The sequence below is a fragment of the Staurois parvus genome, unplaced genomic scaffold, assembly GCF_062004578.1.
Source record: "Staurois parvus isolate SC_StPar_1 unplaced genomic scaffold, SC_StPar_1.0 ptg000715l, whole genome shotgun sequence".
Taxonomy (NCBI): Eukaryota; Metazoa; Chordata; class Amphibia; order Anura; family Ranidae; genus Staurois; species Staurois parvus.
Window position 1 is genome coordinate 7875 of NW_028318511.1, and position 121896 is coordinate 129770.

The 121896-nt window shown below is 43.0% G+C and overlaps 1 protein-coding gene across 1 annotated transcript; it reads left to right on the forward strand.

The window, feature by feature from the left end:
• The first annotated feature begins 62298 nt into the window (after positions 1 to 62298).
• Positions 62299 to 121688, forward strand: TSPAN32 (tetraspanin 32). The gene is made up of 8 exons (XM_089653513.1): positions 62299 to 62532; positions 65004 to 65118; positions 74163 to 74260; positions 83977 to 84051; positions 105823 to 105924; positions 106105 to 106185; positions 107343 to 107426; positions 115831 to 121688. Exons 1-8 carry the CDS (start codon positions 62467 to 62469, stop codon positions 115993 to 115995), a joined length of 786 nt encoding a protein of 261 aa, XP_089509639.1. The 5' UTR covers positions 62299 to 62466; the 3' UTR covers positions 115996 to 121688.
• The last annotated feature ends 208 nt before the right edge of the window (positions 121689 to 121896 follow it).

Genomic DNA, 121896 nt, shown 5'->3' on the forward strand with positions numbered 1-121896 from the left:
GTTGCCATTTGCAAACTATGGCCTGCATAGCCCCTTTAAGGATGTATGGGAATGAAACATTCAGTTTGTATATTCATTTTGTGAGTTTTATAAATAGAAGTTCAGATGGACAGACCAAAGTGTGTGAAGACAGTCTAGGGAATCAGGCATAGATTACATCCTGGGTGGCATTAGACTGAAGTGGCGGTAAAGCATGAAAGGCTGACAACAGAGGATAAAGTGTGATACAGGGAGAGATACCTCCGGATAGCGCAGCCAGTGATAATAAGCAGCAGAGAGGAGATGAGAGCGGGAATATCACCCTGACATTTGTGTGTCCAGAGCTCCCGCATCTCTGATATTTGCTCAGGATTACCAACTATTTCTCCTTTCTCGCTCTCGATCCTGCAGGGCAAAAAGATTAACTCTTAACTGACCTTATGTAAAACACAAGCAACTCCTAAAAACCGAACCTACTGCTGATAAAACAAAATTGTTCTGTGTGTTTCATCTATACGTTAGGCCTTATTCACACGGCCATAAAAAACACAGTTTCAATCATTTTTTATTTATGAATCTGAACGCAGCTTCAAGGAGACATCCACACAGCTGTGTCAACATGCACTGAACCAAAAATCCAAAAATCTGCATCTGAGGGCAAACCTATACACATACACTACTGAGAAAAAGAACATGACAATAAATAACAGATTTAATTACTGATCATTTACGCAGGAACGTTTGTTCCTTGTCTAATGATCTGTACATTTTTTATGTCTGTTACAGCAATGTGAATGTAGCCTTGAGTCTATATGAATTGGTGGGATTTAAAGCATACATGTACTAAATCAACCCCCTTTCCTGTCCCCACAATACAGTAGACCCACATGTACCACCTTCATCACCGATTGTGATTGCCACTAGTGAGTTTTTGAAAATCCTAGTAGTAGGCTGAATGAGAAATCATGCAGGGTATAAAAAGCTAGTTAGTGGTGTCGCACATCGTTCCGCTCCTTAGGACGTTGGATGACGAGACGCGTAGGGCGGAGCCTTGGTAGTGACGTCACCACATACTGGGGAGCGGTCTGAGTATACATAGACCTGTTTGTTTTTTATTTTCCATTGATGTTTGAAGTGTGGGATTCTGGTGTTGGCTGTGACTCTTATCAATGTGAGTAGTTTTATATGAATTTGGATGAATAAAGATTTTGTATGGTTTTATCGCTATGTCGATTCCTTCTTCTTTCTCCTCAGTGTCCCACTCTGAATATATGATGAATTAACTGCCATTGACTTTTTATTGAAAGTATGTATTTGTGATTGGAGCAAGCGCAGAAAGGTTAAAAGAAGCTGTATACTGCAGAGCAGAATTATGGGTTTCAGGTGATTTATTTTGGTACAGGACCACTTTGCACTAACCCAGGGGAAACAATTTACCATCTACCTGCCTTTAATTCTCATCTTGGCAATCTTCTTCTTCAGCTGGCTGGCCTGCTCATTAACTCTCTACAACTACCAACTTCCATATTGTGAGAATCCAGACTGGTGCTAATACAGGCCATTTAGTTCCCAGGTGCCTACCCATATGGAAGAAAAACATATTTGAAATCAAGGGCGGACTGACCATTTGGAAACTCGGGCACTGCCCGAGGGCCCGGGGTCAGTAGGGGGCCCCATGAGATGCCCCTGGTACCTTTTTCATAGGCCTTTTTGAGCAAGGACACAGGAGCCCCATGATCCCCTATTGCCCGGGGGGCCCCATGAGTTGTCAGTCCGCCCCTGTTTGAAATGTATTTTAAAACATTCTTCTCAAATATATTGGGATATATTTGAAATGCTACAATGTTTGCAATATTCAATATAATTCAATAAATTATATATATATATATATATATATATATATATATATATATATATATGTCTGAAGAATATGTTTTAAAAAAATATGTTTTTAAAAATATATATTTTTAAAACATATTCTTCAGATTTTTTTACCATTAAAAAAGTCATTTGAACATATATGTTTACATATATTTGTAAATGCATTCCAAAAGTGTGGATTTGTATTTTTAAAGATATACAGTGTATTTGAAATGTATTTTTAAAAGTATTTTTCATATATTTTGTAATAAAAACGCATTTCAACATGCAGTATATACAGTGAAGGAAATAAGTATTTGATCCCTGCTGATTTTGAATCATGATCACTCTAAAAATCTAATGGTAGGTGTATTGTAACACAGAATAGCAACAAAAAATTCAAAAGAAATGCAAGTCTAACAAATTATGCAATGATTTGCATGTTCATGAGGGAAATACTTATCTGATCCCCTATCATTCAGCTGGATTTCTGGCTACCAGGTGTCTTTCATACAGGTAACAAACTGAGATTAGAAGCAGTCTCTTAAAGGGAGTGCTGCTAATCTAATTTTGTTACCTGTATAAAAGACACCTGTCCACAGGAGCAATCAAACAATCAGATTCCAAACTCTCCACCATGGCAAAGACCAAAGAGCTGTCCAAGGATGTCAGGGACAATATTGTAGACCTACACAATGCTGCACTGGCCTACCAAACTGTCACCAAGCAGCTTGGTGAGAAGGTGACAACAGTTGGTGCAATCATTCGCAAATGGAAGAAACACAAAACAACTGTAAGTCTCCCTAGGTCTGGTGCACCATGCAAGATCTCACTTTGTGGAGTGTCAATGATCATGAGAACAGTGAGGAATCATCTCAGAACTACACGTGAGGAACTTATCAATGTTCTTCAGGCAGTTGGGACCATAGTCACCAAGATAACAATTGGTAACACACTACGCCAACAAGGATTGAAATCCTCAGTGCCCGCAAGATCCCTCTGCTCAAGAAAGCACATGTCCAGGCCTGTCTGAAGTTTGCCACTGAACATCTGAATGATGCAGAGGAGAACTGGTTGAAAGTGTCGTGGTCGCCGTGTTTGGAGGAGGAGGAATGCTGCCTATGACCCCTAAAACATCATCCCAACTGTCAAACATGGTGGTGGAAACATTCTGCTTTGGGGGTGTTTTTCTGCTAAGGGGACAGGACAACTGCACAGCATCAAAGGGACAATGGACGGGGCAATGTGCCATCAAATCTTGGGTGAGAACCTTCTTCTCTCAGCCAGGGAATTGAAAATGGGTCCTGGATGGGTGTTCCAGCATGACAATGACCCAAAACACATGGCCAAGGCAACAAATGAGTGGCTCAAGAAGGGGCACATTAAGGTCGTGGAGTGGCCTAGCCAGTCTCCAGACTTTAATCCGATTGAAAATCTGTGGAGGAGCTGAAAGTTAGAGTTGACAAACATCAGCCACCAAACCTTAATGACTTGGAGAGGATCTGCCAAGAGGAGTGGGCCAAAATCCCTCCTGAGATGTGTGCAAACCTGGTGGCCAACGACAGGAAATGTCTGACCTCTGTGATTGCCAAAAAGGGATTTGCCACCAAGTACTAAATCATGTTTTGTGAAGGGGATCAAATACTTATTTCCCTCATGAACATGCAAATCAGTGCATAATTTGTTAGACATGCATTTCTTTTGAATTTTTTGTTTTCTTTTTTTTTTTTTTCCTGTCTCTCGGTGTTACAATACACCTAACATTCTATTTTTTAGAGTGATAATTTCTTTCTGAGTGAGCAAACATTCAAAATCAGCAGGGGATCAAATACTTATTTCCTTCAATATATATATATATATATATATATATATATATATATATATATATATATTTATTTATTTATTTTTTTTTAAATATATTGAATATGGCCAAAATTGTAGCATTTCAAATCTATGTCAATATATTTGGGAAGAATATTTTTTAAATATATTTCAAATATATTTTTCTTCCATGTGGGTAGGGTCACCCTCTGTAGTTATTTAACAGGGGGTATTAGAAACTTTTGAATACTGTTAAAGTCTAGCTGAATCTGGCAGCAGTAAAAACTCAAATAAATCTGAAATCCAGAAAACACAGCTAAATACACATTAAAAGAACATATACAGTATGGTAGCTGACCTACTTCCCTGATTTACACAGTAAAGGCAAGTTGGTAATCTGACATTTTTCTCCTGAAGTTAAAATGAAGGGATATAATGCCGTTGGAGAGAACTTTATAGTTTGGTAATTTGAAGGATGAAATAGGCCATTTAAGCCTCAATCAATGAAAATCGGGTTGTGTACTCACATGTTAACGGCTAAGTTCACATTTGCAGAAAACATTATAAGGGCACTTTTTTTTGCAAAAAAATCTTACATTTATTATTTTTTCATGCAGAAGCCTAGAAAGTATTGCACCCATGATCAGTAGATCACAGGTGCCATGTGGGCTCCTGCAGACATGTTTTCTGGCTTTCCGCCCATACCCCTGTACAGGCTCTCTGTTCAAAAGCCAGAGGGAACCACAGCTGGCTTCCCACAATGAACATGCCAGCACTAGGGACCTGAAGACCAGTGAAGAACCGGTCCAGGTGGGGACAGTGCTGGATCACTGGACAGGTAAGTGTCCTTTTATTAAAAGTCATCAGTTAAAGTATTTGTAGCTGCTCCTCTTTAAAGTGTATGTAACCCTAAATGTTCTGCCTTCAGCAGGGAAAATCAATATGAAATATTAAATTTGGCCACTAGATGGAGCCTGAAATAAATTTACAGTTTTACAGAAAATAGACTGTTTAGCCTTAATAAAAAAAAAATATCTCATTCTAAGAAAAGGAAACAGGTGCATCCTGGGAGCTCAGACTCCATCTTAAGAATTGAGGGATAGGAAAACACCATTATCCCTGAAGCACATGTTTGAGACTGAACGTACATCCCCTGAAGGCAGCATCACTGGAGAGCATGGACTTATTGCCATCTACAGCCTAACTATTGTATTGTAATTTATGTATGCTTCACACATTTATTGTATGTATTTCTCTTCTGTTTTTTCAATAGTTTCACCCACCCTGTTTTGTTCATAAAGCTTCAAGATTACATTCCTGGCTTATTGCAGAATAGGAGGCTTTTGCTTCTTGTTGAGCTACACACAGGGAAACATGTAGTGAGGACAGAACACTAACAATGGACTCCTATTTGCTCTCTTTGGGCCTGTTATATATACCGTATTTTCAGGCGTATAAGATGACTTTTTACCCCCTGGAAATCTTTTACAAAGTCGGGGGTCGTCTTATACGCCGGGTGTTGTGCTGAAACCATACCTGTACTTTCGAGCTGACGCTTCTGCGCATGTCTTAGGCAGCAGTAGACGATCGCTGATCAACATTCCTCGCAGAACTGCATGAGACGTCGGATGCAGCCGTTCAGTGCTCGATTGAGCTTGACTGAAACTGTGACATGCGCAGAAGCGTCTTCTTGCCGCTACCCGATGTGTATCCCTTCTCTGCATATCACAGTTTCAGTCAAGCTCAATCGAGCACTGCTGCATCCGACGTCTCATGCAGTTCTGCGAGGAATGGTGATCAGCGATCATCTACTGCTGCCGAAGACATGCGCAGAAGCGTCAGCTAGGCAGTACCTGGGGTAATTGACCCCTTTATGAAATACGGTAATTAACATTAATTATTATATATTAATAACTGTGGCAGTTCTCAGATCATCTTGGAGACAGGGAGGGCTGGGCAGGCAGGGAGAGCTGACCCACCCAATCCAAGCAGGCTTTGTATGCAGTGTGCACAGTGTGCACAGAAAATACTGGTACATCGCTTGCCGTGATTGATTGGTAGAGGGGTAGTCTTATACGGCGAGTATAGCCCAAACCCTATATTTTAACAGGAAAAGTAGGGGGTCGTCTTATACGCCCAGTCGTCTTATACGCCGGAAAATACGGTACCATATTTATTTTGGTACAATAAACTAAAAAAATGATCCTGCTATAAGGCTACATTGTCACCTGTGTTTTAGCCTGACAGCATTTATTTGTGAGAACCCCAGTGGGGGGTCCCGACAGTTAGTTGTGGGAGGCAGCCTGATCAAAACCATTAGGCTAATTGCAGCTGCTCATATGTAATCGCTATATGGTGATTATCTGCGAATGATCAGCCCCAGACCCATACATAAAAATACACCCTTATCCTTGATGAGGGACTGGTATGGGTATCAAAGGGGACCCCAGGCAACAAAAATATGTGGGTTCAAATAAGGGGGTTCCAGATACTGCCCCCAACATGCAAAAAAGTAAGAGGTACATAGTGCCCTACTGCCCCCCAACATGCAAAAAAGAGGTACAAAGTGCCCTTCACAGAAATATGTCAATAGTACTTTTAAAACATATATATAATAAAAAAACAAACACAAAACAGCCTAACAACTATTATCAATCACATTGTCCAATCATGCAGCTCTTCAGTAATCATGATGAATGATGCCTGCCAACTCACCGAAAAAAAGAAATCCACCGACCAATGACAAGTCCGATCTCATTGCTCACTAGCTTTGAATGATAGGTCCCAAAGCTGTCATCTGGAATATAAACAAAAGGCCGGTGATGGTGTCATTGACCAAATATTTGCCTTGTGGTCATATTTGGGTGATGATTTCAGCCATTATCCCCTTTGCTTACATGACTGGGGATTTCTGGCCAGTAAATGAATGGGGCTAGGTGATGTCACTGGTTGGTAAGGACACGGAGGGTACTGGCACCTGCTACTTCCTTAACCTCTTCACAACGTGAATTACATATATAGTAGCAGTCATGTGATCAGGAAGCTTCCTGGCTTTAAATCCCACTCGAGGCTTGGGTCACACTACTGCGGGGCATGCGGCCCACATTTCCTTGGGCATGGCAGCCCATTCATTTGAATGGGCTGCTGTGCTGCATGAACCGCACAAAAAAGGTGCATGCACTTTTTTACAAATGGGGCTGCAGGGAAACCGCATGGTCTTTTTGCGTGGAGGAGCCATTCAGAATGGATTCGGGTTGGCTGTGGGTGGTTGCAGGTATGGGAATCAATGTGATTCCCGCAACCAAAACGCAGTGTGGGCTAGTGTGAACCTAGCCTAAAGTGCCACCAGAATGTGGAGTGGCTTCTTGAACACATGACTGCTACAATATATGATGTTTGGCCTCTTCCAAACATGCCAAAAGTCCAGTGTTCAGACAAACAAAGTTTGGACCAAACCAATAGCTCATCAGTAAGTGTTTTACTAGCAAGATCCAGAGGAAAATAAATAAAACCTGAAAAATGAAAACAAATGTAGCTGCCACATCTAAGGACTGGTAAGCTGCAATAAATAAAACTTTTGTTCTTGGGTTTGATACACTTTAATTATCTGCACAATAAAACATAGGATTCCTTCTTGACTATACACCCTGCAACAAATGATTTCTGTTTTGGAAATGAGAACAGTGAGGTGCTCCTGGAATGAGTTAAATCAGGTAGCCTGCAGAGCCAGGATGCTGTAATTACAAATCCTGTCTGGAGTGTCAATAGCTGTGCTTGCAGAGCATGGCTCACCAATTACCCCAAGCTTGTGACTTGCTCTTCATTTGTGAACAAATCTAAGAATTACCATTCACAGGGGACACAGCCAAACAGAACTTGCTGCTTAACAAACACCTCCCTATGTTGAGCTGCTTCAACAACGTAATGTACACTATACAAGTTAAATGTGCTTCATGTACAGGAATGTATAAGCGTCATTAACACTATTAAAGCAGCGCTTGCCATAAAAGAGCCACTTATGACATCAGCACCCCCCCCCCCCCATGCCAAAATGCTGCATCATACCTATACAAAAAGAGCTGTGAAGAAAAGTTAGAAAATATACTTACTTTGAATAATCGAAGGGCAAAACTTTTTTTTACCAAAAAATGCCATCCTGTTTTGACCACATTATGATGAAACGTAGGTCTGCTCTGTGTGCTCAGCTGGTGCAAGTCTGCCAAGCTTCCTCGATATCCTGGAAACTTTAGAAGTTTCTGGATGATAAGTGTGGAGTTATGCAGATGGCAGTATGAAGATTGATACAGCTTCAGCCTATCCCAGAGAGATGGGCTCTAAGGCATGCTGGGTAACTGTATATATTCAGTGAACACATGGGACTTTGGGTTCTTGTAAGGTACCTGGAAAAGGTTTAGTCCAGAGTGGAGCTTTGGCTGGGGGTTGAGGCGTTAGCATAGTCAGGCAGGCTGAGTCAGCAACAAATCTTGACAGCAAGGTACAAAGTCAGAATGCAGAAGCGTGGTTGGAGTTAGGCAGGGTTATACGAAGACTGGTACAGTAATGTAGAATCATCAGGCAAAGAGAGTAAGCCAGGTACCAGTCAGAGGTCAAAGTCCAGACATTCAGTAGCTCAGCAGTATAGGGCACATACCCAGGAAACATCCAACAAACAGGCATACTCCACAGGAAGTCCTGAAATTTAAACTGATCGGATTGTGGATTGATTGCAGCTGGAAGAAAGGTGGAGCTAGAGAGTACTAGGAGCAGAGGTACTATGCAAGGTGCATACTGCAAGAATAAGTTTCCCAGCAGCAGAGTGAACAGAAGGACTCAAGTTCAATCCCAGGCACATGACAGCACCTCCAACCCAGGGGCTTAGAGAGACTTTCTGGGAAAGGTGGCTATCATGTACCTGGTGATAGAGGCCAGTGGAGAGAGGGCTTCCCTTGTGGCTAAGTTCCAGACTCCTCTGGATATGGGACAGAAGGAGTCAGGCCCAAAGGCCTGTAGGATTGATTGTCAGAGGTACACCCAGGAGCACAGCTGATACACTGGAACGGCGTCTGCAGACAGGTGGCGCCCATGAGAGGTATGCAGGCCTTCAGGGTAGCAGAGGACCAGAGAGTAGTCGGTTCAAAGCCAAGGTCAGATGCCAGGTGGAGATTGGAGCAGACATAGTCAATAGGATAGCCAGGGTCATACACAGGAGAGCAGGTGAGAATATCTATTAGCCAAGCCGAGGTCAGATCAGGAGAGCAGGTGAGAATATCCGTTAGACAAGCCAGGGTCAGATCAGGAGTCAGGCAGAGAAGACAGGTCCAAGAACAAGCCAAATAGGTAACAGAAAATCACAGTAGCAAGGGAACATAGACAAAGGTATTGGGGAGCCGGAGATCAACCAGCAATTTGAGGGAGTGATGGGCTTCCTTATAAAGGCCGCCTGACGCCAAACTGAGCTAATACGTGCGTAACTATTCGCCAGTGTGCATGAGTGTTCCAGCTCGCGTCCGTGCGCCAATGCGCATAGATTCTCGCCAAAGTGCATTTCTGCAACCATGCAAGGTACTGGCAGAAATGCTAGGTCTCCGAGTACCTCTGCTGTGGACAGAGCCCTGACAGTGGCATTAAAGTCTCACATGAGGGTAGAAGCATGTAGATCTTTAGCGGACACCCAAGACCTATAAGTCACAGGGTATCCTTTCCAGTGCACTAGGTACTGGACACCTCTGCCCCCCCTTCTTGAATCCAGGATTTTAGATAACTCATACAAAGTTCAGAAGTTCAGTAGCTCAGCAGTATAATGTAGAATCATCAGGCAAAGCGAGTAATCCAGGAATCAGGCAGAGGTCAAAGTTCAGTAGCTTAGCAGTATTGCACACACCCAGGGAAAGAGATCCAACAACTGGGCCCAGTACACAGGAAGTCCTGCAATTTAAGCTGGGTTAATTGTGGACTGGCTACAGCTGGAAGGCAGGTACAGTTAGAGAGTTCTAGGAGCAGATGTTCTAAGTAGAGTGTATGCTGAAGGGAGTCAGATTCCCCAGTGGCAGAGCGAACAGGACCACAGCAGAGAGCCGAAAGAACCCAAGTTCAAACCCTGGGATATGACAGCCCTCCCCCCAATGGACCCCTCCAGGAAAGGTGGCATGAAAGGCTCGAATTAATGCAGGAGCATGTAGATCTCTGGCAGGAACCCAAGATCAATCAGACATGGGATATCCCTTCCGGTGCACCAGGTACTGTATGCCATGGTCCTGTCTTCTTGAAAGCAAGGTTTTAGTAACCTCATACTCATGCTGCCCATCACGAGAACAGGAGAAGGTAGTTGTTTAGGTCTTGAGTACCAGTTAAAGACCACCTTCTTGAGTAGAGAAAGGTGAAAAAATTGGTGTATCCAGAGAGAAGGCGGCCATTTTAGGTGGTAAGACACTGGCGCAAGATGAGAAATTATCCTATATGGACCAATAAATTGTGGGCTCAGCTTGGAAGAAAGTTGCTTCAGTCTCATATATTTGGTAGACAACCATACTTTGTCTCCCACTGTATATGGAGGTACATGTTTTTATTCATTTATCAGAGTAGTGTTTATATTTGCCTGCTGCCTTTTGTAGAAGTATGCATTTTTCTCCAGTGTGGTAGGATGTCTTTTACTCATCGGTCTGCTGCTGGTACACCAGAAGAAGGCTGCAGCATGGGAAAAGTGTGTGGGTGATAGCCTAGAGCTGCATAAAAAGGTGTGGTATGAGGGGCATTATGACAAGAGTTAATAGCAAGTTCAGCTAAAGGCAGATATTCAGACCAATTAGACTGTAATGAACATAACGCCAAAATCTCGAGAGTCTAGTTCAGTTTGGCTGTCAGTTTGTGGGTGGTGTGCAGCAGAGAAGGACAAGGTTACCCCTTGTCCTTTTGCGTACAGCTCTCCAGAGTCGGGAAATGAACTGGGAGCCCCGATCAGACACGATGTTGGTAGGTATCCTGTAATGTTTGACAATATGAGACAGAAAGAAAGAAGACAATGCTTCAGCTGTAGGTAGTCCAGAAAATAACACAAAGTGACTCATCTTGGAAAACTGGCTGGTAGAGTGTGAGGAGTCTTATTTGCTGCACAACTTGGACAGGAGGCTACATAATCAGAAACACCCTTTTTCATCCCTGGCCACCAAACATGTTGCTGTATAGTTTTTTAAGTGACCGTGACACCAGGGTGGCCAGACAACAACCCATCATGAGCCCAAAGAAATACTGCCTTCCTGAGACTGTGGGATACAAACAGATGACCAGATGGTACTTTCTGACTTTGGGGAAAATGACTCTGGACCTCCTGTAACTGTTGCAAAAGGGCTTAATGGTTGAACTAGATGGACGTGTGTCTTTTTTTCAACGGGACTAACTATGTTACTATGGCTGTAGAGAGCTGTGCCACAATCTTGTGAGGTGATATTGTGTACTGTCCGGTGGTCTGATCAGTTTCCGAAGTTTCAAACTGTCAGGACAGAGCATCAGCTTTTTTTGTTCTTGTGGCCTGGGACATAAGAAAGAATAAAGTTGAAGTGGGAAAAGAAAAGAGCCCACCATGCATGACGTGAATTTAGAAGTTTGGCTGTCTGAAGGTACAGAAGTTTTTTGTGGTCAGTCAATATCATGCAGGGCTTCAATGTCTCTTTCAAGAGATCGTTTCTCTCATACAGTGCAAGTTTAATCACTAGTAGTTCTTGGTTCCCGACATCATAGGGAACCTAATCAGGAGAAAACGTTTTGGAGAGAAAAGCTACTGGGCGAATTTTACCAGTTCTTGGTTGTCTTTGAGAGAGCACTGCTCCACCCCCTTCTTCTGATGCATCCACTTCAACAAGGTACTGGAGTTTTGTGTTTGGATGATGCAGGATTGGAGCCTTGCTGAACATTTCTTTTAGCTGCTGGAAAGCTGACACTGCTTCAAGGGATCATACTTTACAATTACACCCCTTTTTAGTCATGGCAGTAAAGGGTGTGGCACTAGTGGCAAAGCCTTTGATAAAATGCCTATAATATTTGGCAAAGCCCAGAAAACTTTGAAGCCCTCTCAAAGTGTTCAGCTGTGGTCACTGCAGGACAGCTGTATTTGTGCATCTATTTGAAAACTTTCAGGGCTAATGATATAACCCAGAAATGGTATGCAGGTCTGATGCAAACTACATTTTGCAGTCTTCATAGAGGTGGTTCGCAGGTAAGCACTGTAGTACTTGTTTCACATGGGAAATGTGTTCATGGTGAGTCCTAGATAAAACTAAGATGTCTAGATATATCATTACAAAGGTCATGGAAGACCTCATCAATGAAATGCTGGAAGACGGCTGGGGCATTGGAGAGCCCAAAAGGCATAACTAGGTACTCATAATGTCCATTGTTGGTGTTAAATGCCATATTCCACTCATCACCCTTCCTTATGTGGATCAGGGTATTGGTCCCACGCAGGTCTAATTTACAGAAGACAATGGCTCCCTTAAGGACATCAAACAATTCTAGGATAAGGGGCAGAGGATAAGAGTCCTTTACGGTGACTTAGTTTATCCTGGATAGTCAATACATGGACGAAGTCCACCATTTTTGTTTTCCACAAAGAAGAACCCTGTCTTTACTGAGGAAGAAGATGGATGGGTAAAACCTCTCTCCAAGTTATCCTAAAAGTATTCTTCCACAGTCTTTTGTTCTGGCTGTGACATTGGAAATGTCTTTCCCTTTTGTTGAGACAACTTTGGGATCATGCCAGGCGGATGCATGTCTGTGCTGGGAAAGACAGGGGAGCCAAAGCATCAAGGGGCTGCTATATATGTGGACAGTGTTGGCCTATAGTGGAAGGCCTGAGCAGAACTGCGGTATGTTTAAGCCGGGAGGCTGTAAAATTATTTTGTTACTTAAGTGAGCTAGGAGGCTAAATATTTCATGTTTTGTGTTAATGGTGAAGCGTACTAAACCATGAATTATGCTTTATGGAATTTTGTGTGACCTTTCCTTTTAAATAAAAGTGGGCCAACAAGCCCTTAAATGGAAATATTTGGCGTGGACTGTACTTGCTAGTGGGCGTTACACTTGAGCTAGATAACCCCAAACTTCACAATGGGTACTGTGAGCTTGTTTTCAGAGGAAGGATTTGTACGGTCTAACCCAGCTGCTCCAACATGGGTTAGACCCTCTCTTGTACTTGACGGCTGGGGCAAGCAACCAACATGTGCCCTTTCAGTCCACAATAAAGACAAAGACCCAAGGAGCATCTCATTTGCTTCTCTGTTTCAGTCAGGTGGAGACGGCTGATGTCCATGGGCTCTGCAGGTGTCATGGACTCAGCAGAATTTCCAGGTTTAGAGTTGGGGGGCGGCGTTTGAAAGTTATGAGCCAACTGATACAATGGCCGAGATAGCTTGGAAGTCTGTGATTTTTCATGACACCTTTCATGGTAGCAGACATCCAGACAGACACACAGCTCTATGAACTGTTCAAGATCATCTGGAAGATCCTTATACACCAGTTCATCTTTGATGCAATCAGTGAGACATTTGCTGCATGAAGAGCACCAGCATGCTACTTAGTCTCAGCAGCCAGGGTGCGAAACTCTAGAGCATATTGGGCGACAGTTCTGGTGCCTTGCTGCATGTCCAAAAGTGGGAATTCAGAAGCCGCAACTCTGCCAGGTTTGACAAACACAGTCTAGAGTGACGACAGGAACTTATCCGCATCCTGCAGGAAAGGATCATTGCCTTACAGGTAAGGACTGCCCCATGCCAAAGTCTTCCCCTTTAATAAGGAGATTACAAAAGTCACTTTGCCAGAAGGAGTACTGACTGTCTCAGGGTTATTGCAGAAATGCAAGCGGCAAATGTTAATAAAGCCTGTTTGTTCTCAGTTTTTTTATTTAAAGGATAAGTTAAAATTTGGGAATATGTTAAATGTTCCACCTGTTTTTAGGGTGGAACATGTAACATGTCCCCATAGCCACAAGCGCCGCCCGCCGCCCTCTCTCCCTGTGACAGATAGTATGGGGAAACCTCTCCCCGTACTATCTGTCAAATTTAAAAAGAGCGCGGCCATACGGGGGACTGCCCACACAGCCGCATCTTTCATTCACGGACTTCCGTGAATGAATGAACTGCAAGTCCTGACAGCCTTAGCGGCTGTCAACTTGAAGTTTTCAATGAACTACCATGTGGAGTGCCATGATAATTCATTGAAGCTTCCTTTCAGAATATCTGCTTGCTCATGCATCCTGTACGACAAGCAGATATCCTGACAGGTCTGCAAGAGAGACCTGAAAGGCATCAGCGATCTACAGTTCGCTGGTGCAATGCTTTCAGGCTCCTGTAGACAAATATAATAAATGCACATTTTTTTACTGGCAAAAAAAATGTGCATTTGTTATTTTTGTCTAAAAGGTGAACTTATCCTTTATGACTTCAGATCCACTTTATTAAATGTGCATTTTGTTTTGTTTATAAAGCAGCAGTATTGATCACTACCTGCCTTCTCTTGTCATGTGACATATCATATGACCACAGACTGGAAGAAGGAGAAGCTGCCTTCATTCCCAGGCAGGGCCTACACTGAGAAGGAGGTCTAAACTGTAAGTACACAAAGGGTGGGGGGAGCAACTCAGCCCCAGACCTTCCCTCCATCCCTCAAAGTCCCAAGGAGCCCCATAGCCACCCTATCTCACACTGAACCCTTCAGCTCCCCTCCCATTCCTAGAGCCACAAAGGGACCCTTATTGTAATGCACCCAAAAAGTTCCCCCCTCTTTCAGACTACCAGATCCCCTTCATCATTCTAATGACACAGATGCAAAAAACATTCCTACTCAGATTGACACCACTGAAGCAGCTGCATTTTTCCTGCCACTGACACCAAGGCAGTGGAATTTGTTTCCCCATCGACCCTGATGCAGTAGCATTTTTTTCCTTTTAGTGGCATCACCTACACAGGAGCATTTTTTCCTTCCAGTCATACCACCGACGCAGGGACAGTTTTTTTCTTCTGGTGACTCCACCAATCCAGGGCATTTTTTCTACCAGTGACACCACCAATGCAGGAACATTTCTTCTTTTCAGTGCCACCCCCAACACAGATTTTTTTTTTTCTTCCAGTGACACCACCAATGCAAGGGCATGCAGGGGCATTTTTTCTTCCAATGACACTACCAACACAGGGGCATTTTTTCCTCACGCTACACTCCATATTTTACCGAGAGACAAAATGTACATCGCTAATAAACTATTCAATTCGCTGCAGAGTGCCACAACTATTGTTACTATTTCACCACATAACACAAACCATTAAATACCTGTACATTTTGATACAGTAGGCTTCATGTGCTACTATCAGCCCTGCTCCATCTGGGAAGGGGGGGGGCAGTTTGCCATCTTCACATTGGGCACTGGATGACCTTGTCCTGTTGTCCTGGCACTGACAAAAAGTAAGATTAAATCTCAATAAAATTATGTAAATCCCCTCTTAAGCCCCGTACACAGTGACCAAATATCAACTGGTATTGGCCAGTTCAACAGAAACCATCCGACATCCAACCTGTGTGTACACCAGCAAACGGCCGGCTTCTGTTGATCGGGCGTGCTAGAAAACCAGCATCTGATCAGTGCTGCAGCCAATGGCTGCGAGCGCTAACTGGTGTGTTCTGGCGGGTGGGGGCAGTCCTCCTGTCAGAACACAATAGCTCAGCGGGGAGATCACTGTACTAACATCGGTTAGTTAGTACAGCAAGCTCCTCCAGAGCTCTTCAGGTTTTTTTTTTACTCCGCCTGCTGGGTTGAATGAGAAATAAAATGATAGTGTGTACCCAGCATAAGACAGTTGACACTAGAACAATGATCTCATTTAAATATTTTTTTATTCTGGTGTCATCTGAAACTTTTCAGTCCTGGTGTTAATAGTAACTTGAACAAATATACAATAAATCTAGTGGGGGCACAGACAAAATTAAATACACTTTTACGATCATATCTTTAAATTCATCAGTAACATGCTAGGTTTCTTTTTAGGTCCCTTCTAAAAGATAAACCTTCTTTATTGTTCTTTTTCTGTATATCTGACATACTATAAAGTTGATCATTATCAGATAAAAGTGATAATATTATGCAAATAAATAAAAAAAAAATTCTAAAAATTTCCAAAAAACTGTGCACTGCATTTGTTCATACAAAATGTTAACTGCTTTTCTAGGTAAACCTTTACTTTGTGCTTTCAGGTTTGACTCTAGACATACACTGTATGTATCTGCAGGTCTCAGCCACACTGTGCAAACACCCCCTCCTGTCTACAATAGCTGAAACTCTGCGATAACATACAAACTCATCCATGACGCAACATCTTCACAATGACATTCATCTATCTCCCCATTTCTGTATTCCCCATTACTGTGATTAGAGGTGAAGACACCCTTTTGAAAACTAATAAAATAGTAACAACCAATTCCTGAAACTCTCCATTAGAGTATCGGGAATGGGTATATTAGCACATTTGTAAACATGTATACAATGGCCAGTCTGGCTAATGCCTTGAAGTGCCAGCCCATATGATGAGTTTACTCACATTTATGCCGTCACCATTGACGGTGTCATTAGCTGTCAGGGTTAAAACAAGCCTCTTTGATAAATGCACTAAATGCAGGGCAGGGATATATTCTGATCCGGCATAACTACCATTCCATAACCAGCTGTGACTGATTTAAATTCCAAGGATGCTATTTTCCCAGGATCCCCAGGCATTAGGTGTTTACCGAATCTTCATGTTGGGTTGACTTTTTTTTTTTGTTTGTTTTGTTACAAAGATTTTATTATGAATAAAAGACAGAAGTATAGTACAAACCATTCAGATCATACAAGTATGAATACAAAAAGTAACAATGTGGATAAGGCGCTGCTTATGGCACATAGCTAGAAATATTAGATATCAGTGTTCTGTATTCACATCATTGTGTTGAGTAAGGATCTATTGGGCATTCTCTGCAATTGAAGTTTATTCTTTTCTGAAACACGAAACAGGAAGGTTCACAAGCACATTAGTCCAGTTTCGCTTCCAGAAGAACACACCAGTGAAGGCGTCCCTTCTCCCTTTGAAACACATATGCTTATAAGTTATTTCACTGTGTTTGTCAAAATCATATACAGTATATGTCTAGATCACATATCAATATTAGAGATGAGCGAAGTATTCAAAAATTCGATTCGACTGATTCGGCGAATTCGTGGAAAAATTTTGATTCGAGTCGAATATATTCGCTGTGAATTTAACTTAAAAAAGGGTGTTTCTAGGCTTCAGAGAGACTTAATATTAGTGCTGAACACTGTACCTTTAATTTAAATGCCCTTGGAGTCTGCTGGGGAAGAGAAATAATACTGTCAGTCAGTATGACATGCAGATGAGTGCCGTCGATCTTAGAATCACCGCACACTTCACTCATTTGGGCAGTCACGGGGCCAAAACCAGAGTGTGGAGCCACTGTGGCGGTGGAGGCAGCAGCAATGGGAGGCCATACAGCACCCTATGACAAAAATGGAAACCACCAGCAGTGTGAGGAGACCTGAAAGTGGCACATGGCAGAGTGTGGCGATAGAGACAGCAGCAATGGGAGGCCGTACAGGGACCCATGACACACTCTGGACCTGGCAGCAGCATGAGGAGGCGGTACAGGGGCCCATGGCAGATTACGGGCCTGGCAGCAGCATGAGGAGTCGGTACGGGGGCCCATGGCAGATTACGGGCCTGGCAGCAGCAATGGGAGGCCGTACAGGGACCCATGACACACTCTGGACCTGGCAGCAGCATGGGGAGGCGGTACAGGGGCCCATGACAGATTACGGGCCTGGCAGCAGCATGAGGAGTCGGTACGGGGGCCCATGACACACTCTGGACCTGGCAGCAGCATGAGGAGGCGGTACAGGGGCGCATGACAGATTACGAGCCTGGCAGCAGCAACTTGGACAGGAGGACGTTCAGCTTCTGCACCGTCTCGTGCGTGCTCGCAAACTGTTGTCTCTTGGAAACGGATTCCAAGAAAGACTGCTGACGGAATCCGTGAAGAGGAGTAGCAGGAGAAGGAGCATCTGAACGAGCGGAATATGCCAACAAGCGACAACAGGGGCCCATGACAGATTACGGGCCTGGCAGCAGCATGAGGAGTCGGTACGGGGGCCCATGGCAGATTAGGGGCCTGGCAGCAGCTATGGGAGGCCCGTAATCTGCCAGCACCCTATGACAAAAAATGGAACCCACCAGCAGTGTGAGGAGACCTGAAAGTGGCACATGGCAGAGTGTGGCGATGGAGACAGCAGCAATGGGAGGCCGTACAAGGACCCATGAGAGACTCTGGACCTGGCAGCAGCATGAGGAGGCGGTATAGGGGCCCATGGCAGATTAGGGGCCTGGCAGCAGCTATGGGAGGCCCGTAATCTGCCAGCACCCTATGACAAAAAATGGAATACACCAGCAGTGTGAGGAGACCTGAAAGTGGCACATGGCAGAGTGTGGCGATGGAGACAGCAGCAATGGGAGGCCGTACAGGGACCCATGAGAGACTCTGGACTTGGCAGCAGCATGAGGAGGCGGTATAGGGGCCCATGGCAGATTAGGGGCCTGGCAGCAGCTATGGGAGGCCCGTAATCTGCCAGCACCCTATGACAAAAAATGTAACACACCAGCAGTGTGAGGAGACCTGAAAGTGGCACATGTTTGGGGCATGATTCATGGCGGATTTAGTCAGTTGTGTCAGGAACTGGTGGTTTGAAATCCAGACTAATCCACGCCTGATTCATTTTCACAAACGTCAGTCTCTCCACACTTTGGGTGGACAGTCGTGTCCTCCGCGGAGTTGCAATACCTCCTGCCGCACTAAACACGCGCTCCGATGCCACGCTACTGGCCGGGCATGACAGCCTTTCAAGGGCAAATTCAGCTAGTTGGGGCCAAAGGTCAAGTTTCGTTGACCAGTAGTCAAGGGGATTGTCTACCTCGGTTGGCAGGGTGCTGTCCAAGTAGGCCTAAGCCTGTTGTTTGAGGTCCTGCTCCAGGTCCACCTGATGCTGCTGCTGCTGCTGCTGCGGCTGGTTAGTAGTTTCCTCACTGCGCTGGTGAAGAAAGCTACTCATCATCGACTGCAGACTGAGGCAGCCGCTGCTGGTGGAGCTGCCACTGCTCCTACCACCCCACCCCTCCCCTGCTGCCATGGCAGCGGAACGCGAGCGCACAGGGCCCACAGTGTCTGAGGATGGACGTTGGCGCAGACAGGCAGAGACCAGCTGACTACATAGGTGGTTTTTATAGTACGTTATTTTGGCCTCCCTCTCAGCAGGTGTGAAAAAGGCCACCATTTTTGAACGGTAGCGAGGGTCCAACAAGGTGGACAGCCAAAAGTCATCCCTCTGTCTGATGGTTATTATTCGGCTGTCGCTGCGCAAGCAACCGAGCATGCTATGGGCCATTTGTGCCAAGGAATGCGAGGGACTCCCTGCTTCCATCTCCACAGCATACTGCCACGGTGCGTCTGGGTCCTCTGTCTCCTCCTCCTCCTCCTCCTCTACCAGATGCTCCTGCTCCTCCACTCCTGTCCGCTGAGTGGAAAAACCACCCATTTCACTCAATAATTCCTGAGCACCAATGTCCTCCTCTACCTCCTCCTCTTCTTCCTGTCCTGCCCCCACAGGGGTCATGTGGCGTTGAGATCTGTGCGCCACGTCTACCGCACCCTGACCAGCCATTGTTAACAGCATTTGTTCCAGGACGTGCAACAGAGGAATGACGTCGTTCATCCCATAGTCCTGCCGACTCACGAATAGCGTGGCCTCCTCAAAGGGCCTGAGCAAGCGCAGGTGTCACGCATGAGCTGCCAATGGCTGACATCTAAGTTACACAGGGAGTACCTTTATCCGCTTTTAACATCAGGAAATCTGTGATGGCCTTTCGCTGTTCGTAAAGGCGGTCTAACATATGTAGGGTTGAATTCCACCTTGTTGCAACGTCACAGCATGAGGAGTCGGTACGGGGGCCCATGGCAGATTACGTGCCTGGCAGCAGCAATGGGAGGCCCGTAATCTGCCAGCACCCTATGTCAAAAAATTCTACACACCAGCAGTGTGAGGAGACCTGAAAGTGGCACATGGCAGAGTGTGGCGATGGAGACAGCAGCAATGGGAGGCCGTACAGGGACCCATGAGAGACTCTGGACCTGGCAGCAGCATGAGGAGGCGGTATATAGGGGCCTATGGCAGATTAGGGGCCTGGCAGCAGCTATGGGAGGCCCGTAATCTGCCAGCACCCTATGTCAAAAAATTCTACACACCAGCAGTGTGTGAGGAGACCTGAAAGTGGCACATGGCAGAGTGTGGCGATGGAGACAGCAGCAATGGGAGGCCGTACAGGGACCCATGAGAGACCCTGGACTTGGCAGCAGCATGAGGAGGCGGTATAGGGGCCCATGGCAGATTAGGGGCCTGGCAGCAGCAATGGGAGGCCCGTAATCTGCCAGCACCCTATGTCAAAAAATTCTACACACCAGCAGTGTGTGAGGAGACCTGAAAGTGGCACATGGCAGAGTGTGGCGATGGAGACAGCAGCAATGGGAGGCCGTACAGGGACCCATGAGAGACTCTGGACCTGGCAGCAGCATGAGGAGGCGGTATATAGGGGCCTATGGCAGATTAGGGGCCTGGCAGCAGCTATAGGAGGCCCGTAATCTGCCAGCACCCTATGTCAAAAAATTCTACACACCAGCAGTGTGAGGAGACCTGAAAGTGGCACATGGCAGAGTGTGGCGATGGAGACAGCAGCAATGGGAGGCCGTACAGGGAACCATGAGAGACTCTGGACCTGGCAGCAGCATGAGGAGGCGGTATATAGGGGCCTATGGCAGATTAGGGGCCTGGCAGCAGCTATAGGAGGCCCATAATCTGCCAGCACCCTATGTAAAAAAATTCAACACACCAGCAGTGTGAGGAGACCTGAAAGTGGCACATGGCATGAGACACTGTGGACCTGGCAGCAGCATGAGGAGGCGGTATATAGGGGCCCATGGCAGATTAGGGGCCTGGCAGCAGCTATGGGAGGCCCGTAATCTGCCAGCACCCTATGTCAAAAAATTCTACACACCAGCAGTGTGTGAGGAGACCTGAAAGTGGCACATGGCAGAGTGTGGCGATGGAGACAGCAGCAATGGGAGGCCGTACAGGGACCCATGAGAGACTCTGGACTTGGCAGCAGCATGAGGAGGCGGTATAGGGGCCCATGGCAGATTAGGGGCCTGGCAGCAGCAATGGGAGGCCCGTAATCTGCCAGCACCCTATGTCAAAAAATTCTACACACCAGCAGTGTGTGAGGAGACCTGAAAGTGGCACATGGCAGAGTGTGGCGATGGAGACAGCAGCAATGGGAGGCCGTACAGGGACCCATGAGAGACTCTGGACCTGGCAGCAGCATGAGGAGGCGGTATATAGGGGCCTATGGCAGATTAGGGGCCTGGCAGCAGCTATAGGAGGCCCGTAATCTGCCAGCACCCTATGTCAAAAAATTCAACACACCAGCAGTGTGAGGAGACCTGAAAGTGGCACATGGCAGAGTGTGGCGATGGAGACAGCAGCAATGGGAGGCCGTACAGGGACCCATGAGAGACTCTGGACCTGGCAGCAGCATGAGGAGGCGGTATATAGGGGCCTATGGCAGATTAGGGGCCTGGCAGCAGCTATGGGAGGCCCGTAATCTGCCAGCACCCTATGTCAAAAAATTCTACACACCAGCAGTGTGTGAGGAGACCTGAAATTGGCACATGGCAGAGTGTGGCGATGGAGACAGCAGCAATGGGAGGCCCTACAGGGACCCATGAGAGACCCTGGACTTGGCAGCAGCATGAGGAGGCGGTATAGGGGCCCATGGCAGATTAGGGGCCTGGCAGCAGCAATGGGAGGCCCGTAATCTGCCAGCACCCTATGTCAAAAAATTCTACACACCAGCAGTGTGTGAGGAGACCTGAAAGTGGCACATGGCAGAGTGTGGCGATGGAGACAGCAGCAATGGGAGGCCGTACAGGGACCCATGAGAGACTCTGGACTTGGCAGCAGCATGAGGAGGCGGTATATAGGGGCCTATGGCAGATTAGGGGCCTGGCAGCAGCTATGGGAGGCCCGTAATCTGCCAGCACCCTATGTCAAAAAATTCTACACACCAGCAGTGTGTGAGGAGACCTGAAAGTGGCACATGGCAGAGTGTGGCGATGGAGACAGCAGCAATGGGAGGCCGTACAGGGACCCATGAGAGACCCTGGACTTGGCAGCAGCATGAGGAGGCGGTATAGGGGCCCATGGCAGATTAGGGGCCTGGCAGCAGCAATGGGAGGCCCGTAATCTGCCAGCACCCTATGTCAAAAAATTCTACACACCAGCAGTGTGTGAGGAGACCTGAAAGTGGCACATGGCAGAGTGTGGCGATGGAGACAGCAGCAATGGGAGGCCGTACAGGGACCCATGAGAGACTCTGGACCTGGCAGCAGCATGAGGAGGCGGTATATAGGGGCCTATGGCAGATTAGGGGCCTGGCAGCAGCTATAGGAGGCCCGTAATCTGCCAGCACCCTATGTCAAAAAATTCTACACACCAGCAGTGTGAGGAGACCTGAAAGTGGCACATGGCATGAGACACTGTGGACCTGGCAGCAGCATGAGGAGGTGGTATATAGGGGCCCATGGCAGATTAGGGGCCTGGCAGCAGCTATGGGAGGCCCGTAATCTGCCAGCACCCTATGTCAAAACATTCTACACACCAGCAGTGTGTGAGGAGACCTGAAAGTGGCACATGGCAGAGTGTGGCGATGGAGACAGCAGCAATGGGAGGCCGTACAGGGACCCATGAGAGACTCTGGACTTGGCAGCAGCATGAGGAGGCGGTATAGGGGCCCATGGCAGATTAGGGGCCTGGCAGCAGCAATGGGAGGCCCGTAATCTGCCAGCACCCTATGTCAAAAAATTCTACACACCAGCAGTGTGTGAGGAGACCTGAAAGTGGCACATGGCAGAGTGTGGCGATGGAGACAGCAGCAATGGGAGGCCGTACAGGGACCCATGAGAGACTCTGGACCTGGCAGCAGCATGAGGAGGCGGTATATAGGGGCCTATGGCAGATTAGGGGCCTGGCAGCAGCTATGGGAGGCCCGTAATCTGCCAGCACCCTATGTCAAAAAATTCAACACACCAGCAGTGTGAGGAGACCTGAAAGTGGCACATGGCATGAGACACTGTGGACCTGGCAGCAGCATGAGGAGGCGGTATATAGGGGCCTATGGCAGATTAGGGGCCTGGCAGCAGCTATAGGAGGCCCGTAATCTGCCAGCACCCTATGTCAAAAAATTCTACACACCAGCAGTGTGAGGAGACCTGAAAGTGGCACATGGCAGAGTGTGGCGATGGAGACAGCAGCAATGGGAGGCCGTACAGGGACCCATGAGAGACTCTGGACCTGGCAGCAGCATGAGGAGGCGGTATATAGGGGCCTATGGCAGATTAGGGGCCTGGCAGCAGCTATAGGAGGCCCATAATCTGCCAGCACCCTATGTCAAAAAATTCAACACACCAGCAGTGTGAGGAGACCTGAAAGTGGCACATGGCATGAGACACTGTGGACCTGGCAGCAGCATGAGGAGGCGGTATATAGGGGCCCATGGCAGATTAGGGGCCTGGCAGCAGCTATGGGAGGCCCGTAATCTGCCAGCACCCTATGTCAAAAAATTCTACACACCAGCAGTGTGTGAGGAGACCTGAAAGTGGCACATGGCAGAGTGTGGCGATGGAGACAGCAGCAATGGGAGGCCATACAGGGACCCATGAGAGACTCTGGACTTGGCAGCAGCATGAGGAGGCGGTATAGGGGCCCATGGCAGATTAGGGGCCTGGCAGCAGCAATGGGAGGCCCGTAATCTGCCAGCACCCAATGTCAAAAAATTCTACACACCAGCAGTGTGTGAGGAGACCTGAAAGTGGCACATGGCAGAGTGTGGCGATGGAGACAGCAGCAATGGGAGGCCGTACAGGGACCCATGAGAGACTCTGGACTTGGCAGCAGCATGAGGAGGCGGTATAGGGGCCCATGGCAGATTAGGGGCCTGGCAGCAGCAATGGGAGGCCCGTAATCTGCCAGCACCCTATGTCAAAAAATTCTACACACCAGCAGTGTGTGAGGAGACCTGAAAGTGGCACATGGCAGAGTGTGGCGATGGAGACAGCAGCAATGGGAGGACGTACAGGGACCCATGAGAGACTCTGGACCTGGCAGCAGCATGAGGAGGCGGTATATAGGGGCCTATGGCAGATTAGGGGCCTGGCAGCAGCTATAGGAGGCCCGTAATCTGCCAGCACCCTATGTCAAAAAATTCTACACACCAGCAGTGTGAGGAGACCTGAAAGTGGCACATGGCATGAGACACTGTGGACCTGGCAGCAGCATGAGGAGGCGGTATATAGGGGCCCATGGCAGATTAGGGGCCTGGCAGCAGCTATAGGAGGCCCGTAATCTGCCAGCACCCTATGTCAAAAAATTCTACACACCAGCAGTGTGAGGAGACCTGAAAGTGGCACATGGCAGAGTGTGGCGATGGAGACAGCAGCAATGGGAGGCCGTACAGGGACCCATGAGAGACTCTGGACTTGGCAGCAGCATGAGGAGGTGGTATATAGGGGCCTATGGCAGATTAGGGGCCTGGCAGCAGCTATGGGAGGCCCGTAATCTGCCAGCACCCTATGTCAAAAAATTCTACACACCAGCAGTGTGTGAGGAGACCTGAAAGTGGCACATGGCAGAGTGTGGCGATGGAGACAGCAGCAATGGGAGGCCGTACAGGGAACCATGAGAGACTCTGGACCTGGCAGCAGCATGAGGAGGCGGTATATAGGGGCCTATGGCAGATTAGGGGCCTGGCAGCAGCTATAGGAGGCCCATAATCTGCCAGCACCCTATGTCAAAAAATTCAACACACCAGCAGTGTGAGGAGACCTGAAAGTGGCACATGGCATGAGACACTGTGGACCTGGCAGCAGCATGAGGAGGCGGTATAGGGGCCCATGGCAGATTAGGGGCCTGGCAGCAGCAATGGGAGGCCCGTAATCTGCCAGCACCCAATGTCAAAAAATTCTACACACCAGCAGTGTGTGAGGAGACCTGAAAGTGGCACATGGCAGAGTGTGGCGATGGAGACAGCAGCAATGGGAGGCCGTACAGGGACCCATGAGAGACTCTGGACCTGGCAGCAGCATGAGGAGGCGGTATATAGGGGCCTATGGCAGATTAGGGGCCTGGCAGCAGCTATAGGAGGCCCGTAATCTGCCAGCACCCTATGTCAAAAAATTCTACACACCAGCAGTGTGTGAGGAGACCTGAAAGTGGCACATGGCAGAGTGTGGCGATGGAGACAGCAGCAATGGGAGGCCGTACAGGGACCCATGAGAGACTCTGGACTTGGCAGCAGCATGAGGAGGCGGTATATAGGGGCCCATGGCAGATTAGGGGCCTGGAAGCAGCTATAGGAGGCCCGTAATCTGCCAGCACCCTATGTCAAAAAATTCAACACACCAGCAGTGTGTGAGGAGACCTCAAAGTGGCACATGTTTGAGGCATGATTCATGGCGGATTTAGTCAGTTGTGTCAGGAACTGGTGGTTTGAAATCCAGACTAATCCACGCCTGATTCATTTTCACAAACGTGAGTCTCTCCACACTTTGGGTGGACAGTCGTGTCCTCCGCGGAGTTACAATACCTCCTGCCGCACTAAACACGCGCTCCGATGCCACGCTACTGGCCGGGCATGACAGCCTTTCAAGGGCAAATTCAGCTAGTTGGGGCCAAAGGTCAAGTTTCGTTGACCAGTAGTCAAGGGGATTGTCTACCTCGGTTGGCAGGGTGCTGTCCAAGTAGGCCCAAGCCTGTTGTTTGAGGTCCTGCTCCAGGTCCACCTGATGCTGCTGCTGCTGCTGCTGCTGCGGCTGGTTAGTAGTTTCCTCACTGCGCTGGTGAAGAAAGCTACTCATCATCGACTGCAGACTGAGGCAGCCGCTGCTGGTGGAGCTGCCACTGCTCCTACCACCCCACCCCTCCCCTGCTGCCATGGCAGCGGAACGCGAGCGCACAGGGCCCACAGTGTCTGAGGATGGACGTTGGCGCACAAAGGCAGAGACCAACTGACTACATAGGTGGTTTTTATAGTACGTTATTTTGGCCTCCCTCTCAGCAGGTGTGAAAAAGGCCACCATTTTTGAACGGTAGCGAGGGTCCAACAAGGTGGACAGCCAAAAGTCATCCCTCTGTCTGATGGTTATTATTCGGCTGTCGCTACGCAAGCAACCGAGCATGCTATGGGCCATTTGTGCCAAGGAATGCGAGGGACTCCCTGCCTCCATCTCCACAGCATACTGCCACGGTGTGTCTGGGTCCTCTGTCTCCTCCTCCTCTACCAGATGCTCCTGCTCCTCCACTCCTGTCCGCTGAGTGGAAAAACCACCCATTTCACTCAATAATTCCTGAGCACAAATGTCCTCCTCTACCTCCTCCTCTTCTTCCTGTCCTGCCCCCACAGGGGTCATGTGGCGTTGAGATCTGTGCGCCACGTCTACCGCACCCTGACCAGCCATTGTTAACAGCATTTGTTCAAGGACGTGCAACAGAGGAATGACGTCGTTCATCCCATAGTCCTGCCGACTCACGAATAGCGTGGCCTCCTCAAAGGGCCTGAGCATGCGGCAGGTGTCACGCATGAGCTGCCAATGGCTGACATCGAAGTTACACAGGGGAGTACCTTTATCCGCTTGTAACATCAGGAAATCGGTGATGGCCTTTCGCTGCTCGTAAAGGTGGTCTAACATGTGTAGGGTTGAATTCCACCTTGTTGCAACGTCGCAGATCAGGCGATGATGTGGAATTCCGTTCTGCCGCTGCAGCTCAAGGAGGGTGTGCTTTGCGGTGTAGGAATGGCTGAAATGCATGCAAAGTTTACGTGACATTTTAAGGATGTCTTGCAGTGGGATGGTGGATTTTAGGAACCGCTTGACAACCAGATTGAACACGTGAGCCATGCATGGCGCATGGCACAACCTTCCTTGACGCAGAGCAGACACCATGTTCTTTCCGTTGTCGGTCAACATGGTTCCGATTTTCAGTTTGCGCGGAGACAGCCATCTGTCGATTTCTCTGTTCATTACACTCAGAAGTTCCTCCCCTGTGTGACTACGTTCGCCAAGGCATACCAGGTGCAGAACAGCGTGACACCGTTGCGCCCTGCACATGTGATATGCCGGTCGGGTAATGGGACTTGGCACGGGGGTGGCGGCTGAGGACACGGCGGAAGAAGAGGTGGTAGAGGCGGACATCTTTGCCGGACCAAGGACGTGCAAACGTGGAGGCAAAAGCGGCGTGACCTGTCCAAGTTGCTGGTGCGGCTGTGACGGCACCACGTTCACCCAGTGGGCCGTAAATGACATGTACTGTCCCTGACCGTAGTTACAGCTCCACACGTCGGCGCTGCCGTGCACTTTGGCAGAGACCGACATGCTCAAAGACTGGCCCACCATGTCTTCTACATGTGAATGCAGGGCTGGCACTGCCTTTTTGGCGAAGAAATGACGGCTTGGCACTCTCCACCGCGGCGCGGCACAAGCCATCATTTCTCTGAAAGGTGCTGAGTCCACCACTTGGAAAGGGAGGGACTGCAGCACCAGCAACTTGGACAGGAGGACGTTCAGCTTTTGCACCGTCGGGTGCGTGCTCGCAAACTGTTGTCTCTTGGAAACGGATTCCAAGAAAGACTGCTGACGGAATCCGTGAAGAGGAGTAGCAGGAGAAGGAGCATCTGAACGAGCGGAAGATGCCAACGAGCGACAACTCCCCTCAGCAGAGGTGTTGGAGCCTTGACTGGCTGATGGAGGGCGATTGACGTCGGGTGACGGAGCAAGTAACGGAGCGGGTGATGGAGCGGGGGCTGGGGCCGGCAGAACCGCCGTATCTTTATCACGGTTTTCCCAGGCCACCAAATGGCGACGCTGCATATGCTGCCGCAACGCTGTAGTCCCAACATGGGCCCCCTGGCCACGCTTGACTTTCTGGCCACATAGTCGACATACGGCTACGTTTACTTCCTCGGGCGGCTTGACGAAAAATTGCCACACCGCCGAGTAGGAAACTTTGCCCCCGATACTCCTCACTGGCTGACTGCTGCTTCCTCCGTGCACACCGGCACCACTACTGGCCGTGGTGGTAGGCTGCAGTGGAGCTGGTGCTCTACTCCGTGGCCGTTTGGCTCCACTGACACTGCTTCCACTGACACTGCTGCGACCCTGCTGCTGTCTCCTGGGCAACCCACCGACTGTTTCGCTCACTGCCAAGCTGCCACCCTCTTCTCCTGATGATGCGGAAGAAATTGCCTGATGACGACGAGGCTGCCAAGTGCGATCAACCTCCTCATCATCAAGTAGGGTCTCCGCCTCACTACTAGCCCCCTCGGCTGCGTCTGGGTCAGGAGACAGACCTGTCTCTAGACCGGCTACCGGGCCACTCTCCTCGCCACTACTTCTTCGCCTGGCTGCTGAAAAGGCGGATGTCTCCCCCCGTTCCTGACCGCCCTCTGTTAGCTCTTCCTCACTGTACAGTGGGGCTGAGCCCACAGCATGCGATACTTCGCTTGGTGAGGGAACACCAAAGGACAGGGGCAGGTAGAGGACACGTGATTTCAGTGGGCTTGGTCCCGGGCCATGCCAACTAACGGTTGTGTCTGACGTACCCACCGACTGTTGGCTGTAGGTGTCAGAGGTGACCTGGGAAGAGGAAGACGACCGAGCCAACCAATCGATGACGGCAGGGTTGTCGGTGGAGACACGACCGCTGGATGACACCGGGAGCACTGGCCTCTGGCTGCGAATAGTGCTGCCTCGACCCCTTCCTCTGCTGCCACGTCTGCTCGCTCCTAAAACATTGCCTGCTCTGCCACTCCTCTGCATGTTGTCTGACATACTCTTTAATTAAACGATTCTGTGTCCCTGAGTAACAATTCTGTGTCTGTGCGAGTAACAATTCTGTGGCCCTCAGTAACAATTCTGTGTCCCTGATTAATGTTTCTGTGGCCCCAAGTAACAGTTCTGTGGCCCTCAGTAACAATTCTGTGTCTGTGCGAGTAACAATTCTGTGTCTGTGCGAGTACCAATTCTGTGGCCCTAAGTAACAGTTCTGTGGCCCTCAGTAACAATTCTGTGTCCCTGATTAACGTTTCTGTGGCCCCAAGTAACAGTTCTGTGGCCCTCAGTAACAATTCTGTGTCTGTGCGAGTAACAATTCTGTGTCTGTGCGAGTAACAATTCTGTGGCCCTAAGTAACAGTTCTGTGGCCCTCAGTAACAATTCTGTGTCCCTGATTAACGTTTCTGTGGCCCCAAGTAACAGTTCTGTGGCCCTCAGTAACAATTCTGTGTCTGTGCGAGTAACAATTCTGTGTCTGTGCGAGTAACAATTCTGTGGCCCTAAGTAACAGTTCTGTGGCCCTCAGTAACAATTCTGTGTCCCTGATTAACGTTTCTGTGGCCCCAAGTAACAGTTCTGTGGCCCTCAGTAACAATTCTGTGTCTGTGTGAGTAACAATTCTGTGTCTGTGCGAGTAACAATTCTGTGGCCCTAAGTAACAGTTCTGTGGCCCTCAGTAACAATTCTGTGTCCCTGATTAACGTTTCTGTGGCCCCAAGTAACAGTTCTGTGGCCCTCAGTAACAATTCTGTGTCTGTGTGAGTAACAATTCTGTGTCTGTGCGAGTAACAATTCTGTGGCCCTAAGTAACAGTTCTGTGGCCCTCAGTAACAGTTCTGTGTCCCTGAGTAACAATTCTGTGTCTGTGCGAGTAAGAATTCTGTGTCTGTGCGAGTAACAATTCTGTGGCCCTAAGTAACAGTTCTGTGGCCCTCAGTAACAGTTCTGTGTCCCTGAGTAACAATTCTGTGTCTGTGCGAGTAACAATTCTGTGTCTGTGCGAGTAACAATTCTGTGGCCCTAAGTAACGGTTCTGTGGCCCTCAGTAACAGTTCTGTGTCCCTGTGTAACAATTCTGTGTCTGTGCGAGTAACAATTCTGTGGCCCTAAGTAACAGTTCTGTGGCCCTCAGTAACAATTCTGTGTCCCTGATTAATGTTTCTGTGGCCCCAAGTAACAGTTCTGTGGCCCTCAGTAACAATTCTGTGTCTGTGCGAGTAACAATTCTGTGTCTGTGCGAGTTACAATTCTGTGGCCCTAACAGTTCTGTGGCCCTCAGTAACAATTCTGTGTCCCTGATTAACGTTTCTGTGGCCCCAAGTAACAGTTCTGTGGCCCTCAGTAACAATTCTGTGTCTGTGCGAGTAACAATTCTGTGTCTGTGCGAGTAACAATTCTGTGGCCCTAAGTAACAGTTCTGTGGCCCTCAGTAACAATTCTGTGTCCCTGATTAACGTTTCTGTGGCCCCAAGTAACAGTTCTGTGGCCCTCAGTAACAATTCTGTGTCTGTGCGAGTAAGAATTCTGTGTCTGTGCGAGTAACAATTCTGTGGCCCTAAGTAACAGTTCTGTGGCCCTCAGTAACAGTTCTGTGTCCCTGAGTAACAATTGTGTCTGTGCGAGTAACAATTCTGTGGCCCTAAGTAACAGTTCTGTGGCCCTCAGTAACAATTCTGTGTCCCTGATTAACGTTTCTGTGGCCTCAAGTAACAGTTCTGTGGCCCTCAGTAACAATTCTGTGTCTGTGCGAGTAACAATTCTGTGTCTGTGCGAGTAACAATTCTGTGGCCCTAAGTAACGGTTCTGTGGCCCTCAGTAACAGTTCTGTGTCCCTGTGTAACAATTCTGTGTCTGTGCGAGTAACAATTCTGTGGCCCTAAGTAACAGTTCTGTGGCCCTCAGTAACAATTCTGTGTCCCTGATTAACGTTTCTGTGGCCCCAAGTAACAGTTCTGTGGCCCTCAGTAACAATTCTGTGTCTGTGCGAGTAACAATTCTGTGGCCCTAAGTAACAGTTCTGTTGCCCTCAGTAACAATTCTGTGTCCCTGATTAACGTTTCTGTGGCCCCAAGTAACAGTTCTGTGGCCCTCAGTAACAATTCTGTGTCTGTGCGAGTAACAATTCTGTGTCTGTGCGAGTAACAATTCTGTGGCCCTAACTGACAGTTCTGTGGCCCATAAGTAACAGTTCTGTGTCCCTGAGTACCAATTCTGTGTCTGTGCGAGTAAGAATTCTGTGTCTGTGCGAGCAACAATTCTGTGGCCCTAAGTAACAGTTCTGTGGCCCTCAGTAACAGTTCTGTGTCCCTGAGTAACAATTCTGTGTCTGTGCGAGTAACAATTCTGTGTCTGTGCGAGTAACAATTCTGTGTCTGTGCGAGTAACAATTCTGTGGCCCTAAGTAACGGTTCTGTGGCCCTCAGTAACAGTTCTGTGTCCCTGTGTAACAATTCTGTGTCTGTGCGAGTAACAATTCTGTGGCCCTAAGTAACAGTTCTGTGGCCCTCAGTAACAATTCTGTGTCTGTGCGAGTAACAATTCTGTGTCTGTGCGAGTAACAATTCTGTGGCCCTAACAGTTCTGTGGCCCTCAGTAACAATTCTGTGTCCCTGATTCACGTTTCTGTGGCCCCAAGTAACAGTTCTGTGGCCCTCAGTAACAATTCTGTGTCTGTGCGAGTAACAATTCTGTGTCTGTGCGAGTAACAATTCTGTGGCCCTAACTAACAGTTCTGTGGCCCTAAGTAACAGTTCTGTGTCCCTGAGTAACAATTCTGTGTCTGTGCGAGTAAGAATTCTGTGTCTGTGCGAGCAACAATTCTGTGGCCCTAAGTAACAGTTCTGTGTCCCTGAGTAACAATTCTGTGTCTGTGCGAGTAACAATTCTGTGTCTGTGCGAGTAACAATTCTGTGTCTGTGCGAGTAACAATTCTGTGGCCCTAAGTAACGGTTCTGTGGCCCTCAGTAACAGTTCTGTGTCCCTGTGTAACAATTCTGTGTCTGTGCGAGTAACAATTCTGTGGCCCTAAGTAACAATTCTGTGTCCCTGATTAACGTTTCTGTGGCCCCAAGTAACAGTTCTGTGGCCCTCAGTAACAATTCTGTGTCTGTGCGAGTAACAATTCTGTGTCTGTGCGAGTAACAATTCTGTGTCTGTGCGAGTAACAATTCTGTGGCCCTAAGTAACGGTTCTGTGGCCCTCAGTAACAGTTCTGTGTCCCTGTGTAACAATTCTGTGTCTGTGCGAGTAACAATTCTGTGGCCCTAAGTAACGGTTCTGTGGCCCTCAGTAACAGTTCTGTGTCCCTGTGTAACAATTCTGTGTCTGTGCGAGTAACAATTCTGTGGCCCTAAGTAACAGTTCTGTGGCCCTCAGTAACAATTCTGTGTCTGTCCCTGAGTAACAATTCTGTGGCCCTAACTAAAGTTTCTGTGGCCCTAAGTAACAATTCTCTGGCACTCAGTAACAATTCTGTCTGTCCCTGAGTAACAATTCTGTGGCCCTAATAACGTTTCTGTGGCCCTAAGTAACAATTCTCTGGCACTCAGTAACAATTCTGTCTGTCCCTGAGTAACAATTCTGTGGCCCTAATAACGTTCCTGTGGCCCTAAGTAACAATTCTCTGGCACTCAGTAACAATTCTGTCTGTCCCTGAGTAACAATTCTGTGGCCCTAATAACGTTTCTGTGGCCCTAAGTAACAATTCTCTGGCACTCAGTAACAATTCTGTCTGTCCCTGAGTATGAATTCTGTGGCCCTAACTAGCGTTTCTTTGTCCCTAAGTAACAATTCTGTGTCCCTGAGTAATAGTTCTCTGTCCCTAAGTATCGTTTCTCTGTCCCCAAGTATCGTTTCTGTGGCCCTAACTCTGTCCCTGTCCCTAATACAGAGCGGTCTGCCTCTGTTCAATGACTGCAGGCAAATGAAGAATTCCAAAATGGCCGCTATTTATAGCTCGACCATTACACAGTGCTAGCTGGCTGGCTGCTGATTGGCTGATGCGATCACATGTCGTTGAGGAATGCATTATGGGTCAGCGCGCCTTGTCTGCGCGCCTTCCCAGACATCCCCGCTCCGTCGCCGCACATGTCAGCCGCCATTTTCGGAAAAATTTCGATTCGCGCGTCCGAATTAGGCTATTTTTCGGATTCGGCGCGAATCAAAATTTTTCCGATATTCGACTCGAATTCCACTTCGGCTACTTCGATTCGCTCATCTCTAATCAATATCTTTAATGTGATTTGTAGGTAGCTGTTTGTAAGAAATGTGTTCATTGTATGCATTTGTAAGAGACATGTATACAAGCATATTGTAACTTCAGTTTATGTGATTGTATTGCAGTTTTACAGAACTATTCACAGAAGTAAATTCAGTTTTGTGTAGCACTACCCCCTTAGGAGTCTTTGAGTTTTGGGTCCCCCTAAAGCTCTGGACAGCATTTTTTTCTACACCTGCACGCTGAAGTCAGTAAACAGTCCTTGAGCTTGGTTTTAAAATGTTATTAAGGGGTTTTGTACTTGGATGGGGTGCCCAAGGGAACTACAAACTTGAAGACAAACTCCTTAGAAACTATGTAAAAAGATGTGGACACAATAGTCTCTCCTTTGAGAGCATTCCAGCTCTCTGGTGTACCTCCTCAGACCCCACATGAATCCTCCTCTTCACTGAATCCTCCTGAGGGTATCCCTGGGCAAGGGGACCCAGAAACCACCGCTTAGCAAGACAGCTGCAGATGAGAAGCTAGTTGGGTTTTCCACATGACTGCCCTCCCCCTTATCCAGCCAAGGGGGTGCAGGATTACTCACTGTCTCTCCTGTGAGCTTGGGGGGTTGGTGGCTGCCTCCAGGCCTTACGCTGGGCTAGCTCCTTCCCTGCTCCACAGGCTGTCCTCTCTCTGGGGATGATGAGGCAGAAAGATCCTCCCAAACACATAACAAAACCCTTTTCAATGGTATATTAAAGAAACCAAGGTGAAGAAAATATTAGAAGTGCCATTTTAGAGTTTACATACACTTTAAAAGGGTTAGTTCACCTCTATAAAGAAATACCCTATGCCAGGGCTTAAAATTTCAAGTCCTGTGCTACTAGCCAGGCCTTAAGAGTTACTCACCACCAACAAACACACACAAACAGAGACACCTGTACAGGGGCGGACTGACCATTTGGAAACTCGGGCATTGCCCCAGCCCCTCACTCTACCATTTAACCCTAGCCCCTAACCAAAACATTTAACCTTAGCCCTTAACCCGAACATTTACCCCTAATCCTAGCCCTTATTCATAACCCTAGCCCTTAACCATAACATTTAACCCTAATCCTTAACCCTAACATTTACCCCTAATCCTAGCCCTTAATTATAACCCTAGCCCTTAACCGTAACATTTAACCCTAGCCTCTAACCATAACATTTAACCCTAATCCTTAACCCTAACATTTACCCCTAATCCTAGCCCTTAATCCTAACATTTAACCCTAGCTCTTAATGCTAACCCTAACATTTAACTCTAACCCTAGCCCTTAACCCTAACACTTAACTCTAACCCTAGCCCTTAACCCTAACATTTAACTCTAACCCTAGCCCTTAACCCTAACATTTAACTCTAACCCTAGCCCTTAACTCTAACCCTAACATTTAACTCTAACCTTAACATTTAACCCTAACCCTAGCCCTTAACCCTATCCCTTAACTCTAACACTAACACTTAACCCTAGCTTTTAACCATAACATTTAACCCTTGTTCTTATCCCAACAACATAATCCTAATCTTAGCCCTAAACCCTAACCCTAACATTTAACCCTAGCCCTAAATCCTAACCCTAACATTTAACCCTAGCCCTAAATCCTAACCCTAACATTTAACGATAGCCCTAAACCCTAACCCTAACATTTAACCCTAGCCCTAAATCCTAACCCTAACATTTAACGATAGCCCTAAACCCTAACCCTAACATTTAACCCTAGCCCTAACCCTAACATTTAACCCTAGCCCTTAACCATAACATTTAACCCTAGCCCTAAATCCTAACCCTAACATTTAACCCTATCCCTTAACCATAACCTTAGCCTATAACCCTAACATTTAACCCTAGCCCTAAATCCTAACCCTAACATTTAACCCTATCCCTTAACCCTAACATTTAACCCTAGCCCTAAATCCTAACCCTAACATTTAACCCTAGCCCTTAACCCTAACATTTAACCCTAGCCCTAAACCCTAACCCTAACATTTAACCCTAGCCCTAAACCCTAACATTTAACCCTAGCCCTAACATTTAACCCTAACATTTAACCCTAGCCCTAAACCCTCACCCTAACATTTAACCCTAGCCCTTAACCATAACCTTAGCCCATAACCCTAACATTTAACCCTAACCTTAACGCACGCCTTTGGATACATAAAGATTCCTGCACTACTTTGATGTGACTTTGATGCTACTTGGGTGCTAGAGAGTGTAAAGTCGCATAAAAGTTGCACTACATGAAAAGAACTGTCATACTTTCCTATTAGCCAAAAAAATTTGACTTTTAACACATAAAGGTTCCTGCACTGCTTTGATGCAGCTTTGATGCTACTTGAGTGCCAGGGAGTGCAAAATCACATCAGAGTCATCATCAAAGTCACACTGCTTAAACAGAACTGTCACACTTTCCTATTAGCCAAGAAAAAACTGCAAGACACATCAATAACACATCAAAAATGCATCAAAAACACTTGCTCAAAAAGCACTGGAAAAACGCATTAACCATAACCTGCATAGATGTGAGCCTAGCGTTAAAGCCAGTGTTTTCGATGTTGACAATAATGGAAAGTTGTCTACGATCTAATACAAGAATATAACCAAAAGGTGCTTACAATCAGATGTCAAGTACATCATGAAGAATATAATGTGATATCAGTGATATATGGATGGGATGTTCATATATCAGAAAGAGATGCCTGATGTCAGTGTGATAAAAAAGTCTGATGAATTGACGAATGAATGAATGAACAGCGATTATATCTGTGTAACGAAAATGAGTATATGGTGACAATGTCAACATCATATTACTTAGCATCACATTAATTATTGCTAAAACCTGAGTATATTTCAGAATTGTGTAGCTATGGTATTATTGGGATAACTATGTATGAGATGCAAGTACATTAGAAAAATAATCCCCGTATATGACATACAGTATGTGTATTAAGCAACAGGTTTATAGACATTTAAGATCTGATTACTTGGAAAAGTCTCTCCCTCTCTCCCAGCACCTAGACGTCAGCATCAGAATTGGGAAGAAAGGTAATTTACATGACCGTGGCATGGTTGTTGGTGCCAGACGGGTTGGTCTGAAAATATAATAAACTGCGGATTCACTGGGGATTTTCACGCATATCTCTAGGATTTACAGAGAATGGTCCGAAAAAGAGAAAATATCCAGTGAGCGACAGTTGTGTGGAGGAAAATGCCTTGTTGATGTCAGAGGTCAGAGGAGAATGGGCAGACTGCTTCAATATGATAGAAAGGCAAAAGTAACTCATGTCATTATGGACCAAAATCTAAGGAATGTTTCCAACATCTTGTTGAATCTATGCCATGAAGAATTAAGGCAGTTCTGAAGGCAAAAGGGGGTCCAACCCGGTACTAGCAAGGTGTACCTAATAAAGTGTCTGGTGAATGTGTGTGTGTATTTACAGTGCTCAGCATAAATGAGTAGACCCCTTTTGAAAATTCAGATTTTAATCAATATTTCAATGAACAGAAGAACAATTTACAAAACTTTGGCAAAGCTGAAATTTAGAGACCATTTGTTTAGCTCATTACATGATAGTAAGGTTAATAATAAAACTTAAATCACAAAATCTTCAGTTTTACTCAAATTAGTTGATGCAAAAATGAATACACCCCACAAAAAAAACTACTACATCTAGTATTTTGTATATATTTTGTATGACCTCCATGATTTTTTAAGGACAGCACCAAGTATTTTAGGCATGGAAGGAACAAGTTGGCAACATATTGCAACATCTATCTTTTCCATTCTTCAAAAACGACCTCTTTTAGAGCCTGGATGCTGGATGGAGAGTGACTCTTCAGAATTCCCCATAGGTGTTCGATTGGGTCAAGACCAGGAGACATACTTGGCCACTGAATCAATTTTACCCTGCTCTTCAGAAATGCAACAGTGGCCTTAGATGAGTGTTTTGGATTATTGTCATGTTGGAAAAGTGCACGACGACCAGGGGCACAGAGTGCTGGTAGCATCTTCTCTTTCAATAATGAGCAATATATCTGTGAATTCATGATGCCATCAATGAAATGCAGCTCCCTGACACCAGCTGCACTCATGCAGCCCCACAGAAGGACACTGCCACCACCATGTTTCACTGTAGGTACCATGCATTTTTCTTTGTAAGCCTCACTTTTATGACACCATACAGTTTTGAAGCCATCAGTTCCAAAAACATTTATCTTGGTCTTACAGAGTCCCAGTAGTCTTTTTCAGCATGGATGGCCTGAACGTCTCTGTGAGATGGTTGCAGTTCCATCTTTTGTTAAATTTTTGTTATCACTTTTGCTACAGTATTTTAACTGATAAATAAAGCTTTGCAGATCTTCATGTAGCCTTCACCTTTCTTGTGTGAAGAAATTATTTTCTTTCTCAGGCCTTGGGACAATTCTCTTCCATGTAGTGCCATTGCTGACAGCATAAAGTGGGAAGGGGTTTACTTTGTTAAGTAACACCCTTTTATAATCAACTGTCTGCTGGATACCTGTTTAACGAATAATTAGATTCACATGTAGGTGAATTCTTGTTAATTAGGATTTTGTTGTCTAAAATTTAGCTTTGCTCGTAAAACTTTCATTGGGGTGTATTCATTTTTGCACCATGGTCTTGAATGAATGTTAGGAAAAATATTTTTTTGTGTGTGCAAATGAACAAATCTTGTTTGCAATCATTGGCCGGCATTTGTGGGAGTATTTTGTAGTATAGTGTCCCATAGAAAATGTGGATTCTGAAAGTAAAGGTAAAGTAAAGATTTTCTGACAAATCTGTTGGGATAGATAGATAGATAGATAGATAGATAGATAGATAGATAGATAGATATAGATAGATAGATAGATCGATCAGCATATTCGGAAATACCTGTGTGTATTCAGGGTCAGTATAGTAGGAAAAGGTTTCTGTGCATATGAAGTCAGTATATTAAGAATAGCTATATCTGAGTGGGAGCTGGGTGACCTGGGTGCTCACGTCCATGCGGGAAAAGATGCTCTGTGTATTTGTCCCTGGAGGGAAGGGAGGGGGTGCTTTCTCTTTGGCAGATGGAGGTAATGACAGTGGCGGTGACACAAGATAATTGGCTGCTGATTGCTCGGCTGCTGTAAAGAGCCCGGATGACTAAGAGCAATTAAAAGATGTTCAAAACAAGAAAGCAACAAAATGAGAATAAAGGTAGCATTTATATGCAGAATAGGTAGAACATGTAGTTATACAGATGACAGCTGGAACCTGAATATTGACCGATACCTAAACAAAAATATTACTGTAAACAGAGGTGTTATATATGTAAATGATGGGACATATCACAGAAGTGGTTATGATATTAGGCTGTAATATTGGACCACACAACCCTCTGTTAGGTGAGTCAGACCCGGAGCCCAGCAAGTATTATGTCTCATTCATGAAATGTGGCAGAAAGGAAAATGAAAATGGCCATTGCCGTCCAGGGGCGGACTGACCATTTGGAAAGGTCCGAGGTCAGAAGGGGGCCCCATGAGATGCCCCTGGTACCTTTTTCATAGGCTTTTTTGAGTTTGGGCAAGGGCACAGGGGCCCCATGATCCCCTATTGCCCAGGGGCCCCATGAGTTGTCAGTCCGCCCCTGTTGCCGCCAGTCATGTTCAAGGCTGCTTTATGGGAAGAATAGAGTTTTAAGTCCAATACCTGATTTAATATGGAGATAGCTGATACTTTAACTTTCCATTCCTCAAGTTATCCTGGCAAAACATAGACTCGGTACCAGCATGTGGTGCCAATCTCTTGCATGAAAAGAGACCTATACACTAGAAAAGCTGACAGTGGTATTAAACCCAAAAACCAAAATGTACCAATCATTAGATGTGGTGGCTGCATTAGTTTTCTTTTTTTAGCTTATTTTTCCCCTCTGTTTTCACCTGGTGATCTGGCCAGTAACACACCTCCTGTATTAGTGCTTCTTAACTCTGGATGAATGAGCACAGGGGGCACCTGTGGACAGCAGCATTACCAGTCTGGAAGGAGGGGCATAATAGATGTACTAGCTGATTGAAATACACTATTATTAATGCTAATACTTTACAGAAAACAATTTTTTGGGGGGATTAAGGTTTTAAATAAATAAAAGCTGATCATTGTAAGCACCCCAGCTAGCGTTAAATGGTTTGTCTCGCGTCTGTAACTGATACATTCTGCTGCAGAGCTTGTGCTTTTGAAAAAACAACAGACTTACTGGCTGGATCACCAGACAAAAATAGAGGAAAGAAACCCTAAAAAGAAAACTAATGCAGCCATCACATCTAAGAAATGGTAAGCTGCAATATAATAAGTATTTGCTTTTGGGTTTAATACCACTTTAATCTTGTCATGTACAAATTATGTCTACATTAATGCCTCATAATTTAGTTTTGGACACCAGTTCACAAATAAATATGTTCTGCAACAGAAACAAAAAATGCAGAGAAAAATATCTGGATTATCCAGGGGCACAGAGGAACTCAGCTGTAAGGAAAGGCTGACTGAACTGTATGTGCTCACTCATGAGAAAAGGCAATTAAGGGGCATATGATCACCTTATGTAAGTATGAGGATGGACCAAAAGTAATGCAAGAGTGGGCATAACTATTTTTATTGACTTACATAGGCCATTCAAATTCACATACTACATATTACCTATTACTATTCACATATTACATATTACTATTCAAATTCACATATTACATATTACTATTCAAATTCACATATTACATATTACTATTCAAATTCACATATTACATATTATATATTACTATTCAAATTCACATATTCACATATTACTAGACTTACTCTTCCTCTAGAATAACTTTTTTTTTTTCATTTCAGGTAAACAAATGGATTCCAAGCAGATCAGCAACACCCCTTGCTGAGTTCTTGACAATGGAGGTACACAGACTGTCCGACATACCCAGAAGCCTGCAGAATGTTTATATATTTACATATGACACATTGGCAAGAGCAATGTGCACAAATGGATGAAGAAGTTTAAAGCGGAGCTCCAGGCTCCCCCCAATAAATGAAATGTCAGCAGCTATAATTACTGTAGCTGCTGACTTTTAGGCCTCATGCACACTGGGTGTTTTTGCAGCCACTTTTAGGGGCAACAGGCGTTTTTTTTTTACTGCTTCCAAATGTCCCTCCATGTTATCCTATGTGTCCATACACACAAACTTTTAGAAGCTTTTAGTAGCAGTAGTGTTTAACATAGAAAAGTGTCTTCAACAGTTAGGGTGTACGGTTACATTTTCGGAGGTCTTACCTGTGCATAATGGACGACAAGAGAAAGTACTTCATATAGCAGAGTTCAATGTTTGGTTAACCTCCCTAGCAGTCTAACTAATCAATATTTTTGAATGTCAAAGCGGTACATTGTTTTGCATGGAAATTTGTTTTATATTGTAGACCTGTAATTCTTAGGAATAACTCACTTAAATCTGTCTAAACAAGAGTCTAGTAAACATCCCGGGTATGATAAAGTATGAAACACGAAATCATAAATTATGATATAATAAATAATTATAAAAAATTAAATATAATAATACATTTAATTCAACAATGCAATCAAACCAAAAACACTGAAATTTAAAATAAAGCACCAAGTTCGCACATCGCTGAGCTCAGTCGCAGAATCGTTTTCAGTGTCTGATAACGAATTTCCCCACGAATCATTATCACTCAATTCTGCAAGTGATTCTAATTCACTATTGTTGTTTTCTAACTGGTCTAAAACTGCGTTTGACCTAAAGGGACACTTTTTGGATGCCATTGACGTCTCTCAGTTTCCAGGCAGAAAGAACAGTAAAAGTGCAGGCAGGGCACAAGATAAAATTTAGGTGAAATGGTTTGATACAGTAATGTACTCCTAACAGATTAGAGTGTATTGTGTGTATGTCAAATTTTTACTTTTTTGAATCTCCCGCCGGTTCCTCCCCCCGTACGCCCCAACGCTCCAAGTAACAGAACCCGGAAGACGGATGGCGGACATGACCGGGGGACACAGCGGGAGGACCTCACAGGATCGTGGGACAAGGTAAGGCTCGAGGGATCACTGCAGTGTAATCCTGAGTGTTGCTTGGGGGTTACCGCTTTGGTAGTGAAATTAACCCCGGGTCACACTCGGTAATACACCCAGGAAGGTTAAAGGATTGGTGCAAAGCTGAAGGTTTTGGTTATGTTAGTCATGATGATCAGGTGGTCTGACACTGAGCAGTACAAAAGAGATGGTCTGCATCCCTCACACAGGGGGCGCTGAGCTTCTTAGTATGGAATTTAGGAGTTTTTGGACATGCTTTTAAACTGAGAAATGGGGGCAGAGATGTAATTGCTGAGGAGCATTTCTGTTCCCAGCAGGTTGTGAGGGTTTGTGTTGCTAAGGACTGGGCTGATGAGATCACTTCAGTTAAAGTTTCTGGTTGTAAAAATAAAAAAGTAGATAGCAGTGTCACTAATGCTCGTAGTTTAGGCAACAAGTTTGTAGCTGACAGCTCTTATGTCTAGAGACAACGTGGACCTTGTTGCAATTACAGAGACATGGTTCAAGGATTCAAATGACTGGGAAATAACTATACCAGGGTATCCACTATACAGGAAAGATAGAGTAGGGAAAAGGGGAGGTGGAGTTGCCATATATGTCAAAAACATAAGGCTAACATTAATTCAAAAAACAAATGAGATACTTGAAACCCTCTGGTTCTACCTTCCAACCAGAGAGGGATCTTCCCTTAGAATTGGTGTAATATACAGACCCCCAGGACAGACTGAAGATTATGATAACTTCTTGGTTGACTCAAATGTCAATGAAGGGGGAGGTTTTGATTATGGGTGACTTCAGCATGCCTGACATTAACTGTAATTCTCAAACTGCTATTACAAGCAGGTACAGGGATGTGATGGAAGCACTGAATTGGCTTTCTCTAAAACAGTTAGTAAAAAGTCCAAACCCGAGGTGATCATATTTTTGACCTAATACTGACAAATAAGGATCAACTGTCTAATGCTGAGCTGGGAGAAAATTTGGGTTCTAGTGATCACCAATGTCTTTGGTTTGATATTAAAATAAGCACTGAAAAATCATACAAAATCAAAAGTTTTCGATTTGAAAAAGACAAATTTTGCTGAAATAGGTGAATTTCTAAAAGATTAAGTGAAGGTTGGAGTAAAACGAAAGGAGTAAGTAATCAGTGGGCACTCTTAAAGTCTACCCTCCTGGAGGCAACTAGATTATATGTCAGGCAAGTTAGTAAGAATGAACAGAAGAAAAAACCCATATGGTTACCAAAAGAGATAAATAGGATAGTAAAGGAAAAAAATCTGCATATTGGAGATTCAAGGAAATATGAGGTGTAGCTGACAGAGAAGAGTATAAGAATGGACAAAAGGAGGCCAAACACATTATCAGCACTGCCAAAGCACAGAAAGAGGAGAAATTGCTAAATCTATTAAAAAGGAGATGAAAACTGGGCACAGCACTTATGTTGAGGGAGACCTGGATGTAACAAACCACTTAAATAATTACTTTTGTTCAGTCGTCTCAGAAATAAATGATACTAACAATAATACGTTGGGAAATCATATTGGTTCTAGTAATGATAGATTTAGGATTTCAGGAGACAGAGGTAGCAGAGGAACTGGATCGGTTAAAGATTAATAAAGCAATGGGCCCTGATGGTATTCATCCCAGAGTTCTAAGGGAACTTCAAGGTATAGTTGTTGGACCATTAACTGATCTTTTTAATCAATCTTTTCTAATACGAGAGGTTCCCCATGACTGGTGGATAGCTAATAATGTACCTATCCACAAGAAGGGCAGCAAGGTGGAAGCTGGCAATTACAGGCCAGTGAGTTTAACATCAGTTGTAGCCAAGTTAATGGAATCATTCCTGGAAAGAACGATCATTGATCATTTAAAAAAAAACAACTTGCTAGATCCAAAGCAGCATGGCTTTACTGAGGGCAGATCATGTCAGACTAATCTGGTTGGATTTTTTGACTATATTACCAATGTTTTGAACCAGGGTGGTGCTGTGGACATAGCATATCTTGATTTCAGGAAGGCATTTTATACAGTTCTACATAATGATCTAATACAAAATTTGTACAAGCCAGGACTTAGTCCTTGGGTGGATCAGTGGCTATGCAGCTGGCTAAAGGATAGATACCAGAGTGTGGCTGTAAATGAGGTTTACTCAGAAAAGAGACCAGTCACTAGTGGTCTACCACAAAGCTCTGTACTAGGTCCTGTTTGCTGATGACACAAAGTTCATCAGTAGGGTTGATATCCCTGGAGGTGTTTGTAACATTGAACATGATTTGGCATTGCTGTAAAATTGGTCAAAAAAGTGGAAATTGCAGTTCAATGTTTCTAAATGTAAAATAATGCACCTAGGGAAACCTAGGGAAAAAGAATCCTTTGAGAGAGTACAACAATGGGGGTACAGTGTTGGCCAGCACTACAGAGGAAAAGGATTTGGTGGTACTTATTTCAAATGATTGCAAAATGAGCAAACAGTGTGGCCAGGCAGTGGGGAAAGCAAACAGTATTCTAAGATGCATCACAAGAGGGGTCACCAGCAGGAGGAAGGAGTTCCTGATTCCCCTATATAGATCTTTAGTCAGACCTCATTTAGAATACTGTGTCCAGTTTTGGAGACCTCACTTACAAAATGATATTGATAAGACAGAACGAGTCCAGAGATCAGTAACCAGAATGGTGAAAGATCTTTGGGATAAAACATATCAAGAGCAACTTCAGGAACTTAACATGTACAGTCTGGAGGAGAAATGATTGATACCTTTAAATACATGAAGGGGGTGAATAAGAATCAGGAGGGCAGGATTTTCAACCTGAAACCAAAATCAAGAACACGGGGACATGACCTTAAACTAACTAGAGAAAAGTTCAAACTAATCTCAGAAAGTAGTATTTTACTGAAAGAGTAGTTGATGCTTGGAATAAACTTCCAGCAGAGGTAGTGAACCAGTCAACAGTAAATAGCTTCAAACAATGTGGGACAAGCATAGATCTATACTCAGACAAAAAAGTTACGAAAAAAAACAACCCCCCCCCCCAAAAGAAACCCAAAATAAAATCAGACATCCCCCCATAAAAAAAAAAAAATGGGCAGACTTGATGGACCACTCGGCCTTTTTCTGACGTCACTTTTCTATGTTTACCAGCAGGACAAAAAACCCAGGGTCAGTGCGTCCAGGAGCAGCAGCATTTTGGCAGAAAAAAATTTGACGCATGTTAATGGCACATTTAGCACTTGAGCGTTAATTCATTCCAATGACCAGAATTTTTAATTATTCTGGTCAGTGAAAAGAATTAAAGCCCAAGCACTTAATGCTTGTAAATGCACCGAAACGCTTGTAAAAGCATTAGACACTTTGACAAGTGTCAGGTGTTTTTTCTGCCAAAACGCTGCTTCCAAGAGGAGGAACATTTTTAAAATGTCCTGTGTGCATGAGGCCTTAATGTAAGGAAAGTTACCTGTCCAGGGATCCAGTGAGGTTCTCACCTGAGCCAATTCTTCAATTGGCTTCAGATGCAGGTGCCAGCATCATGGGTAAGGGAAACACAGCCCGCTTACTACTGTGCATGCTCAAACTGCGCTTTGTGAATATTCCCGTAGTCTTTTAGGACCTATGAAGTGGCCCAGAAGGCTGCAGGGGAAGGGGGGATGAACTTCCAGCTCAGATCACCATGGCACATCTGACCGGAAGTGGGAGTAGTTACCTGTCAAAACCAGGTACCCGTTCCCTCCCAGAAAGTGCCAAATGTGGCAGTGGAGGGGGGAGGATAAAAAACAAAAGGGAAAGTTCCGCTTTAAAGACATGGAAACCAGCACTGAAGACAATATGCAGTGGGAGACCATCAACTGCAACCACTAACACGAATTCTCCTTGGCCAAGAACCCAATGACGGCACATTGCTTCTGCTTGGAATCCATTACTTACCTGAAGTGAAAAAGAAGAAGAGCTACTATACAGGAAGAGTTACTGTACCAACATGTGAAATATGAACATTATATGCAAGTGAATAAAAGCTATGCCCACTTTTACACTACTTTTGGTACAGTGCTCAAATATAAATGGGCCACATAGAAATTTCAATGAAAAACAGTGTACATTTCAGTAAACCCCCCAACCAGGCTCCCGAGTCCAGTAAATAATCTAAAAACAGAACTCCCCTCACTCAGGAGCTTAGGGAGCTAGGATCGTTGTTAATTGGAGCAGTGTGCAATGAAGAGCTTTGCACCGCTGGAGACGTGGGCCGTGGCTTTTGTGTGAGAGCAGCAATCCCACTTTCCAATGTGCTGTTAGCACAGGTTACAGTTACCTTTGCTGCAGCACTTAACAATTAAAAACTAAATCAGAGTAGTCATTACTATTTATGCAGTCTGACTGCATCAAAGTACTAAATATGCAGGGTTTAAATTGGCTCCAATATTTTGTTGAAATTTTACTGTTAGAAGTATGGAAATGTGCAATAGCCTACTGCAGGAATTGGTTCTAGCGGATACAGCAGATAGTTTCAAACAAATTTGGATGCTTTCCACACAAAAAATGTTTCCCTGTAAAAGCAAATTGTACAACACTTTATCAGGGAGGTGAGTTTTCTTTTTGAACTTGTAGGGTTCCTTTGAGGTTACATAGTTAGTCTGGCTGAAAAAAGACAAAAGTCCATCCAGTTCAACCATAGAAAAAAAAAAGTTATAATCCTATACCCACAGTTGATCCAGAGGAAGGCAAAAAAAACCCAGCAAAGCATGAAGTAATTTGCTCCAGCAAGGAAAAAAATTCCTTCTTGATCCCCCGAGAGGCAATCAGATATTCCCTGGATCAACTTTACCTATAAATGTTAGTATCCAGTTATATTCTGTGTATCTAAAAAACAATCCAGGCCTTTATTAAAGCAATCCACTGAGCTGGCCAGAAACAACTCTTGACGGAGTCTATTCCACATTTTCACAGCTCTCACTGTGAAGAAACCTTTCCGTGGTTGAACCTGATAGATAGTAAATCGTGGCTGATAGATAATAATCTGTTTCATCCACCAAGTACACTGACATAAAGTGGTTGTAAAGGTTCAAGCTTTTTTACCTTCATACTGTACATTCTATGCATGAAGGTTAAAAACCTTCTGTGTGCAGCAGTCCTCCAGCCCCCCTAATACTTACCTGATGCCCATCTCAGTCCAGTGATGTGCACAAGAGAAGTGGTTCTCCGGGGACTCTTCCTCTTCATTGACTGAGACAGCAGCAGGAGCCATTGGCTCCCGCTAATGTCAATCACAGCCAGTGAGCCAATGAGGAGAATGTGGGGGGTGGGACTGAGCTGTGCTCTATGTGTGTGAATGGACACACAGAGCAGTGGCTCGGGAGTGAGCCCGCTCGGGTGCCCCCATAGCAAGCTGCTAGCTCTGGGGGCACTCGGCAAAGGGAGGGGCCAGTGGTGGACCCGAGAAGAGGAGGATTGGGGCTGCTTTGTGCAAAGCCAATGCACAGAGCAGATAAGTATGACATGTTTGTTATTTTTAAAAAAATGCCTTTAATATCACTTTAAGCAAGCTAGTATAGGGGTCTGCCGCTTTGTATAGTTATTTATTTATTTATTACAGGTTCTTTTATAACGCTGTCTATTTACACAGTGCTTTACATATACAGTATATTGTATATTCACAACAGTCCCTGCCCTCAAGGAGTTTACAATCTAAGGTCCCTAACTCATCTTCATACATATACATACTAGAGCCAAATTAGATAAAATCCAATAAACCTGCCAGCATTCCTTTGGAGTGTGGAAGGAAACTAGAGTACGTGGAGGAAATCCACACAGACACAGGGAGAACTTGCAAAATCCATGCAGGTAGTGCCGTGGTTGGGATTCAAACTGATTACCCTATATTCAGATTTAACTTTTCAGGCTTCTCATATTTACGAATATAGAAATGCAAGTTATAAGAACCATGTTGCTGCTGTTATTTAACTTAACCCCCCTGTACACACGATGAGAATATCTGACGAATGATCATCTCTTTGCATGCTAGTTTCATATCGAAAATAAATAGGTTACTAAAGTCCTGAAAATTCTCATACAACAGATTACAACTTCAGAAGTGATGTGATGTATTGTATTGTAATGTATTCTTTTGTTTCTGAACATGTGCTGTCTTGGTCACTCAATTTTTAATGGGCAAAAACTGTACTGATTAAATGAAAATCGTTTGTTCTGCTATCATATGAGAAAAATTTTTTGTGCTTGTCCCTTTGGATAATTTCACATGAACTGTCATGATCGGCTCTTGAAAGCTATGTACTAATGATCAGATTACCGGATGAACGCTTCCAAGGCGGTATTTTTCGTCTGATTTTCTCATCGTGTGTACTGGTCTTCAGTTAAGCATGGAGATTACAGAACATGCTCCTCATTCTATATATAAGAGTAGTTTCCTAGCTATTCTCTAGTATTATGTTACTGCTGCAATAGAGGTTATTTGGCCTCAGCATTAGAATAGTTGCCTGTACAAATCTGCAGTGATCATTTTAGATGTCATGCCCCTCTTTATTCTGATCTATCTTTGCATTTAGCCCCAAGCTTTTTTTCTTGTCTACAGTTAAGTGGTTCCCGTATCCGTACACAGACCTGTTCCTGTTATATGTCATTGCTGGCAAGGACAGCTGAGCATCCGGCACACACGCTGCCCCAGGATAGCATGCCCTACCCCTGATCCCAATGTAGCATTATCAGTGAGTCATTGGATGTCACATAAATACAGGAGCCCCCCATCAATTGCCTTTTTACAGCATGTGCTACTCTCATATCTCTCTATCTTTAACACACACTCAGTGGCCCTGAGGGCTATGGGGACAAAGGTGCTGGACTGGCATTAGCTGATCTTTGACTATTAAATCTTCATTTACCAGGGCTATGTTAATGTTTTAGTAGGCCTGGGGCAAACACACTGTAGCTTTCCTTATCCCTAGATAGGCTGCATTATAGAAAGCAGAAATTAAAGCAAATGTTTCAATGTGCATCCTATAGTTAGTATTTTGGTTCAAATAAATTGAAACACCATGGTGTTACTTACATTTATGATGCAATAAAATATGCAAGCCTAGAACTATGGTGTACAAAGTATACTGCAAGCAGGGGCGGACTGACAATTCATGGGGCACCCGGGCAATAGGGGATCATGGGGCCCCTGTGTCCTTGCCCAAACTCAAAAAAGCCTATGAAAAAGGTACCAGGGGCATCTCATGGGTTTCCAAATGGTCAGTCCGCCACTGACTGCAAGATTTCTACCATTGGATGATATACCAGTGAAAATTAAAATTAGCTATACTTTGCCCATACTGGACACACTGACAGATTTTCATTGCAGAAGGCATTGTAAGCAGCTATTTCTAAGCTTGTTCGCCCAATCAGCTACCCAGTTCCTGTGTAAGCTTTGCCTTTGTTACATATTACACACAACTGACGGTCACACCGCTCTATTGCGGGAAGCATCACTTTTTTTAACATATTTATTTACTGCAGGCATTTAGTATGTTCTACATGCAGATGCTACTGCACGTAGGAAATTGCTATTTTGCGTTCATTCAAGATTCTTATTTAACCACTTGCCAACCGTGCTATAGCCGAATGATGGCTACAGCGCAGCGCAGTTGTCCAGTTCTGGAAGGGCGTCATATGACGTCCTCCCAGAACGCGCCCTTGGCGGCGCGCACCTTCCGATCTCCATGATCGCTGTGTCCTATGGCCACAGCTGATCACGTTTTGTGGTAAATGGCCAATCACAGTGGCCTTTTACCACATGATCAGCTGTGTTCAATGACACAGCAGATCACCGGTAAATGCAGTTGCCGGTTATCGGCTGCACTTTCCTCACGCTGTCACAGCATGAGGAAAATACTGCCGATAACCGGCAATTGTCAGAGGACGGATCGGCACTAATCATCAGGGCACTGATGTTCAGTGCCCAGCAGTGCTACCCGCCAATGCTGCCAATCTGTGCCCAGCAGTGCCGCCCACAAGTGCCCAGCAATGCCACCCACCTGTGCCCATCAGTACCTAGCAGTGCCACCCACCTGTGCCCATCAGTACCTAGCAGTGCCACCCACCTGTGCCCATCAGTACCTAGCAGTGCCACCCATCTGTGCCCAGCAGTGCCCCCTATCAGTGCCACCCATCTGTGCTGTCCAGCAGTGCCACCCATCAGTGCCCAGCAGTGCTGCCCAGCAGTGCCGCCTGTCAGTGCCCATCATTGTTGCATATCAGTGCTGCCTGTCAGTGACGCTTCACAAGTGCCGCCTCATAAGTACCGCCTATCAGTGCCCATCAGTGCTGCCTCATCAACGCACATCAGTGAAGGAGAAACATTACATGTTTGCAAAATTTTATAATATAAACAAAGAAAAACTTTTTTTCTTATTTTTTTGTTGATAGCGCAAAAAATAAAGCACCCAGAGGTGATTAAATACAACCAAAAGAAAGCTCTATCTGTGCGAAAAAAATTATAAAAAATTCATATGGGTACAGTGTTGCATGACCGCGCAATTGTAATTCAAAGTGCAAAAGCGCTGAAAGCTGAAAATTGGCCTGGGCAGGAAGGGGGTATAAGTGCCCGGTAGGCAAGTGGTTAAATTAAAGCCCTGATGAAGAGAGAATTCCTTCTGTCCCCTGAAACGCAGTGGCTAGTTTTTTCAATGAAAACCAATAAATTAAATTGGACTTGTTTATAATTTGGTCTGGTGCTCTTTCCATTGGTAATGTTTTTTCCAAGCTCATCTCTCTGTCAGTCTGCTGCCAGGTCATCAGAGCGAATGTCTCCATTGGAAGATTTCCCCTCTATTACTTTTCTGGGGACAACCCAAAATTTGGGATTTTCTTTTCTTTGACTTTCAATCATAATGGTAAACAGGACAAATAGAGAAGGTGAATTTCCTGGGGGTACAGACAACAATCCATCTCCACTCTATCCAAAATGTAAACAAAAGTGTTGCCTTTAGTTATACTTTAATTTAAAATGGTGAGGATTTTTTTTAGTGCAAATGTCAGTATTTATGTAACATTGTGTTTTGTACTATTTGAGGGAAATACTGTAGTTCATAAAGAGTGTTGCAGATACCCTTTGGAATTCTGTCAAAATGCACCAAAGGTGGTAAATTATCATGATCTCATTGTACTTTCCACACTGCATTATATCCTGAAACAACAATGAAAATGTTCTCTTTTTTTGCAAAAGTGATCCGAGCAGCTATACAGCTTCTAAATCACTTACATGTGTTGGAAGGGGGTCTCCCTCTCCCACCGACGCCTGTACTGGGCTCTCCTATCCAGGGGCGGACTGAATATTTGGAAACTCAGGCACTACCCGAGGGCTCGGGGTCAGTAGGGGGCCCCATGAGATGCCCCTGGTACCTTTTTGATAGGCTTTTTTGAGTTTGGGCAAGGACACAGGGGCCCCATGATCCCCTATTGCCCGGGGGCCCCATGAGTTGTCAGTCCGCCCCTGCTCCTATCTCATCATGAAGCCTGGTACCAATGTCACTAGTCAGGTTGCATTTACTGTGAAGAGTGGAAGGAACAGAAGTTCCTGCTCCTCTTCTGTGAGGACAGAATCCGGAAGCGTGAGGATTTTGTTACTTCTGGTTTTGGTATGTTTGTTTAGAAGCCATTATTGGCTTGTAGAGCATCTGATCAAACCACACAGCATATGTAAACGGCGATTGCACCACACATGTGATGTATCGCCACAAATGTCAGAGCAAGAGCAATAATTCTAGCACCAGACCTCCTCTGTAATTCTAAACTGGTAACCTAAAATAAATTTTAAAGCATCACCTATGGATAATTTAAGGTATCATAGTTTGTTGCCTTTCCAAAGGCGTGCTCAATTTCAGAGCATGATTGGTAGAAACTCACTAGTCACTGGGGCATGAAAGAATTGTTTTACCGTTTAGACATTTTATAAACTAGAACCAGTCTTTTCCATTATGGAATAAAAGCATAGTAATTGTTTTTAACAAACAAATTGAATATTGTGATTCCGCAGCTGATCTTGGAGCTCACGACAAGCTTGAGGTTGAGTGGATCTTTGTGTTGTTTACTTCTGCCCTCTCACAAACAACTTAAGCATCAATCTGTAATTGTTGACGTTCAGACATTGTCTGGAAATTGATTTTTTTGAAGAGGTCTTCAGTCTTTTTTTTCTTCATATCGGCAAAGTGAGATAATCTGCAGTTGTTTTTGTTTAGACACTTTTTACAGTTATCTGATTTTCAGAAGATGGGCAGCATGATCATCACTAACTACACAATTGAAGATTTGAAGGTGACAGGCTTCTTCCACCATTATGGACAGTGAGGGTATATGGTAGATCATAGCACTTAGTATGCATGCTCCATGCTACATGGGACTGTCACATACAGTATAGCTATTGCTTGTATCTTTTATTGATATTGATTTGATGCTCTTATAACTATAGGATGTGTTCATATATCTGGAGTTTATTTATCGGAACTACTTAAAATTTTTTACAATGACAATGTTGTCCATTTTGAAATTCTCATTACCAATACGATGCCATTGAATCCAAAATAAATACAAGGTAGCTTGGCAAATCTGCACGCACAATCAATTTACCAATTCCTTCCATCAAAGAAAACTGCTCGGTAAGACAAAAGCAATCAAGATAAATGCCTAGGGCAGGGATTCTTAATCCATACCACTTGGGGCATATGGGAATCAAATCATGGTGGTATGAGAACAGATCTCTAAACAATTAAAACATTTTGTTAGATTAGAACCTAAATAATAATCTAATCATTAGATTACTATCAACTTTATCAATACAGATCGGCTTTAGAGCCATAATTATTTTGGTTCCCTTCACAACTATTTGTCTAGGTGAAAGAGATTATTGAATCTAAAATGGAGAAATGGACTTCACATGTTAAATAACATACTGGTAACATAGCCAATTACTCTATTTTGATTCCATATTTAGATTGTACAAAAACAACAGGAAATTTTTTTCAGTTGTTCTGTTCCTGGATATGCATATGTAAAGTATCTATTGACATCTTTTGACATCAAACTGGTACATAATAGGACTGATGATGATGATGATGTTTTTAACAGCCTGGCCAATTAGTTATGGGGATATATTGGGGGTTGTGTAATCATAATAAGGTTGAAAACTTAGCTTAGGTGCATATTTGTGTTATTTCAGTCCATTGACTGAAGGGTTTTATGGCCCTAGGGACAGTGAGCTTTAAGCCCCATACACACAGGCCGAATAGTGGCCGGTATAAGCCGGTTCAATAAAAAACGGGTGAACGGCCTGCTTCTGGCAAATCCCCATATTGGAAAACCAGTATCCAATAGGTGCTGGCATCCAATGGCTGCCAATGCTGACCAATGTGTTCTGGCAGTTCAGAACGCAATCGCTCAGCGGGGAGATCACTCTACTTTGGATAGTACAGTGAGATCCTCCGAGTTCTTCAGTTTTTTTTTTTCATTCAGCCCACTGGGTTGAACGAGAAAAAAAACTGATAGCGTGTACCCAACATAAGGTGTTCCAACGTCAGGTGATTGCCATGTGGTGGGAGGCAAGTAAAAAGTAAAATTTTCAGTCTCCTGCTTAAGCACAATTAATATTACTAAATATTCCCTATAGCATAGCAAATCTTAAAGTGTAATTTCAGTCTATATTTAACTAAATTTAAACCTGCTCTCATCCCCTTCTAACCCCTATCCTAACTACCATGTAAAAAGAAGATGCAAATACTTGCCTATTCTCAGGATGCTCTGGTCCAGTCACATGACCTCTCTAGCAGCCTGCTTCAGGAGAGTGGATAGATCACCATCAACGGCTGAAATTTCTGGGTGGCGATGTTACTATGGGGCATCCATTTTGGCTGTCCTTCCTCTTCCTTGAAGTTGGGTGCCAATCACATGACCAGACTGGAGTGCCCTGAGAATAGGCAAGTATAAGTACCTTCCTTCTAGACGGTAGCTAGAATAGGACTCAGAAGCTGGGGGGGAAGTAAATTTAAGATTAGTTAGATATAGACTCGAATTCCACTTTAACTTTTTGAGCTCAAGTCAGGGGCGGACTGACCATTTGGAAACTCAGGCACTGCCTGAAGGCCTGGGGTCAGTAGGGGGCCCTATGAGATGCCCCTGGTACCTTTTTCATAGGTTTTTTGAGTTTGGGCAAGGACACAGGGGCCCCATGATCCCCTATTGCCCGGGGGCCCTATGAGTTGTCAGTCCACCCCTGGTTCGAGTCCACATGTAATTTAGTCAAACTTGACACAATGTTGTACTACAGATCACATCCATCCCTAGAAATCTGGAAAAGTTCTTCTAAAACTGCAGTAACAAAGAAGAGCACACTATGTTCTACTATACAGACTCCTGTAGCGATGTTAAAGTTTATAATCGCAGTATTTAAATGTCACTCTAATTACAAGAACTGCCTCCAAGTATGACATTTTAAAATCGAAATAAGCCAATTAACACAGAACACATGTAACTATTTAACTGCCCCACTAGCTTGTTTATAACAAAGGCATGCAGTGAGCTACCTATTGCTTTGTTTATCATTGTCCTCTTAGTATCTACAGAAATTAAATGCATGTTCATATCATACAATAGGTGACCTGCAGCCTAAGCAAGTGCTCCTGATTACATATAAAATGTCAATCAAAAAAATACTATGTAAACATATTGACTAAATCCAACTCCAGATATCTATCAAAAATTCTATTTCATAATCATATATAATGCATATATTCTTAATAATACACAGGAGACATACAAAGGTACATACAAGGTGCAAAAAACAAATGTTTAAATGAATTGTTAGAAGTATGGGAATACTGCAATATACCATGAGTGATTAAACCTATTATAGTGGTCTTTTCATCTGTTCATTCATGAGTTCTTACTTTAAAATACGGAGGTATTGAAATTATGATTATTGGTGGAAGACTACATTAGAGGACTGTTATGCTCTTTTACTCATATTATGTATCTCGTTGCTGGAACTTTGTTGCTTTCATTATTATATTATTCTTATTATACAGGACTTATATAGCGCCAATAGCTTGCACAGTGCTTTACAATATAAATGGAGACAGTACATTTACAATACAGTTCAGTACAGAAGGAATAGGAAGGCCCTGCTCATGGAGCTTACAATCTAAAGAAAGGGAGAGTGGTACAAAAGAGGATGATCTGATGGAGGTGACTCAAGTACAGTTCTCAGGTGGAGCTGGAGTGGATGTGGGGTAGGCTTCAAAGATCGACTAAAGGCAGACAGGGTGGGGGCTGACCGGACATACTGGGGTAGAGAGTTCCAGAGGATGGGAGAGGCTCTGGAGAAGTCCTAGAGGCGAGCGTGGGAGGAGGTGATGAGGGAGCTAGAGAGCAAGCTGTCTTGGGAGGAGTGGAGCTGGTGATTTGGGCAATATCTGCGGATGAGGTTGCTGATGTAGCTAGGGCAGTGTTGTGAATGGCTTTGTATGTTATGGTTAGTAGTTTGAATTTTATACGTTGGGTTAGTGGAAGCCAGTGAAGGGATTGTCAGAGAGGGGCAGCAGTCACTGATTGGTTGGTAAGGTGTATAAGTCTAGCAGCAGCATTCATAGTAGACTGTAGGGGGGATAGCCTGTGTAACGGTAGACCAATGAGTAGGGATTATCAGTAATCAAGGCAGAATATGACTAAGGCGTGGATAAGTTGTTTTGTGGTGTCATTAGTCAGGAAGGGGCGGATTTTGGAAATGTTGCGGAGGTTGAGGCAGCAGGATTTAGCCAGTTATTAGATGTGGAGCCCGAAGCAGAGATCAGAGTCTAGAATTACACCTAGCACCCTGGCATGAGGGGGAAGAACCAATTGTGATGCTGTTGATGTTAATGGTAAAGTCATGAGTGGGGGATCGGAGAAGAGGAAATATTACAAGCTCGGTTTTAGAAAGATTTGGATTGAGGGAGTGGTGCGACATCAATACTGACATGTCGCTTAGTAGATTTGTGATAAGTGAGGAGATTGAGGGGGTGAGCTGTGGAGTGGAGAGATAGATCTGGGTGTCATCAGCATAGAGGTGGTATTGGAAGCCAAGGGAGGTTATCAATTGGCCCAGGGAGGAGGTATAGAGAGAGAAAACGAGGGCCCCAAGGACGAAGCCTTGGGGTACTGAAACAAAAAAAGGAAGAGGAGTGGAGGAGTTGCTGTTGTATGTGACGCTGAAAGCGTGCTGACAAAGGTAAGAGGAGAACTAGGAGAGCAGAGTGACAGAGGCCAAGAGAGTGGAGTTTACTGAAGAGGAGCGGGTGGTCGACTGTGTCAAAGGCAGCAGAAATGTCTAGGAGTATGAGTATGGAGTAATGGCCATTGGTTTTAGCAGCTGGTAGGTGGTCGATGATTGAAGGTTGTTGTCCGTGAGATAGCAATTCATATGGTTGTGAACAAAGTGCTCGAGAAGCTTGGAGGCAAATGGGAGCATGGAGATGGGTCTTAAGTTGTTCAAACAGGTGGGGTCCAGCAAGGGTTTTTTAGGTATGGAGATAACCAGTGTATGTTTGAGCGGGGAGGGAAAGGTGGCGGTAGAGAGGGAGGGGTTGAAGATGTGGATTAGAGAGTTTAGGATAGAGCAGGAAAGAGGTCGCAATAATCATGAGGGGACGGGGACAGGTGGTGAGGTGAGCCTTGAAAAGGAGTTTGGTAACTTCTTCGGTGGTAACAGGGTCGAAGGAGGAGAGAGTATTGAATGTAGTGTTGGGCCTGGTATGTTGGTTGGAGGAGGAAGCTTCACACCGGAGATCTCATCATGAATTGTGTCGATCTTGTTCTTGAAATGAGTGGCAAACTCCTGGGCAGTAAGTACACTATTGCTAAAAACATTGGGATGCCTATTTTTACATGCATATAAACTATAAACTGGCATCCCAGTCTTAGTCTGTAGGGTTCAATATTGAGTTGGCCCACCCTTTGCAGCTATAACAGCTTCAAATTTTCGGGTAAGGCTGTCCACAAGGTTTAGTTGTGTTTATGGGAATGTTTGACTATTCTTCCGGAAGTACATTTCAGAGGTTAGGCACTGATGTTAGATGAGAAGGCCTGGCTCGCAGTCTCTGCTCTAATTCATCCCAAAGATGTTCTATCAGGTTGAGGTCAAGACTCTGTGCAGGCCAATCAAGTTCCTCCACCCCAAACTCACTCATTCATGTCTTTATGGACTTTGCTTTGTGCACTGGTGTGCAGCCATGTTGGAACAGAAGGGGACCATCCCAAACTGTTCTTACAAAGTTGGGAGCATGAAATTGTCCAAAATGCCTTTGTATGCTGATGCCTTGAGATTTTCCTTCACTGAAACTAAGGGGCCAAGCTCCACCAAACTTTACACTTGGCACAATGCAGTAAGGCAAGTACCGTTCTCCTGGCAACCACCAAACCCAGACACGTCAATCTGATTGCCAGAAAGAGAAGTGTGATTTGTCACTCTAGAGAACACATCTCCACTGCTCTAGAATCCAGTGGCGGCGTGCTTTATACCACAGCATCCGATCCTTTACATTGCACTTGGTGAGGTAAGGTTTGGATGCAGCTGCTAAGCAAAAGAAACCCATTCCATGAAATTCTCTATGCACTGTTGTTGTGCTAATCTGAAGGCCACACAAAGTTTGGAGGTCTTTAGCTATTGACTCTGCAGACAGTAGCAAGGAAATTTCACGGATGGACTTATTGCACAGGTGGCAACCTATCACGGTACCACACTTGAATTCAGTGAGCTCCTTAGAGCGACCCATTCTTTAACCACTAGCCTACAGGGCACTTATACTCCCTTCTTCCCAAGGCCAATTTCCAGCTTTCAGCGCTGTCACACTTTGAATGACAATTGTGCGGTCATGCAACACTGTACCCATATGAAATTTTTATCATTTTTTTGAGACAGATAGAGCTTTCTTTTGGTGGTATTTAATCACCTCTGGGTTTTTTATTTTTCTTAAACAAACCAAAAACCACTGAAAATTTTGAAAAGAAAACGTTTTTTCTTAGTTTTGATATACAATTTTGTAAATAAGTGATTTTTCTCCTTCACTGATGTGCGCTAATGAGGTTGCAGTGATAGGCACTGATAGGTGGCACTGATGGGCATTGACAGGCATCACTGATGGGCACTGAAAGGCAGCACTGATACATGACACTGATATATGGCACTGTTAGGCAGCACTGACTGGCACTGTTAGGCGGCACTGATAGGCGACACTGACTGGCACTGATAGGTGGCACTTCTGGGGCCACACTGATCATCAGGGCACACTGATCATCAGTGCCCTGATGATCAGTGTACATGTCCCCTCCGCAGAAAGCCGATTACCGGCTCTCCTCTCCTCTCGAGCTGTCAGCGTGATAGCTCGAGAGGAGAGAAATGCCGATGACCAACATTTCCGTATTTACATGTGATCAGCTGTGATTGGACACAGCTGATCACATGACCGAGCCGACATCTTCGGCTCTTTCCGTGATCCACTGTGTCCAAGGGACACAGTGCACTGGCGATCGGCGCACAGCACGCTCCCTGAGCCGCGCATGTGCGGTGAGAATGGAAGGACGTCATATGACGTCCTATCAGAACGAGAGAACCACCTTGTACCCGTCATTGTACTGTATGGGGGGCGGAAGGTGGTTAACAAATGTTTGTAGAAGCAGTCTGCATACCTAGGTGCTTGATTTTATACACCTGTGACCATGGAGGTGATTGGAACACCTGAATCCAATGTTTTGGAGGGGTGTCCCAATACATTTGGCAATATAATGTAAGTTGGTGTGGAAGCAGTGGGGGATGGAGTAAGAAAATGGTAGAAAAGAGCTGACGAGGATCGAATGAGAGGGTTTTGATGAGAGTGTTGCAGAAGGGTTGTTTAGCAGCTTGGAGGCTAAAGTTGTATTTGAGAAGGGTGGATTTGTAGAGGGTGAAGTCTTGCAAGGATTTAGTTTTACGCCATGATCACTCAAGAGTATGGCTGTGTCTCGAGACTTCTGGTGTCATCTGTTTGCCAGGGTTGTGACAGGCGAGGCCTGGTTCTGCATGTAGAGAGAGGAGCAAGTGTATCCAGGGAGGATAATAGTAAGTTGTTGTAGACAGATGTGGCCAAGTTTGGGCAGGACAGAGGTGCAATTGTATCATATAGGCCCTCAGTAGTAGAGTGGAGAAGGGAAGGGCTGAGGTGGTAGAGGTTTCTATGGGTAACGGTTTGCTGGTTGGAGGCATGGGAGGTAGGAGACATGGAGAGTGTGGAGCTGATAATGTTGTGATCAGAGAGAGGAAAAGGGATGTTAGGGAGGAGAAGACTGTGCATGCATGCAGTTTAACTATTTCAATACCTGCTAACACATAAGTATTTTTGGAACTGTAGAATTATTTCAGCCTAAAAAAAACGCACTTCAGATCCGTTCCGGATGTGTTTCTGCATGCACGTTTTTAACTCATTTTTATGCATTCCGGTGAGTTTTTGTTGCATTTGTGATGTGTTTACGGATGCATTTCAGATGCTTTTTTTCTTCTTTTTTTTTTTCACTGTATTGGGGTCCAGTTCATTTTTGGTGCATCCTTGTGCATTTTTTGACGTGTTTTACTGCACTTCAGTACAGTCCAGTGCAGGAAAAATGCAGCATGTTCTATTTTTTTTATGGAGCTGGAATGCCCTGGAACTGACCGCACTGATGTGAACTATGCCATTGGAAACCATGTAGCCTTTGATGCAGAAAACAAAATGCACTGGATTGCATGGCCATAAAGCTACATGTAGAATTTGCTGGCATTGTGAATGTGTCTATAGCCACTGGGGGGCGCTGCCTGCTGGTTTTTAGTCCTGATTCTTTCCTATGTGTGCAGAAATGTTATTAGTTTTGGTACTTGTCTGTTAATTCACCGGATTTATTATATATATATATTTTTTATATATTTAAATAAAACATAAAAAATATATATATAAATAAATAAATCCAGTGAATTAACAGACAAGTACCTTATTTTTTATTACAGGTACTTGTATAGCGCTGTCAATTTACGCAGCACTTAACATATGTATTTTACATTCACATCAGTCCCTAACCCTCAAGGGGTGTACAATCTAAAATCCCTAACTTACATTCATACACATACTAGGGCCAATTTAGACAGGAGCCAATTAACCTACCAGCGTGTCTTCGAAGTGTGGGAGGAAACCAGAATACACAGAGGAAACCAATGCAGGCACAGGGAGAACATGAAAACTCCAGGCAGGTGGTGCCGTGGTTGGGATTCAAACCAGCAACCCTAGTGCTGCCAGGCAGAAGTGCTAACCATTTGACCATTGTGCTGCCCCATGTGAAGATTCTAATCTGCAGGCTGAGAATTTATCTATGGTAATGTCAAATACCAATGATATAGTGCATCCAGAAAGTATTCACAGCACTTAATGTTTGCCACATTTTGTTACAGCCTTATTCCAAAATGGATTAAATTCATTTTTTTCCTCAATATTCTACAAACAATACCCCATAATGACAACATGAAAGAAGTTTGTTTTGACATTTTTGCAATGTATTAAAAATCAAAAAAAAAAAAAAACCATATGTACATACGTATTCACAGCCTTTGCTTAATACTTTGTTGAAGCACCTTTAACACCAATTACAGCCTCAAGTCCTTTTGAGTATGATGCTACAAGCTTGGCACACCTGTTTTTGGGCAATTTCTCCCACTCTTCTTTGCAGTACCTATCAAGCTCCATCAGGTTTCAGATCTCTACAGAGATGTTCATTCGGGTTCAAGTCTGAGCTCTGGCTGAGCCATTCCAGGACATTCACAGATCTGGCCCATAGCCACTCCTTTGTTATGTGGACTGTGTGCTTAGGGTCATTTTCCTGTTGAAGGATGAACCGTCGCCCCAGAGTGCTCTGGAACAGGTTTTCATCAAGGATGTCTCTGTAAATTGCTGCATTCATCTTTCCTTTGATCCTGACTAGTCTGCTGGTCTGTGACGCTGAAAAACATCCCCACAGCATGATGCAGCCACCACCATGCTTCACTGTAGGGATGGTATTGACCAGGTGGTGAGCAGTGCCTGGTTTCCTCCAGACATGACACTTGGAATTCAGGCCAAAGAGTTCAATCTTTGTTTCATCAGACCAAAGAGTTTTGTTTCTCATGGTCTGAGAGTCCCTCAGGTGCCTTTTGGCAAACTCCAGGCTGGCTGCCATTTGCCTTTTACTGAGGCATGACTTCTGTCTGGTCACGCTACCATACAGGCCTGATTGGTGGAGTGCTGCAGAGATGGTTGTTCTTCTGGAAGGTTCTCCTCTCTCCACAGAGAAACGCTGGAGCTCTTTCAGAGTGACCATTGGGTGCTTGGTTACCTCCCTAGGTAAGGCCCTTCTCCCTCAATTGCTCATTTTGGCCAGGCGGCCCGCTCTAGGAAAATTCCTGGTGGTTCCAAACTACTTCCATTTACTGATGATGGAGGCCACTGTGCTCATTGAGACCTTCAATGCTGCAGAAATGTTTCTGTACCCTTCCCCAGATCTGTGCCTTGATACAATCCTGTCAGGAGGTAATTCCTTGGACTTCATGGCTTGGTTTGTACTCTGACATGCACTGTTAACCTTATATAGACAGGTTTATGTGTTTCCTAATCCTGTCCAATCAACAGAATTTCCGACAGGTGATCTCCATTCAAGTTGTGGCAACATCTCAAGGATGATCAGTGGGAACAGGATGCACCAGAGCTCAATTTTGAGTGTCATGTCAAAGGCTATGAATACTTATGTACATGTGTTTTTTGTTTTGTTTTTTTAATTTTAATAACTTGCAAAGATTTAAAAATGAACTTCTTTCAAGTTGTCATTATGGGGTATTGTTTGTAGAATGTTGAGGAAAAAAATTAATTTTGATCCATTTTGGAATAAGGCTGTAACATAACAAAATATGGCAAAAGTTAAGAGCTGTGAATATTTTCTGGATGCACTGTACCACAACTAGACCCTTTTACCTATTTGAGACTCTCCATAAAGAGGGTCTGTCCCCTGCCCAATTCTATCTCATTAGGTAAGTGAAAAATTAAATTATAATAAATAAATAAATCAGAAGTATCAACCCCATCATCCCATGCACACAGGTGGACCAGTGATCCATCCGCTCTGCTCAGCAAGGGGGATGACCAGACAGATCCCCCACTGAGCAAGCAGATAGAAAACCAATTCTACCCCATGTGAAAGGGGTCTTAAATCGCCACTTCTCCATAGCTCCCAACCGTCCCTTGTTTGGAGGGACTGTCTCTGGTTTTCACACCAAATCCCTTTGTCCCTCTGGCAGTCTCAGCTGTCCTTCTTATTTCTCTGATGTGTACATCTCTATACAAAATGTACTATCTAACTACCACAAGTGTTATGCTGCACTAATACTTTTATCCCACCTCTATATTACTGCAGCTGTATGAATATCCGAACAGTTACTGTATCTGATAGGTTGCAGTCACTGTTTGGTCAAAATAATACATTTTGATTTTTCATCGACGTTTGTGGAGCTAGGTGGTGCCAACAGAGCCTCCGACTGCCTGTATTTGATCAGATCAGCAGGAATAGGGCGAAGTGCAAGCCATGTATAGCCAGTTTAAGCCTAGGTTCGCTCATACGTGGTGCGGGAAATGCCACAAAGCTTGTGCATTTTCCGCACTGTGCTTTGCGATCTGCTACAGCTGTTAATTCAAAGTTAATGACAATCCAAGCGCAGGTCGCAAACGTAGTGCATTTGCCTACACCAGATCACATTGTACAAAACAACCATGCAATCTGGTTCCAGTGCAGCTCAAAAAAAGGTGCCTGCGCATTTTTTTTTTTTTGCTATGCGGTGCAGTTCCTGTGCGATTTACTTGCGAGCCACAGTGTGAACTGGGGCTAACAGTCTAACAAACTGAAGTGATAAAGGGAGGTGACATCAATTAAAATGAATCCCTACCCATGCCAAAAATGGCATCCAACTCTAAGCAGGTGAAGGGTTTCTTTTGTACATGATCAGGAATTTGGAGGAAACACATTTTTCTTCACATTGCAGTTTAGTAAATATTAAAGATTCTCTGTACAAACTGCAGCACTTATAGCAGAACTGGAAAGTGTCCACTTTGTAGTTTAATCCTATACAAAAATACATGGACCATGGATACATTTGTAAATCCTGCAATAAACAGCCAATATCTTCCACTAATGTCATAGAAAACATTACGAGGACCTAGAGAAAACTACATATCCCATCATGCATGGAGTTCCTGTCTTGGCCAGTTTGTCACTTATCACAATCTGCAGTGTCGGCAGCAGGAAGGAGTTAGTCAGAGGGGTTAATGTGTTTAACATGTTGCAGGCTCAGTTTCTTTCAGCATGTGTGTTAACGTGTTTTCTGCAGTTTAGGGGTCCATGCCTGTTGTACCAGTGTACCAACGACGTGTGGCACTGATAGGACCACTATGGGACATGAGATGTTGGTTCGAGTCGCCAGATGCCAACTGCTGGTCAGCTGCCTCTTCATCCTGGTAATGACATCATCTCTGTTATTTCATAAGACATCTGAACTTAGAGGAACACTTACCAATTTGCACCTGTAAACAGTTAATATGTTATATCCTAGATAAACAATGTGTAATGTGTGTGTATTCCAGTGTTAAATGATCTCTATGCTATAGGCAATGCAAGAAGAAGAATGTCATACATGATAAATGATTATAGCGTATGAAATGTGTGATATAGTCATGCTAAATCATGCAGCAAAAATCATACCCTTTGACACATTGGGTGGTTAGTTAGCACCGCTGACCATGACCCATTCAAGTGAGGACTTTTCAACTTTAGGAGGTAACATATTATTATTATACAGGATTTATAAAGCGCCAACAGTTTGCGCAGCGCTTTACAATATAATGGAGACAGTACAATTACAATACACTTCAGTACAGAAGGAATAGGAGGGCCCTGCTTGTGGAGCTTATTGCTTCCCAGCTACCTGTTGGACACCCAGAAGAGTAATTCACCATAGATTGCTTTTCAGAAGGGCCGCAAGGGCTGCCACCTGTGTGAATAAGCCCTTATTGCTCCATTGTTGTACCCTCATGGTTTAGAACAGGAATGACACTTTGCTGGGTATGCAGCTCCCACATACTGTAGACTTAAAAATCTATGGGACCACTGCTTTTTTCAAAATGTTACAGAGAAGTTTAAAGTGACACTAAAACTTAATTATTTTTGAAATAACAAACATTTCTATTCCTACCTGCTCTGTGCAGTGGTTTTGCACAGAGCAGCCCTGATACTCTACTTTTCGGGTCCCCGCTGGCACTCCTGGCTCCTCCCCCTCGAGCAGTGCCCCCGGGGAAAGCCGTTTGCCCTGAGGGCACTGCTGTGTGCTCATCCCTGAGCTGCTGTTCTGTGCGTCTATAAGACACGCCCCCATCTCTCCTTATTGGTGCACTGGCTGTGATTGACAGCAGAAGCTGTCGAGAACTTTACTGGATCTGAGTGGGCTCAGGTAAGGAATGAGGGGGCGCTGCAAACGGAAGGTTTTTTTACCTTCATGCATCAAGGTAAAAAACTTTGTGTGCACCTAATGCCTTTTCTAAACCCAGATAATACCTTAGAAAGGTAGCAGTGACCTCATCACTGAGCTGTACATACATTATGCAGAGAGTAGAGCTGTGGGAGGGGCCCAGCAGGCTCCACCTGCTACAGGCTGCCTGCAGAAAACCATATGAGGGGTCGGAGACAAGATCAGTCATTTTACATAAGGAAAGAGAACATCAGTGACTGGTCTTTATTACAGGAAACACAGATCTGGAAGGAATACACAAAAGACCCCATGATTCAAGAATGAATTTACCGATCACGGTAATGAGCTGATGACATAGGCTCATGAGGAGACATCTACACTGATAATCAGGGCACTGATGAATCAGGGCCCCATCAGTGCCCATAAGTGCTGCCTTTCAGAGCCCATCTGTGATGACTGATGATCTGGCCAATAAGTTAGATCAGTGATGCCTCTAATTGTCCATCAATGCTCCCTATTAGTGCCCATCAGTGCTGCCTATCCGAGCCCATCTGTGATGACTGATGATCTGGCCAATATGTTTGTTGTTTTTCAAAAGAACACACTCTCCAGCAAATGCAGCAGTTAGAGGGTTGAAACAAACCATTTACCACTGACAGTGGTGCTTGCATTGATCAGCTTTTATTTATTTATGTAGAACCTGCAACGCAAAAGGAACAAAACTGTTGTGTAACTGCAGTATGCGCTGGAGTTTGGCATTATTTGTTAGTGTATCTAAACCTGCTAGTACAGCTAACACTCCCCTCCCTCAGACTGACAATGCTGCTGTGACTGACAATGCTGCTGTCTAAAGGTGCCCCCTGTGCTCATTCATCTAGAGTGACAGCACTCTAATACGGCTAGGTTCACACCTACACAGGTTGCGTTTGAGCCATTTCTGCATTGTGTTTTGCGTTGCGTTTTTGCCTTGTTTTTGATGTGTTTTGCTTTTCTTCATCTTTTTTTCTTGTTGCTAGGCAGATTTAAAACTCATCAAAAACAAAGCAAAAACACAATACATGCTTTTCTGCAGCGTTTCCATTAAAGTCTATAGAACCACAAACGCAACTTTTGGCGTTCAAAAAGTCCCTGACCCTTTCCAAAAAACGCACTGGGTGAAAGCGTGGCGATATGAACGTGTCCCATAGGAAATCATGTTAAATGGACTGTACTGCGTTTCTACAAAACACTACGGAAATCTCTTAGGTGTGAACTTAGGGTACTGGAGGTGTGTTAATGGTCAAATCACCAAGTGAAAACAGAGGGGACAAAGCTTAAGAAAGAAAACAAATGCAGCCACCACATCTAATGATTGGTAAGCTGCATTTAATTATGTTTTTGGTTTTGGGTTTATTACCGCTTTAAGAGATGTAAAATAAATATGTCTATCTGATCCTTGATTGTTTGTTTTTTTTTCTTTTTAAGATCCTGGCAGTGGCATGTTGCTTTGTGACAGTAGTGACAGGTCTGAGTCCTCACTTCACCATTCTCATTGGAGCTTCTCCATCTGAGAGTCCTATCAGAGACCTGCACTATGCCAGTAAGTAGGATTTCCTGTCTACTCTATACTTGGTGTATTTTGTGTCATATTTCAGCTTATACTGAATGATGAATACTTATTGACTCTCAACGACCAGCTACGGGGAAAGTGTTGTAGCACACTGAGCTGTGTACGTCATCAACATGGAGAGACGCACACAAGAAAGATCCTGTAATGTTGGGTGCTCATCTCATTTATATTTAACCTCTTGGTGCAGGCGCCTCCCGGCCCTTTAAGAGTTTCAGAAGCCGGGGTGGGGTTTTAGGGTCATGTGATTCGCTGTCACGGCGGTCACATGATCGGAAAAGGTCCCGATCGAAAGGGGAGATCGGGACCTTTCCGGGAGTAGCGGACATATGTGCTGGGAGCGTGTAGGGCATGCGCTTTCAGCATATATGTATTTTTTAATTGCACGCAAATATGCGGCCGCTCAGCGTCAAGGCCCAGATGCCGAGAGGCCGCATATTTGCGTACGATCGGCGTCAAGGGGTTAAAGGATAAGTTCACCTTTGGGAACATGTTACATGATTCACCCATTTTTAGGGTGGAACATGTAATGTATTCCTATGGCTGCAGCCCTGACTGCCCCCCCGACAGATAGTACAAGTAGAAGTCTCCCCGTACTATCAGATTTGAAAACAGTGCGGCCGTGCGGGGCTCCGCCCACATGGGCGCATCACTCATTCATGGACTTCCATGAATGAATGAACTGCAATCTTGGCAGCCTTAGTGGCTGTGGGCTTATAGTTTTCGATGAACTACCACGGCGCTGTGGTGCACCGTGGTAGTTCATTGCAGCTTCCTGTCAGAATATCTGCTTGCTTATACATCCCATACAGCAAGCAGCTATTCTGACAGGTCTGCAGGAGTCCTGCATGGCATCAGTGATCTACTGATCACTGGTGCAAAACTTATCCTTTAACCACTTCACTTTCACCCCCTTCCTGTCCAGGCCAATTTGTAGCTTTCAGTGCTATCACACTTTGAATGACAATTGCGCGGTCATGCAACACTGTACCCGTATGAATTTTTGAGCATTTTTTGAGATAGATAAAACTTTATTTTGGTGGTATTTATTCACCACTGGGATTTTGCTATATAAATGAAAAAGTCCAAAAAATTTTAGGAAAAAGTGTTTTTCTTATAAAATTTTGCAAATAAGTCATCTTTCTTCATAAATCTTGGCCCGCACTCCTGCTCCCTCACCACAGAATTTAATTGACAGCAGCAGGAGAGGAGAGAGCTGCAACTCTCGGGCACAGTGCTGGATCGAGATCAGGCTTAGGTAAGTATAAGGGGGGCTGGAGCGATCCTGAAGCACAAAAGGGTTTTGACTCGACATAATCCTTAAAGTGGTTGTAAAGCTCAAACATGAAATATAAAAAAGCATGACCTTCTATACTGTGTACTTGTCTCAATCCAGAACATTTAGCGTCTGCTGCCTCTTCCCTCTGCTATCAGCATGAGTCACTTCTGACAAGTTTTCCTGACACCAAGAGAAATAAGGTGACGTAGAGGTAGCTCCAGCTGATTGACAACTTCAGCTCTGTTCCTGTGTGCTTTGTGAAAAGGAATGTGTCCCTTTTCTCCAACCAGCTCTCAGAGCTCTGCTCACTGAGTCTAACTTCAGCTCCCCAACCCCTGCTTTTCAGAGCAGAGAAATCCTATGTAAATTCTGCACTTTGAATAGATGTCGGGGACAGATGGATGTAGATAAACTGATACAACTTATGATGTAGGAACATTTGTTTCATTTCCGTGTATCACCTGAGGCTGGACACTTTACTAGATATATGTAAGGGTTTACAACCACTTTAAGCCTTTAGAAGCACTTTAAGAAACAGGTAGGTGGTTTAACCATCGAGTGAAATACTGATTTTGGGTACTAACCTTTCTTTTACAATATAGACAAAGAAAACATGAAATGAAAAGTAATCACAGCATGAAAGAGTGACAAAGTCGCATAAAAAGTTTGTCAACCTAGATGGATAATTTTCTGCTGTAAGATAAACAAACATAACCTGCATTAGCATGCATGTAGATATGCAGAGTAGTGACAACATCTGGTACAAAAGTGTAAGGCTGGCCATACACTATACAATTTTCTGTCCAATTTCTGCCCAATTTCCTTTAGATTTACCTTCAACTATGTAGTGCAAGAGCCTACCTAATTGGATACAATTGAAAGTGTTGTTAGGTTTGACCTCCTATTATATGATTTTTGGTAAATCTAAACCAAAATCTCAGGAAAAATGGATAATCTATGGCCAGCTTTAGGCTGGCTATACAATATGCAATTTTCTTCAGATCACTTGATTCCCCATCAACACAGTCAGTACTGAGGGGGAAATCCCTCCCGCTGCACTATTGTATCCTGACAGTGGGAGGTTTCCCAGATGTCAGAATACAATGATCATTGCTGCCAGCTATAGCCAGCAGCGGTGATCTTACAGGAAAATAAAAAAAAAACAGGTTGGATCGGGGGCGGACTGACCATTTGGAAACTTGGGCACTGCCTGGGGTCAGTAGGGGGCCCCATGAGATGCCCCTGGTACCTTTTTCATAGGCATTTTTGAGTTTGGGCAAGGACACAGGGGCCCCATGATCCCCTATTGCCCGGGGGCCCCATGAGTTGTCAGTCCGCCCCTGGGTTGGATGTACTAAAGTCAATCGATAGATCGACTTTAGTACAACCAGTCTGCCAATAGATGGATCGAAATTCATCTGGTTCCTACTGAACTGGACTAATTTCGATCTGTCTGTGGCTGGGTTATGTGTAACCTTGTGTAAATGTTCTACAACATGAGTACAGTGGAAATTTTGTGGTGTGGGAGATGAGCCTTTGAGGACAATGGTTATCTCTACAGATTGCCGTTACAGATGATGCCCTGGCAGGAAGGGCAACATAAACAGATTAACACACAATCTACTAGTCCAGTTCACATCATCACTGATAATACATCTACAGCTTTTAAAGACGTGCTCTGTTCCATGTGCCTGGGAAGCTCTACTATACATATACTACACATGTCTACTGTCTAGATGGGCAATGTAAGCTGGCCAAAAGCAGTTAGGAAATGGCAAACCTTTTGGGATTTGAGTGATTTTTTTTTTTTTTGCAAACTGATGTTTTATACTTTTAGTGTATATATATATATATATATATATATATATATATATACAGAGAGAGAGAGAGAGACACCCAAAAACTACATACATATACTGTAGATAATTTTTTTTTTTTACTATTTAACATTTAAATTGTAAGTCAAACCAAAATCCTATTTTAGTTCTAAATAGTGTGGGAAAGAATTAGAAGTTCTGTTGGATTTTTACTGCTATCAGGGGGCAGTTAGGAAGATTTGCATTCACTGCTGTCCTGCTGGAATTTTCACAAGACAAGAAGAGATAGAAAATCTGTAACAATGACACAGAAAATATTAAAAACCTAGCCATTTACTACTAAAAAAAAGGCATTACCAAAAATAAAAGCCATCCTCTACTAAAAAAACATTTTTATTTCTGCCTGTGTTGCTGTTGGAGAGTTCTCTGACCTGTCTGGTAAAATGTTTTTCATGGTGCAGGAAGTAAGGGTCATTCTCACTAATAGGAGATAATAATAAACCCCAGATAGCAGTAAAACTTCACAGGGGTTCTAACTCTTCTCCACTGTAGTCAAAACTAAGAAAAATGTTTTGGCTGGACATACACTTCAATAAAGGGTGCCTTCATGACACTGGATTCACAGAGTACTTTGGGTAAGAGCCAGGGGCGGACTGACAACTCGTGGGGCCCCCGGGCAATAGGGGATCATGGGGCCCCTGTGTCCTTGCCCAAACTCAAAAAAGCCTATGAAAAAGGTACCAGGGGCATCTCATGGGGCCCCCTACTGACCCCGGGCCCTCGGGCAGTGCCCGAGTTTTCAAATGGTCAGTCCACCCCTGGTAAGAGCACAACAGAAGCTGTTTATCTTCAAACTCTCTATCTCTAATTGAAATGTTATATGGACCCCTGCAAAGGAAGCCGGGAGAAGGGGACAAATCACTGCTCTGGCTCCCTTGTTTGCCTGTGTAAATTTCTTGTAGAATGGAGGGCTGGATTTATGGGGGTTCCCCTATTCTAAATGGAGCTTCCAGGTTTCGATAAATATCCTCTGCAGAATCCACATCCACTGGGGTGGGAATGTGACGATGAGGCCCTTGTCCATATCAGTATGGAGACAAAGCTCCTTTCTCTGGGGGTGGTATTGGTGCCCCTCTAGCAAAGTGTGCTCCCAATGTTGAGAGCATGTGCCTAGTATGGGTTAGGGTGGTGCTCGCTGCCCCCCTTTCCTGGCCAGCCAAGCTGCATGCCTGGACAAGGGTCTGATATTTTTAGGGGGCCCATGCTATTTGTTTTTGGTTTTTATTTTTTATGAAAAAGAAAGTACACATTGTTCACTAAAAAGTGTGCTGTCTCTAGGTAATTTACGATGAGCAGCTACCAATGACCCATGATGACTTGCTACCACAATGATACAATCTTTTCCATCAATACTCCCATTGCAAATGACAGTTTCCCACCAGCTATGGTATATCAACAAACCAGGTAGGGAATCTGGGCAACTTCATTTCCCAATTATGGTCATGACCTAAATTAGTTAAAGTGGAGTTCCAGCCGTTTTTGTGTTTTTTAAAGGTCAGCAGCTACAAAAACTGTACTTACCTGTCCCAGAGATGTTCTCACCTGCGCTGTCCCTTCTCTCCTCCATTGTGCCGGCATCTCTACTGTGGGCACCAAGCTGTGACAGCTTGCAGCTTCACGACCTGGTGCCCACTGCGCATGCGCAAGTCATGCTGCGCCTCCTGATTGGTCCAGCAGTCTTCTGGGACCTGTGAAAGTTCCCTGGAGACTGCGGGAGGGAGGAGGGGGCTGAACTTCCGGCTCACTTCGCCACGGTGAACTGTCAAAAACAGGTATCCACTCTCCCCCCAAAATGTGGCAAATTTGGCAGTGGAGGGGGGAGGAGGCAAATAAGCGGCTCATCCGCTTTTGAGTGGAACTCCACTTTAATGTCATCACTGAGATCCCCCTTGCTTCTTCATTTACAAATAGAAGCAGACGGGAAAGGAAGTGTCATTTTGCCATAGTACTTTTTTTTCTAAATATCACATTAAAGGGATACAATGTAAATTTCACATGCAGGTTTAAGACATCCTTCAAGGATGTTATTTGAAGGATTTCTGTCAGCACTGTATACAATGTATGTAACATCAGCTACATAAAATATGCAGTGCTGTGTTCCAAGAGCTGTACAGAAGCTTTTCGTCTGTTGCCTGGAACTCAATCAGACTTGATTTTGTTCTGGTACCAGAACGGAACTCCCAGTCCCGCTGCTGGAGCACAATACTGCATGTAGCTGATGCAACATACACTTTATACATTGAATATCTTTGTTTGGGTTTCTTGGCTCAGGAACAGTTTTATTGTATTTGGCATCAACATTGCCCCTGCTACACATATCATACCTACCGTTTAAAGTCCAATTGTTGCTAAAATTAAAAAAAGAAAAATCAGCACAAGAGACATAACTTATAGTTGATTTGATGTGATTCTTTTGCTGTTAGTAGTAAATTTTCCATTTATGATTCCCCCGACCTGAGAATATTCTGGTTCCGTGGGGGTTAATACAACTAAGGGGCTATTACAGGCTCTCTGGCCCTTTTTGCCCAGCTGTTCCATTCATAGAAGTTGTACTACAGCTTCTATATATGAAACTGGATCTATGAATGGAGGACAGTTGGCTGATTGATTGTTCTGCCCCCTCCATTCATAGATAATGTTTCATTCATAGAAGCTGTAGTGTGGCTTCATTGAATGGAGCAGCTAGGTGGAAATGGCAGGCATAGTCAAGCTCTATTGATAAGAGCCTACAACAGCCCTTGAGTTGTGTTAACCCCCAACACACTAAAGGATTGGTTGGGTGGGGGCATGAACAGAAGAAAATTTCTAACGGCAGGGGAACCAGCACAAGGGACATATCCTACTGATTGTAAGTTATGTTATAATTTATATTTTAGGTACACTTAGACGTTAAATAGCAGGTATAGTAAGTGTAGCAGGGGCAACGTTGATGCCGAATATCATAAAACCATTTGTGGGCCAAGAAATCAGAACAGTTTATTCAATTATAAATAGAGATTTAAAGTAGATCTTCATTAAAATCTGATATAAATGTAGCGCTACTCCCGTAGGAGCCGCCAGCATGCCTTCGAGGTGTTCCCCAAATAATTTGACCCACAGCCAGGCACATATTCTCATTCACACGTTTCTCCAATAACCACTATAGTTGTGTTGTTTTTATATTTGGAGAACTTGGATAGGGATGAGGATGGGATAGTCCAGAAATAAGAACTATGTACAGTTGAAAACGTTAGGTATTATCTTGGATAAGCTATGACGAAGTCCGTCCTTGCAGCAAACAGTAGACTTCAGTTTTAAGCAGTAGTAGACAGCCCCTCAGTCACCTTTAGTAGAACCCGGGTCTCAGCATTCAGGTCCTCAGGCACGGCAGTTGTTGTCTGGGAGGGCAATGTTCCCTCTCCCAGATTGGAACAATCCTGTACAGGAATTACCCAGAACTTAGTGTGCTTACTGAATAAATACAGCAAGCCATCATGCCATCAGAGCCCCGCTCCCTGGCGATCAGAAGCGGAAGTTGTCCTCCCTCCCCTTAGTCTTGTGGGACACGTGACGCGTCCCAGAAGACTACAGGGCCATTCACAAAGTGCAGTGGGCACCTGCTGTGAAGCTGCAAGCTGCCACATTTGGGTGCCCACACTAAAGATGCTGGCGCCAGGGAGAGAAGACTGCCGGTGAAACCAGCCATGGTGAGGACACCGCTGGACTGAGGGACAGGTAAGTGGATGTATTTTAAAAGTCAGCAGCTACAGTTTTTGTAGCTGTTGACTGTTTTTTTTTTTTTTTTTTCAGCTGAACTCCGCTTTAAGTGGCAGCTGCTTTGGTCCTGCCTGATGCTGCTGCACAGAAGAGCCGAGCGGCCCTGGTATTCTAGCATGGTGGCGGCAACTTGGGGGAACATTGGACCGGCCGCTCCATATTCACTCCATAAGACGCACAGACATTCCCCCCCCATTTTTTGGGTGGAAAAAAGTACGTCTTATGGAGCGAAAAATACGGTAACTCTAACTAACTTTATATAAATCCTATCTAGGAGAGTGCTGCATCAATTTTAACATTTCAATGTCCTTCCAAAAAACTCCAGCTTTTTAGTTTTTTTTTATATCATCACCCATCACTTTTTAAGATAGAAAATGTAGCAATTGTTGAAATACCCACCATCTCATCACTGTGCCCCACAGACCATGTCTTGCTGCTGATATTTTTTGGGGTTGAATGACAGTCAGTGTCATTCAACCCACTTCCTGTGAGCTCAGGCTGTCATGGACACACCCCCTGGGGGTATGATCACACCAGCCTGGGCTCTGGTAAATGCTACAGAGAACTGCGCTGACATTACTATGTCTGACAGCATTTTGGACACCCAACTCCAGGGAATGTACAATGTATATATGCAGAGATTGTTTTTTAAAAATAGTTATAGGGGAGTTGCAAGACATGAGGCAAGATGGAGGGGAGAGGAGCTGGAGATTGACTTTAAAAATTCTGCTTTCTTTAAAATATAACTTGGTATTCAAAATAAAGGCAAGATGGAAGGGGATGGAGATTGGCATTAAATATTCTGCTTTCTTTAATAGAGAAGTATGGCCAAGGCTTTTCTGGCCAGCTTCCTATGAATCGTAGGAGTGCACTTAGTTCTGCAGTGCTGTGACCATGTTCAATTAGGCGCAACTAATGTCACAGATCGAGTCCAGACTCTGAAGGTATCCCAACAATAATATCAGGGTCTGCTCAGACACCTGACAGCTGGGTTAGCCTCTCAGTGCACTGCTGGCAGTCACTGCTCAGTGCTAAGAGTGGACCCGAGAACTGAGCGATCAGCCACCTTTGATCGCTCAGTTCTCAGTGTAAAGCCGGTGGGGAACAGTTGCATTAATGCTGCAGTCATCTAGGTGAGTATGTATGTTTAGTTTTTTTATTCCCATACCTCTTTCAAAACAAAATCTGGTAAAGCAAATCTAAACGCAATCATTAAATCTAGAGCAAGCTGTAAAATGTTAATATTATTTAATATTACTAAATGTTAATTTTTTCTAATTTTCAACTTTATTTAAAATAACACCTGGTAAGCCCGCTGTGAAGGCCTGCATTCCTGTACTTTTTATGGGGTTTTACCCTGTCACATGTGCCCCTAGTGGAGATTTCAAGCATTGTGCAAGCATTTTCATCATCAGGAAGTTGATCTAGACTAGAGAAATGACGTTCAGCCAAACGGGGAGTGAGTGCATGTAGACAGGAAAGGGTGAAAGAGGCTGCAGGGTTAGAAAAGGTTGAAAAAGTGTTCAAATAATGATGCTTATTTATGATACACAGTGTTTTAATAAATCATGTATTTTTCTGTTAGAGCCCATTCACACTTGTGTGACTTGTCATGCGACTATAGGGTCCAAAGTCGCATGACAAGTCGCACCCCATGTTTCCCAATGATTACCATTCATATCTGTGTGATTTCAAGTCACAGTGACTTGAAAGTAGTTCCTGCAGTACTTTCATGCCACTTGAGGGCCTTAGACTTCAATGGAAACCGTCCAAAGTTGCATGAAAATTGCACCTGAATGTTATGCATGTATTTTGTGTGCCACTTTGTACAGTAAAAACAATCATCCTTGGTCAAAGCCAAAGGCGCACTCATCCAAAGTCATTTCAAGTTGCACTGTAAAGTTGCAATGAAAATCACACAATTTTGAAGTGTAAATGAAGCCTTAGGGTTTAGATCTGTTTTCACAACTAATGTTTCTCTATATAGGCCATCATTTAATTCAGTGATACCAAATTTTGATCATCATAGCAATGAAAAAGTGTATACTTATACATTCTTACTAAAATCACCACTACTTTCTCTAATTAAATCCTCTTCTCTCCAGTGGTCCTCTATGGCAGCAGTGTCTGTGTATTACTCCTTCTCACAGCCCTGGTCAGCGCCGCGTCCGTTCAGCGAGAATCTCAAACCCTCATGGCAACTGTAAGTAGGCAGAGGAAGTTTGTATGGAAAAGATGCATTAGTATGAGGACTAGGAAAAGACATTAAATGGTTTCTTGTGCAGGTTTGAAAGAAGTGGCCATTAATGTAATACCTGCTATGAGAATGCATTTCCCTTTATACTAAGCCCCTTTATACTAATCCCCTTTATACTAATCCCCTTATATACTAAGCCCCTTTATACTAATCACTTATATACTAAGCCCCTTTATACTAATCCCTTATATACTAAGCCCCTTTAGATTGTAAGCTCCATGAGCAGGGCCCTGTAATGTATTGTAATTGTACTGTCTCCCTTATATTGTAAAGCGCTGTGCAAACTGTTGGTGCTATATAAATCCTGTATAATAATAATTCCTTATATACTAAGCCCCTTTATACTAATCCCTTATATACTAAGCCCCTTTATACTAACCCCTTATATACTAAGCCCCTTCATACTACTCCTTTATATACTAAGCCCCTTTATACTAAGCCCATATATATTAAGCCCCTTTATACTAATCCATTATATACTAAGCCCCTTTATACTAATCCATTATATACTAAGCCCCTTTATACTAACCCCTTATATACTAAGCCCCTTTATACTAACTTCTTATATACTAAGCCCATGTATACTAAACCCCTTTATACTAAGCCCATGTATACTAAACCCCTTTATACTAAGCCCATGTATACTAAACCCCTTTATACTAATCCCTTATATACTAAGCCCCTTTATACTAAGCCCATATATACTAAGCCCCTTTATACTAACCCCTTATATACTAAGCCCCTTTATACTAATCCCTTATATACTAAGCCCCTTTATACTAACCCCTTACATACTAAGCCCCTTTATACTAACCCCTTATATACTAAGCCCCTTTATACTAATCCTTTATATACTAAGCCCCTTTATACTAAGCCCATATATATTAAGGCCCTTTATACTAATCCATTATATACTAAGCCCCTTTATACTAACCCCTTATATACTAAGCCCCTTTATACTAACCCCTTATATACTAAGCCCCTTTATACTAACCCCTTATATACTAAGCCCCTTCATACTAATCCTTTATATACTAAGCCCCTTTATACTAATCCATTATATACTAAGCCCCTTTATACTAAGCCCATATATACTAAACCCCTTTATACTAAGCCCATATATACTAAGCCCCTTTATACTAACTTCTTATATACTAAGCCCCGTTATACTAAGCCCCTTTATACTAAGCCCCTTTATACTAAGCCCCTTTATACTAAGCCCCTTTATACTAAGCCCATATATGCTAAGCCCCTTTATACTAATCCCTTATATACTAAGCCCCTTTATACTAAGCCCCTTTATACTAAGCCCCTTTATACTAAGCCCCTTTATACTAAGCCCCTTTATACTAAGCCCATATATGCTAAGCCCCTTTATACTAATCCCTTTATACTAAGCCCATATATACTAAACCCCTTTATACTAAGCCCATATATACTAAGCCCCTTTATACTAATCCCCTATATACTAAGCCCCTTTATACTAATCCCTTATATACTAAGCCCCTTTATACTACGCCCATATATACTAAGCCCCTTTATACTAATCCATTATATACTAAGCCCATGTATACTAAGCCCCTTTATACTAAGCCCCTTTATACTAAGCCCCTTTATACTAAGCCCCTTTATACTAAACCCCTTTATACTAATCCCATATATACTAATCCCCTTTATACTAATCCCCTATATACTAAGCCCCTTTATACTAATCCCCTATATACTAAGCCCCTTTATACTAATCCCTTATATACTAAGCCCCTTTATACTAATCCATTATATACTAAGCCCATGTATACTAAGCCCCTTTATACTAATCACTTATATACTAAGCCCGTTTATACTAATCCAGTATATACTAAGCCCCTTTATACTAAGGCCATATATACTAAGCCCCTTTATACTAAGGCCATATATACTAAGCCCCTTTATACTAACCCCTTATATACTAAGCCCCTTTATACTAAGCCCCTTTATACTAAGCCCATATATACTAAGCCCATATATACTAAGCCCCTTTATACTAAGCCCCTTTATACTAAGCCCCTTTATACTAAGCCCCTTTATACTAAGCCCCTTTATACTAAGCCCCTTTATACTAAGCCCCTTTATACTAAGCCCCTTTATACTAAGCCCCTTTATACTAAGCCCCTTTATACTAAGCCCCTTTATACTAAACCCCTTTATACTAAGCCCATATATACTAAACCCCTTTATACTAAGCCCATATATACTAAGCCCCTTTATACTAACCCTTTATATACTAAGCCCCTTTATACTAACTTCTTATATACTAAGCCCCTTTATACTAATCCATTATATACTAAACCCCTTTATACTAAGCCCACATATACTAAGCCCCTTTATACTAATCCATTATATACTAAGCCCCTTTATAGTAAGCCCATCTATACTATGCCCCTTTATACTAATCCCTTATATACTAAGCCCCTTTATACTAATCCCTTATATATTAAGCCCATGTATACTAATCCCTTACATACTAAGCCCCTTTATACTAATCCATTATATACTAAGCCCCTTTATACTAATCACTTATATACTAAGCGCGTTTATACTAATCCAGTATATACTAAGCCCTTATATACTAAGCCCCTTTATACTAATCCATTATATACTAAGCCCATATATACTAAGCCCCTTTATACTAATCCCCTATATACTAAGCCCCTTTATACTACGCCCATATATACTAAGCCCCTTTATACTAATCCATTATATACTAAGCCCATATATACCAAGCCCCTTTATACTAATCACTTATATACTAAGCCCGTTTATACTAATCCATTATATACTAAGCCCCTTTATACTAAGGCCATATATACTAAGCCCCTTTATACTAACCCCTTATATACTAAGCCCCTTTATACTAAGCCCATATATACTAAGCCCCTTTATACTAAGCCCATATATACTAAGCCCATATATACTAAGCCCATATATACTAAGCCCCTTTATACTAAGCCCCTTTATACTAAACCCCTTTATACTAAGCCCCTTTATACTAATCACTTATATACTAAGCCCGTTTATACTAATCCATTATATACTAAGCCCATATATACTAAGCCCCTTTATACTAAGCCCCTTTATACTAACCCTTTATATACTAAGCCCCTTTATACTAAGCCCATATATACTAAGCCCCTTTATACTAAGCCCATATATACTAAGCCCCTTTATACTAAGCCCATATATACTAAACCCCTTTATACTAAGCCCATATATACTAAGCCCCTTTATACTAACCCTTATATATTAAGACCATGTATACTAATCCCTTACATACTAAGCCCCTTTATACTAATCCATTATATACTAAGCCCATGTATACTAAGCCCCTTTATACTAATCACTTATATACTAAGCGCGTTTATACTAATCCAGTATATACTAAGCCCTTATATACTAAGCCCCTTTATACTAATCCATTATATACTAAGCCCATATATACTAAGCCCCTTTATACTAAGCCCATATATACTAAGCCCCTTTATACTAATCCCTTATATACTAAGCCCCTTTATACTAAGCCCATATATACTAAGCCCCTTTATACTAATCTCTTATATACTAAACCCCTTTATTCTAAGCCCATATATATTAAGCCCCTTTATACTAAGTCCATTTATACTAATCCCTTATATACTAAGCCCCTTTATACTAATCCCTTATATACTAAACCCCTCTATACTAAGCCCATATATACTATGCCCCTTTATACTAAGCCCATATATACTAAACCCCTTTATACTAATCCCTTATATACTAAACCCCTTTATACTAAGCCCATATATACTAAACCCCTTTATACTAATCCCTTATATACTAAACCCCTTTATACTAAGCCCATGTATACTATGCCCCTTTATACTAAGCCCATTTATAAGCCTCTTTAGTTTCTTGGTGTGCTGCATGATGACTCTCTATAAAGGTAACATCTGTAAAGCTGTGCTGCCCTCTACTGGTAACATACTGTATATTGTTGCTCTGAACAAAAGAAAAACTGAAGTAATTATACCAATGAAATGAATGGTTGACACAAATGAGTTTTATTTGATCACACAGCAAAATACAAAAGCACTCCATGAATTCAACTGTTTTATTGAAAATGCATTAAGTAACTCTAGTGGGATAAAGACATAACCGCTGCATCTGATTTGGTAACATGGCACATAAAACAATGTGGTGGAATAATCCATGATACTCCATGAGGACAATAGATTTATTATTGGTGCCAGATACTGGACACTGTTAGTTTCTGACTGAAGGCTCTCAGTGCCACAAACAATGTAAAGCAGAACTAAAGCCTCCTATCCTTTTCAGACAAGGAAGCTGCCCTCTTAGCCTTTGTTTGATCTGCAACTGCCATGGTGCTGCACATGTGATCAGTTTATGACACCAGACATTTATGGTTTGACAGTTTGGTTGAGAGCAAAATGTGACAGTTAGCATTTCCAGCTTTCCGAGAATGTAACTGTTTTTTTAAACTGTACAATCGATGGGTTTAGTCCCACTTTAAATACCTGCAGGGAATTTTAAAAAAATCTTTACTGTTATTAATATTACACAAGAGCACAGCTGATGTGGAAAGTGCTTTGCTGCACCTCTTGGGGAAGAGAACATTTAAATAGGTTCACATGAAAGCCATTATAGATCACAGTTCCAATGCTTGCAGGACATTTTATGCAATTATTTATTATTAAAGTGGAAGTAAATCCATCAGTTTAACGGTTTTCCAAAACAGTTACCATTCAAGGCTTGCCATGAAGGATAACTGTTACATTTGATTGTGCTGTCAACCAAACTGTCAAACTATCAAATGGCTGGTGTCAGGGGCATACGTACAGGGGTCGCAGGGGATTGGCTCCTCTGCTTGCCGCCCCACCACCCCTCCCATTCACCTCCTGCTGTGATCCCATGGTCCCCCCCCATCTCCTGCAGTGCTGCTGGGTTCCCCCCTCCCGCCAACTGCTTCTGCAGGGGATGCTGTTATGATAGAGAGCAGGGAAGGGGCCAGTAAATGTGTAATTTACCGGACCCTCCCTTGTCTTAATTAATAGAGTCAGTGATGGGTACCGATCACTGACTCTGTTCTTGCATAACTGAAGCATAATAAACTGTGTTCATTCATTACTATGCTCCAGTTTGTGAATGAAGGGGAAGCTTTGTACAGAGCTATTCCTGCCCATTCATTCTGTGTTGCTGAGGATGCAGAGATGGTGATTGAGGGCAGTGTCCTCAATCCCCTTTCTTTGTCTCAAAGTTAAAACATCAGAGGTCTGTTTAGACTCTTGAAAACCCACCAGATTCCCCAATGGGGTTCCTAAAAAATTGTAACAAATAATTGTAGAGTTAGTTTTCGTTTGTTAGTAAGGAAGGCTGAGTAGCAGCCGGGGTTTAATAGCCAGAAAGTCAAATCCTGGTCAGGGGCTGAGAGGCTCTGCAGACCAGCTTCTCTGGAGTTTCCCCCTGCTCTAGGGCTTTGGAGGAAGGTCCTAGAGGCAGTAGGTGAATCGGAGGAGTGGCTGGCTATACTCTTGAGGGATTCTAGCCAATCCCCAACAGGAGTTTGGCAAGAGGCTAGGACATCCTTAAAAGTGTTAGACCCTGCTCAGTTGCAGGAGAGTTCGGGTGGAAGATAGTGAGGAAGATGTGAATCTGAAGGCAGGAGGCTGTGAGAAGGCCCAGTGGGATGGGGACTACCTGCGGGCCTGGAGCTGGAAAGGAGGAATTCTCAGAGCTCACCAGCCCCTAGAGAGAGGACCACCTGTATGGCAGGGAAGGAGTGGCCCAGCTGATAGGCCTGGTAGCAGCCACCAACCCACAAGCGGTACAGGAGAGGATCTGAGTGAGTATACCTACACCCCCTGGACGGATAGGGGAAGGCGTACTCTGGTGGAAAACCAGATTGGCCACCTACCAGTGATTGTTTATCTCTTAAAGTGACAGGAACCAGATCCCCCGTTTAGGGATTCCTCCAGATTGCTGTGTGAAGAGGAGAAGTTCATCTAGGGTCTGGGGTGGTACATTAAGGAGATGCTGGCTAGCTCTCCAACAGAGACTTTGCTGCAGAAAAGGCTTGTAAATAGTTCCTGGAAGTTGTCCTCAGTTCATCAGTAGCCTTGGGCATTCTGTACACCCCTAACCCTATCCCTGTTAAAAATCCCCTAAATAAAACAACAAAGCCAAAGCTCAAGGACGGATTTAGGACTCTGGATACAAGCCTGTGCGAAGATGTGTGATGCCTTGCTGTGCAGGGCTATAGGGGGACCCAAACCTTCTAGCGACTCCTAAGGGGGTAGTACTACATAATAAAAAATACAATTGTAAACAAAAAATAAATTAAATAAAATGGTAAAAAATCATTTTAAAAATAACACATCAAAAAACTACTGACACCAGTGGCGGAGCTACCACGGTTGTAAAGGTTGCACTTGCGACAGGGCCGTAGCATTCTGCCCCCATGGGAGGCCCCAAGGTGGCAGGAAGGGGGCCCACTGCAGAACATGTGAAAGGGTCACACTGCGCGACCGTAATAAAGGGCCCTGTGACAGGAGTAAAGGGCACCGAGATAAGTGGTAAGGGTTGGGGGGGTCCTTATGGTTTTTTGCATCGGGGCCCTAAAGATTCTAGTTACGCCTCTGGCTGGTCTCATAGCTGATCACATGTGCAGCACTATGCAACTGCAGTTCAAACAGAGGCTAAGATGGAAGTTTCCATGGCTGTAAAAGACAGGATGATTTAGCTCCACTTTAAATACATCATCGCATTGGAGCAGGATTTTACTGTAATGAGAAGACTGATTTATAATGCATTCACACCAAAAACAAAAATAATTATGTAAGCCAGGTTTTGTCCACCAAGGCACCAACCTGATTACGGTATACATCCTCTAGGTCAGGGGTGGGCAAACTTTTTGACTTGAGGGCCACAATGGGTTCATATATTGGACCCGGGGGCCGGACCAAGAGTAGATGAATGATGTGTATGTGTCATCCATAGTAAGTATAGTAATATTCCCCCATAGTAAGCATAGTAATTAATCCCCCATATAGTAATTCATCCCCCATAGTAATTCATCCCCCATATAGTAATTCATCCCCCATATAGTAATTCATCCCCCATATAGTAATTCATCCCCCATAGTAATTCATCCCCCATATAGTAATTCATCCCCCATAGTAATTCATCCCCCATATAGTAATTCATCCCCCATAGTAATTCATCCCCATAGTAATTCATCCCATATAGTAATTCATCCCCCATATAGTAATTCATCCCATATAGTAATTAATCCCCCATAGTAATTCATCCCCCATATAGTAATTCATCCCCCATATAGTAATTCATCCCCCATATAGTAATTCATCCCCCATAGTAATTCATCCCCCATAGTAATTCATCCCCCATAGTAATTCATCCCATATAGTAATTCATCCCCCATATAGTAATTCATCCTCCATAGTAATTCATTCCCCATATAGTAATTCATTCCCCATATTAATTCATCCCCCATATTAATTCATCCCTCATATAGTATTTCATCCCCCACAGTACTATTCCCCCCCCAAGTAGTAAGCCAAGTCCCCCTGTGTCAATTCACTTACCTTTGCTCCGCGCGTTCCTCTCGCCGTGTTCCCGCGCCATTCCGGTCTTCAGGGCGGACTGTGAGAGGAGCCTAGCTCCCCTCCCCTCACGTTCGTCACGCTGCCCCGCCTACACACATCCTGACAGCCACATCCGCGGGCTGGATTAAAAGGTCCGCCGGGCTGTATACGGCCCGTGGGCCGTAGTTTGCCCATTGCTGCTCTAGGTCTATCAAAAACAGTCACAAAGCCTGCAGTGATGGGACATATGATTCAGAATAAATAGAACAAGCTCATAAGCATTAGGGTTGTCTCCCGAGCAACCTTTCCTACCCCAGTGGTCTGGCTTTAGCATACGACTAACCACATCAGACATCAAAGCCTTGCAAGGCACACAAAGCCTGAAGGTGGAGAGGCTGAAACAGACACTTCCCATTCTGCGTCAGTGCACCTAGGATCAAACGTATTAAGACAAGGGCAACATGTAGATACAAAGCATACTATTCTACCAACAACAATGTATATACTGTGCAAGGCCATCAACAATGAGGACCCAGCCCAATCATAGTGGCAGACAAGGTGGCAGTCTGTTACCTTTTATTATATACATCAATGTCTTACTAAATGTCAGCAGCATGATGTGTAAGTGTGGGTGTGTGCCCCTCCTGGCAGCGCTGCCGCCCTTTGCCACGGCCTGTGTTGTCTATACAGAGATCAACCTACAATCAGCACTCATAATACAGTTAGAGTTTATCTAAAAATTTTAATATTTTTGCTTCTTTTGGATAGAATGGCAAGGAGTTAGAATGCTTGTTGGTTTTAAATTGCTGATCAAGAATCAGTGTCACCAGGACTGAAAGTGAGGGAAGTTGTTATAGTCAGTTACATTAATGTTTTGTAACTTATGTGCCATTGATAGCCCCTGCGTGGGCGTACCTTTTGCCCTGTTGGCTTTAGAGCACTGTTTTTCCCTTTTTTTTATTTTGCTTTGTTTTTTTTTTATCTGTGCAATTGATAGCCCCTGCGTGGGCGTGTTTTATTGGCTCTGTTTTATACTGTTTAAAAAATTAATAAAAACCATTGAAATAGAAAGTGAGGGAAGATTCTACATTTTGAGTTAACACCCAAACAGGATTAGAGGATTTCTTCTCATTTTCTGTTGTGCTTCCAGGAGAAGTAGTAAAGTGTTTTCTTCCTGCTTGGAAATTAGACACAGGCAGCAAAAAAAAAAAAAAGTGGATTTTAACATTTCATTTTATGACCGGATCAAAGGGGGTGCTGGGGTGGGCTATGCCCCCCCAGATTTTAGTTTATAGATATACTTTGAAGGCATATTTATATGGAACAATTGATTGCAGGTATATTAATTTGCCATAATTTTAGCACATTTACTGGCTTTTCAGTAGCATTTGCCATCTAGATGTTTGGTAGGTTTAGCATGAATCTGTAGCAGACGGTAAAGGACAAATGATATATGCAGATGAGGATTTTAGGCTAAATTCTTTTTCTGCAGCACAGTGAATGTGTGTAGTAATGTGGTACCTCTCCATAGACATTATTGATGAATCTCAAGTTTGTTCATCCTTTTATATTTGGCATTAAAAACCACAAGTGCTACCATTTGCCAATTAGTGCCAATTCGCCAATGCCATCAATGCCATTAGTTCTGGTAAGGATGATGTTTCCAAGACCCAAATTTTTATTTGAAGAATGGTAAATCCAGATTCTTGAGGAGTTGCAGCAAACAGGACTTTAGTGCACAGATGTGACAGATCTCCTACTGAATCAGCCAGTCATCTGTATAATTATGTCCCATGGTAGCTTAGCAGATTTTTTTCTGACAGCTAAGTATTTAATTGAATAACTTTTAAATAAATGCACTATACAATTAATTTGTTTTTTTTTTCTGGTTCCATAACAATTGGCTGTACTATCCAGCATGGCCAGCAGGTGTCACCAGTATATACCATACAATTTTATGGTGTCTTGGGAAATACGGAACTAGAAATTGAATTTTATTTTAATTAAGGGTCATTTCTTTTTCTGCAGGCATTCATTGGGCTTGGCTTCCTGTTCTGTATATTAATGGCTGGATTAACCTGGACCCAAGAGTGTAAAAGCCAGGTAGATTGATCATTCTGTTCAGATCATACTTATTGTTTTATTTATTTATTTCAGGTACTTGTATAGCACCATCAATTTACACAGCGTTTTATACATATATATATATTGTACATTCACATCAGTCCCTAACCCTCAAGGGGTGTACAATCTAAGGTTCCTAACTTACATTCATACATACACACACTAGGGCCAATTTAGACAGGATCCAATTAATCTACCAGCATGTCTTTGGAGTGTTGAGGAAACCGGAGTACCCGGAGGAAACCCACACAGGCACAGGGAGAACATGCAAACTCCAGGCAGGTGGTGCCATGGCTGGGATGCGAACCAACGACCCTAGTACTGCCAGGCAGAAGTGCTAACCATTTAGCCACTGTGCTAAATGTAAGTAGAGTATGTGAATGAACGCAAACATAGATCTGCAATGCATAGTATGAAAAAGATTTTATATGAATTGGAAAGATAGATTTAGGACCATAGGCAGACTATACAGAGAGTCTCCTCGCAGGGGTAAAATATTCCCTTCACAGCCAGTAATGCTGGTAAAGATCTACATTATTGCATATTTTCTGTGAGTTGAGTGTTGAGGAGCACCCAGTACAAAAGTTCATATTACTCAGAGGTCTATTTCAAAAGATTATGGGTTAGGAGCATTGAGTAAATCCAATGTGTTTCGGGGGAAAGGCCTTTCCCTTCCTCAGAGCTGGAGCAGTAGATGTAATTAGAATCACAATTAACTGTTGGCAGTCTGTAATGCCCATAAGATTTGATAGTCTTTATTAATCCTTGATATAAGTCTCCTATTGCATCTCATCATGATAATTATATGTACTGTTCCAGTCCTGAGGAAGGTAGAGGCCTTTCCCCAAAAACAAGTTGGATTTACTTGATGCTTTGAACCAATAAACATTTGAAAAAGACCTCTGAGTGATATGAACTTTTGTACCGGACCCCCTTCAGTACCCCAGAGTTTGTCATCTGCTTAGCATTCTTTTTGTCACTATCAGAGAAGTAACAATCTTCGACCAGAACAAAGTATATCTACACCAGGGGTGGTGAATCTGTGGCCCTTGGAGCCCTCTGATGTGGCCCGCAACCTCAAACCAGGGAAGAGCATGCCTGGGGTCTGCAACCAGTTGATCTCAACCAAGCATTGCCAACCCGCCATCCCAGAGTATCAGAGTGCATTGAGCTGGCGCTGGAAGCAGAGGAAGCAGGTGGCCGCAGAGGGAGCAGGATCCGCATAAGCTGATGCTTCCTCTGTAGCACTGCTTCCTTTCCCAGGTGGAGTGACACCAAGCATACTTGGCCTGGGACATTTCTATCTGCCTGGAGAGTGATGCCAGCAGAAGCTGGAAGAAGAAAAGAAGGTCAGTGTAATAAACAACACATACACTGTGTTTTTTTCAATGGGCATATTAGCACCTATAAAAGAGTTAACAACTATTAGGCTGCTTTCACACTGATCTGTGGCTGCAGCGCTGTGCTCCTGCAGCTTTCCTGCGGCTTAGCTGCACTGAGTCATAGACTTTTATTATATCCTGCGGTTTTGGTGCGTTTTGAAAGAGTACCAAAACTCCTGAATGCAGCCACAAGATTTAATAGAAGTCTAATACAAAGCACAGCTAGTCCGCAGGAAATCCGCAGATACACTGAGCTGCATCCATGGTGTGGGTAAACTGCAGCGCATCAGTGTGAAAGCAGCCTTATAGGGGGCCCAAGACAGTAAGGGCTCATTTACATTTGCGGTTTGCGGGGTGGTAAAAAATCTCATAGTTCAGATGTGTTTTTACCACATCCACCCCCCAACCACTGGTATAGTGTCAGGGGTCACAATAGCAATCCAACCCCATGCTCCAGGGGGCCTGTGCACATTCTGTGACAGGAAAGGTGGCAAATACAGAAACCAATCCTCTTCATTTTCCTTCTGCAACCAGTGAAATCTGACTTCTCCTCCTCTTCCTTCCGCTAGAATTAAGCAGTTGCAGGAGGAAAATGTTCATTATGCTATTCAAAATTGCGACCGGTTACCAAATCACTTAAGTGGCCCTCACTCTTCAAAAGGCTGAGCACCTCTGATCTACACTGCACCTTCATTGCTTATTAGGTCTTTCTAGGGAAGACTCACTCCACTGTATATCCATCAGAACCAAGCCTTGCTTCTATAGGTCCAGTGCTATCACACACACATTAGACTGATTTTCAGTGGAAAGTCTAGGTCCCAACAAGTTGCTGGGGCATACAAATGACCCCCGTGTTTTTCATAAAGCTCCTTATGCTGTCCCCACACTTTGGATAGCATAGGGAGGTAGCTTTATCTACCATGGTTGGAAACAATATTGAAAGAAACGTTGTCTAATTCTATAGTTTCTAGATTTCTGCATAAAACAAAAAATGTGTTTTAACCTTTTACGTTGATAAAAAAAAATGAACTAAGGTTATTTATTTATTTCAGGTACTTATATAGCGCCATCAATTTACATATATTGTAAATTCACATCAGTCCCTAACCCTCAAGAGGTGTACAATCTAAGGTCCCTATCTCACATTCATACATGCACATACTATGGACAATATAGACAGGAGCCAATTAACCTACCAGCATGTCTTTGGAGTGTGGGAGGAAACCAGAGTACCCAAAGGAAACCCACACAGTCACTGGGAGAACATGCAAACTCCAGGCAGGTGGTGCTGGGGTTGAGATTCGAACCAGCGACCCTAGTAAGTTATGAACCAGATATCTATTATCAGGGACAGGACAAGGAATTGGCAGGAGGGGCAGCTGCCCTGGGAACAACAGAACAGTGGGGCAGAGAATGAACACAGGACAGTAAACCCATTCTATGGCATGCATTAAAAGGGGGGGAAGGGGTGCAGTTCTGCATCCTTGCACTTGGCGCTAGATGAACTTTTCCCAGTACTGCTTCATAAAATTTGATGCATGTGTTCATCATCAAGAGCAATCAGTGGAGGACATGCCGTGTAAGCTTCCACCTCTGTAGTTTGCATTTGTGACATGCTAAATAGCAGAACTGGCAATTCATAGCCCCTTATTTTTATTTTTTTTACTCTAATTTTACTTTTTTTTACTTTATATATGTCTTTGGTGTGGAAACACAAGACAGCAGCTGCTGCAATCAATTTTGTTTTTGTTTTTTTGCCTCCAAATTTTTTGTGGTAGTTCGGCAGTTTTTGATTTAGTTATGATACATGCCTGACCTGTCACAATATCCAACAGTACAATATTTCAAAGAAGCTTCATCTTTTACCATTAGCAGTCCTTGAGATCCAGTTTGGAGACTTTGTCTAGGCTGAGATGATGTAATTAGAGAGAAATCAATATTTTCCCCCATGCAGCTAAACAGTCTGCATGGAAGAATCTTCCTTGGCAGCATTTTTTGCATTACCCGAACAGCGACCGCATTTGATTGGCTGTAGTCACTGTTTTTCTGAACATTTTCTGCCCTGCTCCTTCATTTGTCAGATCAAAGTATTTTGAGCCAGGTGTTGTCGACAGGGTCAAAAGCAGCTCAATTTTCAGCCAAATGAGCAAGAATCAGCCAAAATGTAAGCTGTGTTTGGCACGCATAGGTCTACTCTCCCCCATGAATCATAGTGCACTGTAATTTTCTAGTTTATCACAAGCTGAGAAACTACAGCAGTAGCTAATATGTGTCAGACATTTGTGAACACAGCTAGGAACTGTGCAGGCACCCAGATTTTTATGATTGTGTCATTTCCAAGCCTGCATCTCAGTCTAAGAATACAGTACAGTTGTGGCCAAAATTATTCAACCCCCAATGCTGTAAAGGGGTTTAGGGACTATAGTGTACATTTGGAATTGTATTCAGAATCAAATCCTACAAGGACGTTGTAACTACCCAAATGCAACTAAAATGACATCAATTGTTTATGTAATACAGTAGTAAATGGTTCTTATGTGGTTTCTTCATTGCCACAATTATTCAACCCCTTAAAGACTACCACTCTGAAGAACAGAGGTTCATACAGGTGCTTTCCATCAGGTATTGAAAACACCTGTGGATGTCACCGAGCAGCAATCAAGCATAATAAGCACCAATTAGGCAGCTTTAAAATGACTGTGATACTCAGCTCCTTCTAGACATTTACTGGTGTGGTTACAAACATGGTGAAGGCAAGAGAATGGTCCAGGAAGACAAGAGAAGAGGTGATTTCTCTTCACAGGAAGGGCAATGGCTATAAGAAGATTGCAAAGATGTTAAACATACCAAGAGACACCTTAGGAAGCATCATTCGCAAATTCAAGGCAAAGGGCACTGTTGAAACGCTACCTGGTCGTGGCAGAAAGAAGATGCTGACTTCGACTGCTGTGCGCTACCTGAAGCGTAGAGTGGAGAGAAGTCCCCGTGTGACTGCTGAGGAACTGAGAAAAGATTTGTCAGATGTGGGTACAGAAGTTTCAGCCCAGACAATAAGACGCACACTGCGTAATGAAGGCCTCCGTGCCAGAACTCCCAGGCGTACCCCCTTGCTGTCTCCAAAGAATAAGAAGAGTCGACTGCAGTATGCCAAAAGCCATGTGGACAAACCACAAAAGTTGTGGGATAGTGTTCTGTGGACTGATGAAACAAAATTAGAACTGTTTGGGCCCATGGATCAACGCTATGTTTGGAGGAGGAAGAACAAGGCCTATGATGAAAAGAACACCTTGCCTACTGTGAAGCATGGTGGAGGGTCAATCATGCTTTGGGGCTGTTTTGCTTCTGCAGGTACAGGGAAGCTTCAGCGTGTGCAAGGTACCATGAATTCTCTTCAGTACCAGGAGATATTGGATGGAAACGTGATGCAGTCCGTCACACACCTGAGGCTTGGGAGACGTTGGACCTTTCAACAGGACAATGATCCCAAGCATACCTCCAAGTCCACTAGAGCATGGTTGCAGAGGAAAGGCTGGAACATTTTGGAGTGGCCATCGCAGTCACCAGACTTAAATCCGATTGAGAACCTCTGGTGGGACTTAAAGAAAGCAGTTGCAGTGCGCAAGCCTAAGAATGTGACTGAACTGGAGGCCTTTGCCCATGAAGAATGGGCGAAGATACCCGTAGATCGCTGCAAGACACTTGTGTCAAGCTATGCTTCACGTTTAAAAGCTGTTATAACTGTAAAAGGATGCTGTACTAAGTACTAAGATTGAATGTCACTTGGGGGTTGAATAAAACTGATAATGCTGTGAGCACAGAAAAGACATTTGTGGTTATTTCATTATAACTGTTATGTTATATTTGTCTGACCTACAAGTGCCTCTTTAATGTAAATGTAAGCAAGATGACTGAATGATCAAAAGCAATGTCAAACTGGCCAAAACACTCAATTTCAGTGGGGGTTGAATAATTTTGGCCACAACTGTATGTCCCTTGATAGTCCTTGAACAAAGATGATTTTGTCCTTTTGGAAGGAAAAGCAAATGAAGGCATTGTTGGGGGGAGTACTGTGACCTCTCTAAGGGGTAACAAATACCTAGAAATGTTAAACTGGCCATACATAGGTCAAAATGTGCCCAGTTCAGCAGGAACTGGCCAAATTTTGATCCATGTATGGCCATTTTCATTCATGAGAAGTTGATCATGAACTGTCCTACTGGAAAATTTACACTCGATCAGTGCATGCAGCCAATGGTCTGCAAAGCTGATCTGTGTATTCTGATGGTTGGGGAGTCCAGACACCAGAATACAATAGCACAGCACAGAGAATTCCCCCATCCATCTTGAAAGTGGGAATGGGGCATCAGCTGGCTGGATGAATGAACAACACTGTACCATGGCCAGATTTTCATTCACACATTACTTAGCATGCATGTAGTTAATATAGAAAATTAAAACTGGTGCTAGGTCCACCTTATGGGTATTCTTCCAGCTGAGTCAGTATTCAGTAGTCTCACTTCATAGGGACAATGTCTGGGCCACTATTGGCTGACTGCATTCGGGTAAAATTACCCTGTTTCTAGTCCAAAGAAATAAAATCACAACAATCCTGCAAAAGCATTTAAGCAACACTTACCTCTCTAGTGGCAACTTAAATCTTTGCTCTGCTACAGGGACCGCTGGTAACTGACAATAGGTGAGTTGGCGTTGTTTATGGACAAGAAACAGGCTTGGAATGCCACACGCAGAAGGAGACCTCACTGTTGCAGGAGGTTAAAGCTCAGATTGATATTAACGCAGCTATGGATAGGTTATTTGTCCGTTCTGTAATGATCAAATTATGTAAATTGATACATTATCAATAATGCTTTATTACGAATAAATAGACACCAAACAATTACAGCACATGCCCCAGACTACCACAAAAAAATGATTAAAACCAACTTATAGTATCCCTATAGGGATTGGAGTGATGCAATTATTCACCATATTCTCTAATTATGCCATTTTAGTAACATTTTAATGGTTCTAAATATATTGCGATTTAAGGTCTCATGTGCACTGCAGCTGATAAACGCACATTCAGGAGCTTTTCTGCATTTTTTTTTTTAAGCTCCTGAACTCTCCTTAATGTTTCCATGTACACATAGTCGTTTACAGGCAGTTATTATTATTATACAGGATTTATATAGCGCCAACAGTTTGCTCAGCGCTTTACAATTGAGTTTAAAGTTGTTTTTTTGAACGCACCAAACTTGCCTTCAGTTGTAGATTTTATCAGTGATTCAAATGCGTGTAAACGCAGCGTTTATAAGCGTTTGCATTTAGAAGCGTTTTCTAACTGTTCCATGTCCATATGCTGTTCAGAACCTTTTTTCATCATTAGAAATACATGGAAAGTGTTTTCAATGTATTCAAATGAAACTAGTACACCAGCGCAGTCAGTTCCAGGTTTTGAGTGAAGGAAAAAATAGTAGAACGTGCCGCATTATGCTCATTATGGGATCCATACTGACACATACTGCTGTCTCTGCTTCTGTTCTCTCTATTTCTCTCAAAATGTCTGAAACAGTTAAATTTTTATTGTTTTTAAGTGCATTCTGGGCATTTTGGAAGGTCTCCTGAGGTTATCTTATAAAAACACTTCTAAACGCAAACATGCATAACCCCGGTATGCAAATGTGGCTAAACAGACTTTTTTTAACCTACGTTTTCCAGCAGTCAGTTTCCATCATTCAGAAGAGTTTTCCAAACCTCCCGTGTACATGAGCCCTAATGGAAATGATGCAGAGGGCCCAGCTTTTTAAATATACAGGGCCTAGAAAATTCTAATGCTGGCCCTGGTTAGCACCATGAGGATCCCAAAGATATTTTTCATAGTTTCACATTGCAGTTGTGTTTATCAGCCTAGATATAAAACATTTTTCTTCAGGGTCTATTCATATCATGCGTTGTGTTAATGCACATTCATTAGTGACAGGCATTGCTGTGCATTCAGATAAGCTGCATTCAAACAGGCCATTAATTTAAAGTGAGCATGTCATCACTGGGTCACTTGTACAGAAGGAACACCCTTTAGAAGAAGAGAAGATATAATGAGGTTTTTGCTACTGCTTCACTTCTCCCAACCACTGCAAGAATTTGACTCAAGAGAGCCGGTGGGCAAACCACTCCATGCAGCAGGGAAGCAGTTATTTTGCACAGCCAGATTTGTGGAATACCTGCTGGAGGAGAAGCAAAGAGGCAGTATTTCAACACATGGGCTGCCTTAGGCTACGTTCACACTAGCCTTGTTAGCAAGCGGCAGACAGGTGTTTGGGAAGCGTTTTTACCGTTTCCCAAATGCCTGGGAAAATTCTGCACACTGCAGCACATGGTGCTGTTCAACCGGGAGCGTTAGCGTCGTGACAAAAAGGACGCCTCTGGTCGAGTCAGGAGGAGTTGAAGCCTCCTATTCAAGTCTATGGTGCCGCTCCGCAAATGCTCAGCCGGCGTTTGCGGTGCAGTTGCGACACGGTTGCGGGGCATTTGCAGAGCGTTAACACCATTCAAACTTCATTATAGGCATTTGTGGAGCGTTTGTTAACGCTTGACAAAGGCCTAGCAACCACCGCTAAACCGCGCATGCGGCGTTTGCGGAGTGTTAAAAACGCTTCGCAAACGCCGGACCAACGCTTGTCAAATGCTATAGGGGCGTTTGGCAAGAGTTGGAAAAACAGTCAAGTGTGAATGAGCCCTTAAAGGTAAATATATTGCCTCCTTTTTTTACAGGGTGTTTCTTCTGTACAAGTGACTTTGTGGTGACGGGCACTTTAAGAATCTGCTTATTTTAATAGGTAAAATACAGTAAGATTTACTGAGGTTGAAAGCATTATACATTTAATTCCAGTGTAAGCATATTACATTTGTATTCTGTGAACTGTGACCCTTTGTATTGATCCATGACTTGAACAGTCGATGACTTATCCTCCACAGGATCTATGTGGCAAACCACAATCCTCAGAATGTTCATATTTGTGCCTTTGGTGATCTATATATATGTGTTGGGATGTCGTTCATCACTGCAACGCTCATATATACCACACATTACTGCAATGCAGTACTGCGAATGGGCCCAAAGAGAAACAAAATTAACTTCTGCCAATGTTTTTTCCATCACGTATCACTCAGGAGCCTCCAAGCTTTCTAAACAAAGGGTCAGTTTACTGTTCTTCAGACTTTAGGGGGCTGGATTGTGGACAGTGAGAGTAGAAAATGCCCCGGTGTTAATGGGAGTAGACAGCATTTGTTTGATGGTCAGTGGAAGTAAAAAGAAAAAAATCACATATGGGCCTGTGATCAGTAGGCAGTTAAATAGTGAGCCATCATTGGTATTAGTGGAAGGAATAGTGGCCCATCATTGGTATTAGTGGAAGGAATAGTGGCCCATCATTTGTATTATTGGAAGGAATAGTGCCCCATCATTGGTATTATTGGAAGTAATAGTGCCCCATCATTGGTATTATTGGAAGGAATAGTGCCCCATCATTGGTATTAGTGGAAGGAATAGTGCCCCATCATTGATATTAGTGGAAGGAATAGTGCCCCATCATTGGTATTAGTGGAAGGAATAGTGGCCCATCATTGGTATTAGTGGAAGGAATAGTGGCCCATCATTTGTATTATTGGAAGGAATAGTGCCCCATCATTGGTATTATTGGAAGGAATAGTGCCCCATCATTGGTATTATTGGAAGGAATAGTGCCCCATCATTGGTATTAGTGGAAGGAATAGTGCCCCATCATTGATATTAGTGGAAGGAATAGTGCCTCATCATTGATATTAGTGGAAGGAATAGTGCCCCATCATTGGTATTAGTGGAAGGAATAGTGCCCCATCATTGATATTAGTGGAAGGAATAGTGCCCCCATCATTGGTATTAGTGGAAGGAATAGTGCCCCATCATTGGTATTAGTGGAAGGAATAGTGCCCCATCATTGGTATTAGTGGAAGGAATAGTGCCCCATCATTGGTATTAGTGGAAGGAATAGTGCCCCACTATTGATATTAGCAGAAGGAATAGTGCCCCACCATTGGTATTATTGGAAGGAATAGTGCCCCATCATTTGTATTATTGGAAGAAATAGTGCCCCATCATTTGTATTATTGGAAGGAATAGTGCCCCATCATTGATATTAGTGGAAGGAATAGTGCCCCATCATTGATATTAGTGGAAGGAACAGTGCCCCATCATTGGTAGTAGTGGAAGGAATAGTGCCCCAATATTGGTATTAGTGGAAGGAATAATGCCCCATCATTGGTATCAGTGGAAGGAATAGTGCCCCACTATTGATATTATTGGAAGGAATAGTGCCCCATCATTGGTATTAGTGGAAAGATTAGTGCCCCGCTATTGATATTAGCGGAAGGAATAGTGCCCCATCATTGGTATCAGTGGAAGGAATAGTGCCCCATAGTTGGTATCAGTGGGGGGAATAGTGCCTAGTATCAGTGAGATGAACAGTATCCCAAGGGCCAGATAAAAGCAAGCATAGTTACAGGGCTACAGTTTGAAGACCCATCATTGGTATTAGTGGAAGGAATAGTGCCCCCATAGCTGGTGTCAGTGAGAGGAATTATGCCCCATCATTGGTGTCAGTGGAAGGAATGGTGCCTTATCATTAGTATCAGTGGGAGGAATGGTTTCCCAAGGGCCAGATAAAGGAAAGCAAAAGGATGCAGTTTGGAGACCCATCATTGGCGTTAATGGAAGGGATAGTGCCCTATACCTGGTGCCAGCGGTAGTAATTATGCCCGATCATCAGTGTCAGTGATAGGAATGGTACCTTATCATTGATGTCAATGGAAGGAATGGTGCCTAATATCAGTGGGAGGTGGCAAGCTAAGGGTTACAGTTCGGAGACAACTGATTTATATAATTATTTAGGAAACTTCAAAGCTTTAGGAAAAGCATTGGGGTACCAGTTTAGGCCAATGGAGCTTACATCCACTCTCCAGACACACAAGCTGTTCTAGTATCTGTCTGTGTTAACATATATCCAGGTCAGGCCTGACTGTGGAATTTTGCAATAGAGCAATTTTTGATATAGCTGTTTATTACTAAACATTAGGAGCATTTCTGGGGGAGAACATTTCTAGGCAGAAATCTTTTTAAAACCGGAGATGATTTGTAGCTATTATGCTGAGCTATATATACAGTACGTCCACATGGTAAGTGCTTGAGTGGTGTTAATTACACCACACAGCGCCAGCCTATGAGAAAAATTCAGTCACCCTAGGATGGAACATTGGCTATTAATTAAGATTTCAGTGATCTCTATCCAGTGTTTGATGTGTTAAGGATAATAATTTCACATTACTGAATGTCAATAACCAAACACATATGTGCGATTTATGGAAAACTGGAGTGAAAAAAAATGGAATGTCACACCGTAAAAATTAAATAATTAGCATATTGCAAAATAAAAATTCATTTTCTGTTCTTAAAGTATATATAAACCTTAAATCTTTAGCCAACTCAAGAAGCACATACAGCAGGCTATGAAAGCTGCTACTAACTGGATGAAAGTGTCTGAGCCAGCAAGAGGAAGTGCTGTTACTGGCAGGATCTCCAGGGAAGAAATTTTGCATTAGAGTCACAAAAAATTATTTAAAAAAAAAACTCTATATAGTGAGGCATGACATCAAACATACTGGAAAATGGATGATGGGTTTTCGTATACTTAAAGTGAATGGGATAACTAAAAGATTACCAGGGTTATTAGCAGCTGTTTATGTTTAGGAATTTCACATGGAGCTCAGAAGAACAGTTACAAAAGCCAAGCATTCCCCCAGGACACTGTAATTTTACTCTATAGTTACTAGAGTGCTGGAAAGGCTACAAATTAGTACTTCAGCTGTGATGGTGTCAGCAAGAATAGGAAAAGCTTCCAGACAAAGGGGTCATTTATAACTTGGGTGTACAGTACAGTTGTGCCACTTGACCCAAGTCTCTATGAGCAATACATTTGCCCATCTGCTCAGATGATACTGTTCATTCATTGTGGCATGTAAGCCTTTTGTATGTAGATCATTAAGCTCGAATTTTCAGCAAAATGCAACTATGTCCCAAAAATTTAATTTTTAATTAGCACAACAGAACATAGTAGTGACACCAGGGCCAGCAGGTGGAACCACTAACTTAGCAGGGGACACAGGAGATGGACACTCCTAGATTTGTCAGTTTCAGAAGAAACTTCAGGCAGCTATTCCTTTTCACTGGAGCAATGGTGGTGTGGGAGTTGGGAAAGATAAGTATTTACTCTACTCTTTACAGGTACATGTACTATTTATGGTTTACTTTTTGTGACCATGTCATAAAAAGGCCACATGCACAAAATTCTGAGTTCTAGGCAGGGGCGGACTGACATCTCATGGGGCCCCGGGCAATAGGGGATCATGGGGCCCCTGTGTCCTTGCTCACTCTCAAAAAAGCCTATAAAAAAGTATCAGAGGCATTTTATGGGACCCCCTACTGACCCCGGGCCCTCAGGCAGTGCCTGAGTGCTCGAATGGTCAGTCCGCCCCTGGTTCTAGGCATATGTCCCTGGGTTCATACGGCCCTAAATGTTAACCTCCTTAGCGGTATTCCCGAGTGTAGGGGTAACATTTCAGTACCACAAACGGTAACCCCGAGCTACACTCGGGAATACCATGCGGCACTGCTCCGGCATTTGTTCTTCACTTACCTTACCCTGCGCTCCCGCGATGTGTCCCCTGCAGCGTCCCCGGCCATCTCCTCTGGCCGATGCCGGCATCCGGCTTCTGTGTCCTGTCCCTGTGACGTCGGGACGTACGGACGCTGCTGGCGGCGGGAAATTTAAAAATTTTAAAAAATGTCTTTTTTTTTTTTTACATTTTCCATAGTAAAACATTGCTGTTTCAACCAATTTCACATACATTTTGTCCCGAGTGCTTTGTCCTGCGCCCCGCCTGCATTTTGTCTGTTCTTTCTGCCTGGAAACTGAGAAATGTCCATGGCGTCCAAAAAGTGTCCCTTTAGGTCAAAAGCGGTTTAGATCAGCTAGGAGAACAGCGATAGTAAATCAGACATTAAATAGTGAAGCGCTCCCAAATTATCTAAAAAAAATTATTATATACCCTCTGTGCATACCCACTGAACTTAAAAATAATTGATACTATAGGTGATAAAAAACATTATATACTAAATCAATTAGTGAAAAAAATTCATAAACACCTCTCATATCATATAATAATATATACCCATATATTATTACCTCTTAATAGATCTGTGATAAAAAATACCAAATATAAAATCCATGACAAATGCTCAAATAACAGTGATAGAAACAATTATCATAATAATACTACTTCATGAAAAATGTGACAAATCGTGATACTTGTGACAAACCTAAATATCAAAAAAATATATAGTGTGATTCTGCAATAATTTATATAATACATATGACTTATGGTGAACCTTATAACAAAAATAAAATTAAAATGAAATAAATCGCTTCTTAAATCAGTGAAAAAAAAAAAAAATAATAATAATAAATAAATATATATAGACCATACAATTTAATTATTTCTAATAGGATTCAAAAATTAAAAATAAAATTAAAAATAAAAACATTACTCAGCACCCTAACTGGATTCCTCTACATCATCCCAAAACACTAGGAGAACCCATTTATTTAAATAAATCCCATGAATAAAATCAAATGGATATATGGTTAATTGAGTCACACATCACTTCGCCCAATCCGACCATTTACCTATAATTGAAAACAATACCCAAACGAATTCCTAATAAATCATGTGAATAAACCCATGATCCGAGTATACAGGATACGTAGCATATATCATAAATCAATCTCTACAATATAACTAAAATATATTAAAATATATATTAAAACCACTTCCTGAAACAACATAGTAGGGATCCGTCAGGTTTAAAATTTTGGGGAATTCAGAAATATACGAAACATTGGAGGGGTGGTAGTAAGGTTAAATCTTTAAGTCAAGCTGAGTCCCGATGGATCTACACTATGCGTACGCAGGCACCGTATGGATTAAATGTGGATTTTGATCTAAATTGTTTTATTAGTGACTTTTAATTTGGTTTTAGACTGTGCATTTATATATACGATTGGTTTTAATATATATTTTAATATATTTTAGTTATATTGTAGAGATTGATTTATGATATATGCTACGTATCCTGTATACTCGGATCATGGGTTTATTCACATGATTTATTAGGAATTCGTTTGGGTATTGTTTTCAATTATAGGTAAATGGTCGGATTGGGCAAAGTGATGTGTGACTCAATTAACCATATATCCATTTGATTTTATTCATGGGATTTATTTAAATAAATGGGTTCTCCTAGTGTTTTGGGATGATGTAGAGGAATCCAGTTAGGGTGCTGAGTAATGTTTTTATTTTTAATTTTTGAATTCTATTAGAAATAATTAAATTGTATGGTCTATATATATTTTTATATATGTTTTAATTTTATATTCTATAAGGTATATATGTATATATATACCTGTATACTATTTTTAATATTAAAGGTATTAATTTTATGAGATGGGAGTATCTGTATTTATATTCATGTAAAGTATTGCTGGGTCTCATTTACCAAACAAATAATTTTTTTCCTCTGCCCCTTTATTAGTATAGATAAACTAGTAATAAAGTGAGGTATTATGTGGGTTTTAATATAATATTAATAAATTAGTTGTATTGTTTATATATGTTTCTGAGGGGAGTGTTAACAAGAATATGCTATACATATGATGGAAGTGGATGGCTCCTATTTATAGCACGGATCGAGTGCTGTAATAGGATGTCTTCTAGTAATGGGGATAGTAGTGTGGACTCTGGCAAAATGGCCGCCGGGAGTCCGCCCTCTAATTAGGTATAGTGGGCTGACTATCCCATATATAAATGAATCATGGCTCTGGGGGGCGGTACCCTGATGAAGTCACGACGCACGTGACGCAACGCGTCGGAACGCCATTCCCAGTACGAGATTACGTCATTTCCGGTCACGTGGGGACGTTTTGTCCGGACGCAGCGGCCATATTGGTTTCCCTCCCTGTATGAGAATACACCCATGATGTGAGGTGGAAAAGCGCTGTATTCAAAGACTACATGTGAGTGGGAAAGTTTGTTATGCCATATTACTTCTAATAAACGGTGTTACACTATGGGAAGCTTTTGTTTGTGTCCTATATGACGTGGTGAGAGGAGGTGGAGTGGAAGTCCTGAGGTTCCTGGCTGAGTTGTCTGGAGGAAAGGATTGCTTTTAAGGAGAGTCTTTTTGCCTTTTGGCCCTGTGTGGGTCGAGGAGGGGAGGTGAGCAGGCATTGCTGCCGTTGGAGGATTCCTTTCTTGAGCACTAGAAGTGAAGATCACAGAGTGTTTCACATTTTTTGCATGGACTATTTGAGTTTATTTTGAAACACTGAGTTTATTTATTTATTTATTTTATTTTTTTTATTTTTTTTTTTTATTTTTTTTTTTTCACTGATTTAAGAAGCGATTTATTTCATTTTAATTTTATTTTTGTTATAAGGTTCACCATAAGTCATATGTATTATATAAATTATTGCAGAATCACACTATATATTTTTTTGATATTTAGGTTTGTCACAAGTATCACGATTTGTCACATTTTTCATGAAGTAGTATTATTATGATAATTGTTTCTATCACTGTTATTTGAGCATTTGTCATGGATTTTATATTTGGTATTTTTTATCACAGATCTATTAAGAGGTAATAATATATGGGTATATATTATTATATGATATGAGGGGTGTTTATGAATTTTTTTCACTAATTGATTTAGTATATAATGTTTTTTATCACCTATAGTATCAATTATTTTTAAGTTCAGTGGGTACGCACAGAGGGTATATAATAATTTTTTTTAGATAATTTGGGAGCGCTTCACTATTTAATGCACGGTATTTATGACTTATTGGTTGAGTTTGAGTGATTGCAGCTAGTAGATAGGGACCTACCCATACTAAGCGCAGGAGGATATCCCCCCTTAGATAGTAAATCAGAACCACTTGCAGAATTGAGTGATAATGATTTGTGGGGAAAATCGTCATCAGACACTGAAAACGATTTTGCGACTGAGCTCAGCGATGTGCGAACTTGGCGCTATATTTCAAATTTCAGTGTTTTTGCTTTGATTATATTATTGAATTAAATGTATTATTATTATATTATTATTTTTTATGATTATTTATTCAATTATAATTTATGATTACGTGTTTCAAATTTTATCCTACCCGGGATGTTTACTAGACTCTTGTTCGGACAGATTTCAGTGAGTTATTCCTAAGAATTACAGGCCTAAAATAAAAAAAATACATATTTCCATGCAAAAAAATGGTACCGCTTTCAGCACCAAAAATCGGAAAGAATCATACCGCCAAGGAGGTTAATATCGGTCGGAACAGTATACAGCCCTGTCCAGGCTTAGCAGCTTTCAGCCTCATTTAGTCTTTTACAGGCTGTTGGTATTTGAGCTGGACTGTGCTGTGGGCTTGCAGGAAAATGCTGGAATCTCAGACGGGCTAAACGCCCAGTGTGCATGGGGCCTGTAGTATGTAGGCATTCCTGATTGCAAATAAAATGAACTCATTGCTTAGGTGCTCCTTCACACTACCTACCGTAGTTATGGGGAATCAAAATGAGATTATCCATAGATTGTGCAATATGATTGTAAGTTATACGGCCATCTTATAATACCAAATCACAAGTAAGAGGCCTAACTATAGTGGCATCTGTAAGATAAGCTGGCCATAGATGATTGTTTCTTGTTTTGTTTTTTTTTATCAGCTAGCTGGCTGATCAAAGAAAAAACAAATGGATTTCCCCATCCGTACATTCGAGCTGGATGAAGGAATCTTCCCCACTGTGTTATTGTATTCTGACAGCTAGACTTCTGCCAGAATACACTGATCAGCACTGCATCTGATTGCGCTGATCGAACACAAATTTTCCAACATTTCCGTTCGAGAGCAGTTGACCTCTAGGTCAACTCCTCTTGAACGGGAATGGCCATAGATGGATCAGAATGTGGCTTGACTTTGCTGAACCAGACAAATTTTGATCCATCTATAGCCAGCTTTACCCTCTTGTGGATATTTTCCCTCACTCCCCGTCCTTGGAAGAAATGGGAAATGCAAGCAGCACTAGGGCACAAAGCCATGGACCACATAAAACAGACCCCATTGTGCTAAAAATGTGTTTTTGTCACTGCCCAATTGGAGAGTTTTCCTAACACTTCCAATGTTGTTAGGTGAAGGGAACACACTATAACAGAAACATGGAGAGCTTTTCCTTGCTTAATCCAGAATGTAATAAAAGGTTTGGGCTCATGCTGGGCTTTAAATGTAGGTATTACCCAACAGCTTACAAAAAAGCCTCCGACAATATTCAGACTCCAGTCACTTGGGTCTTTTTAACCATTTATTGCAATACTCAAACTTGAGAGAGGGGTTTAGGGGTACAGTATAGATAAAATAGCACAAAATATGAAGACAGATATACTGAATAAGCAAAATGTGTTGTGATAGCAACCTCTAAAAATACAGTGGGGCAAAAAAGTATTTAGTCAGCCACCAATTGTGCAAGTTCTCCCACTTAAAAAGATGAGAGAGGCCTGTAATTGGCATCATAGGTAGACCTCAACTATGAGAGACAAAATGAGAAAAAAAAATCCAGACAATCACATTGGCTGATTTGGAAAGAATTTATTTGCAAATTATGGTGGAAAAAAAGTATTTGGTCAATATCAAAAGTTCATCTCAATACTTTGTTATATATCCTTTGTTGGCAATGACAGAGGTCAAACGTTTCCTGTAAGTCTTCACAAGGTTGGCACACACTGTTGCTGGTATGTTGGCTCATTCCTCCATGCAGATCCCCTCTAGAGCAGTGATGTTTTGGGGCTGTCGCTGGGCAACACAGACTTTCAACTCCCTCCAAAAGGTTTTCTATGGGGTTGAGATCTGGAGACTGGCTAGGCCACTCCAGGACCTTGAAATGCTTCTTACGAAGCCACTCCTTCCTTGCCCAGGCGGTATGTTTGGGATCATTGTCATGTTGGAAGACCCAGCCACGTTTCATCTTCAATGCCCTTGCTGATGGAAGGAGGTTTGAACTCAAAATCTCACGATACATGGCCCCATTCATTCTGTCCTGTACATGGATCATTCATCCTGGTCCCTTTGCGGAGAAACAGCCCCAAAGCATGATGTTGCCACCCCCATGCTTCACAGTAGGTATGGTGTTCTTTGGATGCAACTCGGCATTCTCTCTCCTCCAAACACGACGAGTTGTGTTTCTACCAAACAGTTCTATTTGGGCTTCATCTGACCATATGACATTCTCCCAATCCTCTTCTGGATCATCCAAATGCTCTCTAGCAAACTTCAGATGGACCCGGACATGTACTGGCTTAAGCAGGGGGACACGTCTGGCACTGCAGGATCTGAGTCCCTGGCGGCGTAGTGTGTTACTGATGGTAGCCTTTGTTATGTTGGTCCCAGCTCTCTGCAGCTCATTCACGTGTGGTCCTTGGATTTTTGCTTACCGTTCTTGTGATCATTTTGACCCCACGGGGTGAGATCTTGCATGGAGCCCCAGATCGAGGGAGATTATCAGTGGTCTTGTATGTCTTCCATTTTCTAATTATTGCTCCCACAGTTGATTTGTTCACACCAAGCTGCTTGCCTATTGCAGATTCAGTCTTCCCAGCCTGGTGCAGGTCTACAATTTTGTTTCTGGTGTTCTTCGACAGCTCTTTGGTCTTCACCATAGTGGAGCTTGGAGTGTGACTGTTTGAACTTGTTATCAGTAAAAAAGACACCTGTCCACAACCTCAAACAGGTGCCATTGATACAGGTAATGAGTGCAGGACAGAGGAGCCTCTTAAAGAAGAAGGTACAGGTCTGTGAGAGCCAGAAATCTTGCTTGTTTGTAGGTGACCAAATACTCATTTTCCACCATAATTTGCAAATAAATTCTTTCCAAATCAGCCAATGTGATTGTCTGGATTTTTTTTCTCATTTTGTCTCTCATAGTTGAGGTCTACCTATGATGCCAATTACAGGCCTCTCTCATCTTTTTAAGTGGGAGAACCTGCACAATTGGTGTCTGACTAAATACTTTTTTGCCCCACTGTAGATGCTAAAAGACAGAGGAACAGCCAGACCAATCTGTGGCCCTTTGAAAGCCATCCTGTCTCCTTGCTCCCAAGTCCAAGGGGACTTCCATCTCCCAAGGTCCAGATGCCAGCTCTGCCTAGCTTCTCTGTGACACCTTTTGGCAAGAATATAATTTTCAGTCAAACTCTCTTTAAGTATCTACTTTAGCTTCATCTTAGTTTCTAGGGCCCTCAGCAAATAACTGGCCGAACAAGAAATTCTTCGCAAAGTCCTCCTCCCAGAGAGAAGCCCCAAGGGAAAAAGATCCAGAGAGCTACTAACAAAGTAGTAGATAAAATCATTCAATTCCCTGAGTTTATGAAAAACCTGCAGAACCCAGAAAAAAGAGTAAACGTCAGCTCAAATTGGTTAGAGCCAAGCAGTAACACATTCTAAATTTATTGTAGACAAAACTGCATAGGGCAGCATCGCTACATAAACACAGTTTTATTGATGTCCCTTGTCTACATTTTATGCCAAATTCTCAGAATAAAGCATTTCTAAAATAGTATGTCCTCAATAGAAATACTATTTGTAAGCATCACCACAGATCTTTTAATTACTTTCTGGATTATGAGTCAGCACACCAGTAACATGTCGCCCAACACATGATCTTCATTTTTTCCCTGGAAAAATATGAGCAGAGGTTAGAATTATCTATCATATTATTTATTGCTGCATTCACTAGGGAGATTTTACCTTACTCCCAGCCCTGAAAACAAGAGGCCAGAGGGACAGGAAAGAGACCCTCCAATATGAAGTACAAATTATTCTGCTCAGAAACTCATCTCAAGGAACACATGTAAAATGTGTTCAGCTGTCACACAGTAAGGTGCCAAGGAGTTCTCCTGTTGGGTGGGCAGAACCTGATGGAGATTCTGAAACTATTTCCCCATCAGATCCACTCTTGTGATTGACAGTGGCCACCAGTGGACAGATTCCATAGCCACTAGTGGGTTGCTTAATAGATATGGAATGTGTCTACTGCTGTCCGCTGTCAATCACAATGGATTCCCCTGATGGGGAACTAGTCTCCCAGCATCTTCCATCAGGCTCCACCCATAATTAATCAAAGGGGAGGTGGATCTAAAATGTACGTAGTATGTTCAGGCCCATGTCAGACTTTCATTAAACTTTATGAACCTTGGTCCGTTGCGTTGCAACATGCTGTGTAGACATGTATTCTGTTGTACTTTTTTCATCACACACCATCACAGCACATTTGTGTGGACTGAAACAATAGAACATGAGGCAAATTTACTTTGTCTATGCATGAATGGGACAAAAATGAAGTTATTACAGGTTGCAAGGAAAATTGTCAATTGCATGAGCCACATGACTTTCCAGTAACTGAACAAGTACTGCCAGGATTAACTGCATGCATTCACTTGTATAGCGATTGCCAAGAAATTGCGAATAGCTTTACACATTCTGGATAAACTACAGATTAGCAAGCAATGCCATAACCTGTGGAAGTTAGGACCAGAATGATTTATTACTTAGCAAGTAAAATGGTTTTCAAAAGCTTGGATGCTGGTGCGGTATGAGGCTGTGGTTAACCAGTGCGGTCAAGCCTAGGAATTCCTATGTATTTGCTACTGCTCATGTACAGTGACCACCAACCAAAAGTACAGTAGGGTTAAGTACATGAACATGATATTTGCCAGTACTTGCATTTTAAAGTACTTAAGAAATTTAAATTGTATGTTTAGTCAAAACTGTATTTATTTAGAATATACAAACAGGGTGAAAGAGCCTATTTAGGCTTGGTTCACACTGCTGCGACCTGAAAGTCGCGCTACTTATGGTGACTTGAGTATGACTTTGATGCGTGACTTCAGGCCATGCAACTTTGCCTGGGTAATTTTCCTGTAATGTTGGATACAGATCACATCAATATAGATGAGGACTTGAAGGTGACTTCCATGAAAGCCTATGGGCACAAGTCGGATAGAAGTCTCCTTGAAGTAGTACAGGAACCTTTTCTAAAGCTGGAGCGACTTCAGTAGTGCTAATTAAAACAGCTGTCATTGACTAACATGGGATTTCACATGTCATGTGACTTGACGTCTCACAAGTTGGATCTCAAATCACAGCAGTGTGAACCGAGCCTTAATTATATAATATTTAGATTACATTACTTTTCCAGGGATTATTAAGTACTCACTCCAACCAAGGCAGCATGCAGGTAAGCATGTAATGTCTGTCTCTCTTCTGTGCTGTGGCAATTCAGGACAAAGGCACAACATACTGCAGGCAATGAAGTGGTTAGGGACACTGGTTCCCGACCAGGGGCGGACTGACAACTCATGGGGCCCCCGGGCAATAGGGGATCATGGGGCCCCTGTGTTCTTGCCCAAACTCAAAAAAGCCTATGAAAAAGGTACCAGGGGCATCTCATGGGGCCCCCTACTGACCCCGGGCCCTCGGGCAGTGCCCGAGTTTCCAGATGGTCAGTCCGCCCCTGTTCCCGACACACCTGGAAGTATCTATTGCCACAAAAAATTACGGAAGCCTCAGTGCTCTAACAGAAGAGATGCAGGAGGCATGTCCACTGGAGAGGTGAATATAATACCTCTTCTATTGCAGGGGAGTACCAGTTTGATTACTTTAGAGACCTAACAGGATCTCTTTAACCCCTTAATGATGACAGGTTCAAGTCCTTTTAGGCTTAGGGCTCCTTGTTGTCATGTATTTTGCTGGCTTTAACTATTCATGCACAATACCGATGAGTTAAATCCTATGTTATATATAGGACTGTCCACAGCAACAGCTTAAACTGGGTTAGAAAAAATGTATGAAAAATATGCATACTGCGGCTTTCATTGCTATTATTGTAAATCTGTAGAATTCACAAGCAGATGAACAAGTCTAATAGGGTGACTAGCCCACTCTTCAGAAGACAGATGCTGGAAGAGATCCAGATATGACATACTCACAAGCCAGATCTGAACATTATAGTTTATGTACATTCTGCACATGTACTCTATGTACAAGGTTAAACTGATTTTGTAAATGGAAAGGAAGTGGTGAGAGGACATATTTTACTTTTATTATGCAGATTTTGACATTGTGAGAGCTCACAGTTGGCTGCCATAATATAATATAAGTAACTGTCTAAATTTTTCCAGGTTGAGGCCTCTTTTCTAGACGTGTATGATGATATCTTTGAACAAGTTCTTAGGAGATCTTCTGAAAATGCAAAGAAGCAGCTTGTACAAACACATGATATAGTAAGTATCTTCATAGGATTATACATTATTACCTTCTATTCACTGTTAGGGGGGCATCGGGGACTCATATAGAAGAAGAAAAACATTCTTCTTGTAACTTCCTTCTTTGCGTGAAGATCTCTTCCTCCTTTTTATTGCTTCTACTGCAAGCAGAGGCACATAATTATGTTATGTTCTCAGTTTCAGTGCTGTGGAAAGACTGGGGGACATCTGAAGATACCTGATACCCACAATTTTTGCAAGAGCAGAGAAGAAGGACAAGTACGTTCAATTTTTTATTGAGTACAGATCTTGACGTTGTACTGGCTCAGAACTAGTGACATCATTTACGTCCTAGTTAAAAAAAAAAACTTCTTTAAACTTTCACCCAGATAATGGGACATTTCTAATTACGGTATAATCTAGCTAAGATTTATATCACTTAAACACAGAATGACCCAGGAGTCAAGTTATAAAGATGATCAAAAGGGATATACAAAAGACTAGAATTCTTCCTTTGAACTGGAACAGTGGAACATTGATTAAACGGAGGGTACAGAAATGCCTGTGCTAGGGTTATTTATTGGAAAATGTCTTTGTTAAATTAATCTCTGATTATTTAGAGCCCAGTGTATTTGGGAAGGGTTAAATTAGAGCCTTCTACTGCTGTCTGGGCCCCACTGGGAAATTTGACCTCACTTCTTGTCCAATGACAGGATCTCACATAGGCAGCAAGTGATAATAAATCTATCCAAATGGCACAGAAAGAGCAGCGATGCCTTTTTTTAATTGACATCATTTAGAACCATTCAAGTTTTTAAGGCTACATTCACACTGGCGATTTAGACTGGTGCTTATTGTAGCAGCAGGAATCTTCTAATTCCTGCCGTGGCTAGGTGCAGCTGCTGGCCCTGTTCACTATAATGAGAGGTAGCCAGCAGCCACAACTTTTGGCAGCTCTCTGCACAGCCAGCAATCACCGCAGGTAGTTGCTGGCTGTGTGGAAAGCCACAAAGTGTTGTGACCTGATACAAAGTAGGGCTCACTGACAGCAAAGCTCTACTGCAGGGCCAGTCAGTAAATTTGACAGCCTGGTCTTGCTAAGCACTGAGACAGCTGGCTGTCACAAGAGCAGAAAAAGGCTCTACCTACGTCTCTGCACCACTACAGTACCTAAGGTGAGCATCTCTCCTGCCTCTGTATTGGCCCAGCCCTGGGAAGGTATTGTCAAGGAGATGTAAAATCAATAATGGTGGAAAGAATAAAAAAATTAGAGACATGAAGTCAATTTCCAGGCAAAATCAAGTATGAAATAGGAAGTGTCCTCCAGTAAAGAATTCATATCACATTATAGTACATTGAACTTAATGTAGCTGGTAAATGAAAATCAGTGTGGCATAAAAGTCTTATAAACTCCACCTTCTCTCTGTTCCTTACAGGACTGTGTGTTGATAATATCTACAGCTTTGCACATACATTTACACTGGGTTAGAATGTTGCTGCTCCTGTCTCTAGGATTCACGGTAGGTTATGGACACCACAATGCACTGTACTCTGTAATGCACTGGACACCACAATGCACTGTACTCTGTAATGCACTGATCACCACAATGCACTGTACACTAATACACTGGACACCACAATGCACTGTACTCTGTAATGCACTGATCACCACAATGCACTGTACACTAATACACTGGACACCACAATGCACTGTACTCTGTAATGCACTGTACACTGTAATGCACTGGACACCACAATGCACTGTACACTAATACACTGGACACCACAATGCACTGTACACTGTAATGCACTGTACACTGTAATGCACTGGACACCACAATGCACTGTACACTGTAACACACTGGACACCAAAATGTACTGTACTGTGTAACGCAATGGACACCACAATGCACTGTACTCTGTAACGCACTGGATACCGCAATGCACTGTACTCTGTAACACACTGGACACCGCAATGCACTGTACTCTGTAACGCACTGGATACCGCAATGCACTGTACTCTGTAACACACTGGATACCACAATGCACTGTACTCTGTAACACACTGGACACTGCAATGCACTGTACGCTGTAACACACTGGACACCGCAATGCACTGTACTCTGTAACGCACTGGACACCGCAATGCACTGTACTCTGTAACGCACTTGGCACCGCAATGCACTGTACTCTGTAACGCACTGGACACCGCAATGCACTGTACTCTGTAACGCACTTGGCACCGCAATGCACTGTACTCTGTAACGCACTGGATACCGCAATGCACTGTACTCTGTAACGCACTTGGCACCGCAATGCACTGTACTCTGTAACGCACTGGACTCCGCAATGCACTGTACTCTGTAACGCACTTGGCACTGCAATGCACTGTACTCTGTAACGCACTGGACTCCGCAATGCACTGTACTCTGTAATGCACTTGGCACTGCAATGCACTGTACTCTGTAACGCACTGGACTCCGCAATGCACTGTACTCTGTAATGCACTGGACACTGCAATGCACTGTACTCTGTAACGCACTGGACACTGCAATGCACTGTACATTGTACCGCACTGGAAACCCCAATGCACTGTACTCTGTAATGCACTGGACACTGTATGCATTGTAATGCATTGTATACTGTAGGTAGGGGATGACCAAGTTGTATTCCATAAATGCAATTGAGAAAAGTCAGGTTTCAGAGTTGTCTCGGTTGTCAACCAATCAATTATACTTTCTAACATCCCCCCCCCAAAAAAATAGAGCACATAGATGCCCAGAATAAAGCAGCCTAAAGATGAGTCTGTTTTAGTTATTCAGCCAGCGGATTGAATAAAAAAACTGCAAGCTAGCTTTGGTATTCTGACAGCAAAAACACAAGCCCGTTGTCAGAATACACTGATCAGCGTTGCAGGCTGTAGCCTGCAGGGCTGACCAAGCAGCGAAAATCCAACAGGGTGGTCGTACAGAATTCAGTAGATTGACTTCTGTACAACCTCCCTGCCCATACAGGTGAAACTCAAAAAATTAGAATATCGTGCAAAAGTTCATTTATTTCAGTAATGCAACTTAAAAGGTGAAATTAATATATGAGATAGACTCATTACATGCAGAGCAAGATAGTTCAAGCCGTGATTTGTCATAATTGTGATGATTATGGCTTACAGCTCATGAAAACCCCAAATTCACAATCTCAGAAAATGAGAATATTGTGAAAAGGTGCAATATTCTAGGCTCAAAGTGTCCCACTCTAATCAGCTAATTAAGCCATAACACCTGCAAAGGGTTCCTGAGCCTTTAAATGGTCTCTCAGTCTGGTTCAGTAGGAATCACAATCATGGGAAAGACTGCTGACCTGACAGTTGTGCAGAAAACCATCATTGACACCCTCCATAAGGAGGGAAAGCCTCAAAAGGGAATTGCAAAAGAAGTTGGATGTTTCCAAAGTGCTGTATCAACGCACATTAATAGAAAGTTATGTGGAAAGGAAAAAGTGTGGAAGAAAAAGGTGCACAAGCAGCAGGGATGACCGCAGCCTGGAGAGGATTGGCAGGAAAAGGACATTCAAAAGTGTTGGGGACTTTCACAAGGAGTGGACTGAGGCTGGAGTCAGTGCATCAAGAGCCACCACACACAGACGGATTCCTGGACATGGGCTTCAAATGTCGTATTCCTCTTGTCAAGAAGCTCCTGAACAACAAACAACGTCAGAAGTGTCTTACCTGGGCTAAAGAAAAACAGACCTGGTCTGTTGCTCAGTGGTCCAAAGTCCACTTTTCTGATGAGAGCAACTTTTGCATCTCATTTGGAAACCAAGGACCCCAGATTATGGAGGAAGAATGGAAAGGCACACACTGCAAGATGCTTGAAGTCCAATGTGAAGTTTCCACAGTCTGTGTTGATTTGGGGAGCCATGTCATCTGCTGGTGTTGGTCCACTGTGCTTCATTAAGTCCAGGGTCAATGCAGCTGTCTATCAGGAGATTTTGGAGCACCTCATGCTTCCTTCTGCAGACGAGTTTCATGGGGATGCTGACTTCATTTTCCAGCAGGACTTGGCACCTGCCCACATGGCCAAAAGCACCAAAACCTGGTTCAATGACCGTGGGATTACTGTGCTTGATTGCCCAGCAAACTCACCTGACCTGAACCCCATAGAGAATCTATGGGGCATTGCCAAGAGAAAGATGAGAGAGATGAGACCGAACAATGCAGAAGAGCTGAAGGCCGCTATTGAAGCATCCCGGTCCTCCATAACACCTCAGCAGTGCCACCGGCTGATAGCTTCCATGCCACGCCGCATTGAGGCAGTAATTGCTGCAAAAGGGGCCCAAACCAAGTACTGAGTACATATGCATGCTTAGACTTTTCAGAGGTCCGATATTGTTCTATGTACAATCCTTGTTTTGTTGATTGTATGTAATATTCTAATTTTCTGAGATTGTGGATTTGGGGTTTTCATGAGCTGTAAGTCATAATCATCACAATTATGACAAATCACGGCTTGAACTATCTTGCTTTGCATGTAATGAGTCTATCTCATATATTAGTTTCACCTTTTAAGTTGCATTACTGAAATAAATGAACTTTTGCACAATATTCTAATTTTTCGAGTTTCACCTGTATATGGATCGAAATTCGTCCGGTCCCTGCTGAACTGATCACATTCCGATCCATGTATGGCCGGATTAAGAGGAGAATCTGATTGGTTTATGATTGCTGTGGTCACAGACAGTCTCCATAAGGGCCTTTGCCATAAGGTGTCCTGTGAGATAGGTTTCCTAACATGAATGCTATAGAATCTAGAGTGTAGATTAACTGTGTTATTTAACTCTGTTGATTGTGATTATGTGTTTCATCAGCTCTCTGTTAAAATAATATTTGATATTCTCTGTAGCTCATCTAATATACAGCTGATTCCCAAATAGGAGATGGTTTCTGCAAGGAAATCTTCAAATCATCTTTGTTTAAAAAAGAGCATAGAAGGAAAGGAAGAAGTGACAAAATAAACAAAGCTTGAGGGAAAATGTTCTTGTGGAACGAAATCCAGGCCAAAGTCTGAAAGACTTCAACTAGCTGTTCAGTACCAAAGATGTGGAATTAAACATCTGTCACGCTGTACACCCTTCACAGGGAAAGTCAGTTATTTTCTTTTAAAGTGGTTATAAACCTCTGACATAAAATACGAACAAAGCATATCCCTCTATAGTGTGTACCTCTGCTACATATCTGCGTATGTCACTTGTGACAAATTTTCCTTACACCAAAAGAAGAAAAAGGTGACAGGGAGGGATCTCCAGCACACAGCCTGTGATTGACAGCCTTAGCTCCATTCCTGTGTGCTGTGTGAAGGAGGGGGGGTGCCCCTCCCCTCCAATCAGCTCTCACTGAGCTCTGCAGAGGGGAACTTCATCTCCCCGCCCCCTGCTTTCTGAAAGAGCAGAAATTCTGCATACATTCTGCACTTCCAACAGCTACAGAGGAGAGATGGCTGAAGATAAACAGGAACAACTTATGTAGGAGGATTTGTTTTATCTGTGTGTCTCAGCTGAGGGTAGTCGCTTCACTGGGTATATGTAAGGGCATGTGCATGCAAAACTGCGCAATGAATACAGGGATTGCAGTGTAAATTAGACTTTACTGTAGGAGCTTTTTCAGATCAATGCATTTTCAAACCTTTGTTTGCACACTTTCATAAATGTTTACAACTCAGGAAACCCAATACATCAAAATTAAGCACCCCAACTCCCCCCCTCCCCCCCTCCCCCCCTCCCCCCTTATAAAAAAGAAGACAACAGCACATTAAAGGTTAAATAACAAAATTAAACTGCTGTAATATTCAATTCCTGAGGTTTCCTCATTATTGTGCCACTAGATGTCCTCAGTCTGATGCCCAGTGCCATTCAGCCCACTTCTTCTGAGCCCAGGATGTCCAGCCTGTGACTGGCCATTGAAAGGTGAAGCAGCACAGTGATGAGCTCATCGCTCTGTTTTCACTTCCTATCAGCATGCTTCTTGTCAGCACATGAACTGATTGGCTTCTTGTGCTGCTTCTTCCTCTCATACTCCAGCTCTTCTATTTGGGAACTACAAGAGGCTGAGACCAGGTCAAAAGCAAGTAGTTGCACTGCTTACATTAACAAAAAATACATTTATTGGTGTATTAATGATTACAGGGCTGCATTAAACTCCCTGGCGGTATTCCCGAGTGTAGTTCGGGGTAAAGTTTCAGTACCACAAGCAGTAACCCTGAGCTACACTCGGGCTTACCATGCGGCGCTGCTCCGGGATCCCTTAATCACTTACCTTGTCTTGCGCTCCCACGATGTCCCTCCTACAGTGTCCCTGGCAATGTAATTACTGTATCAAAGCATTTCACATACATTTTGTCCCGAGTGCTTTGTCCTGTGCCCTGCCTGCATTATTACTGTTCTTTCTGCCTGGAAACTGAGAAACGTCCATGGTGTCCAAAAAGTGTCCCTTTAGGTCAAAAGCAGTTTTAGACCAGCTAGAGAACAGCGATAGTAAATCAGAACCACTTGCAGAATTGAGTGATAATGATTTGTGGGGAAATTCGTCATCAGACACTGAAAATGATTTTGTGACTTTGCTCAGTGATGTGCGAACTTGGCGCTATATTTCAAATTTCAGTGTTTTTGGTTTGATTATATTATTGAATTAAATTTAATATAGTATTATTTTTTATGATTATTTATTCAATTATAATTTATGATTTCGTGTTTCAAGTTTTATCCTACCCAGGATGTTTACTAGACTCTTGTTCGGATAGATTTCAGTGAGTTATTCCTAAAAATTACAGGCCTACAATAAAAAAAAATACATTTCCATGCAAAAAAATGTACCGCTTTGAGCACAGAAATATGGACATAATCATATCGCTAGGGAGGTTAACTTGTGTCTTTTTAATCTGTTTAGATTTTAGTTTTCAGTAAAGTAGCCATCCATACTTCACCATTGGTACTGAAATGTCTCCGTGTTGCACTTCTAAATTACAGCATGCAATAGTTTGGATGCATCATAGATAGAGTTCAATGATAGGCAAGGACAAGTGACCTCCAAGAAAGTTTACTACCACCACACCTAAACTGCGCTTTGAAAACCATAGGTCTTTTTAAGCCATGGTTTTCCTAGTTTAAATGCAGCCTAAAGCTCAAAATACCAATAAACATTAGATGACTGTTGCACTCTACCTGCATTTTTGGCAAGATCAAAAGTCAAATGTTGTATCTATGGTGCACCAACACTCTCAGAGCCAAAGTGGAAGGCATTTTTATTACAGTGAATGGGATTTTGATCCTAATATCTAGAGCAGCCTTTCTCAACCAGGCACCTTGGGGTGCCTTCAGGCCTTTTCAGGGGTGCCTTGGCAAAATGTTTAAAAACTGCCAAAAAATTGCATACAAGCCAGCAGGTGGATCAAGCCTGCCTTTTAGTTACACAAAGCCATAGGATTTCACTGCGTGCTTTTACAACCTGCCAGCTGGTAGCATCCTAACAACCAGTTTACTTCATTAGTTGATAAGAGGACGTTGGGCATCTGCACAGCATCCTTGTTTGCACCTCTTCATAAGCACTGGGGTCACATTAGCTGAGTGAGGAAGAGAAACTGAAGGAGAAGAGGAACACTGAAATACTACTCAGTACCAGTGTGCAAAAGTGTATTTGCTTTGTAAGAATAAATCACTTCTAGCATTGGGTGTCCTACATGTGTGGATGTTGCTGTGTTATGTAAAACTATTAGAATCATTTTTTTACATTTTAGAATGGGGTGCCTTGAGATTGTGCAGAATGTTAAAGGGTGCCTTGAGATTGTCCAAAATTTTAAAGGGTGCCTTGACTGAAAAAGGGTTGATAAACACTGATCTAAAGATGCATCGATACCCTTTTTTTATCGGCGAGTAGGAGTACCAGTACTCTTGGTCAAGTACTCACTGATACCAAGTACTGATATTTTGCAGTGAAATTTGCATCCATACAAAATGAATGGAAGCAAGTCGCACAGCAAAGAATAGCATGGGATTTGAACAGGAATGCGATGCAATTCCTGTCCAAATTGCATGCGGTTTCCCAACTACTCCTGTGTGAACCCAGGCTTGTCATACAACATGAATGGGTGCAAATTGCACTGCTAATTGCATGCGGTTTCCCCACCACTCCTGTGTAAACCCAGGCTTGTCATAGCCTGAGTTCACACAGGAGTGGCGTAGGAAACCTCCCTGTATCGATCCCATGCTGTCACACAACGATAAGCCGCTTCACGGGTCTAGGGATTTGAAATCCCCATGGCTTTCTCACCTCTCCTTGCAGGGATGACAGTACAGGCTAGATGGCTTCTGATTGGTCAGCAACATGATTATGCTGACCAATCAGAAGCCATCCAGCCCACTGCAAGGAGAGGAGAGAAAGCCACGTGGATTTCAAATCCCCAGACCTGTGAAGCGGCTTTTCATTGTGCGACAGCATGGAATTGGTGCAGGGAGGTTTCCTACACCACTCCTGTGTGAACTCAGGCTATGACAAGCCTGGGTTTACACAGGAGTGGTGGGGAAACCGCATGCAATTAGCAGTGCAATTTGCACCCATTCATGTTGTATGGATGCAAATGGCACTGCAAAGTATTAGTTTTGGGTAACAGAAGCATTTTCATAAGTACTCATGAAATATTCAGTATCTGCAACAATACCAGTATCGGTGCATCTCTACTAATATCACATCCTGTCCCCTTCTGCTGTCAATTTCCCCTATCAAATTTACTGGCGATTCCTCAGCTGTCAAAATGACAGCTGGGACTTGCTGTGTTACTACATCAGCCTCTAGCCACTGCTGTCAAAAAAAGACCTGATGATCAGTTTTTGTACATACTGTTCAGTGTGACTCAGAGATACAAAATAACATTGTTACTTTGTATTTACTCCGTTTCATTCATCTGCAGATCAAAGGGATGAGCTTTGATCTGCGAATGATGTCAGTGAAAGCAACCTTACAAGTAAAAAAAGAACATTTTTTTAAATACATATTTTTCCTTTTTTTAACCTTTTATTAACATTTAGTTAACTCTAGACAGCCCAAAGTAATTATTTACACCCTTCGCTATTATTTTTCTTCTATCTTTTTTAACGTCTATTTTTCAAGCATTAATATTTTACCTTTTTTTTATTCTTGTTCATTTTATTTGTTAATCTTTTTTCATGTTTTTTTTTATTTGTAAATATCTTTGCAATGCTTTATTCCAGAATGTGGTTTTAGTGTCATTATAAATCGGACAATTTATTGAATAAAAACAATACTGTTTATTTATTGTAACACTATTTCTTTTTAATACTATCAATAGAAAAATCTGCAGCTAGTAAACATTTTCTCCATATTTTTGTCTATAGATTGTGTGAAATGAAATTTTTACAAGACAAAATCACCAAAAGAAACCCTTTTTGTCCTGTAAAAAAATATTTAGAGTATCACATTGATATCTTAAGTAATGAGAAGGTTATTGCAGAATAAGCCAGCCTCTAGAAGAAATTTTAAAATGACTCTGGTCCATAAGAGGTATACCGGTGCAAGAGCTGAACTAGTTAGGAGGTGAAATAATTCCTGGCTTCTAACCACTGTCTGATGTGTGTGCCCAGTCAAAGGATATTTCATTAACCCTCAATTTTGGCAGGAATTGAGAAGGATTGAAGATAAAATACTTGAGCTCTGGGCATTTAACCAAGAACATCCAGGTAGGCAAGCCAGAGACTTATGGGACTATGCTGTGGTATTATAAACATACAGATGAATGGAACTAGAACACAGAAGAAAACAATGTATTTTAAAAGCTATTTTATAGGTATTGTAGTCAGTATTATCATGATATAAACATCTATGAGTGACCCTCAATATTTATGTCCTATGTTTCTCTCCAGGTCTATGGCATGGTGCTTACGTCCTTTCTCTACTTCTCTCTGCCGAAAGGAAATGTGTGGGATCGCAGAGGAGAATATAGCCTAAACAATGCTTTCATCTGCCCCTCGGGGACCACACAGGATACCCCACTTTCTCAGCTTCTGCCAAACCATTCTGTACAATGAAAGGTTCTCTTTATTCAAATAGCCAGCAGTAGCCTCTGTAGACATAAAGGGGTTTATTTACTAAACCTGGTTGACTCAGAATCTTGTCCACTTCTGCATAAAAACCAATCAGCTTCCAGGTTTTATTGCTGAAGCTTAACTGAACATGCTAAGGTTAGAAGCTGATTGGCTACCATGCACAGGTGCCCGAGATTCTGAGTCAACCAGGTTTAGTAAATAAACCCCTAACAGTCTGTGGGGTTGATTTACTAAAGGCAAATAGACTGTGCACTTTGCAAAGTGCAGTTGCACTCTGCAAGAGCAGTTGCTCCAGGGCTTAGTAAATGTGCAGAAGCTCTGCTGACTTCCAACATCCAATCATGTGCAAGCAAAAGTGCTATTTTTTCAATTTTCCTTGCACATGATTGGGTATTCCTTGCAAAGTGAATCTTTATCTCATTTACAAAGCTCTGGAGCAATTGCACTTGAAGAGTGCAACTGCACCTTGTATGGTGCACAGTCTATTTGCCTTTAGTAAATCAACCCCTATATCTCTTATAGCAGCCAGATTACTGTAAGTAATATTTTCTATTGCAGGTAAAAAATAAAAGAGGGAATATGGTGGTTTTGTAACAGTTACACTTTAATTGTAGACATACCATTAACCACTTCAAGTCCACACACTTTCACCCCCTTCCTGTCCAGGCCAATTTTCAGCTTTCAGTGCTATCACACTTTGAATAACAATTTTGCGGTCATGCAACACTGTACCCATATGAATTTTTTAGCATTTTTTTGAGACAGATAAAACTTTATTTTAGAGGTATTTATTCACCACTGGGATTTTTATTTTTTTTGCTATATAAATGAAAAAGTCCAAACATTTTGAAAAAAAAGTGTTTTTCTTATACAATTTTGCAAATAAATAATCTTTCTTCATAAATCTTGGCCAAAATGTATTCAGCTATCTTTTTAGTGAAAAAAAAACCCAAATTAGTTTATAACCAAAAATTATCATTTTTCAAAAATTTTTTTTTTATATTATTAATGTTTTTTTTATTTAACATACTGTCACCCTAGCAGTACAGTGTCACCATAGTGACACTGTACTTCTTGTGGGAGGTGATGAAGATTTATTTATTTATTTTTACACTGATTGCTTTTACAGCCTTTATGGGTGTAAAAGCAATCATTTCTCCTTCTCTCTGGCTGCATTCTTGCAGCCATTGAGAAATACTGTGAGAGCTGTGATTGGTCACAGCTTGTCACATGGTATAAGGCTGTTGTGAATAGCCTTGTACCATGTGACCTCTGTGATCATTCACAGATTTCACTAGTAGTAAGCAATTATATCAGCAAGTAACATCTTGCTTACTACTATTCATGTGATCATTGATTGGTCAATCAGTGATCACATGATCGGAACCTCACACAAAGGTCCCATACAGCAATTGGTGTTCCGCTGTGTCCTCTGGATTGCGGTGCCGCGCGCTCCCAGGGAGCGCCACAGGCAGTGAATGCGGAGGCCATTTATAAACGGCCACCCACACCTGCACTGCTCCCATCCGACTGTTTATGTACATGGATCGGACAGGAAGTGGCTAACACAAGTATCAATCCTGCTCAGTAATTAAGGCCAAAATTGGGAATGGAATATACCAATGGGTGTGCAATATGTCAGGGCAAAAAAAAGAAAACATATACAGTATATCTGTGCATAACAGTCACATTTCACCTTGTTTTTTTTTTCTTTAAAGAACCTGCAAGTAAAGAAAATTACCCATTGACATGCCAGAAGTACTTTCGGATTCTCATTTCCTAGAGTCAGTATCAGGGGTGCCCATACCAGACACAAGCATTCTCCTCCTTCCAAATACAAACACATATTCAGGTCATACTTTGCTATATTGTCTTTTTCTCTTAACAAATTTTAATGTAACAATAACATGGCTTGCAATGAACAGATTTTCGCCCTGGGTGTGGCTTCTCCCTGGATGCATTTTACACCCAGCTAGGACTTGATCCCCACAATTAAGCCCTAAGGCAACCAAAGATTTGAATTATTTCCTGCAACCTGCAGGAAAAAAAATTGCTCAATTCCCCTATCAACACAGCCAGCGTTGATGGGGGAACGCCTCCCACAGAGCTGTTGTGTTCTGCAGGCGGGGGGGGGGGCCTTACCAGCAGGCAGAACATAGTGATTACTGTTAGTGGCTATTGCAGTAATTGCATACAAATAATCAGACAGGCTGGTTATACTGAAGCCGATCAATGGATTTACTTTATTACAACCAGTCTCCCCATAGATGGATTGAATCTTGGCCAGTCCATGCTGAATTGGCTGAGATTCGATGCAGCTACGGCCTGCTTAAGTGTTTCTAGAGGCTCAAGGCTTTTTACCTTCATGTATTCTATGTAAAAAACCTTCTGTGTTTAGCAGCCCCCCAGCCTCCCCTAACACTTACCTAAGCCTCATCCTGATTTAGCTACAGTTGTGTTCAAAATAATAGCAGTCAGACATCACTAACCTGATCAACCACTGTTTTTGGTAGAAATTATATTTCTACATGGCAAATAATTTACTAGCAGGTGTAGTAGAGTAATAGAAATCCAACAGACCCAACAGTCATGACATGCATGCTGCTGATTCTGTGTCATTGAATCACTAATTGAAAGGGACATGTTCAAAATAATAGCAGTGTGGAGTTCTATTAGTGAAGTCATTCATTCTTTGAAAAACAGGTGGCAATTATTGCCCTTATTTAAGGAAGGAAGGCAGCAAATGTTGTACATGCTGGTTACAGTGCATTTCTCTCTGAAATTCTGAGGAAAATGGGTCGTTCCAGACATTGTTCAGAAGAACAGCGTACTTTGATTAAAAAGTTGATTGGAGAGGGGAAAACATATAAAGAAGTGCAGAAAATGATAGGCTGCTCAGCTAAAATGATCGCAAATGCTTTAAAATGGCAACCAAAACCTGAAAGACGTGGAAGAAAGCGAAAAACTATCATTCGGATGGATAGAAGAATAGCCAAAATGGCAAGGACTCAGCCAACAATCAGCTCAGGGAAGATCAAAGAAGGTCTAAAGTTACCTGTGAGTACTGTTACAATTAGAAGACACCTATGTGAAGCCAAGCTATTTGCAAGAAGCCCCTGCAAAGTCCCACTGTTGAAAAAAACACGTGCTGAAGAGGTTACAATTTGCCAAAGAGCACATTGACTGGCCTAAAGAGAAATGGCGCAACATTTTGTGGACTGATGAAAGTAAGATTGTTCTTTTTGGGTCTAGTGGCCGGAGACAGTTTGTCAGACGACCCCCAAACACTGAATTCCAGCCACAGTACACTGTGAAGACAGTGAAGCATGGTTGCGCAAGCATCATGATATGGGGATGTTTCTCATACTACGGTGTTGAGCCTATTTATCGCATACCAGGCATCATGGATCAGTTTGAATACATCAGTATACTTGAAGAGGTCATGCTGCCTTATGCTGAAGAGGACATGCCCTTGAAATGGGTGTTCCAACAAGACAACGACCCCAAACACACCAGTAAACGTGCAACATCTTGGTTCCAGACCAACAAGATTGACGTTATGGAGTGGCCAGCCCAATCCTCGGATCTTAATCCAATAGAAAACTTGTGGGGTGACATCAAAAATGCAGTTTCTGAGGCAAAACCAAGAAATAGAGAAGAACTGTGGAATGTAGTCCAATCATCCTGGGCTGGAATACCTGTTCACAGGTGCCAGAAGTTGGTTGACTCCATGCAACACAGATGTACAGCAGTTCTCAGAAACAGTGCTTATACAAATAAATATTAATTAAGTGATTCAAAGGAAAGCAAAATCTTCAAACATTTTTCAGTTTATATAGTGAATGTTTGAGTTTGTAAAGAAGAATACAAACACTGCTATTTTTTTGAACAGTCTAATATTCACTTTTCTTCAAAAGGAACAAATTTGATCTATTTTTCTTCATGTTTTGATTTGGAATAGAATGTGTAGTGTTCCCAATGCATTTGTGTGTATGGAAATAAAAGCTATTAGAAGGATTTTGAGCTTTATTCACTTTTTTCAACACACTGCTATTATTTTGAACACAACTGTATGTCCATGAGAGCCTCAGTACTCCAGGGCCTCTCCTGATACCCAATCACGTGCAAGGAAAATTGAAAAAAGAGCACTTTTGCTTGCACATGATTCAGTGCAGCTATGGCCTGCTTAAAGTGTTTCTAAAGGCTCAAGGCTTTTTACATTCATGCATTCTATGTAAAAAACCTTCTGTGTGTAGCAGCCCCCCAGTCCCCCCTAACACTTACCCGAGCCTCATCCCAATTCAGCAATGTCCACGAGAGCCTCAGTTCTCCAGGGACTCTCCTGATTGGCTGAGGCAGCAGCGAGAGCCATTGGCCACTCAGGAGAGGGCGGGGGTGGGGCTGAGCTGCAGCTCTTTGTGTGAATGGACATGCAGAGCCGTGGCTTCGGAGCGCACCTGCTCGGGTGACCCCATAGCAAGCTTCTTGCAGTGGGGGGCACCCAAAAGAAGGGAGGGGTCAGGAGCGCCAGTGGGGGACCCAAGAAGAGAGGGCCCGGGCTGCTCTGTGCAAAACCACTGCACAGAGCAGGTAAGTATAACATGTTTGGTATTTAAAAAAAAAAACCCCAAGACTTTAGTATCAGTTTAAGGGTGAAATTCATCAAAGATGGAGCCATGCCCAGCTGGAAAGTTTGTACATCACAAGCCATGTTATTGTTAAAATAAAGACCACTTAGAGAAAGAGAATGCCACATTGTACAACCTGAATATTTGATATTTGTCTTCTAATTACCTGTTGTGGAAAGTTGAAAGAAATTGTGTCAACCCTGTCTAGTTGTCTCTTGCTAAACTTCAGTATCCTTTCCCTCCTCTTCTTCTCAACAAAAGTGGGGCTATTTTGCAGTCAGAGATGAGAACTGGGAGGGATTATTAGATTTCTTGGAATATCACAGGTAGAGAGAACAGGACATCTAACAGCTATGAATTTCTGACAGGATAAATAGATTTTTTTCACCTATTGAACTAATGTAGTGCTTCTGCCTTGCACCTCTGGGGTCCTCAGTTTGAGTGCCATTGAAGACACTATCAGCGTAGAGCTGCATGTTCTCCCTGTGCTTGTGTGGGTTTCCTTTTGGTACTCCAGTTTCCTCCAAAGCCATGCTGGTGGGTTAAATGCCTCATGTCTAAAACTGACCCTATTATGATACTCTACTGAGCATGCCCAAGATGGCTGCCTCGCCATCTGCCCAGATAGGAGATAAAGGGCTTTGAGTCCCCACAGAGAAAAGCACTGTAGAAACTAAATAAAATATACCGGTAATAACGAAACACTTTTAGTTGGACATGTAACAGACCAAAATAGAGAAAATTTTATACATTAATACATTAATATAGTATCATAATTTGAATAGTATTTATTAGTAACTAAAATTAAACAGGTCACTTGCTATATAGATTTACTTGTTTTTTGTATGTTTATTGTTTTAGCTACATAAACATTCCAGAAATGTGTATACTTTTATAGCTTCAAACTAAGTAAATTTAGATATTGTGAGCAGGCATATGTTGGTATTGGTCTGGTAATACCATTAATGGTATGTTTTATTTTATTGTTAATATTTTTTGTACAAAACCATTATTGTAAACAATAAAGAAAGAGTTTTGAAAGTTTTATTTGGAAATATCTTTTATTCTTGGACTGGAACTTGTATTCCTTTATGGCCCCACAGTAATAAAATCCTGATCCTTACCGCTAGAATACTTTATGGATCCCAAAATTGTTCTGTTCAGATCTACACTATGATTGTACATATTGGTTAAGAGGTTAGCAATGGAATGATTGCCCAGATAATGTCAAGGGTGCACAAAAAACGTGAATAAA

Coding starts and splice junctions, on each gene's coding strand:
- TSPAN32 (XM_089653513.1), top strand. CDS start 62,467: ATGGGACATGAGATGTTGGTTCGAGTCGCCAGATGCCAACTGCTGGTC. Junction 84,052..105,822: donor CCCAAGAGTGTAAAAGCCAG/GTAGATTGATCA, acceptor AAATTTTTCCAG/GTTGAGGCCTCTTTTCTAGA. Junction 106,186..107,342: donor AGAGCAGAGAAGAAGGACAA/GTACGTTCAATT, acceptor TGTTCCTTACAG/GACTGTGTGTTGATAATATC.